Source organism: Mchenga conophoros, linkage group LG8 (genome assembly GCF_057382185.1).
Source record: "Mchenga conophoros isolate Kocher_MC1m ecotype Shallow Benthic linkage group LG8, M_conophoros_male_GT1.1, whole genome shotgun sequence".
In the NCBI taxonomy this organism is placed as follows: domain Eukaryota; kingdom Metazoa; phylum Chordata; class Actinopteri; order Cichliformes; family Cichlidae; genus Mchenga; species Mchenga conophoros.
This window is the reverse complement of record NC_140533.1, coordinates 10,706,042-10,850,220: the sequence shown is the minus strand read 5'-3', so window position 1 is coordinate 10,850,220 and position 144,179 is coordinate 10,706,042. Positions and strand designations below refer to the sequence as shown.

Here is a 144,179-nt window from a genome sequence, read left to right as displayed (position 1 = left end):
AATACTTTTTCCAGGCTTGAAAACAACATTGAACATTTTTTTTATCTGTTCTGCTTTTCTAGCATTTTGCACACACAGTATCACCTGTCAGCGTTTTGCAGCTCAGATCACAAGATCCTCTCAGAGGGAATTACAATGCACACAACATAAGACTTACTCTGTGAAGACTGCATAGCCTTCACATGTTTGAGTGACCTGTCCTGACTTAAGTGCTTTATACTAGGTGAAAACGAAAGAGGAAACAGAGTCATAATAAGGTCAGGGTTGTGTCCCCTGTGCAATCATGTGATTACACATCAGATTTTTTCAAACTGGTCAGTCTTGTTTGGCAGGTGCAACACGATGCCTGAGTAATGCCGTCTTGTGAACTGGCAACAGTGGAGTCACCTAAGTACCACGTGTAGGTGTGTAATTCTTATCCACTGCACATATTAATCTCTCGGCAAGCATTGCTTTTAATTGGTTTATTTCCAGGGATAAGCAGTCACAGCTACAGGGATGCAGGGCACACAAGGTACACGGCATAACCAGAAAAAGTTCTCACTTAGGAAGCAGAGCTTGACCACCAAACAGAGACAACCCCCACATCATTACATCACTCTAAAATGTAGCCATTAAGTCTGAGTTTAAGGGGGAAGAGAGGAAGCTAAAAGCCCTAAAAACTGTCAGTGCTCTTGGTCAGCACTACTCCCCCCACCATAACATGAGCTGAAATGAAGCATGATCCCCACCACCGCCGCTTACCATCACCCACATAAGCACACACACATGCACACCATCACCTTCAGCTCTGCTCGTCTTCCTCCATTTGTCATCAGCCTGGGAGAACAAAGAGAGAGAGAGAGAGAGTACCTGATATAATTGCTTTCTTGTCTTTTTCGGTTCCCTCCCAAAAGCAGGAGGCATAGCTGTGAGTGACTGAGGTTATCTTCAGCGCACTATCTGCTGAAGAAGCACATTAATGAATAGTGCATTAAAAGTTTGAGTCTGTTCTGCACAAAAAAAAAAAAAAAAAACCCACACGCACACACTATCCTGCAACTCCTGTAATTTAAAAACCACAATAGCCTCTATGCAATCTTGAAAATGAAAAATAAAGGCCTTCGGGCAGTGTGCATAAAATTTCTTTTTCTTCAAACAAGGCAAAGAAAGAGTAACATTTACCCATCTGTGGTCGCAGCCTAATTGATTCATTTCACACTTCTTCAGTCATTTCGCGGGTTCACGCTTACCTTCTGAGAAACATACTCTAAGCAAATATACGTCCAAGTAAACAGAAATTACCATGAACCAGCAGCAGGCAGGAGCAAATCAAACAGGGCTGCCGTGACTAGTTTGCATTCAGGTAAGTCACCGCAAGTAAAAACACTGCAAAAGGACATGAAAAAAATGATGAAAGCCTCCACCTTGCACCAGCGCTAACCAGTTTGGGTAGCTCTGTGAACTCAAAGCCCAGTTTCTATTCTGTGAATGCCTGTTTAATTAGCCTTGTATGATTGGCTGCCCATCAATTTTGCGGCTAATTGCCACCCTATCAGGCCAAATAAAACGCGCTATCGCACCCTGGAGTCTGCATCATTGCGTCAGATGATATAATTTCCCTGTGAATCATCTGGATAACGAAACAAGGAAGTGACTGACATAAATGTGAGTGGGTGTGTGCACGTCTAAGATGGAATGCAGGAGGAATCTCGAGCTGTGATTCAAACCTCTGCTTTGACAAAGTACCCATTAGTCTTAATCGAGGATGAGTTGTGTTTTTTCAGTGAGTGTGTGTGTGCCGTGTAGTGGCGGGGCCTCACTAGCAGACAGCTCTCTGCTTTCCGAGCTCCCCGTGGAGAGCAGTGTGCTTCTTGAGCTCATTTGCACCACACAAACCCTCATCCTTTATTAGCTACCCAGCCAGCAGTACTGCCCAAACACAGAAACAAAAATTGTCTATTCATTTAACCCAATCTACATGCCATCCAAACTAATCTGCCGTCAAATAAGTTTACTTAGACACCCCCCTCCCCTCTATTTAGCCATACAGTCATATGCTGCCGTATTTGCTCCTTTCAGGGGCCAGCAGCAGCAGTCTATTCTCCTGATGGAATTGAAGCAAAGAACGACTATGAGTAGATTTTCACATCGGCCAGCCCATGTGAAGTAGAAGAGACTGTCATTATGCTGTTCAGTGGAGCAGCAATATCTCTAGCTGCTTGGGGACATTGGGTGCCTGAGCGTTGCCGGCCTGCCCTCCTGTCTGTCTGTCCACCTGCCCGCCTCTACCTGCCTGCCTGTCTCTCTGTATGGCTGCACATGTGTTTCTTTGATTATCTGTCTGTCCGCTTGCGAGTTTTCTCCTGGTGTGTGCACATGTGTGTCTAAAGGGAGACACAAGCTATACCCCAGGGATTGGACTCTTGGCTCTGAGACAACATGGCAGATAATAGGAGCTTCTATGGAAAATTACTGGGCCTTGTTCTGTCCCCATCAAGCTTTTAGTTTTTCCTCTTGTTCCAGCTCCTGCTTTAAACCTGACTGGTAAGGTTGTCCTAGCAATTAAATCCCCTTCCTGTCACTGCCTCTGTCACCTTTATTTTTATTTCTCCCTTTGCTCACCCTTCCACGTTTTCCCTTCTTCCAGTTTCAGGACTTGTGTACAGACTTGCAAAGGTTTCCGATAGAGAGAAATTGGGCATCAGTCTCTCATCTTTTTTCTTTTCTTCTGCCTTTTCTTATCATCCCTTTCTCCCTTCGCTCCCCCTCTATCCTTCTCCTTTATGCCAGACTGTGACTGCTGTCCTCATACAAAGAGCTGCAGCTTAGACTGAGACAAATATACATGCTGGTAACTTCCATCATGCACTTTGTGTCTAAGACTTAAAGCAAAAGGACCCCATGAATTGCTACTCTGCTGCTTTTGGGGAATGCTCTAAGGGCAGGCTAGCAAAGTAGTAGTTATAATGCATAATTTTACATTTTCAGTTAGTCACATGACTAATTACATGTGAAAGATATTACTCATACTGATGGACTCTGAGATTACCTGACTGATCACAGCTGCATGGGTCAAATATCACAGGAGGATAGTGGAAGAGAATGGATCAGGGAACTAGCTTGTCTGGTAATGTCCACTGCTGCTAGGTCATATATTAAAGTTTAAAAAGCACAACTTAAAAAAAGCTCAGTATTTGTGTAACACACTGAACAACTTGTAAAATTTGTGGTCAGCTTTTAACCACCAGGGGTTTGTGGACTCCACATTGGTAAGACTCCAACCTTATAATCTTAAAACAAGAGGGTGTAGTGCTAATGTTAGCAATCTTGATTAGCGAAACATGCAGAAACAAATAGATTATACAGACAAAAGAGTATTGAGTAACTATTAATCCTTTAATTAAAGTGTTTTTAGTCCGATTGCCACAGGCATATGAACTCAAGCACCTAGCCTTGTCTGCCTTTACAAACATTTCTGTAAGAACAAGTCGTTCTAAAGAGCGCACTCACTTTGAATGTACTGTAATAGGATGGCACCATTGTAATACGTGAGTTTGTGAAATTTCTTCCACAATCAACTGTAAGAAATGATGGAATGAATGCAGCGTTCCAAACCTTCTCTAGCATTAAAATCAGTGCAAAAACCATGTGCTGAGAGCTGAGCAGCTGGTTGGTGTAATGTGTAGTTGACCCAGTACTGTGTACCTGCTACCTACTTTGTGCTAGGTAATTTTATGTACTAAGAACATGCAAACAGCTTTTTTTTAATGCTGTTAAATCAGGCAGTTTGATATTTGAGTCTCACTCTAGGAACTGCAGTTTTTGGCACTTATACACTGACTTACACTTTTCAGCCCAGGAGTCAGCCACTTGTTTTTAAAAAAAAACACCACCAAAAAAAGACACCTCTAAAAGACACTCGAAAAGAGCCACGTTACTTTGCTTCCAGGCATTATGCTAAGCTAACTTGCGCCTACCTCTAAGCCCGTACGGTACTTAGACAGGAGATTAATTTTAATCTTGTGTAATTCTCCCTAATTTGTGGAGGCCATTTACATATTATGGTGTGCACAAAAGTGATTACGAGAGTTAAGCAAGGTATCATATATAGTGTCTGAGACCACATCAACAATCTGTCATATAAAGATGAGAATAATCAGAAAGGTTGAAGACTTCCACCCATCATTATCCAACTTGGGCACCATGGAGCTGGAGCCTATCTCAGCTGTCATCTGGAAGACAAACAAAGTAAAGTAAGTAAAGTAAAATGTATTTATATCGCGCTTTTCACAGATAAAAATCACAAAGTGCTTTACAACACAAGAAATGGAAATATAAAACAATGTAACAGATAGATAAAATGATAAAAACAACATAAGGGGAATGCTTTTCTAAATAAAAATGTCTTCAGCTGTTTTTTAAAAGAATCAATGGAGTCCGTGCAGCGAAGAGACAGTGGGAGAGAATTCCACAACAGTGGTGCCACTGCCTGAAAGGCCCGATCACCACGAGTTTTAAAACGAGCGTGTGGATGAATGTGGTTTCAGCAGGTCAGATAAATATTGGGAGCTTGACCATGTAGGGCCCTAAAGGTCGGAACTAAAATTTTAAAATGAAACCTAAAACTTACAGGCAACCAGGGAAGGGAGGCTGAAACTGGAGTAATATGAGATCTTCTCTTGGTGCCTGTTAAGAGACGTGCTGCAGCATTCTGCACAGTCTGAAGACGATTTAAGGCTGATTTGTTAAAACAGGTAAAAAGACCGTTACAGTAGTCTAAAAGGGAGGAAATAAAAGCATGAATAATCATCTCAAGTTCAGACTTTGACACCATTAGTCTGAGTTTTGAAACAAACACTCACACTTACATTCGCTGAAAGTTACATGTATTATGAAGAAGAAATATCACATTTAATTTCATGTATGCCACTGATAATGTTGACTTTTTTGTTAACAAGTTCACATTTTGAGACTAATGGGGTTCAGATTAGGGCTGGGTATCGTCACTGATTTCTAGAATCGATTCAATTCCGATTCACAAGGTCCCGAATCGATTCGATCCACGATTCGATTTAATTCGATTTAATTCGATTCGATTCGATTTAAATCTGGGATATTTTGACAGTCAGAAATATTATAATTCAGATCAGTACATTTACATATTTTTGTATCAATAAAAAGGAAGCTGACACACGCATGACTTTAGCAAAGGTGTGAGCGTCACAGCAGATACCTTTGTGTCAAAGTAGCTGAAGATAAAACACAGAAAAACATGAAGGTGATTTTCCTGGCCTGGGATTTTATAAAAATATTCTGCAGTACATCAACAACGAAAGAAAACCATTAATCAACATATGAACATTACCTCTGAAGTTACAGCGGTTTTATTAGAGACACGGTTAAGCGTTTTGCATTTTGAATAATTTTAAAAAGTTTAAATTTGTTCAGTATTGAACAGCAGAAATGAGGTTTTCTTTTCGGAAGAATGTAAAAGGGAAAAAAACAGCGGCTGACAGCGCTGTAAACAACAGTAGACTTGTGCTTAACAAGCAAGCGAATAATGAAGAAAGGGAAACTGTTCTTGAAGTACAGAGAGAGAGAGAGAGAGAGAGAGAGAGGGAGGGAGAGAGAGCTGTGCATCGCGGTGGAAGCAAAACAGTAAAAGTCAGAGTGAATACATGACGATGTTTATGTGAATCTTCTTTTGCTGCTGGTTCGGTCAATATTGTTTGGAGAGAGATCAAACTAACAGCTTTAGAATCGGCGCATAAAGGGCGTGAACACAAAGCGCGGACCCGCCGACACATCAGAATGAGCAAGCTGTCGGCTTTCAGCCCCGACCGTGTCCTTGCCGTCGGGTGAGAAAGGTGACATCTCACTGATTCTGATCCGCGGGTCGCGCTGTGTATTTAAGTCTATGTGCAGAATCCGTGTACCTGCTCTCATTTACTGTCTTAACTGTTTGGTGGTTCTTGAAATTTTGTGAGATGTCACCAGAGATTCTGGCATTTCGGGCAAAATAAATTTATATTAAAAAAATCAATTCAGGATTTTAATGAATCGATTCAGGATTTTAATGAATCGATTTTACGTTATCCAAGCCAGTGTTCCGTTATTTGAGGTTATGGATGTTATTTGACTGGAGGCATAACTCACAGACACACGAGACGCGCCATTACTCCATGAGTGTCCTTTATTATTTTCCATCCCCCCCTACAACAACAACCCAGCAGAAACGTTCCTACCACTTAACATTTACCTGATACTACATCCCCCCTACTAAATAGGATGTGATGCTGGAATATAACCAAGAAAACAGATTAGACCCGCACGCTTTAAAGTATACTATTACTATGTCCTTGTGCTTTATCTGGTAACAGCTTGTTTACTGAACTCGCTTGGTTTCAAACCAGACTACTCAGAATGTCCAAAAATAAACTCTCAAAGTATACAACTCTGAACACTAAGCATAAGTGCACATTTCTGAACTATTCAGTGCAGCTACAAACAACATGTTTAAACAGTGCAACCATTTGCTTTATTTCTCATTGTCTCTATGAGGGATGGGGTAGACTACCCAGCCCTCAGCCTGAGTGTGGGGATTATTCTGCCCCAGTGCTCACTCAGTTCCAAGCCCTATGAGCAAACATAGTCTTTTAGGTATGCTGGAGGCCTCCTAGACCTGGGTTGGATTTGGCTCCCAGCTTCAGGAGTCTGCTGGCTGGCCTCCTGTGAGATAGTGTCTGGAACCGACACAATCTGTGCAGCTGGAACAGAGTTCTCAGGTGAAGCCTCTGGTGGATCGCCAGAAATCTCTGGTGCCCCAGGTGTCCATGTAAGATGGTAACGGTTTCTTCTCAGCGTGCCCTTTGCTGTCTCGATGATGTAGGACCTCGGTGAGCCTGCCATGGACACGACTGTCCCTCTAGTATCCATGTCTGAGACCCACACTTTGTCTCCAGGATTGAGCTGTAGCATATCATGTGCTCTGTGTCTGCGGTTGTAGTTTTGTCTTTGCTTTTGTCTGTACGATTGTTCTATAGCTTTGAGCTTGTCTGTGTCCGTACCTCTTGGATGTAGCTGTGATGGGATGACAGGAATAGTTGTCCTTATCCGTCTACCCATGAGAAGCTCCGTTGGGCTGTAGCCATTTGCCAATGGAGTGGCCCGGTATGCCATAAGGGCGAGATAGGGATCGCCAGACTTTTTAAGAAGACTTTTGATGGTCCTGACTGCCCTCTCGGCCTCCCCATTGCTCTGAGGGAAGTGGGGACTGGATGTCTCATGGCTAAAACCCCATTCTTGTGCAAATCTTTTGAAGGAATCAGACGAAAACTGAGGTCCATTATCAGAGCGAACCCGCTCTGGTATGCCATGACGTGCAAAGATTGATTTACAGTGCTCGATCACTGCCTCTGATGTTGTAGATGTCAGTTTGGCAACTTCGAAGAATCTGGAAAAGTAATCCACAATGACCAGGTACTGTTTATTCTCTATCTGGAACAGATCAGTTCCCACCATGGCCCACGGTCTTTGTGGGAACTCGGTAGGTAGCATGGTTTCTTTGTGGTTAGTCCGCTCACGGCAGCAAGTGTCACAGGTCCCAATCACTTTTATCAGCTCACTGCTCAGGCCTGGCCACCAAACAGATTGTTTAGCTCTCTCTCTGCATTTCGTTATTCCTAGGTGTCCCTCATGTAGTTTAGACAGAATGTCTGCTCTGAGCGATGTGGGAATCACTATTCTGCTCCCATAAAGAAGCAAACCATTGTGGACTGTGAGGTCACCTGAAAATGGCAGATAAGGCTGGAAAACCCTTTCGATGGAGTACTTATCTGGCCATCCTTCCACACAGAACTTCTTCAGCTGGCTTAGAATGCTGTCATTGTCCTGATGTGTCTGGATTTCTCTGAGTCGTGGCTCTGTGGCTGGCAGGCTTGCTATGACGGACTCCACATACAAGTTGATTTCTTCCTCCGGCAAACCCTCAGTTGTGTCACATACAGGAGCTCTGGACAGTACATCTGCTGTTGCAATGTTTCTACCAGGAACATGAGATATGGTATAAGAGAACCTCATCAATCGCATGCGTAGACGTTGTATACGAGGTGGAAGCTCGTCCAGGCCCTTGGAGCCAAGCAACGAGACCAGAGGTTTGTGGTCTGTTTCAATGTGGAATGTTTTCCCAATTAGGAACTCTGCAAACCTCTCACAGGCCCATGTTGAAGCGAGGGCCTCCTTCTCAATTTGAGCATATCGCTGCTCTGTCGCGCTGAGAGCTTTTGAAGCGTATGCTACTGGTTTCCACCCTAGATCGGCGTGCCGCTGGAGAAGCACTGCTCCCAAGCCATACGAAGATGAATCAGCTGATACGCACGTTTCAGCATTTGGATCATACAGAGCAAGCCCTGGGGGTGTTGTCAGTTCTTTTTTGATGCCGTCGAAAGCCTGCTGCTGCTGTGGCCCCCATGACCACAGGTTGGACTTCTTCAGTAGATCTCTTAGGGGGCGCGTTTTTTCCGCCAGGTGAGGAAGAAACTTTCCTAGGTGATTCACCATGCCCAGGAAGCGTCTCACCTCACTTATGTTGCTGGGCTCATCCATGGAACTCACGGCATGCGTCTTGTCAGGATCTGCGCTAACCCCCGATGCCTCAATGACCTGCCCCAGGAACTTTATCCTGTTCTTGGAGAACTCACACTTGTCGTTCAATGTTACTCCAGCCTCCTGCAGTCGAACCAGTGCTTTTCGAAGTCTCTCATCATGCTCTGCTTGTGACGTCCCCCAGATGAGCACATCATCCATCTGGCAGAGGACTCCTTCTAAACCCTCAAGAATGCGTGCCATCCGTTTCTGGAAGTGTTCTGGGGCTGATGAGATTCCAAAGCACAGACGATTGTAACAATACCGACCAAAAGGTGTAATAAAGGTCGTGAGCAAAGAAGAGTCCCTGGATAAGGGAATCTGCCAAAATCCTGCATTGGCATCCAGCTTTGAAAACACTTTTGCTCCTGCAAGCTGTCCTAGTGTGTGTTCTACTGAAGGGAGTGGATGCTTCTCTCTCATGACATATTTGTTTAGTTCAGTGAGATCGCTGCATATTCTCACTTTGCCTGTGCGCTTAGGAACCACCACCATAGGCGCGCACCAATCAGTGGGCTCCTCCACCTTGGAAATGACACCCTGCTGCTCCATCCTGTTCAGCTCTTCTTTAACCTTTGGTAAGAGTGGAAGAGAGATTCGCCTAGGGGTCGAGAGGGAAAACGGCTGTGCCTCTGGTTTCAGAACAATATTGTACTCCCCCTCCATTTTGCCTAAGCCGTTGAAAAGCTTGGGGAATTCTTGTTTGACAGCGTCAATAGAGTCTAAGCTAATATGATTAACTCTAGCAACCAGCTGTAGTGCCACTGCAGCATGCCCGCTCAGCAGCGGTGTGCATAAACCCTTTACGACATAAATGTCTTCTTTGGTTTTGTGGTTGTTCTTGCTGAGAGTGGCTGTGAACATGCCTTTTACCTTCAGACGTGTTCCTCCTGGGCCCTGCAGAACCCTTTTGGGCTTATCCAATCTCCCCAACTGATGCTGTGTGTAGAAAGTCTCTGGGACTGCTGTGACATCTGCTCCGGTGTCGATTTTAAAGAATGTGTTGCATTTGTCCACATGTATCTCTGTTACCCATGGACTCTCTTTGGTGTCCGCAGAGAGGGAACCCAAGAAAGCGACTTCATCATCTGTATCGCTGTTCTCTGAAACTGTTGCAGCATTGACTTCACACAGTTTTTTGTTTCTGCACATCCTGGCAAAATGTCCTTTTTTCTTACAGTAATTACATGCGACTTCCCTCGCAGGGCATTGTTGAAGATTGTGACCTTTTATGTCTCCACATCTTCTGCATTGTGTCTTTTTTTCTTTCTGTGTTTTGGCGGTTTGTTTATGTAGCGGTGTCAGCTGCTTGGGACGTGCCCCTTCTTGCCGTTTAGCATGGACGCGGTTCAGTTGTGAGTTGGTAATATCCATTTTAAAGTTAGTGCTTAGCATCTCTTGTTGCTTCTTTACAAGCTCACTTTGTCGGGCTCTGTTAAGCGCTTTCTCTAGCGTTAGTTCTGGATCCATTTGTAGCTGTTCTGACAATCGTTTGTCTTTCAGACCCACGACAAATCTGTCTCGCACCATTTCGTCATGCAAAGTCCCGTATCCACAATGTTCTGCCAGACAATGCAGTGCAGTATGGAAGTTGTCAACTGACTCACCCGTCTCTTGTTGGCGCTGGTTAAACTTCGCTCGCTCAAATATGATGTTTCTTCGGGCTACGAAGTGAGCATCCAACCTCCTTTTAACGGTCTCATAATCGCTCGCCTCTTCGGGAGTCAGGTGCAGGGATACCAATATGTCCTCTGCCTCCTCGCCCATAGTGTAGATAAGGGCGTTCACTTGATTTTCGTCCGCTTGCGTCTCCAATCCAGACGCGATGCGAAATCTGTCAAAACGCTTTATCCATTTGGTCCAGTCGTCGGACCTAAAAGTGAACTTCTCCGGCGGGGTGACTTGAAACTGACTCATGACGCCACGTCTCTTTTCGCGCAGCTCCTCTATGGCCGACCTTTAACCTGGCACCGACGCCGAAACCTTTCACTTATGCCCAACTAACGTTTCCAATTGTCTTCTGACACCATGTTCCGTTATTTGAGGTTATGGATGTTATTTGACTGGAGGCATAACTCACAGACACACGAGACGCGCCATTACTCCATGAGTGTCCTTTATTATTTTCCATCCCCCCCTACAACAACAACCCAGCAGAAACGTTCCTACCACTTAACATTTACCTGATACTACAGCCAGAATCGATTTTAATCGATGAATCGATTATAAAAACCCACCCCTAGTTCAGATCTACTCATCAAAGGCTTGTTCAAATAAATCAACCGCCATTGTTCACCTGGCTGCGCCTCAAGTTTCCAGCAGAACAATGCTCACTAAGTAGCATTGTGACAGTGAGAAACACGGCATTGCATCCGTTAAAGTATCAAAAGTCAACATTTTATTCTCTGTGTCAAATCATGGCTAAGTGAGGGTCTTCTCAGGAGGCAGCGCATGGACCTCTAAAAGACTTTGTGGAAACTGGATCACTTTTATCCAAAGCGCAATCAAGCAGACCAAAAGTGAGGGCACCATCAGCAGATGGGTTTTGTTTTCTGAGAGTTAGAAAGGAAGCAACTTCATCACAGGTACAGACTTTACTGAATTCAAAAAAACCCAGAACATCCCAAGATTCCAATCCAAGATTTGAATCAAGAGATGAGAGTGTCTCAAATCATGAGCCATGGTTAATAAAACACTTTCTCAGGAGGGGAAATAAGACTATACATGACGGGATTTTACAGTGGATTGCCAGAGAAAAGGATGATCAACTGATCCTTGTTTGCAATCCATGGCAGCAGCAGAAAGGTGTATGTAAGGGGATTAAGACCAGAGAAAATGATATCGCAGCAAACTCTCAGCGAACCGCAGTGGTGGAAATATTCAGATTTTGTGACTCTGGAGTTGGACACCTACAGTGAATTGACCCGACTCAGATCAAGGAGATCCAGAACTGTATTCCTCAGAGACTTGCTTCACCCTTTGGTTTGCATCTTTGTGGTGCAGAATAATGAGTTCTCACCCACCTCAAAGGTTTACAAGAATTTCTTCAGACCTAAAGAACACCAACGTGTGCAGACTGTTACGAACTTTCCTCCACAGTCACTTGACCTCAAACGGAGGAGGCCTAGCATCGCACTTCACAAGAAGCTTCTTAGAATATTGTAAAATTATTCTGGGATGCTGATGTTCTGAATTCATATAAAGTTTTTTTTTCAAAGCTCAACTTTTCAATCAAAAATTTAAAGGGGACCTACTATGCTTTTCCCTTTTTTCTATATAGTCATGGGTTCAGGAACACTCACCGTGCCATCCACAAATGCAGTTTAAAGCTCGATCATGCAAAGAAGCCATATGTGAACATGAAAAGCTGCCGTCCTCTCTGGGCTAAAGCTCATTTAAAATGGACTGAGGCAAAATGCTTCATCTGACCGCAGAAGAGCTGTCAGATTAATCGAAATTTCAAATTCTTTTTGGAAAGCATGGATGCCACATCCTCCACACTAAGGAGACGGCCCCTCTTCTTATCAGCGCTAGTGTTCAAAAGGCTGCATCTCTGATGGTATGGGAAGATCACTTTGTATCCTTCTGATGCATCATGATTGTGAACATGAGCATGCTGATATTTCCCTTCAAAGAGAGCAAAATGCACTGCAATAAGGCTAAATGTCTCCATTTCAATCCCATCTGCATTGTTCTTCATTAAATTCTACTATAGTGGTGTAATATAGGGAAAATTACAAAAATTCTAATGCTGTCCAAGTAAATATTTTCTATAGCTAGAAACACATTAATTAGACACTGGTTTGTGGGTTTAACACTGCTGTGCTTCTCACTGCACAGTTTTAGGTAAAATAAATGAGCTATGCCTGATAGCCGATTCTTCAGTTGATCAATCTACAAATAAACACATAAATTCACATTTTAAAAAAACCTCCAATAATGCATCAAAAATCAATGATCCCAAGCACTGGAACTATGCTGATCACTTAAAAGTCAGGTCATGGCTTCCATAATCGGATTATATTGTTCACCCGGACCTGTCACTTCCCTTTATTGTGAATTAGAAGCACTTAATGAAATGAGGATTAACTAATGAAACTAAAATTGTGGAAAATCTGTGCCAGCAGCCTTCACAAAGTCAATTGTTTATCCATCAGGGCTGAGATTATATATAAACGGATAAAGTGGTTTAATGGGGGCCACTTAAGTGAATATTTTAAAAGCCCTTGTTAAAAAAAAAAGGCTTTAATTAATCATTAGGGTTTTTTTTCTTCCTACCCTCTACACCCACTGCTAATCCAGGCCTGGTGTTCCTCATCCTGACAGCCAATGAAATCGAGCTTGGCACCTTCAGCCCAACATTATAAGCAAATGCACAAGAAACTCTGCCTTAGCCTGCTGGATATGTCTCTCGCTCTCGTCTTACTCTCACTCAACACACCAGGGCTACAATTCCCAGTGACAGGCTTCCAGCCTCAGTGTGTGTGTGTGTCCGTGGAGGAGGACCTGGGAGTTCTGCGCCATGATACTCAAGCTACAGAGCAGCTCTTTTTGCTAATTGCAGCTATTAGGCCTCCAGAGACCATCTCAGAATCTAGCATGGTTAATGAGGAGTGCACAGTGAGATAAATGAGACATTGTATATCTAATGTTGGAACAATGATAGAGTGACATTAGATGTGCAGTTGAGGGGCACTTGATGCATTTGCTTCCCCCATGACCCCTCCACCCATCCCAACAGCACTGAAGAGGTATCGCTAAAAATGTTTTTTGAATGGGGATAATAGAGGTTATCATTTCCCTTTCCCGAGTGCTGATTAGGTCTTTGTACCCGAGCGATAGGTACTGTGGCCTACTCGCTTCTCTGTTTATCGTGAAAACCAGCTCATGCTTCAAACAATCCCGGGAATCAATGTTTTCAAAAGCCAAGAACTCAACAAAGTTCAGGACCCTCGGGGGAATATAGAGTCCTTCAATTAAACATAAAAGATTGTCACCATCAAGAGAAAAGAAAATCTTTCGGCTTCAAAAGTTCGATTCGGGGACATAAAAATAACCCTCCCACTCTCTCTTTATCTTGCTCGTAAGATATTTATATAGTGGAGTTTGAAGGAATTGTAAAGCTCAGGCTTCATGGCCTCATGGTTTTTCACCCACCAGCTGCAGCAGGAATGTCACCAAATGACAGTGAAAAAGATTGGATGTCACTTTAATTTTAAGTCATAATATACTCATCTGGCGACAGCATTAGTAACAGCAGTCAAATGGGCCGATGCTTTTCACAGTAATGAAAAGCTACTATTTATGGATGTCTCTGCGCATTCTCTAGCTTTGCAGGAAATGTGATGGGCAACAGCAACGAGGTAGTCATGTTGCTCACTGCGTAAACACATGGTGAGGCTATGTATAGGTGCAGCGTGTCACCGAGGTGGTGGATGAGTATAATCTAGGTCTAATAAGCAGGGACAGTGGCAGCTCCGGGCCGGCAGAATGTACAGGGGGGGATATCAGTGGCTAATTCAATGAATCATGGTGTCAGTTTTGATAACCTTGTGACACTGCCACCTCACCCTTTAATCTAACACCCAGTACCAGTTTCTACACCAGGAGCACACAAATAGCATGTGTACACTTGATTTTATTGCTGGGAATACTTTGGAGGACTGTTGGACTCTCTCCTCAGTGGTTTTCTGGTGTAAATAAAAAGAAACTGTATTAACACAGCCTTGCAAAACCTTCAAACCTTGACTCATGTAATACAAATTTGAGATGTCTGTCCATTTACAATATATACAGTCATTTGAAATGGGAGGTTTCCCAGGACTCTATTGCACTCCATCATTCAGTGGCTTGTAAAACCATCTTTAGCAGCAATAACTCGGATTAATCACTTTCTATATGATTTCACCAGCCTGTCACACTGTTAGGGAGGAATTTTGGCCCTCTCTTCTTCACAGCATTGATTCAGTTCATTAATGTTTGTGGACTTTCGTATATGCTCAGCTTTCTTAAGGTCCTTCCACAGAATTTTATTTCTGATTTCAGGTTGTGGTCTGGACTTTTTCAGCCACTCTGTTTCGCTTCAATGTGTGGGATCGCTGTCCTGTTACATGACCCAATTTTGGCAAAGCTTTAGCTATTAGACAGATGGCCTCCATTTACTTTGTGGTACAGATGAGTTCAGTGATTGAACGGCGCCCAGCTCCTGAGACTGTAAAACAAACCCAAATTATCACCCCTCCACTACCGTGCTTAATAGTTGGTATGAGGTGTTTGTACTGAGAGCCTATGTTTGGTTTGGTTTCATCTGGTCAAAGGACATTGCTCTAGAAGTCTCAGAATTCATTCAGGTTCTGCATAATCTAAGCCATGTTCGTTTTTTTAACATGCCACCTAGGGTCTGTAGAGTCTACGATGTTGCTGAGCTTATGGTGAATTTCCTGGGATGTTGATTCCTCTGAAAACTGTGGCAGATACCTGGTCTCCTGCTCCACACCAGCAAACTGCCAAAATAGAGAGTGTCATACTTGCTGATCATCAGTTAATCTCGTACATTTGATGATCAACACCTGGCTGCTAGTTACTTAGTTGGTGGACTTAGCTTTTTGCAAGTCTTGTCAAACATTTTTCATTCACATGACTGTATATAGTTAATAAGGAGGGCTATGAGCTTTCTCTTACTAATGTTTGCATTTACTGTCACTTGTAATAATAATAAAATAATAATAATACATTTTATTTGAGGGTGCCTTTTTAAAACCCAAGGTCACCTTACAAAGAGAAAAAGATATCAATAAAACAGTAGATTAAAACAGATTCTAATCAATTAAAATATAAAAAACAGCAAAATACAAAAAACAATGAATAAAAACAAACCAAAAAAACAACAACAAATAAACAAGAGTTGACAGCAAGTAAAATTTATATTAAAGAGAGTAAGCCAGTTTAAAAAGTAGCTTTTCAGTTGTAACTTGTGTTGTGATCTATATTTCTTAACCCTGGAGAACCCATGGGGTCGGCTCTGACCCCATGGGTTCTCCAGGGTTAAGGCTGAAGGAAGTGAGTTCCAGAGCCGAGGAGAAGAGCGACTGAAAGCTCTGTGCCCCATAGTGGTAAGGCGAGCACTTGAGGTTTGCTTCGTTTTAACAAAACTCAATGAAAGACAAAGAAAGTAGAGACTGCCCATCCTGAAGTGACGGGCTCGTTGAAGTAGGAGGCAGAGATGAGATGCGGACCATCGGGTGTTAATTCACCAAATCATAACAAAACTTACTTTCTGAACTAAACTGATATACTTAACACACAGCTTGCATAAAAAAAACTTTATTAATATTAAATCATGACTGCAGAAAAAGCAACAACTATTGAATAAATATTGCCTAACCTGGCCTTGATCAACCTTTAATGTAAAATAAGGGTTGATATGCCCGTCCCATCCCCTCCTCAATTACACTTTGTTATAACTGGAACCTGTAAAAGCCTTTCAGGATGTCTGGAGACTCTTCGCCTCCTATTGTAGGTAGATTCTATAAAGTGTATAGTATAGTAATTTACTACATAAATATTAAAACACTGTATTAAAACTATTATTTTCAATTGGCCTTACCAAACTTGCTGTACTAATCTATATTTCTAGTCCTAGGGCAGAGCTTCATCACTACCAACTGACAGGCTACCAGCAAAGAATCAAGTACAGAAAACATCAATCAATAAAACATGACAAACCTCTTTCGATGGGTTTTATTCAGATACTATCTAAGATACTCATGTGTAAGTGTCTAAGTAATAAAGAGAACCATCGTTACACTTTGCTACAATACAAGTGCAAAGTGGAAGGAAGTGTTTAGGGGGTCTTTTGATCGTAAAATAAAATTCCCATTTATTTCTCCATAGATGATATTACTTGACATTGTGTATCAATATCTCCAGTAATTACATTGTGTTTTAAATTTCGGCTACCAAAGTTGCAGCAATTATAAATGCACCTTACAAGCCAAGCTAGTTCATCATCAGCGTCCAGGACACCTCAGGAGAAGCAAACAACTCTAAAGTTCTCAGCTAGTTTTAACATTACATTACTAGTAACTGAGTACTTGTATCAGTTTAATTAAAATGAAGCTCTCTTGATTTAATCATTAGTGCAAAATGTTAACAACTGGATAAAACCCTAAGAGGGATGTGTAATGTGTTTAAATGTGTTAAACTCACTGTCATGTAGACTGGCAAAAAATGTAAACACGGAAAGCTTAAGATATTATAGAATGGGGAGGACGGTTAAAGCTGAACATAACCATGCTGAAAAAAGCGATGACAACCTGTATTTTCAGTAAATTCTGGATTCTGTTTTTTTTGTGTGTGTGTGAAATCCAGCGACCGTGACACTGTGTTTTATTCACACACTCAACAGCGAAGTGTTTTTAATCTGTGCTGCTCAGCCTCGTGCCTCTGACAGGCTTTATCTATAAAGCCAGCTATGTTCAGGGACAAAACAGGATTTGTCTGAAATGAAGTTGAAGAATTAGCAGTGGACATAAGTAAAATTACCTGAGAAAACCTTGTATTTTATTGTTGACTGAGGCATTAGCTTAAGGACATATTTAAAGAAGGATACACAATTTGAAAATGTACTTCACTTATATGTACACTGTTCCAATAAATAGTAATGTCAAAATATCTTACTGTATATTTTACAGTTTTGTACTGTCTTTCTAGAATATCATGAAATTTACATAAGCAAACTGTGATTTTACATGTCAAAGGTAAAATAACATAACATCACTGCACATATAGTAAAACACAATTTACTTGTTTTTTTAAATATATTTTTTTTTACATATGCATATTTAGTTTGTAAAAATACATTCACAAATGTTTCATGATTTCACAAATATCTGTCCGTTAAATGAAAGATTGAACTGTTGAATTCAAATGTAATGCTATGGAAAAGTATATAACATGAGTCCTATAAGCTTGTGTTACATCACATAAGTATTATTATCCTTGTGATTTAGGGCGATTGTGGCTCAAGAGTTGGCAGTTCGCCTTGTGCTCAGAAGGTTGCCGGTTCAAGCCCCGACTCAGACACTCTCGGTATTGTGTCCGTGGTCAAGACTCTTCACCTACTGGTAATGGCCAGAGAGGCCGATGGTGCGATATGGCAGCCTCGCCTCTGTCCCAGGGCATGCAATTCATTATTATTTAAATTAACTGTATATTTCTGTACATTTACGTATTATGATTCATATTGCCACATTCAGTGACCTTGTTTATAGGTAATTTCATTGTTTGATCACGTTAAAATGTTCCTAATTTAATGTCTAAAAGCACTTAGAAAAGGCAGAATCCCATGTGAAATTAGCGCAACAAACTCTATTTTCATTACTGGAAATAACTGTATTTTCATGAGGAAGTTATTTTCTGTTATTTTACGGTAGTGTTTTGGCGCCCCAGCTGCCGGAATATTCTCGTTTTTTTAAGATGTTTTTTGTAACAGTGTAGATAGAAAACCTTTTTTATATTTATTTAGTATAGGAATAATTGTGAGATCTTTTTCCAAAGGAGGCAGGTGTATCTTTTCATATGTGAATCACTACACTAGGGCTCTCAAAACCTGCAACATGAACATGGACTTTGTATACGGTCTATGCAAGTGAAGGATAGGAGCTCATGCATTATGCATATACAAGAGGGACTGTAAATGAAATTAGAAAAATGCACTCTGCTTGATGAAATATGACTGAAATATTTAGATAGCACAGAGGTTCACAGAGATATGACCTAAGGTTCAAATTCATTCAGCCACTGGATCAACGTCCATGAAAAATGCTAAATTAAAAGTTAAAGTTAAATTTTATTTTATAAGATGTTGTAATATTTCTGTTGCAAGAAGCAAATCAGATTCTATGAAGCAAACCGGCGCCTGTAAAATAAAATAATATGGATGGATGCATAGGAACCACAGCTAGTCTGGTGGTTAAAATAAGATTGCATTCAGTATTTATTGTGACTTCAGCTGTAAATGAAATGTATGTAACTCACCTTACACCCAAAGTGAGAGGTTTTACTGAATTTCTTTTTCAGCATGTTGTCAAATGACAGCTTGGGCAGCTGAGCTCTCTGATAGCGTGGCAAGGCGAAGCCAATTACGCTGTGTCTCCAGTGCGAGTTCATACTTGTGTTTTTCTGGAGAGAAGATGTTAAGTTGATGATGTGGTTTAGACAGTAGCACCATCTTTTTCTCCCTGTGACGTTCTGTTGTTGCATATCATGGTGAATGCTTGGGTACATGTCAAATCTTGTTTTGGAAATGTATTCTGCCCACAGTAAAATCTTCTTTTCTCTCTGAGGTTTAGGTCCTGTTAAAGCTTTGAAAAGGCTTTGTTCTTCTGGCTCCACTGGAGGCAATCCACCACTATATTTTTGTATTCAATTAGAAGCTTGTCCAATACTCTTCTTAATTTAATTTCCAGACTCGGTTTTCAGTTTACGAGGACATCTTGGGTGTTGTAATTGGAAGCTGGTCACGGAAGTTTATTATTCTCTTACTGGAAATGCGTCTTTAACGATTCCTGGAGATTATGCAGATGTCTGAAAATTCTTCACTAGTTTTTTGGCATTGGCTTTTAATCTTGCTTGGTTTTTCTCATTTCTATAAATAGATATTTTCATATGAGTATGTGGAGTATACAGGTGAGGGACAAGATTTGGGTATGGAAGCTTTTTTGTTTATAATGTGGCCTACTTGTAGACCCAGTTTTATAGATCCATCACATTTGATCAGGGTTTGTTTGCATGCCGGGAAACAGTCCATGCAGAGAGAATTAGAAGAGTTGCATTTGCCAAAATGCTGTCTCACAACCACTAGCTATTGTCTACTATTGTCAGTTTATTACCTTTTCTTAAATGAACTGGAGGACTGAACAGAATGTCTTGAACCAGGCAGGAAGCCCCAAAATATTGTCCATTACCCTTGCAGCTGCACAGAGATCTAGTTTTCCTTGGTGTGACTTTTGGAACAATGTGCTTTGGACATTGGATGACATTAAAAGCAGTAATGGACAACAGCACATGGAGAAAAATTAATTCAGCATATAAGCACAAATACCTCAAACCAACTGTGAAGCACGATGGTGGATGGGTGACAATTTGGGCTTGTTTTGCAGCCACAGGACCTGGACACCTTGAAGACTTCAAGTGAACCATTAACTCCTCTGTATTGTAGAGTATTGTAGTCAAATGTGAGGCCATCAGTCAAACAACCATACGTTGACCCGAATTTGGTCATGAAACAGGACAATGAAATTAAGTTGCTGTCAAAATCCAGACTTGAGTCCCTGCACTGCACAGAGTCCTGTGAAAGCTTTCTTTTTCACCTGACTCTACAAACGTAATAGCTTAAACAGAGCAGCTTAAACAGGATTTCTAAAAACGTCCCACGGGACCAATTTGCTATCATCTCTGATATTAACACTGACCAGCGGATGCTCTCTCTGGGGGTTTCAGTTATGATGACAGACACGTAGCTAGAGCCGTTCATCCCTATCTCTATTGTGATTCATAATGAAGTTATAATCTTCACAGTGGAGAACGAGCAACATCAAAGATGTGTTCTTTGTTCTTTCGCAACTTCAGATGAATATATTCATTCCCTTCTCAATTTCCTCCTTTTCTTTCTTGGCAGTTCCTCTCTCCTTTCTGCTTTTCTTTCAGGCTTAAATCTCTGTCACTCTCTGCTTGCTGATGTTGGAGTTTTCTCCGGTACTCATCTCCATTTGGGATTTCTTGTACAAATCCTTTTCCCCATCAAAGTACTTCTTGTTCTTCTGTCTTTCTTTTTAAGACCAAGTCAATACCTGGATACAGCAGGGGCCATGAAACCAATCACTGGCAGTAAAGACAAAACTATTTGTATCTCTTAATTCAGCAAAGAGGTCAATGGACTGAAGGTTGTATTTTTCTTTTTTCCCCCGTAATCTTCTGGACAAACAAACCGATCAGTTTAAAGGCTAGCTTGACAGACGGGGCTGCTGTTGATCAAAAGGCCTCATTAACATTTCAGTCTGCCACTGCCCAGATAAGACAACAACAGCCATTTTGAGATGGGTGCCATCTGTCAGATGTGCTGGGTGGCCAATAATGATGGTGATATTTCATGTATGTTATCAAATAACAGATGCCACAGGTTTAATGTGTCTACTTTCCATTTTCCTGAAAGTAAGCATAATGATTTGGAAGCTATTTTTTTTTTAAGTTTAGAAGAAAAATGTAATAATCTCTCCCTCTAAATAATAAAGAAAACTGAACATTGACTACATTAACCTTACAAATGTGTACTAAATGGCTCGCTTCAGTTATATGATGAAGAGAGCGTTCACCAAGGTCCAGTCTAAACAAACCGAACAGAAGACGGAGGGGCTGATGTAAACAACACGGTAGCTACAGAGGCCTTAAAATTGAATTAAATTATAAAACAGGGACTAACCAATGATATAAAACCTGATACGCGTTTTGAAGTTCTGTTGCTCTGTTCACTGTGTCCCTCCAGCTGCTGGACAAACATGCTGACAGTCAAATCAGACAAGTTACTGAGCCTTTTCTCTTTTCAACACTGGATCAGGCTTTCATAATTGTGCGGGCAGAGAAGACTCACGCCAGGAATACTAAAGACTTTATTCACCTTAACCAATGGACACATGATGCACGTTTGACTTGCTCGCTGGCTGCGGTTCAACTAAGACAAATAAGAATGAAAATCTGGGCTTCATTACACACTGTGTGGCAGACTGAAGGACGGCTGCAGTGGCCGCAGCTCATCTCGTCCCACCACGTAAAGTTGCAATGCTTGGACACAAATAGCAGATCTGTCCTGCTGCGAGATGCCTCCTGAAATCATTTAGTTCCACTTAAAAGGATTAACAAGTTAGACTTTTATTGCTCCATAGAACAAAATGAACTGAGGTCGATAGAGGCTGTTGATCAATACTAGTGACTCAGTGACTGCTCAACCGCAAAGTCTAAGAAGCTTTTCTTCTCCAGCCAAAAAGCAAAGTGGGGCAGAGTTATGAAGCCGATATTGTGCATGTTGATATTTCACGGCCTAACGAATCTATATATAAGTTCTGTGGGTGGTTAGTGAAGTGAAGGAGGTCAAACCACAATAAATCCTGAAAGGATTCACTATATTTATTATTGGTACTGATTCTATAATTACTATGAAAAGATGATTATAATGTATTATGGAAAGCAATATTTTTCTCCATCACAAACTTGTAAACAGAACAGAAATTCACTGTGTTTAAACTGTGTTCTGTAATTATCTAATGTCAGTTAAAAAATTAAATGAGCATGAACAATATTGCAAATTTTTTATTCATATTTTTAATCACGTTGTACAGTGTATGTACTCCGTGTTGTATGTTGCAAGTCATTGAGAATGGATACATTTGGAGTTAATGTACGTTTCTTAAAAACCCACCTTTGAGTTAAAGTGAGACGAGATAATTATAGTAGGTGTTTAAATACTATTATTTTCTGTTCTGCTGACAATTATGTGAAGGGAGAAAAATGGTATCATTCATAATGCATTATGATCAAATTTTAGGTTGGTTTTTAAGGTGGTAACACCTTTAAGGTGGTAAACACACTAGGCCTGTGTTTACCCCCAGCCCTTCACTCCCTTGCTGCTACACAGTTGCTAAAAACAAGCACACAGATGGTGTGTTCGCTTGCATCTTGACATCCTTCTGATTTGGAGGCTGTCAGAGCTGTAATCTGGAGACAGGTTCGGCGTGATACAAACAAATCGACGCACTGTTCAGCATGCAGGTGTTTTATTGATCTTTGCATTGTAATTCATGCTGGAGGCAGGATTGAGTGGCACTACAGTGCTGTGAATAACTAAATGCTGCCTTTCTGATTTTTCTTTCTATTTATTTATTTATTTTTGCAGATTTTGTCACACTTAGATGGTTCTGTTAGTGTGAGCTGCCTGTGTCGGCTCACACTAACTTAGCGTCTTAGCAAAATAGAGTGTAAAAGAAATTCACCCGTTATAGAGTTGAAGTGGGAAATAAAGAAAAGTTGTTTTGTGATTGGTATTCTTGGTTTTAATTTTAATCACTACAGTTGGCCATTGTTCCATGCACTCAAAAAAATGAATGAGGGGGATTGTTCAGTGTATATTAATTATTTATTTTCATTTTACTTAAAATATATGTTTTTGTTAAGTTAACATATGTTTTTCTAATCAAGTCTATGTAATTGTGTCTATTACTCAACGTACATAATACTAATGTGTTACTTGATGGCATAACATTTAAGTTAAGTCAATTAGGATCGATATACCTTGTATATCCACAAGGTGGCAGTAATGCAAAAACAGTTGTAATGAAACCGCGCAGAACAAGAAGGTTTCACGGCTTGTACCTGCTCATGCGCAAGACTTCAAATTTAATTGAAAAACGCTGTTTTGGCGCCAAGCTGCTGTTTCTTTGAGAGGTAAGACCATTTTTTTCTTTGACTATGTTGTGTAGTATCTACATGTCGAGCATGGTTATATTTTGCGTTTGTCTTACAAGACATGTTATATCGTTTGCGTTCGCTTGTTCTACATTAGTTTTACTGGGTCCTGGACATGCTTATTTTGTGGACTGTGTAAGAAACATTTTTATTGTTTTATTAACGGATTAGCTACAGGGGTTCATGGGGTTATTTTTTCAAGGGGTTATTTTTCCATTTGCTTTCTTGGGATTCCTTTTCTGTAATCCGAGAGTCGGAAATATCGAATAGGATAGCAAGGATAGCATAAAGTGACATTTAAAATCCAAAAAGTCAAGGGCGAAAGCCACTGTGACACCATTGTTCTGCTCTATCAGTAATCTGTATTATGTAAAAATGGTCTGTAAATACAGCATGTTTCCTAGCGGAGTTATACATATCAATGTAGTTATAAATTACAGTTTGTGAAAGTACACACTTAATTTTTTTAATAAAATTATTCAAGACATATGAGTGGACAGACAATGGAGGTCGACAGACCTGGTGATAATTGCTTCTATAGAAAGTTAGCACATGGCAGTGTCAATCTCTTGCTTTTCTTCTGAGTAGTATTTTATTTAGTTGTAATTCAAACAATAATTTGCTTCTTGAAATTAAGTAATGAATTTCTTGTTTTACTTTATAAATCTCAGATCCTGCCTTTACCTGCTCCCTCCTATACTGATGTGGTGTATGTGGTACTGCTGAGCTTGTATGTGGTATGTGAACTGTTATACTTATAAAAACAAAACTGTTTTATAAGTTAAGTTTTCTTTAGTGACCCATCCCATGCCCCTGTTATTTCTTCTCCACATCTGAACCATTGTAAAGGTTGCAGTTCAAGGGCCTGAGGCATGAAATTCTTTTCAGATCAGCTGTGATCAGTATTTTTTGAAACTTATAAATAAATATCAATATAATAAAAGCTGTAATGGCTCCTTTAGCATTTTGTGTAAATGTTTGTGTTAAAATTATAGCTTTAATGAGGTCTTTCTACATTAGTTTTAGTTATAAAGTATGTATATGTGTACATATAGTATGTATATTTACAGTACAGTATGTTGTGTTTGTTGACATGTTTTCAGGTGGAAGCAGAATATGTGAGGATTGCTACTGCTCCACTTGTTCCAAGGCTTTTTACACGACTTGACCAATACACTGACCAGCTCATAAAAGTCTTCAAGAAAAAAGGAGGCGTTGCAGGGAAGAAAATTAGACAAACTTTGGCCCCTGCCACAAAGGTGCGTTATTCTGTTGGTAGCAAAATATTATGGCTAATAAGATCATTTTCAAATTTAAACAGCTAGTGTATGGTAGCTGCACAGTGCACTTACATTTATATTAAGCAAGACAAAGTTTGGTACTCAAAACGTTGGAAAACTTAAATTACCTAAACATATGTAAAATCTGATCCCTCAATTTAGGTTAAACCAGAAGTGAATGTTTTTATGTTATGTTTTGAATGCAAAGAAGATGATGTATTAGTTTGTATGTCATTCATTTTGCGTATAATGTGAGTTTGTGTCATCCTAAAGTATTTCTGTTTTCTCTTCCTGTATCTCTGCCACTCTCTACAGAAGGAAACTATTGAAAAGGGGAGGGAGTGTGTCCTCAGGGCACTACCTTTTTACCTGAATGAAGACCCAGGCATCCTCTTCAAAGAATAATTGGTTGGTAATTTTAGTTTAGTTTTTTATCCGTATTAAACCAAATTTTGAATAACTAATGTTGTTGCATGTTGTAATGTTGTTGTTGTTGTTGTTGTAATTTGCATGGAACCTGTTTAAATGTTTTGGGAAATCTTCTTGTATAGCCAAACTATTTATATTTATTGTTGAATCTGTAGTCTAAAATAGTGGCGCACTGGGGTGCATGTTCCTAATATTGTGTTTACGTCATTAAAGGGTAGCTTTGGCCCTTTTTCTTTCTTTTTTTAAAACTGGACACCATTTTTCTATGTTTTTGTGTCTAAGCTACAGCTGTTCAGAGGGAGCTGGAACAAATTACCCTTGCTATCTTTACCATCGAAAGAGTTGATGCCAGCACTCCTCCAGCCGATGTGGGTATAACCATCTAGCGTGTCCTGCATGACCTGGAAGACCTGGCCTCTGCATGTGCACTCTTAATGGGTGGGATATATGCACTGAATCTCAGTTAACCTCAAGACTGAAAGCTTTCTTTGAAGTACTTCAGAAGCTCTTCCTTCATCTGTATGTCAGCAGACTCTTGACCAAGGTACAGTTGCTCAAGAATAAACTGAATGAATAAGCCAACCCTTAATTTGGATGATGAATGTTCTGTCAGATGGACAGAAGTTTTTCGGAGGCTGAATGGGAATAAAATGGTAATTTGTAAATGACAGATAAAGGGAAAATTACATTTAAGAGAAATTTAGAACATTTTGAAAAGTTTGTAAACTACTACAATTTGAGAGATTTTACTCTTGGGGGGGGGCTAGTAAGAGACCATCAAAAGTATTGAGATTTAAAGGATTTAATTGAGAGATGATACTGCACCAGAAATGTTGAAGGGTAGTGTGTATATTAGCGTTCAAGGCATATTGTTATGAGGTGGAAATATGTTCATATTCAGTTTGTGTTACATTGTGTGCATTGTAAAGGTAATTGTAATGCATACTAAGAATAAGGGTGAGTTAGGAATGCAGGATGAATGTATAATTTGCGGACTTTTAAAGACGAACAATTGTTTCCATGTTAAAATGTTTACAACTCAAGCTTTTTGCCCAAACACTGGTAAAATAAACGTTGACAGTGGCAAGTGTTAAATGGTTACTGCTGTGCTGTTGCAAAAAACTGAACGCTGACAAGCTGTTTTATTCAAAGGAGCTTGCAAAGAAAAGCGTCTGGACTTCTTTAAGTTACTTGAAGACGTTTCACCTCTCATCCGAGAAGCTTGAGTTCATTGTGAAACCTGACCCCACCTTATGCGAATTCCTGAGATCAGATGGCCCAGGATGTGAGTGGGCGTTAAGGCGTCTGGGAAGGGATCTCAAAACTGGATTATAGATGGCAGAGAGTTGGTGTCGTAAACCCCCGCCTTAGAAGCCATCTATGTCCACTGTGAGCGACCATCTTTGAACATCTGATCTCAGGAATTCGCATAAGGTGGGGCCAGGTTTCACAATGAACTCACCCGAAACTCTGGCTGATTGTGACCCACACACTTTTTTACACCTTGGCTCAGGCGATTAGAGGATCATCAGGGGGTCCTTTTGTCCCTCTGTGGGGGGAAACTCCCACTAGGTTTATATCTGGGACTCTCCACCATTTGACCTTAGAACTGAAGAAGCTTCTCGGATGAGAGGTGAAACGTCTTCAAGCAACTTAAAGAAGTCCAGACGCTTTTCTTTGCAAGCTCCTTTGACTACGATGACCTGGATGACTGAGAACCTTCACAGACAAGCTGTTTTATTGTTAGACCATAATGTTGGCATGTTTTATTAACGTTTTATTTGGGATGGTGATATAATTTTCTTTGATTGCTAATATCATTGGACTATTTATTATTATTATTATTATTATTATTATTATTACATTAATTTTTTTTTTTAATTGTGGCTGTTGAGGTGGACACTTCACTTTGCATTGTTAAAAGAAAGCACTTCATTGGCGTTGTGTTACTGGACTGACCCTAAGCAATCATTGCAAATAGCAACTTTGCTATCCATTTTAGACACTAAAAGAAAAAACACTCCACAGACCTTACTAGCATCACATGTGCATAACTCAAGTGTCATCTTATCAATGTGTTATGTGAGCTTCAATGGGGTTTTTTTCTCTTCTATTTCTGGCAGATACAGATATTTAATTTAAAGTCGTGATGTTGCATCTGTCTACATACTGTTAATTACTAACCCTAATGAGCTGTTGTGTTTTATTTTGGACTGGGTTTACACAAATGCTCACTGAATGTGTTGGCAATAAAAGAAATTTTAAAAAATAAGTTGGATGTACTTAATTCATTTGTGTGGAACCTGTTGACAAAATAGATTTATGTAAAACTAATTAATAAAGCACAAGGTGGCTGCAAATATAATATTTGAATTAATCTAACTTAAATTTAACATTTTACTGCCACAAATAAGAAATGTGTTGAAGTAACTAATCTAAACTATCTAACCTGTAAATATATCATCTATGTTCATACAACATAAGTTGATTTAGTTAGTCTTAAATATGTCTTGTTAATCTTAAGTAGTTTTTTTTTAAATTAGATGAACTAAAGATTTTTGCTTTAAACTAACATAATTCAATTTCGTGGAACCTGTTGACAAAATAATTTTAATTAAAGTCAACGTTTCATTTTTTTGAGTGTGGGTGTCCAAACGGACTGAGTACCTTCTGGAACAAGTCTATGCTGGCCATTAGAGGAACTCCCATTTTTTCACACAGTTTCTGCTGTTAGAAAGAGCTGTTAGCATGGCTACTATACTTTTAAATGTAGTGCATGTGTCTATGTGTGTTTGTGATGGAGGCTGTTGTGTGTTTGTTGAACTTCAAAGAGATTGAAAGCATCAACTAAATCACCCGTCCCATTTTCCCAATCAATCTCACTTCAGCTATACTGCACTAGCCCTCCAGATATTTCCTCAGACTGGGGATCAATAAGCTTGAATGATTGAAGACCACTAATCCCATTGATACCCCCCCCTACATTTGACTAAGATCTACCAAAAGACCAGGAACCATTTTCCTTTGCTTTCCCTAATTTAAGTGGGCTAAGTGATGGATAGAGAGAGGCTGTGTCTGTATCTTTAGGCTTGATTTTGATCACTGGCCACAGAGTATATTTGTACTTGCTTTGAATTTGTCACAAAGACTTTGGAGTGGTATCCATTTAGGCAAGTGCTGTTACAAATCAGCTGGCTTTTTACTGTATTTATCTTGGCACAAAATCCACTGGCCAAGAAACCAACTGGACGCTGTAGGCACTTCCTCTGAATTCAAGCCTCTTTGAAAATGTGTGATACCCAAACAAAACAGGGCCGCTGTTTGCTGTCCATTTCTGTGCTGACTGAGAACAAGGAGCTCTATACCAGTTGTCAGACCACTGATATTTAGACATCGACGCGACAGTCATCCCCACGTGATTACTTAGGATTCAAATCAGTCTTTTAACAATACAGCCTTTGTTGGCTCACAAAAACCCATCTGACCTATACACACAGCAATCCCTTGTTTTCATCCTCTGTCTTTTAGTGTTCTGCATCTGCAAACGACCTCCGGTAGAAGGAAATGAGATGCAGCAGGAGGCCTGAGAGAAAGCTTTTTGCTGGTTTAAGATCAGCCACAGGTATTAAGCTGCTCTCAGGGCCCAACAAAGCTCAGGCAAAAAGCCCAGGCAGGCAGGTGGGAGCGCGAACAACAGGGAATCAGATAGAGGGGGATTCATTGAGACACACCAAGGCACTATAATCTGAGGGAAACATAAAACCAGGGCTTTAATGTTTGTTTTATGTTCAGAAAATTAGTGTCGGAACGCTGCTATTTGATGTTGGAATAAGAGATTGGGAGATGCTGATACTGATTTCATATTTTGTGAAGGTGCTTTTCCCCCCACCGCTCGTGTTCTCTCACATCATCATTTCTATCACGGCCATATCTCGCTCTCTACTCAGTCTGCACCCTTAATCCTACCTCTATCCTCTCCCTCACAGATTGCTGTATCACACATACTTAAGAGTTTTCGCCTTTTTTTTTGTTATACCTCTGGCAAGAAAACAGACCTTCTCCTTTTTTCCCTCTCTTTGCTGCTTTGAGCACGTCATCAGTCTAATGCAATCAAGACCAGCCACCTGCCAACCAACACCTTTTACGGGACAGGACAACTGAATTTAGATTGAAGGAAAGAAATTCTTTCCAATGCAAACACACACACACTTAAATGATCTCTGTTTTTCCTTTGGTTTAATATGAGAATAATATGAGAACCCCACAATAACTTAAAACATCTCACAGATGGGTTGTTACGTAGAGAAAGCCAAAAGGTGAGTGCCTGTGTGTGTTGCTCTATTAAGAGTATCAATATCTACAAAATTAATACGGGTGCTTTAGCCACTGCAGCCTTATGGGAAATAACACAGAAATGGTTTGGCATAAGGCCAAATCAATATATCCTTTAAATGACAAAACCACAGGCGACAGAGGTCTTGTGTGTGCTATCTATTGGACAGCGTTCGCAGTAATAGAGTTTGATGTATAGCATATTTTATGAGGTTGTAATATTTCAAGGTATGTGATATTTTACAACAACTGATAATATCCTATACTGCCTTTGCTGCAACAGATATCATAAAACAAAATCCTGCAAATCACAAAAAGCTATGTAATAATAAAGGCAGACAGAGCAGACATAAAGCCAGGCATGGTTCACGGCCAGTAAACCCAATATTAAGGAGTGTGTTGCAATACGTCCCCTACTCTCTGGCTTCATACCTATTCTGTTCCTACTGAATTTGCACAGAGAGACCTGTTTTTGTAAAGGAAGACAAAAACAAACAACTTTTTGCTTTTCAGGGTTGAGAAATGCGAGGAGACTTTATCACAATTTTGTCCGACATTCGATAAAGAAAGCGTACGAGAAACAGCTGCCCTTCTTTCTCCCACTCCCCCATTCAATAAAGCTCCCATTGAGGAAAGGAAAACAGCAGACGCACCTTTTCTTTTTACCCTGAGGGGAAGGTACTTCACATCGAGGCCATCACTGAAAGGTCAAGCCGCTCCGAATCTCATGGAAACTCCATTTAGGATACACACTTCCTGTGTCGTACTGGGCCCTGTCCAGCTAGCATCTCAGTTACAATAACATTTCCACAACCTGGCGGGGGGGGGGGGGATATGAGCTCCAGAGGTGCAGAGAATGTCAGGACAACGCTCTGACCTTTTAATCGCTGTGAATACAGATGGGCATCTAACACTCTGTTGATGTCAGGAATATAACCTGTGTCGTTCACATTTACAGTGCCCTTTCACTGTGTCATTGCTGCATGCGTGTCTCTCTGTAACATGTTCAATTTTAACATTTAAGTATCTCTCTCTCTATGTATATATATATGTGTGTGTGTGTGTGTGTGTGTGTGTGTGTTTCCTATCATCAAACATCATTTATTAAGGGAAAAAGGCTATCCAAACCTACAGCCCTTGTGAAAAAGTAATTGTTTGCTGAACCTAATAACTGGTTGTGCCACCTTTGGCAGCAAGAACTGCATGCAGCCATTCATGATAACTTAATTTTGTTTTCTCTCAGTCAGATCACTGTAAACTGAGTGCTCTTGAGCTTCAGCACACAAGCTGAAAATCTTCATCAAGATTTTCTGACAGATACCAGAATTCACCGTTCCATCACTTGCAGCAAGTTGTCTTGAAGCACCAAAGCAGCCCCAGACCGTCACACTACCACCTCCATGTTTGAGGTTTAGTATGATGATCTTTTTATGAAATGCTATGTTAGTTTTACGCCATATGTAACGGGACTCAAACCTTCAAAAGTTAAACTTTTCTTTCTTCAGCCCACAGAAAATTTAACCAAAAGTCTTGGAGATCATCAGCATGTGTTTTGGCAAATGAGCCTTTGTGTTCTTTTTGGTCAGCAGTGGTTTTCATGTTGGAACTCTCCCAATGAATGCCATTTTTGTAATCCTTTCTAGACCAATAAATGCCAGTAACGTTGTTTCTTAGCTTCTTCTTTTCAGATTGTGACAATGTGTTGCTTGTTGAGATCGTTTAGCCTGCTTCACTTTGTCAACCAGGTCCTATTTAAGTGCTTTGTTGACTCAGCAACTCTGACAGTAATCCAACCCGAGTGTGGCTGGTGAAATTGAACTCGGCTTTCCAATACGGTAAATGTGTTTAATCACATTTAATTCATTTAAGTTTGGATAACTGTTTTTCCTTAATAAATGAGAAGAACAAATACTGTTTATAAAATTGCATTTAGTATTTACTCTGGTTATCTTTGTCTGATATTAACATTAGTTTGATGATCTGATACGAGTAAGTGTGACAAAATAATAATAATCAAGAAATCAGGAGAGGAACAAATACTTTTTCACACAACAGTGTATACAGACACAAGATACACCCACAAATGCTGATGGTTTCTCCTCCTGTAAATTAAAAATGTGTCAAATCCATTGTTATGGTCCTGAGAATATGGTGAACAGACATGATACCTCTGTCTGTTTACAGACATCAGAGTAATGCCTGGCATCCAAGGTATTACTGCTCCATGCCAAACTATGTCAACCAAATGTTTGCTTGACAATATATGATGACAAAAAACAAACAAACAAGATACAATCTAGAGAGAAGGACTTTGCTTGCTTCCATGAAATTGGCCTCTTAGGTAAATGAGAGTGTAATGAAAGCCCTCTTCATTACTAATAGGAACTCCCATCACATAGATTGGCGCTTTACTCATTTGTAAACATTGTAATTAGTAAGGAATAATTGCACTGACTCAAAGTTCATTTGATTGGTTCATTTATATTTTTCTCTTAACCCTGGGAGGCCTAAGTCATCATCACTGATGACCCTAACTCTACACTGTGCTTCCCGAATATACTTTTTTTTATAACCCTGGGTGCTGATGCTTGGTGCAGCCAGCAGAAGGTTCCTTTTGCTTTTTAAGTGCTGACGTATCAGCCCTGCTTCTGGGTCCAAGCTTCGCATTCATTAAGGTTGTTGTCTGTTTACCATGTTAAAAGGCTTTGTATCTTATTTTATTTATTAGAATCAAGCTCCTAAAAGTAATCAGTGATCATTGTCAGCCTCTCTGGCTTTTTATTAGCACTATTTATGTGCAGCTTGTCTTTAAGCTCAGTTTTTAAATCTTCCAATGTAACGTCAGACCATGGGCTCAGTTTGCCAGAAACCAAAATATCTGAAAGTTTCAGAAAAGACAAGAAACAAAATCTGAGAACAGAGAATCACTCTGAGACTAAGTGGAATGTCTGTGGCTACTAGCTTAGGATGAGGAATTTTTCATAGCGAGCAACATATTAATGACTAACCTTGTGTTGTTTATGTATCATTTCTGTCTTTTGACAGAAGTTTGACTTTTAGGAGAAAAATTTAGCATTGCCCTCAATCTTTGATCTGCTAATGTTTTTATATTATCCTAGCCATAGCTAGCCTAGCCATAGCTCTATAGCTAGCCTCTAGGTAGCACACGATTATACGGCAGCTAGCCCAATTTCGATAACCCTACGAACTTTAGACTGTGTGAGTCTAAAGCCAGGATTGTACCTCCTGTAGAGAAACAAAGACAAGTGTCTCAGCAGTACACATATGCACACACACACAAGCAACACACTGAAAAGCAGAGGCAGTTTCGCTGGCTGACAGTGATGGGACTTTGTTGATACGCCACGACAGCAGTGAAGAGATGAGCACAAAGAGGAGAAGTCAGAGGAGAGGAGAGGAGAGGAGCAAAGAGGAGAGGAGAGGAGTTGTATGACAGGTCTATAGGAGTGTGCCAAAATGAGAAGAACAAAATAAAGAGTTAGAGAAAAAACTAAGAAGAGGGTGGGATGAGTTGCAAAGTCAGCAGTCAGGAGATAGGTGATTGTGTGGAGGCTTCTTGGTAGGGCTGCAGGGAGCAGGTGGAATCGGCAGCGAGTTGAGTGTGTATGCGCACATGCTTGTGGGTACATTGTACACCATCCACTATGAGTGAAAATCCCAGATCGAATAGGTTCATATATCATCCTCCTAACGGTATTGGCTGTGAGTCAAATCTTTGAGATATCTCTTTCTCTCTCATTTTGACTTAATGACTCCAGGATCTGTCTCCATTTAGCACTATTTTCGCTCAGCTGTCATAACTGTTGAGATTTACTGCAGAACCATTTTTTTCACTCCCGCTGCAATTAGAAACACAAACATGTGTCTGAAGGCTGGATTAATAGCGAGAGTTCAGTGTTTTAAAGCCATCTGGATGATTACATTATTTTGATGTCCTAACATGAGAATTTTGCCCTTGGAGCACGCCCACCTCCTTGTGAAGGCGGTCGGCACTAAACTCAGAAAATGTTGTAATATAAATGTTGATTTTAGGAGATGGTATCTGTGAAAGAGGTCACGTAAAAGCACACTGTAAAAAAAATGTGTTTATCAAAAGAGCATGTCATAAGATAAGAATGTTTTTCACTCTCGTGGTAGTTACGGTGATTAATTCAAATATTTGCATGAAATTGAATATGTGGGCATGTGGAAAAATAAGATTCAGAATGAAAGGTACAGACATTTGAGTGAGGGTAAGAAGTTTAACACAGATGGAAAAAGTGCCATGTACCAGAGAGGAAATGTAGTCATACTGAGCAATGTTTAAAACTTTAAATTAAATTTTAGATTAAAGTTAGGAAAAGTTGTTCAAAACTCTAAATAGGTAAAAATAAGAAAATTCTTATTTAAATTTTGAAACAATATGAAAAACGAATATCTGACTTCTGAAATTCAATGTACAAACACACACACTCAAGGTAGGAGAAACAGGGAGAAAATTACGAAGAACTGTAATGAAAACAGATTTTATGGAGTGATGAACCTAATTTGATTTTTTTTGGTTTGGTTCAAATTGTCAGAATGACAGAGGAGGACAAGAGAGAGGTACAACGGTCATAGTTTGTGCTGTTGTGGATCTTGTTGAAACTGGTGGAACCCATATGATTGGCGACAGCTTCGTTTTTCAGCATAACAATGATCGCAAACACACTGCTAGTGCAGTAAAAGCATACCTGGATAGAAAAACACTCAGTGGAGCACTATCAGTCATGTACTGGCCTCCCTTGAGCCCGGACCTCATCATTATTGAAGCAGTGTGTTATCATCTTGACAGAAAATGGGGGGGGAAAGGGCAGCCAAAATCCAAAGAAGAGCTTTGAATGTCTTTTAAGAAGCCTGGAGAACTATTCCTGAAGACTACTTAAAGAAATTGCAAGAAAGTTGCTGAAAAGAGCTCAGACTGCGATGAAAAATAAAGGTGGTCATACCAAAGATTGAATTTCAAACTCAGTATATATACAGTATTCTGTGAATCTTTGCATGTTTCAATAAATTGCTGCACTTATTTCCAATTTGTTATAAAATATAAAGAAATTGGAGATGCTTAAAACATTTGCACAGGACTGTATAAAGTAATACTTTAGTAGAAATAAATGGGTTAAAGTTCCAGATTTATGAAAGAGCAAAACATGGAAGAATAGAGGCTGAACCACCAATAAAGAGGGAATGCTTATCATATATGAGAAGGTACAATAAGATATTGTCTGCACCAATAATATCCCTGCATCTAGTTCCAGATGCTGAAATGTTATCACCATATTGTTTTCTCAAAAATATGAAGAAAATGCTAAGCAGAGGTGTTTAATTCAACCCTGCAAAGTGATGCAGTGGTTCCTTGTTGACTCTCGAGAGTTCAACTCTAATCACCATAAAACCACAAGAAGTAAATGAATTTCATTATCTTCGGAGGCCTGGTCTTTAAGCTAAGCTAAGCTATGAAAGCGTCTATGAAAGCAGTGACAATCTTCTCATCTAGCACTCGCCACATTAGCAGTGAAACATGATTGCCCAGACTGAGAGATCATTTCCTGCAAAATGCACTGGTCTCTTTTGTAATGCAGCACAACTTCACTGGTTAAACTTAAGGTCAAGGAGTACCTCGGGCAATCAGAGCGAAAGCTAACAAACAAATTTCCCACAGATGACTGTTTTTAACAAGGAGCAGGAAGGGCGCCGAGGGTCGCTACTATATCTGGACCCGAGCAGTGAACTCTATATTGGGGAGGCCTGGCAGTCAACAGAGCCACACACTCTAAAATAAACACACGCTCGTACCAAAATGATCCAAACAGCAACAGCAATCCATCCAAGCCAGCCTTCATTAAAGTGGTCCACCCAAGTTCTAATTATAGGATTACAGAGCAGCCAGCAGGACACAGCGAGGGCCTCTGGTTGGATGCCGCCAGATCACTGTACCTAGTGACCCAGGTATCCACCCACAAGCACACACACATACACACACTCCTGCTCAAAACACTCATTTATACACTACCCATTTTTGTCCTCCTCTCCACAGGACTCGGGAGTATGAAGTCACCCAAACCAAACAAGACATACACCTGGTAAGTATAGTGCTGACTGCGTGACTCCTAAACATACTTAAAAATAACCCCAAAGGTAGAGAAAGCAAGGAGAGTCAGTACCAAAGAGTGATAGCAGAGGGTAGTAGACTGGGTCAGGAGATCTCTTTTCAATAACATCTTATTATAGCCACAGACAGTCTGGGCTTTTAAGATGTTTTAAGTGATGCCCCCAGAGTAGAGGTGTCACCATTTACCAGTCTTAAAGGGGAAAGACGCATCCTCCCTTTACTACTTTCCAGATTTTTTAGCCCGCTAGGGACTTCTTTTATTTCTTCTTCCTCTCATTTTTGACTCATCCCTTAGAGGTCAGATAAGTAAATGAGCTGCAGGCTCATTGATTATTCACACTGAGTAGTTTGTGCAGGTAGAAATCAAAGACTTTAAACTTTCATGGGTTCTAAGCTTTTATACAAACACGACAGTGATGGCGTGTTTGGGATGTTGGTTGGTATCTCACTGTAAGATCATGTATGTTTTACAATATTTTTTGTACTTCAGTAGTTTAAACAGGGTGATTCCTATAGATGTTTGTGGTGACATTTGGCATGGTATGGATGTTCAGAATCAACGATGGCAGCTTTGGTGAGCCTTTCACTGTTTTCATTGTGCATCATCTTCAGTCTAAATTTCAGTTAGGTTTCAGTAATGTGAAATAAATTATTAAAGTTTTCGCACATAAGAACCTGGAGCTCTTAATTAGCAAATACTAAGATGCTAGCATCTAAACAATGTCCATTTTTAGCTTCACAGACCTGCTGCCATGGCTCTAGTCTAGTTTCCAGTGCAAAAAAGAGAAATTTTAAAGCAAAGCTATCAGAAAAATACAGTGAGCAAAGTGTTAGTTAAATTGAGCTCAGCCAATCCACATCAGCTGACAGGCTGATTCATTCACATTCACTGTGCTTTTGCAAGGTACTTTGCAACCCACCCCAGCTCCTCCCTTCATGCTGTCTCATGTCTGTTGTTATTTATGCCTGTGTGTGTGTGTGTGTGTGTGTGTGTGTGTGTGTGTGTGTGTGTGTGTGTGTGTGTGTGTGTGTGTGTGATGAATTGTTAAAAACACTAAGGGAAAGCTCAACTTTTATTAGTTGCTTTTTTTGCCACTATAACTGCAGTTACAAAAACACATAAAAAAACAGTATTTAGGCAAGACAGCGTACAACACAACTTCACATTGGGCAATAATAAGTTTTACTGCAGTCTGTGAACACACACACACCAACAGGACGTTGGCTGCAGCTCACTGAACATGCTGTCACTATCTCTAGATTGGAGATTCAAAAAGACTTTAGTGCCGTTGTACTGCAGTGCAGAGACGACAAAATTAGGTAGGCATCCCGTGGTTCTCCGTTTAAAAAAAAGAAAGAAAAGCAGACAAAATAAAAAGAGACATAAGTTAAATGGCAAAAAAAAGAGAGATTTAAAAGTAGCAATAAAAATTTGAACAGTAGTAAACTATAAATACATAAATACACGGGGGGTGGTCACTGATTCGGGAGCCTAACAGCTTGGGGGGGGGGGGAAGCTGCTCAGCATGCTTGTGGTGTGTGAGTGCAAAGTCCTGTAACATCTGCCAGAGGGGATCAGTTCAAAGCGGGTGGTGAGTGGGGATGAGTGGGGTCTCCAGTAATCTTAGAGTCCCCTTCTCTAGACAAGTAGATTTCCTCAACTGTAGGCAGCTGTGCGCCACACTGCAAATCCCTGTGGGCCTGCTCAGTGCAGCTGCCGTATACCAGTGCAGTGATGTCCTGAGTCGGCACGCTCTCCACTGTGAATTCGAAGAAATTTAGGAGGAGATCTCATGAAAGTTTGATTCAAGTAAAGGTTTTGTTGTTAGCTGTGTGCACTCCAGTGGTGTTCGCTACCAGCAATCTAAAGCTGGAGACTCAGATCGGTTCTTTTCTTCTGCCACTGCGATCCACTTGTTCCTTCTGGTATTGAGGGCATAACAATGCCCTCTGCAAAAAATGTTTATGGTGTTTGTTGCATGGATGGCTTGGCAGTCACAGGTAAAGATCTCATACAAGAGCAGGCCAGCGTGCAGGGTGATCTGCAGCGTCTTTGGAAAAAAAATCTCCATCAGTTGATTAAGCTGGAGATGGCTGGGGTCAGCTGTAAAGTCTGTCAGCCCTCGAGGGTCACTTAATGTTTTCACATCTGACTGTTATTGAAGCATGACCGAACACCTCTAAGCGAGGAGTTCAAACCCAGTGCTGGACTTCCTCGTGTCCCCGGCAAGACGCATGACACACAAACACAGCCCTTCATTTATTAGTTTAATTTATGGTGCTTTTTGTATATGGAACAGGAGGACAACAGGTAGCTTTAGCTGTCAGGTCAGTGACTGTGATAGTGCTAAATATGAGAAAAAAAACCCAGCCCACTTTAGTTTACCATCTTGTCATAATTATTCATGGAGGAATACACTGCATATTTTGTAAATACGCTAATGCTTGTGTAGAGGTACTGATGTGTAAAGGGCTGCCAAGATGTGCTTTTTTTTAAAACCCCCAGGCATCATCTTGAGGAACAATGAATTCTCTATGAATATTACATTTCTTACAAATGAGATGCCAATTATTATTTTTTTATCAACAACTTCCATCCCTCTGTAACTAAGAACAAAGTGATGATCACAAAGAGGACACACATATCTCGCATACACCCTTAATATGCAATCAAGCAAAATGTCAAGCTTGCTTTGTGCTGACATCCCACAAGTGATAATTGTGTAAACAAAAAGCTCATCATTCATTCAAATATTATAGAGAAATAGATGAAAAGGGATAACAAAAGAATACAACCCGCACCGAGTACACAAGTGTATTGAAACTGAAAGGAGAGCGCTGCGTTGGGTGTGACTCATTCAGAAGCTATCTGATTATTTTAAAAATTTCACCAGCTCTCTTGGGATTTTTTTCTAACCTAAGATGTTATTGTAGTAGTTTAAAAGTGTTTGTGTTTACACATCGGACTCCCAAGCTGGGCAACTGTTAATGGAAGATGAGGAGGGTGGGGGCTGAGAGGAGGGGAAGAAGACGAGGAGGAGGGTTGAGGAGCGAGAGGAGCGAAGATGTCGTGAGGCTTATTGGGGCCAACAGAGGGCATTGTTATCTATAATATCCATTCACATGTGCTGTATCAGATGCAGCGAGTGCGGCGCTTCTCAGAGATGGAAATTAGTCTTGTTCCCCACTCAGCCCTGGTCACACCAAGGGCGCATCAGACAAATGAATTTATGCAGACAATACATATGCAACGCTGATGATACAGAGGGTCGTGCGAATGGCTGAAAAAGTGATGGGATTTGAGAGAGCCGCCTGTCAGTTTGTGATTCAACCTGATCTCACTTCTGTCCACATAAAACTAAAAAACTGTCAGCATTTCATTTCCGTGCAGCTTCAGGGTGAATTTCATGTTTTGGCTGCTCCTGGCATGAGAAAATCACACAATGACTACAACTAAACTAAAGCCAACAATAACAAATGATAACAAATCTTGCATACTGCATGTTGCATGTTAATCTGCACTGGGGAAGGCAAAAGTGGGAAGGAAAAAACCCCTTTTACAGGAAGAGACCCTGAGGGAGAGGCAGCCCTGCTGTGAGCAACTTAGAATTGAGTGGAGTAAGAAAGGGCAAAGACAGGCTGTGGAAGAGAACCAGAGGTTAATAATAACTAATGATTCAATTTAAAGTGGTGTATAAACACATAGAGAGTGAAGAAAAAATATACAGTGATTCGTGGGATGCTTCCAGCAGCCTAGGCCTTTTGCAGCCTAACTAAGGGAGGATTCAGGGTCACGTGATCCATCCCTAACTATATGCTTTGTCAAAAAGGGACGTTTTAAGCCTAATATTTAAAGTAGAGAGGGTGTCTGTCTCCCGAATCCAAACTGGGAGCTGATTTTACAGAAGAGGGGCCTGAAAGCTGAAGGCTCTGCTTCCCATTCTACTTCTAAATACCCTTGGTACCAAAAGGTACTATGATGGCCTGATTATTTAAGACCTTGTATATGAGGAGAAGGATTTTAAATTTGATTCTGGATTTAACAGGTATAGAAATCTAGAAAAATAATAATTATTAATTAAAAAGAAAAAAGTTCCCAGCCTATAATGGCTCCATTCCTTTGATACACCCTTTTCTGTAAGAGTGTGAGACATAATCCAGCATGGCGCGTGGATCATATCTTCTTTTCAAAAGTGTTTTAAAATACTTTCGTTTAATCTAGTGTACCATGAACAAAATCTTTCTAGAAGAAAGTCTTGCACCTGGCAGACATCCTGGCAACGCCTGTGGGCAGTTATTTCAGGTTATCAAGGCCAAATCTGTACTTAAATGAACGGAAAGAAACACATAATTTATATTGGCAGACATAACACCTTCTTATACCACTTAAAACTACTTAAAAAGTGTGCCAAACCCATGAGCGCTACTGCAAATGTGCAAATTTGCTCAATCTAGATCAAAATGCCATGCTTATTTCTGTTAAAGTCACAGGCCATGCTAAAAAAAACAAAATACACTTGCCAACATCTTTAGCAAGATGATGAATAGATAAATGAAACCTCATAAACATGCAGGTGTTAGCACAACAACACGACATGCTCATAATTTTCCTCAGGTGGCAGCTGATTGGCTGTTGTTTTGCTATTCAGCATTCTTTGAGCGTCTCTGTTATTTACAATGCAATAAAACCTAACAACACAGATTGTTTTGATATAGATCTTTGTTTTATTTTATTTCTTAATTTTTTTCTTTACATGAAATCGATAAAACGGTAGAGCTGCTAAGAAAATGAAAACATCATTTCGACTTGAATCCCCTCTCCCCTGAATTGATTTGGCAGACTTTGTACAGTAGCGAAGCTCACTCTTCACTGCGATAGTCCAGATAGGAGCGCGGCTCACGCTATCTCAGTATCTTCTGAGTGATCTCGCTGAGAGACACTGTGAAGTGTAGAGGACATAAATCTTATATATTTACGACCTTTGCTGTAGTCAGCTATCTGTTAGGATACCCAGCCCCTCTACTTCTCCTGATCTTGTCTGTGCAAGGTCTAGGTGCTTTTGATAGTGTTCCCACATGGCATGTGATAGTGGATGGTGTTTCTCAATCAGTCTGTTGCATCATAGGTTGTCACCGAAAGCACACCAGTCAAAAACAAGTTTTGTTTTTCTTTTTTTCAGGCATGGCGTTCCAGACAAAGGCTGAAATTTGACACTGGAAACCCCAAACTTAGGTGTCTTTGTCTGGCTATTGTTATGTTGTTGATTTTTTTCTTGTTTTTGAGCTGCGCTTCGTTTGTGTTTAAACTCGTGTTTCTGCTCAATAATAGAGTGAGGCCAATAATTGGGTGTTGCAAATTGTCATCTCACAACAGTCCACTTCTATTACCACAGCCGAAGCGTTAATGTCCTGTGACAGCACAAAAATAAGTAAAGAAAAATGTGTTGACACATCACCCCCCCTTACACACCAACACAAAATGAAAAAGTGGGAGAATCAACCATTCCTTTGGATTCCAATTGAAGGGCTCAGCCATGATTGCGCATGACAGGCCTCGCGAAGAACCACTGACCCATCGACTGCCGCGATCCATGTCTGACTGACATCGATACACATTCATCTCTGCTTGTTTCACCTCAGGCTAGTGGGCCACAGGCTGCAGTGGCTGGCACGAGATCTGGGCGGACAACAAGCATCACTTTGTCTTCGGCGCTGACGCCGTGACTGACATCAAACACCACAGAGGCCAATCTGATGGACCTTTTTGCTTTGTTGTGAATCAGCCACTGTTAAAGGGGCCCCCAAAATGTCACTGGTCATTGTATCTTATATTCGTTAACCCTCCATTACTCACTAATATAGGGGTAAGTCCGCCTTAGGGTCCTCCAGGGGAATTACAGCAATCTTATATGTGACTCAATAGACAATGCTGCGGGGATAGGTGGATAAATCCATTGTTAGTGTCTTTCTTCCTGCTTCCTCCTCAGTGTATCTCCAGCACACACGCACACACACAAACACACACACACATCAGATTAGCAGAGATCTCTACACTGTTGTTTTAATTTTGCCTCTATAGCAGCTTCATTAACATTCACAACTAATGCTTTGTTCCACTGGGTAAATTCCCGTACAGAGCCTTTCTTAAGTCATCTCCACTTTCATTTCTTATGAATCAGTGTTAGTGCAGCAGCCACTGCCACAACCTCCCCCCTCCCTCTGTCTTCTGGGCCCTTTTTAATTATAAACCAATCTAGAGAGGTAATCACAGACAGCATGATTAGTTACTCATAAACATATGCATATATGACATATAGTAGTTTATTGCTTCTTTGAACCTATTTACAGCCACTGGGAAGGGTGTGGGGGACCTTAATGCCACTCCAATTAGCCATAAGGATGAAACGTTACCCAGCTGACCAAATAGTTTGGCCGAGAGAAGAAGAATCTCTCATTTCAGTATTTAGTAAATGGGCTTTTTGTGGTATGCTATATAGGTCTGAGGTGAGGGCAGCAGGAAAGCAAGGAGCCTGTTCATTTTTCTTTGCTGCCAAAGTCATTTCTTTGCCTTCAGAATGCAGCGCTGAAAGGTGCTTTGTGGTTTTCATTTCATGCAGCCTTTAAACATTATTGAAGATGCGATTGCTGCTGAGTGGCAGCAGTGGAGGATGGAACTGGATCCTCAGACTGATGAGCGGTCTAATAGGCCTGTCTAATGTATTATCGATGGATTGAGTGCCGTCTCGGAGGAGACATTTCAGAGAGATTCCAGCAGATGAATTTCAGATTTAAAGATAAATAAATAAATAAAATAAAATACTTTGCTGCTGCGTGTGAGCCAGCCTGGATATTGGCCAGGAGAAAGACGCCCTCTTCTTGCGCAGCCGGGATGTGCAATGAGGATTTATTCCAAGAGGAATACAGACAAGCAGTTATATGCTTCACATGGTCTCACTGTCCTCCCCCCTTCTCTCGCTCTCCCTCCCTCCCTCCCTCACCCTCTCTCTCTCTCTCTCTCTCTCCTCAGCCAATCTGTGCACTGTGACGCTGCGCAAAGGCAGGATCTAGCTTCGGCTTCATCATCATATTTAACACACCCACACAGATTCACACATTCTACAAGAGGTGCGATCTCTTGTCCCGCTGTACTCCTAAAGGTTGCCCGGCCCCGGGAGGGAGGGAGATTTCGGTCTCCTGTTACCTTACTCCTTTGGCTCGCCTCTGGTGGTTTGACGGCTCTCGATGTGGCAGAATTACGCATCCCGGATCGCTTATAGGTGAATTGGAGTAAACACGTCGACTACTTCCCGGGGACTTTCCCCCAGAAACAACACTTAAATGTGAAGAGCTGCACTTCTCGTGTGTCTGTTCCGGGCTGACGTCCCGGCTAACCCAGGCCACTCTTCCTTGCGCAGGCTGGTCGGTGAGATCGATGCGCGCTGTCGGACCTCTCGGGCACCGACGTTTAACGGATCGTTTTCTCTTCTTGTCCCGGCTGCTTCACTCGTCTTGTAGCCTGCATTCCCTCTGATAATTTTACTGGCGGACAAGGAAAGGAGACCGGGGCCAGTGCGAAGAGGATGAGGCTTGAGCAAATCGACTGTTGGTCTGAAGCGACTCGACCTGTTTTACCTGGACTCGGATGGTTTGGCGCTTCGGGGATCTCGCCTAAAACCCACAAGCAGGACTCTGATGTTGAAAATACAAAGGCTGAACACTGAATCCTTTACTCAAGACGGCAAGCGAAGATGGGTCCTACGTGTTTAATGTGTATTTCATTAGATTGGCGTCCAGTCTGATAAACATCATCAGCGATGTAGTCAGCCTGTTCATCTGCGTGCTGATCATTTGCAGTAAGTACTCACATCTACTCAAAAGGGAGACCATGAAGATGATTCTCCTGCGCAAATTCCGGGTTTTGATCCTCATGGTGTTCCTAATTGCATGCTCCATGCACATCATGATAGACTTGTTACCAAAGCTGGAGAGGCACGGCAGCACCGGCTGCTCCTGCTCGCACACGCCGAGCGAGGAGCCAAAGAGCTGGGGCAAGCAGGGTTGGCCTAACAAACACAGTCTGCGGATCCTCCAGGACTTCAGCAACGAGCCCAGCTCAAATGTTTCCCTGCACTCCCTGGAGAGGGTCCCGGTTGCAGGAGATAAATCCCAAGCTTTCAGGAGACTTGACCATCACGGACAACGTGGTGACAGGAAGAGGCAGTTCATGCAGGACGCCGGGGTTGACAAGAACGTGCCGGCTAAAGGTTCAAGGCTGTCAGCTCTGTATGACCATCCTTTATATAAAACGTCGTTGCCGCCTTTGACAGACGAGGACACGCTGTTCAACGTCAACACGGACATTAGATTTGACCCCAAAGCAGCGGAGGATCAGGCATGGTAAAGTGTTTAAAGCCAAACTTTAATGCAACAAAACCTACAAATAAATATTTCATAATTTCTTTGAACATTACAGTAAAGTTCAGTCATGTGCAATAATAAAGTAATAACATTACAAGTAACAGGAATACTAATAATAACAATCTCTACCTCTCTGTTCTCTCCTTGTCCCTCTTCTTCTCTCCAGGGCTGGGGAGAGCAACATAGACGAGTTCAGCCAGACTGGGGAACTGACAGCCGATTCCTACCCCAACTGGCTCCGCTTCCACATTGGGATTAATCGATACGAGTTGTACTCCAGACACAACCCGGTCATCGATGCTCTTCTGAAGGACCTGGCTACCCAGAGGATCACCAGCGTGGGTGAGTCATATAAGTCAGCACAGGGGGGCAGCTTGATCGAAACAAAAACCAGCAGGTGGGCTTCAGTGAACAGATGGAGGGTCAAAATTACATTTGGTCTGAAGACACCATGTTGACACTGCAGAAAACGTTTCTCACTTATTTTGGGCTGACATGCGTCACTGCAGCGTGTGTGGATTAAATCTGTGCATTTTGCAGCTGAAGGTGAAAGAGCTCAGCCACCTTTCCGGTGTCATTTGGTGAACCGCTAAAACGAGATTATAGGGAGTGCGGTGTCTTACTTCAGAACTGGCTGATAGGCCAGTGTCTACTGATGGACACAGATACCGATTGTTGTGCTCATGGTTTAAAACCTGTGCAATCCAATAAAGATATCGCTTGTGATGACTGGGTCAGCTCACCCAATCATCACAAACATGTCTCATTTTTAATTACAGTTTACACAGTTCTCCTCTTTCCTGGCATTTTTAAAATAATGACCTGTTATTAAATGGCTTAACTAGTGTGGCCAATGGCGATAAGCAAACACAACAGATGCCGATATTGCTGGTGAGAAAATTATAAGTACAGTTTTTAAGTCCTTCCTTTCTAAGTTAAGCTAGCACAAAAAATGATATGTTAAGAATCAAGAAAACTCTTTTCCTTTCAGGTTAAGAAGGCCAACATCGACCGATGCTGATGTCTTTCCACAAACATTTACAGAGCTTTAACCTAAATAACCTCTATTTAAGCAAGAAATTTTTATTTAAGTGTATGCGTGATGATCCTCTGGACTTCTATTATACATGTTTAAGTTTTGGAAATCCAAAATCATGATCACAGTGGATAGAAAATAATCTTACAGGAGCAGATAAAGCTTCAAGGCTACTTGCTGGGATAAAAACGAAGCCTAGTTGTGACTGAAGTGCCTTTTATTGATCATCACTTTTCAGTCGCTGCATGCTGAGCCTGTTGAACTGACAGCTCTGTAATGCTCAGCTCTGATTCCCTCTACCCTACTGGGTGGAGTTATTATGTGAACAACTGTTTAACACCACCTGAAGCGGAAAAAGGGACGACTGTATCTAAAATTATTTCATCGGCGAGGCCCAAAATACAGCAAGCCGCACAAAACAAATTTCCTCTGCACGCTCGCGTAAGCAGCCCAAGTTGGGCCGGCGGTTGTGAGGAGGGGCTGCTAACTGACTGCGAAGCGTGCTCCTCGATCTCAAAGTTGTACACACAAGCGTGCATGAAGATGGAAGCGAGCTGTGGGCGCTGAATCCGATCAGCTCGCACGCTCCCGCCTCACAAGGCTGAAGGTATAATATAACACCCCGGTCTCTTCTCATGTATTTCCACAAAAGCGTCGCAGTGGAATACATCAAGCCCGAGAGAACACCTGGTCTCGATGCAAATCACACAGCTACACTGCCGTTTGAATCAAATCAAACTCCGACTTTTTATTTGATTGGCAGGTGGGCCATAAACCTAGCAAGCGGCAGAGAACCCCCAAATACTTGAAGAAAGTGTCAGTAGATACCTGATAGAGGTGATAATGTGTTGCGTCATCTGCCTATACTGAACCTAAATCTTTCTTTTTACCTTCTTTCTCTGTTTTTTTTTTTTTTTTTTCTTTTGTTCCTGCTTGGCTCAGTCTAGCTTCCTCATTCCAAGAGTGCTTGTTGACCTAAGGTCTCCTATCATTAGCTCGCTGAAAAAAGGTAGATTCCCAGATTTCAGGTTTTTCTGCCAGTGACTAAAATCTAAGTGGTCTGCAGCAAAGATTAAAAAATTGTTGGGGATGCTGTATACTTATGAAACTAGCCTTCATGCAGCATAACTAGCAGAGGAATATCCTTCTTTTCTGTTGTTCTAGTCAAGACGCTCTCTAATTTTCTCAGATTTTTCTTCCTCTTGCTTTCTGTCTGTCGGCCTGGGTGGATAGCGGAAGCAGTTCTCAGCATCTCTTGCCAGCTGAATACATGGTGGCTCAGTAATTACAGAGTCTTAGCACAGGCCTCAGGCAGGCTACCAATAGAAGCCAACAGTAGTCATCTATTATCTCAAATTCGGCATAGGAGATCTTAGATGTATTATATGAAGACCGAGCATGGAAAAGAGGACAATATCGAAGCTGATAGGATGAACCTGTAAGCTCACAGCCCGAGCAGAGACACAGGTAAACGCTTTGCAACACGGCAGGCTCGGTGAATACGGTTTGCTCGCTGAGAGTGGAAGCTGAAACATTATTTTCATGGCCCCTTGCATGCATGAGTTCCTAGCGACTACAGTCAGGGGTATCCATTATTTGAGATATCCCAAATGTCTGCATAAGCACACACACACACAGCTTTGCACAGCAGCAGGTGGGGGGGCAGATGGACACTGATCTTTCTGCCTCTATTTTTCTGTAAACAGTCTGCTTGTCGTCATGATTCATGTATGTAAACATAAATGAACACATTGATAGAGGAGGTCGTTCTCTGGCAACGCGCCACCGAAAAACAGCCTCCAGTCGATCAGTGTGTAGGAAATAACGGGCACTCTGTCATCTCTGCTCCCTTTCTTTTTTGGTGAATTTCAGTTTGGTTTTCTGCTGTCATTCTGGCACCAGCTAGTCCCATGAGGGCCTTTAGACTGCATTATCGTGTTCAAAAAGGGAGAGAACATGAAAGATGGAAGGATGAATAAAAAAACACAAAGACACACACACACACACACACACACACACACACACACACAGAAACAGCAACAGAGGGACAGACCCCCAGGAGAATACTGGGGAGGGAGTAAACAGCAGAGGAGCAACGAGCGCTGGATGCGCACTGGGTGTCCTTCACCCTCTCGCTATCCTTTGCCATCAAACAAACACTGTGACATCAGCTCTCTGTCTTTTTGGAGTTCAAACACACAAACATAACTGGCTTAGAAAAGACACATTGCCACCACTCGTGTATGAGCTTACATATGCAGCGGGGCTCTTCACTTAAATAGCAGAGGAGATTGATGTTTCTGCTGTGCTGTGAGATGTCGCTCAAGTGTAAATCAAATCATTCCCATTTAAAACAAGATCATGCCTAATCCATCTACAGGTTTGCTAAATGTAAGCAGAACATACTTCAAATTTATGATGTATGAGAACAAAGGGTGCAAAGTCTGTTGCTGTTAAGGAATTGCATTAATACACATGTATGGCTAGTGTTACTAGCCATACATGTGCACAGGCATTTAATGAGCGCTTTTATACTGTGAGATACCTGAAAAAAAATTATTTATACACAACAATGATTATTAAAAACCAAAATAAAAAATAAAAGTGAAGTTAAGTTAAAAAAAGAGTAAAAAGTAAGAGTGAGATTGTGCGAGAAAGTAGTGCAAACAACATTAATAAATAATATGTGGGCTATAAATTTTAGAAAGAAACTTAGAAACAGTAGCAAGAAGGTATGATTCAGAAATTTAATGGGAGAAATTTTTGATTTAACTAAAACCGATATACAGTGGGTCAGTTTATCTCAGGGCAGGACTCATTTCTTCAACATACCCGCAAAACATGTGTAGCTAATATCAGTTGAAGTTAATAGCGACCTTGTCTGTTTGACTCCAACAGCAATGAAATCCGGAGGCACTCAGCTGAAGCTCATCATGACCTTCCAGAACTACGGACAGGCACTATTCAAACCCATGAAGTAAGTTTTTTTTCTCATTTTGAGATGTGCGTTCCTGCTAACCTTACATTTCTCCTGCTCGACCACACATGAAGCAGCGTTGACCCTGCTCTCTTTAAGAAAATAAAAACCAAACAAAAAAACGACCTTCTTCATATGGTATTAAAGCTTGAGTGCCATTTCAGCATAAAACACGAACTGTGCAGCTTTCTGCCTTGGCTCACTTCCTTTTTTCCGCATCTCACCACCTACCCATTCTCCTCACAACATCAATCTCATTTCCTCATTCTCCTTTCTGGCAATATCAAATTGCTTTCATTTCAGCACAACCTTGATATTAGATTGAAGGCCGACATCATTCTGCTGTGTCAGAGCCAAATGTTGAATAGGCATTTCACCTCTCGCAGCTTTAGGATGACACATCACATTCTTCAGTGGCCATGTTGGAGGCCTTCGGCTCTCAGCCTGAGACATTTTGTTACTGATTCCATCTGATTAGTTTTCCGTGTCCAGATATTATCGCACCATCTACTCGAGCTAAATGCCCCTATCTTGTTCTCAGCATGTGATCCACATGTAAGCAGACACCGTTGATCCAGCTTATCATAATCCAGTAGAAATGTATTGTTGCTGATATTTGCCTGTCTAGACTATTTCATCTTAATAGATTGTTGGTGATTGTTGGCAAGATCGAGGTAGGGATCGGGATCATGGCTGTAGGGGTGGCAATGTTGGTTGGTTCACCTTTTGATCAAACTTTGGTCCAGAGCAAAGGTTAAACAAGGCAATTGTAAATACTAAGACTACTACTAACATCCATGGCTCCCAGATGACAAATCCACACTAAAGTACACCAGCAGGTCAATTTTTTTGTACTAACTACTAACTGAATTGCCACAGAACCTACTGTCATGATTCGTGTAAGAGAAAGCGTGATGGATATTTTGGATGTTTGCATGACATCTTCTTTTCTTCTTGGACTGAAGTGCACATTACCTTCTCCATGAAGCGGGTACAGACACTCCCCTCTCTTTGATGATGAGCTTTAATTACTTTGATAACCTTCTTTCTTCATTAGGTCAGAACTTTTTTTCAATTTGTTCCAAGACTAATACCAGTAGCAAGTTTAAGGGTGGTGATAAAGTTATAAGCTGCCACTTTTCCGTCTTCACTGGTTCTTGAGAGCAAGGCCGGTCTTGAAGCAGTACTGTCCATAGATTTATTCCTTAGGTTCTTTTGTAGAAAAAGTCAGCTAACATGCTAAAAATGACATCATTAACCTCCAAACTGTAAGCTTGGACCTACCCAACAGGTTATATGTGAAGATATTTATATTTCTATCATAAAACTGAAGGCGATGGGCTTTCATGCCCACGTGAAGTGGTGCCACAATTCCTGTGAGCCTTATGGTTCAGCCACAAAGCCTCTGTTCTTTGCCTCATTTCTGTTTTTAATCTTATTCCACTTGTGAATCAGTGAACTACAGTAACCTGTATTTACCTGTGCAGACAATTTTAAACCCCTTTGGCCTAACCTGTAAATGTCTACCCAGTGGTTCCCAGCTGCCCCCTTTGGCCCACATACTGTGAAATATTTTATTAATTCACTTTTCCTTTGTCTGCACCATCATATTTAGAAGAGAATGCATCTTGTGAAGAGTGCTCCTAATTCCACATCAATTGATGGATTTAAATGTCACCCGTCCTTTGCTGTTGTGATTGTGATTTAATTGTGGGTTAATGGTTCTCTACGCGGGCTGTTTTTCTGGCCCCTGCATGTCAGTTTGGAGAGCGGGGTTAAGCCCGCGGATGATAGGTAGGAGGGAGGGAGGAAAAGCTATTCAGAGACTGTTGTAATTACTGTTTCGGTCGCACCCCACAAAGTCAGGCCAGACGCAACAAGCCTGAAATCATCCTTGACAGGCGGGGGAAAAGCAGAGATAAGAATGAGGAGAGAGGAGGCAAAGGATGAGAGAGAGTCTAGGGAGGTGAGGTGGGGCGGATTGGGGAAGGAGAGACAGATGAAGAGACGTGGGGAGAGAGCGTTGTCAATACATGCACGGAGTCCAAATCCACAGATTATCTCGGTGCACTGCCTCGAATTTGAACCCAGGCGCAAAATGTGAAATGACATTTTCCGAGAAAAGCACGGGCCGATGGTGTTGGATGTAAATCTGCTGCTTGACACTCGTGGCTGTCGGAGCCGCTGTGATGTTTGATAATCCTGAAGAACGGCAGGAACAAAGGGGAGCTATTTCATTTCCTCCAACTTGAATGCACTTGTCCTTAACAAAATAGGGCAACCCATGCAGACATGTACGTGTGTGTGTGTGTGTGTGCTCATTTGGGCTGCAATCAAGTTCTTGACAGATTTGCACAGTCATTCCAGCTATGTACACCATTTCCCTCACAGAGATCACACATGACACACACAGACACTCAAAAAAAACCCACACACACATCCACTTAACACTCAACATCATCCCGTCGTTCCCAAATCTGCTGGTGTGTTTCCACACGGTGCATCAAAGAGACAGAGGCTGAGAGATCAAAGACTTCTCTGGCTGCGCGCTTCTGCTCGACTCCTCTCAGCTCTAATGCAAATGTGTGCCAGGCAATCAGGCAGCGAAAGGCAGGCAGGCATGCATGCAGTGTATGGGGTAACGATCGACCCTCCAACCATCCATATCTGTGTAAAACTGCACTCTCGCTCCTCCTCTCTATATGGTTATCAGCTCTTCTGTCTCTTTCTCACTTTTAGTATTCTCCATCATTCTCCTCCTCTGTGCATGCAACACTGTCTGCCGTGTGTTTTTCTCTCTTTACTGAACAGCAGAAATGCAGAAATCCATTAACAGGCCTTCTGTATCGATCCTTTAGGTATTCTTTCCCCTGTTTTTCCCCTCAGTTAGAGTCAATATCAGATGCCACGGTCAGTATTTCTTTATGCATTTGGAGAAGCAAAGTACGCCTCAGTGTGTACTTGAATGTGGCAGATATTTATTTAGCTTCTTGCTGTACTGGGTCACCACAAAGTGGCCTACAGTATCTGTCTGTACTGATGCAATAGGGATGAATCAGACCATTAAATCTGCTGTCTGTGGTCCAGCTTTCCAGACATGAAATAAACCCAGTCTTAACTAGTCTAATCTAACTCCAGGGTTATTTTGCAATATTTGTTAAGTCTGTGCTCTCTTGGAGGATCGAAGAGGCTTCACGGGATGTGGCTAAAATCCCAGCTGATGCCCAGCCCTGTGTTGCTTAAGCAGACAGATGAAAACATCTTTGTGCAATGTCTGTAACAACAACTGCATTGTAACCTGAGCACCATTCAGCTGGATGAGTAAGCTCAATTATCATCTTTGTCATCCTCTGCTTTCGTTATGTCTGTGGTCTGGACTGAAAGAACATTGATTTACAGCAATTTTACAATTTCTGCCTTTAGTGCGGCAAAAAAAGAAAGAAAAAAAACTTTTCAAGTTGGATGAGGAGCCAAAAGCTGGTCCTGTGGTCCTGAGACTCATAGGGAATCTTTCTAGAGTCTACAGTGTAGCCTATGTAAGTGATTACATCGTAGGCAATTGCCTACATTTATGCTTGTCCTGGTGCTTTATGTGTTAATTAGTGCGTTATGTCCTGTTGTTTTACATGCAATGGAAGCTGATAGGAAAAAATAACATGCTAGGACTTTATTCCCTCCCTTTTGTTGTGGTAATGTTTTGGGGTGCACATATAATTATGACTCGAGTTTTTCTGCTTTTTTGGACATTCCCCAATATTCTTAACATCTCATTTCAGGAAATTTGCGAGTCCTTATATTGAACCTATGATTATTATTTCTCATCCCGAGATCTGATTGTTTTTCTCTCACTGATAAATTAAAAAACTGAAGCAAAAAAAGTAGCTGGAAATGTACAGGAGGAATCGAGGGTGCTGAACAGGCTAATCGCATTCCTCAAACCGACGTGTAGTTACAGTTCCCAGGAGGAGCACATAAGGTTATATCGTATGTTATGTTGTAGGGTTCCTGTAAAGTGGTTTTTAAAATCAGAATTTTTAAAACCAAGAATAAACACCTCACAGGTAGAACAAAGCAAAATGAGACATAGTCACACTGGTTTTGTATTATATGCAAAACCATTCCAACAATTACTGCAAACCATTTCTAGATGCAAAACATCAGCAAAAGCAAAAAAGCCTTAAAAAGATGCATTTGAGCACAAACAGATGCTAAATGACAGCAAAGAAACACAAAATGATCATTAGATGATGGAGGTACCTGCAAATAGATGAAAAATGACCTCAAACACATAAAATTCAAACCTCCAAAGAGGTACAAAGACAGACTTTTGGTGTGTCTTTTGCACTTGTAAGTTGGAGGTTTGTGGAGATTGTGCCAAGTTGTCTAACAGTTAACATCAACCAGTAACCAGTGAGCTGTTTTTTCTTTTAATTATTATTATTATTATTGTTATTATCATCATCATTATTATTATTATTATTTATGTTTTACAGCCGTGCTGGCCTTGAACAAAACAATGGACTGCATTTCTGTGGCACTGTGGTAGAGTCATCCACAAAAGCTTCTGCATATGAGATGATAACCTCTCCACCAGGACTGGTTGAGTCATTTTGCACTGTCGTTTTATATATGAAATGACATCTTTTAACCAAAGTGTGGCACACAGGTACATTTTAGGCCCCTGAAGGTTCTAAATCTGTATTAGAAATCATCACGTTGCCAAGCAACTACATAGCAACAGGATAAAATGATTTGCTTTTAGCATTTATGCACCTATAAAAACATTATATTGTTTTCAATTCACAGCCAACAGCACGAACAAGCCAAACAATGCTAGTATGTTAAGTGTAGCTGACCTGTTTGAGTAGGATTACGTGATATTTAAAGGATCTAGAATCTTGAAAAATAGTCTAAATGGCAAAATGAGCTGCTTTGAGCTAATAATAATGAATGGTAACTGTGAGCTATACTTAATACTACAGTAAACTTTGATATCGTCCATTTTTACCATCAAACCATCCATCCATGCTCAAACCTAGCTCAGCTCACCTTTGCGTGAAACGTAGGATACTTTAATATCAGAAAAGCCTCCCATCCACACGTTTGATCAAAACACTGCAAAAACTGACTTTTGCTATTTACCATTACCATGTATACAAATCACATTTTCAGCTTCTGCAGCAGTATTACATCAAAGACAAGCTCAGATAGGCCCTTGGGGCTCACCAACAGGTAGCAGAAAACTGTGATTTATTTTTTTAACTTCATGTTCAACCCGGGTTTGTATGAATCCAAAAACCACTCGGGATGCCTGTGTTCCCTGATAATTTAACACTTTTTTTTCTGTCTTTGATGGACTGGCAGCTGTGAAGTCCTGCTCTGTAATATCTCACATTAGTTCCAAAGGATCACTAATCACAGCTGTTCTGGTCAGAAACTGCAAAAAAAGACTGCAGTTGACTGAACTGGTAGTACATGGTGGCAAAAAAACAAAAAATTGTCCATTTAAAAGGTAACAGTCTCACTGGGAGTAACCCTCCAGCAATGACACATTTTGTACCTTCAAAAGCTTACGTTCAAGTTCAAATAACAGTAATACATATAATGCCTTTTCCTGTCACAAATGTCCATGTACTTGTTAGTGGAAGTTAAAAAAGAGGTATGCAGGTTATACTCTATGGACTGGGCGACCTTTGGTACAAGTACTTGTGTGTTCAGCTGTTGCTGGGCTTGATTGTACTTTGAACCTGAGGCACTAGGTAACAAAAGCAAGCACTTCTGTTCTATTTATCTTCATCTCTTCTTGTGTTTTCCCCCTATCTTTTGTCTTTCTGTCACCATGACTTTGTGCTAGTGTCAACGGCAAAGACGTGACTGTAATATTTACACTGAAATTAGTCTCAGAGCACACAAAGCCCATTAGATGATGAGTGCAGATGATCGACGAAGGGATGCGGGGGAAGGACTGATGATTGATATAATGATGGTCTTCCGTTCCTTCTTGCTTCCACTTAATTGTATCGCTTGTCAATCAGCCCGGCTGTTGGCTCAGTCGCACGCAAATCAATTCCAGTGTTCCTCGAAGAGATATCCGCTCTTTCCGCTGCTCCTCCTCATCGAGAGATCTATATCTGTCTCGAGTCGGGGTCCGTGAGTAATTTTTGATTGACACGCCGGGGACACAAGAGACTGATGCCACACGTCACCTCGTTTGTGTCGATAACATATTGACCGCAGCGCAAAATAACAGCGCGCAGGAAACGTCTGTGTTAAATGTGAAATATTAGTGAGAAATTGCCTGTGTGTGCGGGGAGGATGTGTCATCAAGGTGCGTAAGCTGTGGAGGGTGGAAGAATAAAATAGAAGGAGCTTTGTTTAATAAGGGCATGTGTCCTTATTATCCTTGTCCTGCAAGCTGCCCAGATTTGTCCTTGAAAGAGGCAAATGACCAAAGACTGAAAAAAAGGAGCAGGACAGTTCAGCGATTGTTCCAGCATGTATTCAAACTGTGACAGTGCCAAGCAAACACAACGCCTCCGCGGACCAAGCTCTGTATTTGTCCCTCAATTTTTGTTATATATATTTTGACTTATAGTCGGGTTTTTGGTTGTTTGTGCATGCGCTCTTGTTTACTGTATGATATTGTATTCACAAGGTCTTCTGTGCCTGTGCTTTGACTTTGAGTCAGGAAATAAAGGGATGAAGCGCCTGAGGACAAGTCATTCAGAGCGCGGATGATGAGTGCAGCTCTGTTTGGAAACAGAGGAAATTCATAGCAGCACAGAAGCAACATCAGGGCTGAAAGTTCCACGTTAACCCCCAAACTGCTGGGAAACGTGTCTGGAAATGGTGCAACGCAATATAATATTAGCAGAATATTATAAACGCTTGTAAAAGCAATGACCGCCCTTATGAAATATCTGAGGCCTATTCATTTTGTGCGTTACCGCTGGTTCTGTTTGATTGTTAAATAATTAATCTAAAATTATAGCCACAGTGCGATGTGTGATTTAGCAGCACTCGCTGCCTTTCGCTGCTCTCTCTCTGTCTCTCTCTCTCTCTCTCTGGCTAATATTTTGACTGTTTCCCCAGTGCTATAATTGTTTCACCAGGGTATTATTGTGCAGCCTTTGCCGAAGCTGAAATTAAAGTGTGTACGAGTGCTCAATTTAAAAGAGGTGCTCGCGCCAGCAAAGCAGGGACAACGCACACACCAGTCTTCTGCATGTGCTGTAGAAGAAATTTGCAGTAGCTGAGTGTACGCTGCAGCGGAATGATTCATACGATCAAATGAAACCCTTAGGCTTAGTAATCTGACCCCCTTTCTGTCTTCCCCACTGAGACCGTGACACACTGTGGGCTGCTTGTGCGCCAGGATCACGCAGCTGCTCTGTGTTTTCCACTAAATGTGTTAGTCTGACTGCTACATGTAGCGAGATGGGAATAATCTGACTAAAACTAATTTGGTGTAATTCACCCTGATGCCATGGAGTCTTACAAATATAATCTCACTCTTCTTCAGTGTTGCCAGGGATGCCAGGTTATAACTCACCTGCAGTTGTCCCGAGGTGAATAAGGGGAAGGGAGAAGATTGGGTGCATTAGTACAGTGCCGATCACAAAACAGATGTAGTCTGAGACGAGGCAGTCGACAGAACGCCCTGAAAAAAAATGTTTGAACTTTTGATTTTTTTTGTTGCTAGAGTGAAGCGTGGCTGAAATGATCGATATTGGACAAGGTAGTGCCGCGGGGCAGTGATGCACACTGTGCTGTTCAGCTGCGGCCTGGTTCCAGTAAATCACTGCTTTTTATTTTATTTTTATAACCCCTGAAACACTAAGAATGTACTCAGTTTCCCTTCCTTTATATAAGCATATAAGCAAAGCAATAGCTTACGTTAAGAGCTTTTTATTCAACATTATTGGCTCATTGAGGCTACAAAATTAACTCCATGGGAAAAATCATCCCCTTCAGCTTTTATTCTTATTGATGAATAACCCTCCAAAATCTGTACACCGGTCCCACTTCCCCAGTTTATTTCAGTCAGCAGAAAGTATACCAGCAGTTTGATTACAGTTACATTGGAATGCTTATTAAGTCATCTAAAATATTTCCAGTTAACTGACTTAGTTTTCAGTCACTTGTTTTTTCATTTTAATTACACAAAGCCAGTGCAGCAGGTACAAGTAATCTAACTATACCTTCTCAAATTACATACCGCAGTTACCGCTAATTAAATGCAATCATATTTCATTTTGTCTGGAATTCTTGATAAATATCAGCTTGGCAGATTGAAATGTACTTTTTTTTTACAATGAGCAGAGCAGCAGTCTTCATATTCCTGTCCCTGTCCTACCACAGTATGAATGATTAACTCAGCAACTCACCCTCACAACCCTTCTGATAAACATTAACTCTTTGAGTGCCAACCCTAACCCTAACCTTACCCCTAACCCCGGGAAGAATAGGAACAGGAACAACTTTGGCCTTCACCAAATCTAAGGTTATAGTTACCACTTACGATGACATTAATGGTAAATTAAACACAACAGCTGAACGAATGAAATGCAGTCATATGAAAAAGAAAATGTTCACATCACTGCATAGAGTGCTGTGAAAAACTTCCTTTTCATATGACTAAGTACAGCCTATGAGCCAGTAACTTGTAAAAGCACCTTCAGCAGCACTAACATGAAGTAATCATTTTCTGTGTGACTTTAGAAGTCTTGTACGTCTTTGAGGGGGAATTTTGACCCGCTCTTCTCTGCAGCATTGCTTTAGTTTTTTTGAGATATGCCCCGATCCTTTTCTTTTCCATCGATTCTGTTGTAGATTGGCAGCTGTGCTTGGGTTCATTGTGCTGGCCAGGCTTTAGCTGTCATACAGGGCCTCACATTTCTAGAATACTTTGGAGTTCATTGTTGACGTAAAAACTGCAAAGCATCCAGGTGCTGTGGCTGCTAAACAAGCCCAAATCATCATCCCTCCACCACCGTGCTTCACATCTTGTTGAGACGTCCAGTCCTGGAAAAACTGTGGCATTGTGGTAACACACACAGCTGAGTCCTTCAGACCAGCAACCACCAACACCCACTTCTTTTACAGATGTGGTCACTTGCTGATCAATTATTAAATTGCATTTGATTAACAGCACCTGGCTGCCACTTACCCACTTCCTAGAGGCAGTAAGAGGCTGTAAAAGAACTCATTATCATAGCATCCATAATATTTTAGCTAATCTCTGTAATTTGCTACTGCAAACTTGGAACTTCCACTCTATGTATACCACGTATATTAATACTAATGGAAAAGTACAGACTATAGAAGACGCACATAGTAGATACTGTATAAGTAATCCCATACCTTTAAGTAGAGAGTAATCAGTAATCACCTTAAATATTTTGGTTTTATCAACCCAAAAAGAAAAAAATAACAGTGATAAAAAGAAGTTTAGAAAAAAATAATGCCACTAAATCTATTTAATTACTCAGTTTATCTGCTGTGAAATTCCCTATAATTAAAATTAAAGGATAAACTCTCTCTCCTCTGAAATAATCTCTTAATTTGGGCCAATGTCATAGACAGCATAGAGGCTACACTATAGCCAACCCTGCTATGAGTACTCAGCAGCAGAAGCTTACGCAACTAATCTACGGTCTAGCGGGGATGCAGGAAGCTGCACATGAGCAAGTGTCCCACTGTAATAATCTACTAATGTACTGCTGGCATTCTGCCACCTACAGTAATCAGGCGTCATGATTTACCGGTATGTAGAATGTAGGTATTAGTGAGCCTGAGATACTTTTTTATCCTCCACTAACATATTCTATTGACATGTCTGTTAGACGCTGGCATTCACTCCTTTTATGTAATTTACAGTTAATTTTCAGCAGTCCCAGCATCAGCATCCATTCTTCTCCCATCTTCCACACTATACATTGCTGTCGCTGCAATTGAAATCTCACTGTGTGTCTGTGTATGTGTATGTGTGTGTCACAGTTTTACTGCCACCTCTGATGACTTTGGACATGAAGGCGTCCCAGCTGTCACAGTACTCATACTGTCGGTGCCTAGGAGACAAGAAGGAGAAAAGTGTGCTCCTATTTCTTTGTCTTTTTGTGCTGATCCGTGTGCGTCTGTGTGTGTTTGTGTGTGTATGTTTTTACTCATGCCCCTGTGCATACAGCATGGCTCTTCTACGATACTGTTCCACGTAGTGTTTGCCCAGGCCTTCCAGGAGCAGGAATGTCTTGACGATATTATCAGTCAACTGCCCCCTTCAGGTAAATGTTATCAGCCTTAATGTTGTGCTGAAGAAACGATAACACAGTGTTGCAGCCAGCAGAGATGACAAGCCAGCATCCAATCTGCATATCAAAGCCTCGGCTAAATTCCTCTGCCATCTGTGTGCTTTTGTGTGCGTGTGTATGTGTGTTCGAGCAATCGCCAGAGCTGCACATGCTCACGCACAGACATGCATTTTAAATGCGTGCTGCGCTGCCATTTTTCTGCGGTCTCAAAAGCAAGTTTTTTTCGACTGTCACAATTGCGGTTCATCACTGATAAACTCATTGAAGAAAAAAGCAGTTAATTACTCGGACATAAACTCCTCAGAAAACCTGATCCTGCTCTGTATTTCTATGGGAAAGCAGGCTTTGATACCATCTGTCATCTTGTCTCTTTGCTTTGAAGGGACTGTCACTCAGAGGCAGGCTTTACTCTGTCTCTGTCTGGACACAGTACACCTCAGCAGCTGATGTGACAATGGCAGCAGGCATTGATTCATCTGGCCTGAGTCCGGCCCCTCCACGGTGCTATTACTGCGAGCCAGATTCTGGAAGCAGAGGCACAGAGGGTGGCTGGAAATGAGCCCTTAATGTCTTCTGAGAGTCAGTGTCATGTGTCCTGTGTTTGGTATTGTGTACTCGACTTGGGTAGAAAGTCGAGTACGCGCTTTTACAATCTGGGACTGCAAAGCATAAACTTCAGAGAAGCTTTTCGCACCTTTGATTTTGTTTGTTTGATTTTGCTTCTCTTTCCGTGGGCCAATCCACGTTAAAGCTTCCACGCTTGTATTCGTTGTTCGTTTGCTTTCAGGACGCAAGATACAAATCAAGCAGGACCTGTAAACAAAAGTCACACTTCCTCACATCTCATTTTTTACTGGACAGAGTTTTAGAAAGCTGTCATCTTGTCAAGACAGAAATTCTGGCAGAAGGGCGACTTTAAATAAATCTTAACTTCAGTCCCTTTAACTCCAGCCAAGAATCGTGGACTAATTTACTTGCTGTGCTGTTTATACCAGCGTAGGAGCGTGTGGAGAAAACGCTTGAGTCTGAGGATCAGTCCTTGCAGTTTTTTTTCCTTTTGCTCAGCTCATCTCGCAATTTGGTCTTTGCACATTTGGACTGTTTACAGCGATAGGCCTAGATGCAGTTTCGCTTCTAAGGAGCGGCACGGCATGCCTCGGTCCAGTTAGTTGAGCCTGTGTGCTCAGGATGAACAAAGCCAAGGTACTGGTGAAAGCGTTGCTAGTCGTTTTAATTAAAGGAGAAGGAGTCTTTATTTCTGGACTTATTCTGAAGGGGGGAAACAAACCTAATCTGTTCTCCTGCCATGGTGCAGGACAGCTCTGGTTTTAGCAAAGTTTCCAACGTTTTATCGTTTGTTGGAGCTCCGCTCTGGTTTGCAGCAGAGCTCAAGGCCTCTTCTGTGATCTTCCTTCTTTTTTTTTTCTTGCCTTCAATAGCCATTAAAGCTCATTGTCTCATCACACTGTCCTGGCAGCAGGAACTGATCCCTTTTGTAAGCTGCAGTTAGTGTCAGGAAAAAACACCTTTAGACTGTAATGAAGCAGGAGGTAAAATACCATGATCAACCATTGCTTTTCAGCATTCCTGATTGTCAGGTTTAATTATAGCACTGCAAGGTCCTTGGCTGTTTTTTTTTTTTTTTTTTTGCAGCATTTATCTCATTTCTTGAGATACAAGTGAAGCAGCCAGTCTCAGATGGGAAGATTAAAAAGTCAAACACAGCACCCGTGTCTCAACATGAATAGATGCCTAACATGAATCGCAATGAGAAAAAAACTATACTGAACTGTGAGTCTTTCTCTCCACCTTTTAGGAATGGATGTCTAAGAACTGATCATAATTTACAAGTGATGACAGCATGTAATTTGTTCCACTGGGATGTGCTGATTTAGTGGCACAATAATATTCTCAGTTGCTCTTTTTTTGTTTTTTTACTGGCCACACTTCAGTTTCATTACAGTTTATAGGGGCCCTCTTGGCATGTTAGCGCTCTCTGCTGAAATAAAAACAACAAAGACAATCGTTACATAATTTGACAAAGTGACAACAAGTGCGGTAATGTGACTTTGGAGGCTTCTCATTCAGAAAATAGACAAATCTACTGGAAGAAAGACTTGCTTGCCTGCATTAGTGCTGGAGGGACCAAGCATAGATTTTAAAAGACGGATGCAGCCACAGTTACATGACCGGCTGGTATGCAGACTCACATTTTGATGCCTTAAATTTATTTTTATGACCATGCCCATATCTTTTATTTTTGAAGATATTTAGACAAAAGTGTGGAGTTGTTGTTGCTGGCTGATGCTTGCAAGCTGCATTGTATGGCTACATGGATACAACAGATACAATAACACAATTTCACTCGCAAAAACTGATTGCAATGGAAGACTTCTTGAATGAGCTGTGCAACCAAATGAGTGAAGGCCTAGCAGATGGCTGTATTTGCATTGGCGACCGCCTTCTAGTCAAATCTGCCACATCTCTTATAATGTAAATTTTAAGCCTTAGTCAAATTTTACCTGCTGAATTATAAACAAAATCTTTACTCAAACATTTTGATGGGAGCCTGAAGTGGTCATTCAGTGAATTGCAGTTTTTTGGAACTTCTGCTTAGGCCTCAGTCACACAGGCCTAAAGATTAGTCAGAGAATACCTGGCAGCCACTGGTTGCTAAGGAAAAATAAGTATTTCCCGGTTGTCGAGTGGTTGATTCAAGTTGCTGGCAGCTGCCAAGTGAAACTGGTAACAAAACTGGTTGCGCTGCATACTTCATTGTGATTGTTTCCTCACTAACACAGTGTCATTGTTGCCTGTAGTTTGCATAAAAGATGCAGTTGAGTTGTCAAGAAAAACTTTAACTAACTAACTTTAATTAACTCTCTAAGCTGTAGTGAAGCTTGAAATTTGCAATAGAGAATATTAGCTTTCAAACTGAAAGTTTACCACTGCAAACAGCACATTACAAACAACACAAATTTAACTTTGAATAAAAATGTTTTTAGCTATCAGTTTGACTGCTGCTTAGCAAGACAAGTCACTGTCTGCCATGCTAACTACTGGGAACCTGCTATTGACTGGAGCTCGCAAAGAGTTTCTTGGTGCAAGTTTTACTGGTAGAAACCTCCATTTACCATTCACCAACCAGTCAAAGAATACACTTTTTTTCCATAGAGACTGGTGGCTGTGGGTGACTGACTGGTCTCTAGCCCTGTGCGATTGGGGCCTTAGGTTGCAGCTTTGCATGCATGTAATAATAATAATAATAATACATTTTATTTGAGGGCGCCTTTCAGAAACCCAAGGTCACCTTACAAAAAACACAATTAATAAAAGCAACAATAGTCATAAAATACATAAAATAAGTTAAAATTACAAAACAGAGCGTGACAACAGATAAAATCAGCATTAAAGCGAATAAGCCAGTTTAAACAGATGTGTTTTGAGCTGTGTCTTAAATACGGAGAGGGAGTCAATATACATGTGTATACAGAACGGCTAAATCTCCTTTGGCTAACAAAATGTTTGCAAAATGTTACAGTCTGCATTTGCACAAATGTAGTTCTTGGTCACCCAAGTCCATCATTTCCTCTACTTTTAGCGCTGGTTTGGAGGAAACATATATCTCTTTAATAACTAAAGGCCCCACTGTGTTCACCAGCTAGTTGTTCACTGTGCTGGTGTTGAACAGTTAAAGCACAAATTGATTTTAAAGATTTTTGTGAAAACAACCGCCGCCTGCAGCAGTCAGCTAAACAAAGAGCTGAAATTACTGTAAAGCTACGAAGCACTATAGATTTATTGGCAAGTCCTCTCAGGTTGTCAGTGTTTTTCTGTTGCCCTTTACAACTCAGTTGCTATAAAACGTAAATATATTTAGAAGTTGAGCAGTGAATGATTTACAGTCTGACAGTTTTTTTGTGTCCTCATCATTTGCAGGAGAATCACGATACATCAACCCATCAGTTTCAAAGCAAATGTTTTTTTCAGCCAAAAGAAGTACAAAAAAATGACAGTGGGATTATTTGAATGTTGGGAGTGTTTTGGCCCTATACCATCTCCCCAGCCACACAGATTATTAATGTCAGTGGGGTGTGGATAAAGAAAGGATAAAGAAAAGACCATATGGCTGAGCTCACCAAAGGATTATGATTTGTTGTTGTTTGCAAAAAAGAAAAAAAAGAAAAAGAGAGGGAGAGGCAGGAAAAGTGACTTCAGCATTGTTAGGCCCTGCGAGGAGAAAGCAGCTTGGCAAAATTGCACGGATTAGTGTGCTGCGAGCGATGGTGCTTCTCTACCAACTGTGATGATGTGCTGTGTGTTCGCTTAACTCAGTGTAGGGCTATGGAGGAGGGGGGAGGTGGTAGTGGCAAGGGGTGGTGGTAGCGGTGGGGGCATTTACGGTGTTTGCCTAGTGCCAATTCAAATATGAGCTTTGGAGTTTCAGTTCTTGCCCACGCACGAGCTAACTTCAGAGGGGGCGTGGCTGACTCATCATTCAAAGTAATGGTCCGGTAAAATCATAGCCTAGAGTCTAAATCGAGGCAGGGTTTTCACCTTTAATTCTACATGTCCTCCCCTACTTCACTGTCAATGAACAACTCAAGCAGGGAGACCGCTTAAACATGCAGCACGCAACACTCCCTCCTCTAAATGTAAGAGTGTAACTCGTAATTTATCAGTCAGTCTGAAGAGAGGCTTTCGCATCTTTCATAGTGTGTAAGGAAACATTAAAAGCAGTTTGTTTGCGCTCTCAGCTGTGCAGTAAATGGAAAAAGCTGCAGTTAAGTGCAGCAGATGTAAGAAAAGGCTTCACATTAAATATGCAAATATACACAGATTCCTTTTTTTCCCCCCCCCATGTATTTTTTATACGCTGAATTAAACGTGCATGCATCTGTCATGCTGTGTACATCATTAGTTACTGTTAGCTTGCTGTATTTGAAGCCAGTTTTTCTCGAGGCTGAAGAAAGAAGGAAAAAAAATTGGCATGTTACATGAAGATTTGCTGCTCGGTGCTCTTGTAGGAAAATGCGTGACGGTACACGAGGAACTGAGTGGCAGTTTGTGTCTCAGTGGCCAGTTTGGCTTCTTCACTTTTCAGCTTTTTTCCTTTTCTCTTTGTGAATCTAGAAGATAGTTTTACATTTTATATGTAAGCCTAACTCATAAAGAAACTGTCTATCTGGTCCATTTGTGACAGTGTTCCCAATTGTTTTTGGTTGTTGTAGTCATTCCTCCTATCCATACATGATTCTGGAGATCTCTTAATAATAGGATTTAAATGTAGGAGACGCAGAACTAAATCTAATGCACCCCAAAGGTTCAGCTAAAACTAATAAGAGGTTTTAACACTGAGTGCCTTTTCCTAATGTTAGCCATGTTGCTCCAAGCAACGCCGGTCTGTCAGTTGGTTGCTTTGCTCATTTTCAATTGATTACCATGAAAACAGACATGCTCCCCACAAGTGGCTCCCAAGTAGGAGTGGGTGATATAGCCTCAAAATTATAATATATATACAATATTTCACGAAGATTTGTGATAATGATATTTCTGATAATCTAAAAGAAAGAAAATACTGAAAAAAGTAATGTTTTATTGATGCTTGTGGCTCGCAGAGCGCATGCTTTTTTAAGTGTATGTAAGGGAAGGGCTTTTTCCATCCTTTTCCAATGAGCTGCTATCACTGATGACACACTTCCTAATTTGAAGTGTGAATCTACTGAAGCAAGTTGCCAGCAGCAGCAGCATTATAGTGCAATCATAGTGACATAGAGTAAGGCAAATGTAATAATAATAATAATAATAATGGATTGGATTTATATAGCGCTTTTCAAGTCACCCAAAGCGCTTTAAGCAGTAAAAATGTAAAATAAATGCTTAAGGCTTTAGTTTAACAGTAAAAAAAAGCAACTTAATCTTGGAACCGATCAGAACGTGGAGCCAGCACAACTTTGTAACATCTTGGCTTGATCTTTCTCGTCCTAATTTCCCACCAGGTAACCACAACGGTCATTTCCATCCACTGTTTGCTTTTCTTGTCATATGGAGTGCAACTAGTGAGTGTCTCACTATATTGTTTGTGTCTCTGGGCCACCTCCCCCTCATTTACTGTCAGTGTTTAACCCAATGAACATACATGACCTTTCACTCCTGCTGGATAAAATGAAAATTACCACTTGTGCAAATGACATTCTACCTGCTGGGCTGTTTAAAAATGCTCTCTCTGCCACTGGCCCCTCTATTGTAGAGATATGCAATGCCTCTCTGTGGTCCCTAGGTTCTGTAAGCATGCTGTTGTTGAGCCGATATTAAAAAAGAGCAGTTTGGATCCAGCTCAGCTGAAGAATTATAGGCCTATCTCTAAGCTTCCATTATTGTCGAAAGTTCTGGAAAAAGTAGTTGCAGATCAACTTTCCCCTTTTTTAGAAAAACATGAAATGTATGACAAATTTCAGTCGGATTTCCGTAAAAGTCACTCAACAGAAACCGCATTACTTAAAGTCTCTAGTGACATTATGGTGTCAGCTGACTCCGGAGCATCCTCAGTCATGGTTTTGTTGGACTTGACATCTGCCTTTGACACCATTGACATACCATCCTGATTAACAGGCTCTGGGACGTAGTCGGTGTGTCCGGTCTGGCTTTGAAGTGGTTTCAGTCGTACCTCTCCAACAGATCTTTTAGTGTTTTTGCAAATCAGTTTATGTCACATTCTAGGATCTGACATGTGGGGTACCGCAGGGTTCAGTTCTGGGTCCTCTTCTTTTTCTTTTGTATATGTAGGACTTATAATTAGGCAGTTCCCTGAGGTGTCTTATCACTTCTATGCTGATGATATTAAGCTCTATTGCTCTTTTAAGCCGATGGAAGTCCATAAACTGTCCTCTTTAATAAATGTTTTGCTTCCATTGAACAGTGGCTTGGTGACAACTACTGTTGAACTCTGAGAAGTCAGAAACATTAATTATTTCCCCCGACAACCAGATATCTCTAATCAAACAGCATCTTGGTTCTCTTGGCTCATCTGTTCACCCGAGCCTCAGGTACCTCGGTGTGATGTTTGATTCTACCATGTCCCTAGAACAACACTCTCGCCAGTTAATTAGGAACTGCCTTTTTCAGCTAAGAAACATCTCCAAACTGCGAACTTTGCTGTCTAAATCTGAGTTAGAAATGGTTATTCATGCTTTTATTTCATCTCGCTTAGATTATTGTAACAGCCTTTTTCTTTGTTTGAGCAAAAGGAATCTTGACCGTCTCCAGTTAGTCCAGAATGCTGCTGCAAGGATTTTAACTAAAACACGAAAAAGAGAGCCCATTACACCAGTGTTACGTTCATTACACTGGCTTCCAGTACATTTCAGAATTCATTTTAAAATCTTAGTACTGACTTTTAAAGCTTTGAATTGTAATGCCCCTGCCTACATTTCAGATCTTTAGAACCCCACGCTCCCTCTCGCAGCCTGAGATCATCTAATCAAAGGCTGTTGGTAGTCCCACGAACCCGTTTTAAGACCAGAGGTGATAGATCTTTTAGAGCGGTGGCCCCCAGGTTGTGGAATGCTCTCCCTCCATCATTACGTTGCCTTGATCGTATTTATTCTTTTAAAAAGCAGCTTAAGACTCATTTATTTAGATTGTCTTTTAATTAGATTTGTTCTGTATGTTTGATTTTTGATGTATTTTATGTATTTCTGTTTTTATATTACTGTGAAGCATTTTGTGGATTTTATCCTGTGAAAAGTGCAATATGAATAAACTGATTGATCGATTGATGAGAAAGGAGGAGGAAGGAAAACAGCGACTTCATCCATGTAGCCTAATGTTTAAATACGGAATTAATTGTTTTTTATTACTAATTTTTATTTAATATTTAAATGACTAATATCATTAACTTTGTCCTTTAATATCTTTGGTATGCTAAAATCAGTAAGCGTGATGTTCCACACCTGGACTCTGACAGCACCTTTTAGGCATTTCTCCTTTACCTCTTCATTCCTCTTCCAGCTTTTTCAGTTTTATTTCCTCATTCGCCTCTCTTCTGCTTCGTATCTAACCCTCCCCAGGCTGTTTCCTGTTTTTCTCTGTCCCTTTTTTTCTTCCCGTCACTTCTTTTAACCATCACTCCTCTTTCCTCCAGCCACACCCATCAATCTCTGGTCTTGGGAGAACTGAAAGCGAGAGGCGAGCCCTGCTTTCCCTCCCTCCAACAACACCTCCATCCTCTCATTTTCTCCTGATATAATATGAGTGATTCAGCTGGAAGGAAATGGCTCAGTGTGCCGTATTTGCTGCCCCTCTGCTCCTCTCCTGTGAGTTTCCTGACCCACTTACCCTCCCAGCTTTCACATCTCTGGAAAATCTGAATCTGTCATATATTGTTCCTCCTTTTTGCAAAAACTTGTTTTCCTCTGCTCATAAAGCCTCTCAGACGGCCCCTATAAATGCTTTACGAGCTCAGTTTTGTTGCTTTCCACCATTTTTCATTTCTGCGGTTTCCTTTTGTATCTGTGAGGATTTAATGGTGGCACAATGGCAAAAACAAGTTGAAACCTGACAGGTTGAAGGAGTAAGATGCATCCTCTTTTTGTTTTCTGGTCTTATGAAACAGAACAACACGACTCGTGTTAGTGAGATCCCATCAGTTTCTCCAGGATAATTTCCTCGTTCCATCTAATTTGTTCCCTTTCACTGTTTCTCACCCTCTTCTATATTTCTGTATCCATCTCTGTGTTTTTCACTGAACGTCTCTGCAGCAGTGCTCCACATCTTTATGTAGGGAGTCCATCTTCCCTCCCTGTGCACCCTTGCCATGCTAGTCCCATGGCTCCAGGGTTTTCCTATGTGTATTTATTATGTATTTATAGGCACTGAGCACTGTTTTCTATCTGCTTATCAACAGCCACCATGTACCCCACCCACCAATTTACCAGACAGAGCCCTGGGATTTCAGGGCACCACAGGCCCTGGCTGCAGCCACTCAGACCTTGATCCCCGTTCTCTCTGTCTTTCATTTAAAAATAAATAAATAAAACTTTTCCCAAATCCCTTGATTTGTGCCATACCTATTTATGCTTTTTCCCAACACCCATTTTTTTTTATTACTTTTCTTTCTTTTACCATCTTTCCCTGCTAACCCACTTCCTTGGCTTTCTGCCTCTCCCTTCTTAGTCAGTGTTCTGCTCTGCTGTTTCACAGAGGTTCGTTGCTCTCAGACTCCCAATCCCTTGCTGCCCCTGTTTTTGTTTTGTTTTGTTTTTTTTGCCAGGAACTACAGAAAAGAACTTGCTTAAGCGCTCAGCTCTTCTATTCCTGTCGACCACGTATTGCTTTAGGTATGAGGTGTGAGCTGTGATCAACAGAGATTTGGGTGCCATAAATCACACGTGCTAGTCAGCTACCATGTTGCATGTTGCTAAATCAAGTCAGTGTGCATTTTCCCATGTTTATGATTTTGCAACAACACATTAGTCAAAGAGGAGACACGCACATAAGCGCACAAGTTGGATCCTGCTACAGTGGCATGCCACCACCTTCTTAAGCAGGCGGCAAACAGTATAATTACACTAATTGTCTCAGCAATAAATTTCAATTCAGACATGAAAGAATTTGGAGGGGGCTGCATTACTAATTACTCGCATAGTTTGCAGAGTGTTGGGACAGAGACAGAGCTTTAATGTCAGGAACTGGCACAGTGGTGGATGGTGGATAATTTTAAGCTAGAATTGATTAAAGAAACTCACAAGTCGAGGCAGAGTTAAATTAAATAGTGCACAGCAGGCACATGATTAAAAAAAACCTTGTTGGTTGTTTGTAGTGCGCTGTGTGCTGGAAGTAGTGAGAGAAGGAGACAGAGATAGAAACGACTTGGGAGGTAGACAGAATGAACTGTTTGTCTCCTCACGCCTAATTCGGCTTCTCAGAAGGGGACGAGCCACGACAAGATTTGGTGACATCTTTTATTGAAAGTAGTCACGTGCTTGACATTATATAGTTCCCAAATTTTTCCTAAGAAATAAATCAGCTGGTACCGGTACCGGTTCGTGAGTCGTTTGTTACCGGGCCGCGAGAGTTGAGGCTCGGGTGTGAAATTTATGGTTTTCAGGGCTTTTAGCGTTAACTCGGTCTTTTCCCGTGTTGTGGTTCCGCGTCTTATTTTGAAAGAAATATTTACACGTTACCATAGCGACCAGAGAGCATTAAGGGGCAGAGAGGAGGATGTTACTCTCTGTTGTTGGCGCATTTCAGGAGGACGCTGCTAATGAAGTTAAACAATTACACAGTGAATTACCCTTTATTAATATATTTGCAAAATACCACCTTTTTTGTCTTGGTTGGATCATTTTATTTTGTTGTATTTATCCACCAGTGAAAATATTGCCTGACATCAAACCGGTCCGTGGCGCAAAAAAGGTTGGGGACCGCTGATTTAGTTAATAATGTTACTCCATAAGCAGCTGGCCGTGCTATTTTCTATGCAGCAAGGTTGGAAAACGATGTTTCGGACTCTTATCAAGAGTTAGATGGGAAAATCAAAATGTGTCTCGTGTACACAGTGAAGCAGCTGTTTTGTTGTTCTTGAATAGTGAACAGAAAAACATTATTTGAAGTCATTAAACAAAGATTTATATTTGTAGTTTTAACCGGTGTTACTTTTTATTTAGTGGTCATTTAAGACGGAAACTTCACAAAGAGGGTTTAATTATCCTCCAGCATTCCCCATTAAAAACCCATAACCATGCTGTGAGACTGACTTGCCTGCTTCTCTAAATGTTTCTGAATTTGGTTAATTGTGATTAAAACATAGACCCCCCCCCCCTTTATCTCTAAATTTGAACCATTAACAAATCACAAGTCTTACCACCAGCAGCATCTCAGATGTTTTTTTTTCCTCGTTCTTTTAAGACTAAAGCCACAGGAAATGAGGAAAATCCATTAGGGTGGTGGTTTTAGCTGCACCCACTCACCCCCCACTCCTACACACACCCACACACTCTGTAGTCTTTACTCCAGTCCAGTGGAAGCATATCACGCCCCGTGGGCCTGCGTGGCAAGGGCAGAGGAAATGGCCAGGCATTAATGGCTGCTTTGATTACTCTCTTGTCACTAATGTAGCAAACATGAAAGACGAGAAGAGAAGAGGAGGATGACTTCATCCCCAATGAGAGGCAATCTGATGGCATCTACGTGTATCCGGGCCAGCACTTATGCTGCCATTTGGATCACACAGTAACGTTGGGAGGTATACATACTGCACAAAATGTTCAGGTTTGGACAAAAGCGAGGTTATAGGATTCTTTTTTCTTTTGGAGAGGGCTGCTGCTCGGCATGTGTCTTGGCTGTTTTTTGGACTGTCTGACCAACAACAGTACTCTACATATAGGACTGTGCAAAAGTCTTGATCCAGCACCAAAGTAAAATAGAGAATTCTAACGAGCTTAAAAGTCAATATTTGGCTGCAGGCAAGCTTTCTGGTTGAGTAGGTAGGTCCATACTCCAAAACCCTTCCTTGAATGTTGGCGGCCTTTCGTTCCGTGATAGAGCCTCCACCATGTTTTGTACATATTTGTTGAAACACTGTATGAGACAGGTCGCCACATATTTTCAGTCCAGTTCTAGTGTAATTATACGTACCTCAGCCATGTCTCCCTGTTTCCCTTCTTTAAGAATGACTTCTTGGCAGTCACCTTTCTGCTGAGACCATTTCTCATGACGCTTCAGTAAACAGTAGATGGATCAACTGAAGGTCCAGATTCATCTCTCAGGTCGGATGCCGTGACTTTCAGATACCGTTCATCTGCTGTAGATTGTAGATTTTTTTTCTTTTTTTTTTTCGGCATGCCGCTTCTACTTTTGTCCTGAACTTGTCCAGTTAATTTTTTAAGAACACGCTGCACACCTTGCTGAGATGTGCCAAATTTGCAGTGATACAAAAAGGTTGTTTTTATGCCCGTCAAACGGTGTTATCTTTTTAGATTCAACTAAAGAAATGGGAACAAATTGTGAGTTTTGTGACAGGCTGCTAGTAAGTGCTAAAAGATCCATTTTAAAGTTGCTTTGCTGCTAGATACATCACTGGAGGTAGGTACTGTTTTTGAGATTGAAGGATTCATACTGTAGCTCAGTTTTTAAGTGGCTTAACAAACAAAGGGAAAAAAACATCTGAAAATCAGGTACAAGGACTGGACTGAAAATGAGTCAAAAATCTGATGACCTTCAGAAAGCCTGGAAAACTATTACTGGAAAATTACTAAATGGCTCATTGAAAGCAAAATAAAAGGAAATGAAGGATAACTTAAGACTTCTGCACAGTACATTTATATTCAGCTAAAATTGAAAATAAGGAGAAAATGTTTGTGGTTTTAGTCTTTCTCAATTAGGTTAAGGTTTTCAAGCCAACAAGCCCGAGGAGGCTTAGGTGCATATGCATGAGTGTTTGCATGACTGTGAGTCAACTACTTTAATAAAGTGTTGTTTTTTTAATATTTGTTCTCAACTTCTGAAATCTTGCCCCTGACAAATGCCCTCCGTATTATAACTAAAACGACTGAAACGAATGAAAAGTTAATATTTTCAAAATATAAAAAGCAGATTGAAATCCTCAGCCCCGCTCTGAAAATGAACCGAAACGAAACGAAACGACAATAAAGCTCAAAAACAAAATGAAAAAGAGAATTAGAAAATACAAAACTGTAATAACTCTGGCTCTGACTCAATGCACCAGTTAGTCTGACGAACTCGTCTAAAACAACGCTGGAAAAAGCCAGAAAAACATCTGCGTTGTGTTTGCTGGTGTTTCCGTAAGTTGGAGTGTGTTTGATCTCTCAGGGCCACCATAGTTTCTGGACCAAAACAATTAGTCAAATAATAGATGAACTAAATTTTTGCTCCAACAAACAAAAACTCTTTGCTTCAATTTACAACGTAATGTATCAGCTCAACAAATGTTGCACTCTCCTTCTGCTCGCCGAGGCCTTCTCCAATGAGATTAGCCTTCACGGACGCTCTGGCCATTGGCATATTTGGATAACCAAATTTTCAATTTACCATATTCATGTGCCCAAGAGCACCGGTGAGTCATATAAAGCCTGATCATGTGCACAAAGCACAGACATGTGATGATCCGTCCTCTTCACAATTTCCGTTGCTTATACAGCCATTTGCCTGTCAGCTCGAGTAACACAAGTGCAGCAGGCAACCTCTGCTGGCACATGGAAACACGGGGTTGCATATAAACTACTGCAGTTATCTCTAAATGATTCAATTTCAAAGAAATGACAAAATTTAAATGAAAATGGTTCAATAAATTTTTTGGGGGAAAAAAGCAGCGAATTTTGAAAATGGACTAGACTTAATTTTTTATTTGAAAATGTACCCATCTTATCAGACTGAAATTATGACTGCAATTGAGAAAAGCACGCTGTCCCCCCTCTAATTGACACTTGGTAATTTGCCTCATTTGCCCAAATTATTGATGCTTGCGAGAAATCTTCTCAGCGTGCATGACAGATGAATGAAAACCCGAGAGCGAATCACAGAGCAGGCTTTATAAAAGGAGCCAGCTTGCACTGTGTAGCAGGGACTCAGCAATGACCTCTGAACCGCCAATTTTCCTGCTACAGTAGAAGTCGTTATTTTGAGGAGCCAAATTTGTGAATTGCAATAAATTCGATAAAAGTATAAACACTTCCTAAATGTTGATTTTCAGTGAGCTTTTGGGGAATTCATTCAGCACTGTGAATTAATTTTTAATAACCTCGTGCACTTTATTACAAAATAATTACAATGAGACACCAACGTGTGTTATAGACATAAAAAAGTGCTGATTTGACTCCAGAGTGAGACTTTCTGCTGTGCAGTAGCATTGATCAACCACATCAGCTCGTGTGTGTGTGTGTGTGTGTGTGTGTGTGTGTGTGTGTGTGTGTGTGTGTGTGTGTGTGCGTGTGCGTGTGTGTGAGTGAGACAGAGACTTGAGATTCTATTTTTCCACCTGCTCGCTCAGCATCAGACCTCACTGGAAACAGTCTTGCCTGCAGGTCTCAACTCTCCCTCTTTTTCTGTCTGTTGCCTGCTACCCAAACCGAGAAGTCGATGTAACTTCTCTGGGTTTATTTTACTCTGCACCCGAGAGTTCATTCCGTGTCAGCTTTGGCGTTACTGACCGTGACAACATCTGCAACACATGTCCATGAGAGCGTCGCCTCCTTTGGAAATGAATCCCCTCTCAACAGAAACATTGCTGCCATTCTCCTCTCTTTTCATTCCCTCCACATAATTCTATTAGTGGGTCCTATTCAGGAATGGCCTGATAAGTCTGCAGCACAATGAACTTTGCGATGGAGAGGTTCTTCGGGGGTTTGGATGGCGCCGGCCTGTGTGATGTTTCACAGAGCCTTGGCTTTGTTCTCTGCACTGTAGCCTCTAGCAGCAGCTACCGCTGGTGCTGTAAGCCGAAGTCTATCAGCTCTGAGAGGCGCTTGATGAGCTTAGGAGCCCCGTTTTCTGTATTTATTTTTCATTGTTGGGGCTTCATGCTCTGCTTCTAATACAACAAATGACACAAAATAACGTGTTGTGGCCGCGTATGTCATTAAAATGTGTTTGCATAGACATAAACGAGTTAACCGGTAGACATATTTGCAAATGCAAAAAAGCCACATTTATACATTTGTGCACCTGCACACTCTGTGACACAATCACCTCTGGGAGTATGTGCACATGCACATTTATGTACATGTATGTGTGTGTCTAAGTGTGCGCATCAGTTTATAAAACGCAACAGACAGAAACAAAAAGAAAAACGTTTGACGATTGATACAGGAACTAGATGCTGAGTATACATGCAAGTCCTTAGAGCGTGAAACAATGCATGCGGTTTAAAAGACAGTTTCAGTGAAGCCACATTAAAACTGTCTGTTGTTGCGTGCACCGATTATAAAATATGCGTTTTAAAGAAAGAACATCTCCTCTCACGAGTATTGCTGTTGTGTTGCCTCTTGTTCCCTTCCTCTGGCTTTTGTCCCACCCCTCTCCCAGTATCCACCCCCTCTCCCCCATCCTTCGGGTCTGTTGGGATGGAAGCGCAGTAACGTCGGGCCTTCTTGGTAATACCTTCTAATAAATCCGTTGCACGCTGTGAGAGCAAAAGGGCGGATGAGGGGGATTGAGGGAGGAAGAAGGGAAACTGCGACGAGGAAGAAGGCGGGCATGAATAATGAAAAGTGCCAGAGCTCACGCTGTCCCATCAGGGCCCGGCGACACCCCGGCTTCGTCTGTTTTGGTTACAGGCAGATGAAGGCTGTTTGCGCGAAAGGGAGCGGGAGATGGAACAGAAGAAGAATGGCCTAAGAAGTGAGAGGATGGATATGTGTTACGTGCCTTGAGTGCTAAGGGCAGAGGCGGAGAAGAGCAGAGAAGCTGATAATTAGCGGTAATTGTTGTTCAGGAGGGAAATCAGGCAATTGGTTTGGGTTTCATATCAGGCGTTTCAAAGAATTTCACAGTGCTTCTGTTCCCCGCTTTGTTTATTCTAAATGATTTCATATTATATTTCATGTGATTGCACCATTAGACAAAGATTTTCTTTCTTATTACAGATGCAATGAACACATCAGCTTATTATTTTTTCAGTTGATCAGTTAAACATCAATAAGTAGTTAAATATTCTTTTAAATCTTCTTCCTAGAGACTAAACTGGTGTCTGGGTATTCATTATAAAACGTGTTATTAGTGTTATTAAAGGGGAATGTCTGTCATATATGTGCTGTTTCAAGGCCAAAGCTTCAAATAATGAGGTGAGTCCATGTCTCATTAATCCATAAAAGCCAAAAGCTCAGGTGTCAGATTGCTTTACATATTTGGTTTCAGGCAGTTTTCTGCTTTTAGATCTCAGTGATTTCAGTGAGAGTGAATATAGCCACATGGGCCTGATGTTCAATTCCAACATCAGGCCGGGGTCTTTCTGTGTGGAGTTTGCATGTTCTCCCCATGTTTGCGTGGGTTCCCTCCGGGTACTCCGGCTTCCTCCCACCGTCCAAAGACATGCAGCTTGTGGGGATAGGTTAATTGGAAAATCCAAATTGCCATTAGGTGTGAATGTGAGCGCGAATGGTTGTCTGTCCCTGTGTGTTAGCCCTGCGACAGACTGGCGACCTGTCCAGGGTGTACCCCGCCTCTCGCCCTATGACAGCTGGGATAGGCTCCAGCACCCCCCGTGACCCTGAAAAGGAGAAGCGGAAGCGAAAGAATGGATGGATGGATGGGGCCCTGCTGCTGACACCTTTTATAGATATAGACCAGTGCAGATTGGGAACACCCCATAAGAGCTGCAGTTTTGGAGCCATAACAATTTGGCCTTTATCGAACTCATTTAAATCCCTGTGTTTTCCCATTTTTCCCACTTCTAACCCGTGAACCTTGAGAACAAAATGTTCACTTCCTCCCTAACAAACCCACCCACTAACGGGTGCCATGATGAAGAGATAATCAGAGGTATTCACATCACCTGTCAGTGGTCAGAATGCTATGCCTGATAGGTGTATACGGTGTTAACCTAATGTCTTAGATATTCTGTAGATTGCATGTATGAGAAATAAACTTGATAGCTGCTGTCATTTAAGTGCTGCTTTGCATTGATGGTGAGAGTATCAAAAGAACGCCTTAGGAAGTAAACGCCGCACAACAAAAGCGCGTGACCAAGCACTGTGTACAGCACTGGCATGTGGGCCTGCCACATTTGCGCTGTAAATGTAGAGCTGTAAAAAGCAAGCTTCCCTCTGCACACTTGAGTGCACAGGGTGAGGTGGGGTGGAGTGTGTGTGTGGGGTTACACACACAAAGGGAGAGAAAGAGTGGCCATGACAGAGCTGTAAAGGAGCTGCTCTTTATGTACTTACACACAAGCTGCAGTCGCCAGCGTTTGTTGCTGCACGCCGGAGAGAAACGTTCAGTGTGGGTGAGTGAGCATGGGCTCAAGTGCTGAGCCGAGAGGGCCACTCACATAGTCACAATGGTTTGCAGAAAGACTTGAAACTTAAGAGAGCGACTCCTTTTACTTTCGGATTAAACTCCTCTCAGTAGTGAGACTCCTTCCCTTATTCATGCAGTATTTATTTTCTGCACTCTTTGCACTGACTTTTATATATATGGCAATGTGTTCTGTTGCACCTCCAGTGCATCCACCTGCATCTTATTACAGCAGACAATACTGATCCTTTTCTTACCTTGCTAACCCTATTTACTGAGCTGCTCAATTCCAATTGCATTGTGGTGATTGCATCACTGTGACAAAAGCTTACAAAGGCTGGTCAATGGCACCTAACCGCCGCCGCCACACACTAAAGAATCGCAAACAGTGAGCGAGCTGGAGTGACTATTGTTGACGTGAGCATAATTCAGAGAGGCTACATCAATCTTGTCATCAAAAATCAACATGCCTGTTAGTCTGTGTCTGTGTGAGTGTATATGCACGCTTGGTCGTGCCTGTAGTGTGTGTGTGTGTGTCCGATTCACCTTTTGGTCTGAGCAAGGTTTTACTGGACTGTGGGTCGATAGATCAATAGTGAGTGGAAGGCACGCACTCAGCAGAGCCAGAATAGCTCTGGAAAGGCCACGGCAATCAGTCTTAGCCGAGCCTGTCTTCTAATCATCCAGTGGAGATTTTTATTCTGAATGGAGGTTATTGTTTACAAATTGCCACGTCAAGTGAAGTTAAATGATGTTAAATATGAATGAAGTTAAATATGCAAAAATTACAGACACGGGTGAGTGAATGGGATTCCTTATCGGACTTGAGTCCGGGTTGTTTATTGTGCTACGTATGAGATGTACAAATGTTATAGCAGCTGATCAGACTCGAGGTCAGACTAACAGCAGATATAATCCCAGTGCTTGAGATTGAACTGTCATCCTTTGATGTTCACACTCAATAAATTAGTGTTTCTGCCTTTTATAACCAAAAGTGTGTAGCAGAAGAATCACAGATTTTAGATAGTTATTATGAAAGGAAAGTACACCATCTGTCAGTTCTAATTTTTTTTACATATCAGGACACAATAAAGAGCTTCACCTGGACAACAGCACTTATTATTTTACTTACTTCTTTAAAGAAGAAGAAGAAGAAGCTAGAATGCAGAAGCAGTGTGTGAAAAACTCTTTCACCCTTCTTGCTTCCACAGGAAATAAGAGTAGAAGTAGCAGCCAGGTGCTGATAATCAAATGCATTTGATTAATTGATCATCAGCAAGTTTGAGGACCTCTATAAAAGCAGAGGCTTTAGCAGCTGTAGGTCTAGAGCATTCAGGTGTGTCTTAGTACAAAGCAAAGGAAAAAAGACATCAGCAATAATTTTAGAGAAGCACCTGCTAGTGGTCATCAACCTGCGAAGAGTTATGAGAGCATTTGCAAAGAATTAGAAGTCGACAGTGAGGAAGATATTCACATATGGAAAACATTCAAAACAGTTCCAGGTCTTCCCAGGAGCTGATATTTTAGCAAATTCCTCCCAAGGTCAGAGAGTGCAATGTTTGAGCAACTACAAAAAGGCTTCAGTTAGCATGCTAAACGTTAAAGTTCATGACAGTACAATTTGAAGAGGGCTGAACAAGTATGGCTTGTTTGAAAGGACTGCCAGGAGAAAGCCTCTTCTCTCTAAAAAGAATATTTCAGCACAGTTCAGGTTTGCAGAGTTACATGTGACCAAAGCACAAGACTTCTGGAACAGCGAGCTTTGGACAGACGAGACCAAAGTGGAGATGTCTGGCGCTAAATCACGATTAGAGATAGCATATTAGCGTAAATGCCTCGTGTCAGCTGTCAAGCACGGTGGCGGAGGGATGATGATTTTGACTCTTTTTTTGCTTCAGCCATTAACTCCTTCATATATCCAAGTATCCTCAAGTAAAATGTGAGAGCATCTGTCTGACAGCTAAAGCTTGGTGTGAACTGGGTCATGCAACAGGACTGTGATCCCAATCAAAGCAACAAATCTACAACAGAATGACTTGGGAAAAAAGATGGTCCAGTCGAAGTCTAGTTTTCTGCAACTGCTTCTCCATTTTGGCTCAGTTTTGTTAAATGAATTATGGCACAGTATAATATAATATGTATTGTTATTTGTCTCAGATTGGATTTATATCATTAAGACCATATCATTTTTAATTGAAACCCCAGAAATGGCAGGTGGTGCGCTTTCCCTTTAGTTTGTTGGGGTTTTTTAGTATCCTTCAGTGGAAATAGCACAGTTAGGCTGTTTGTTGTGTTCGAGTTAGGTTGAAATTTAACTGTCTTTCAAGCTGTTTTATATGTGTAATAATAATTAACTGTAACAGTAGGCTAATAAAGATACATTAGGTAACTTAATACTTGCAAGTTATAATTCCCTGATGCTTACGCTTAGTGGGGGGGCACTTAGACGCATTAGCCCGCCAGGCTTGCAACACTTGTGTTTCCTTGAAAGTACCTGGAGTACCAGAACTCGAAGAACCTTAGAAATAGAGACAGAGTACATCAGAAACCTAAGGTTTACTGAAAAAATAAAAGCAAGGGTGGAAATCTCCCACTGATTCCAACTGTGCGAATCACAAAAGCTGCACTCGTTTATTTCCTCCACAAATGTCGTAGCATATCCTCGCTGTAAAGTGTCACATTTCAAAGGCATGGATATATTCGCAGTCTGTACAGTTGTGTAACATAATGTGATTATTTGGTCAATATGTGGCCCTGCATGTTACTCATTCACGCAGCGCCGTGTGAGCCAACTGATGGTGGCAGCGCTTCACTGATGTTGTTCCTTTGAAAGCTGAATGAATGCGGCAGATTAAGGATCATCTTTTATGCCGTACAGGGAAATTCATCATCTCTCCTTCCCACTTGCAGACACACACACACACACACACACACACACACACACACACACACACACACACACACACACACACACACACACACACATTATCCAACCCTGCTTTAGAAATGGAAATTAAAAACAGTTCAGTCTTGCTCTTATATGGTTTATAAGGGAATCCACTGAAGCATGTTTGCATTTGTGTTTGAAAATCAGATCTTGTGAATGTTTACTATGCCTTCATGTTATGTTTCTCACATAGAGAGCAGGATTTCATAAGGAGAGAATTTATCCATCCATCCATCCTCCTTTTCACTCTTTATGATTAAGTCCTCTGACTCCAGCTTCCAGGTGGAAGGAAAAAGCATTAGACGTTTTTGCAATACTTAATTGAATTTCACTCAATTTTTAATCGAAGCCAATTTAATTAAGTCGGAGCCCTTGCTGATTTCCTGCTGGCTTTGGCGCATTCAAAACCAAGTAAGAACCGACTGTTTATTTCCAAGGAATACTGCAGCACTGAAAGGACAACTCCTGGAAGTGTCTCCCAGGCAGTTTTCTATCCACAGCCATTCCATAAATATTACTTTTTCTTCCTCCTCTGACATACAAAAAGAGAAAGGCATGTTTTTTTGTCTCTAATGAAGAAAGCGATAGATAAGTAGAGGTGTTGAGCTAAACGCTGGTGCTGTATTAGGATGTGTGCTGTTGCTGTATCCTGCACAGATAAGGAGATGATGCCTGCTCAGAGGGAGTGGTGAGTATCTCTCTCGGGTTATGCTGAAATGACGACTTCATCTTTATGGCCAGTTTATCTGGATGGAATATTTGCACAATATCCACACTTACCATGACGGATTAATGCGAAGATAATCCCAGTAGAAGTCTTAAAATTAATGGCGCGCACGTTTCACCTTTTTCTGTCCCTTGTCTCTTGCCATAGTCTAAAAAAGCCTCTCAATAACAATCTAGTTGAACATCCTTCTTTCAGCGTCTCCCTCCTACTCCTCCTCCTCCTTCTCCTCTCACAGCTAACAGACTTCATGGTGTCATGCCACGCAATAAACCTCTAATAGCTGTGTTTTGCTCAGTGATTTTCATTTAGGGCTATTCTTTGCTTAAGCACAGGCCTCTTTGAAGTGGCACCGGGAAAAAAAGGAGGAAAAAAAAGCTGTTGTGTTCTAAAGGCGTTGGCTATTTATTCAGGATGACTGCATTTACATGGTGCTGGCCCCGGAGGACACAGAAGCTCAATTCGCAGCTGAATACAGATTCTTTTAAAATCAGTTTTATTGCATAAATCATTATATTGACATTAGCTTCATGCACACACGTTGAGAATGCATTTAACACGCACGCATAGCTGTTTTCCACAGGGAATAGCTCAAGCTGTAACAGTGATTTTTGCACTGTTTGCGTGTGCTAACCTAGTTGTCATCATGCTATCTCAATACTTTCATTACTTACGCAGTGTGTGCGTAAGGGTGTGTGTGTCCTATTCTGTGAAGCCTATATGTGCCTATTTGTAGTTCATTCTACCTACACCCCTCAAAAATGTGTTTACACACCTTCCTCTGTGTGTGTGTGTGCGTGTGTTAATGTGTTACGGAGAGAGAGGGGTAGAGTGAGCTTTGCCAGAAGGAAGCAGCTGTCTTTCTGTATGTCAGGCCTGGGATCTGAAGGGGTAAAGGAGTATAGAAGGAGGAGGAGGTGGAGGATGAAGAGCACTGCAGTGCCTGGGGAGCCATGACAGCTATCACACTTAGAAACTGTGACACACAAGTTAAACACACACACACACGCACCTGGATTGGTCTGTGAAGGTTATTTAGAGAGCCCTTGAGTGTTTGCGGTGTGCTAGTTAAAAATCCTTGAGTGAAATTTTTACTACCTGACTCATTATGGCTGCTACGCTCGGACTTTACGAGGTGTTGAAGGTTGATGCTGATTTTTTTTTTCAACTCACATCAGTTTGTGTCTTTATAAACGCTCATTTTTAAAATTTTGTAATTGCCAGTGTGAAAAAAAACAGGCGGCGTTTCTGTTGGGCTCAGCAGTGATGGGAGTATTAAGGCCTTTCACTCAAGAGGTGCCCTGAAATGCTTTTAAAAGAAGAGAGCGCACCGAGGTGCAGCAGGTCAAATCATGATTTTGAATTTCAAAGAAAAAACACATTAACGTCACATGAAAAGGCTTTTTTCCCTTTTCCTTTCTTTCTTCCTTCCTTCATTTCTTTTCTTTTCCTCCTCTTCTCTTTCCTTCAGTCCTCTTTTCCCCATTAAACTATAAGGAAATTAAGAGACAAATGTGTTGCACCTTTTTCCTGCCTTTTCCTTTCCATTGGTTTCATTTCCTTCTGTCACCTTCCCTAAAATATAAGGAAATATAAAAACAGAAAATGTTTTGCAACTTTTCCTTCTTTCTCCCCTCCACTTCCTTCCTTCCTTCATTTCTTTCTTTTCTCCTTCTTTCCATTGCGTTCCATTCCTTGTCTTGCACCCTTTTCTGTCATTTTCCTTCCTTCCTTCCTTCCTCCCTTGCCATCTTTCTTTCTTTCTTGCATTCTAGCTTTCTTTCTTTCACACACACAAAATGTCCTCTCAGTGCACCACCCACAGAGCGGAGCACTTACTCATACAAAATAAGATGTCACATCTTCCCATTTGTGCGGTAAAACCTGTGCTCAGACATAAGATTACAGCAGAGGGTTATAGCAGCAAAGGCCAGTAAACAGCAACACGTATCGTCAGATACAAACACGCAGGTGCGCCTGTCTCATATGCTGGTAAAAGCCTTTTTTCTCAATTTATCAAATGTCATTGCGCGAAAGGTCAGCTTTCACACGTGTTATGCTTGAGATAAAACAATGCACCGCCTCCTCTCATCCCCAATCTCCGCGTGGTTCTGATGGTATTTTTTGACCCATAAATGGTATTCGCTATCTTACCCTCTTATGCATTTAAAGCTTACCTGCTGCCTTGGCGTTCAGCTCCTCCCTCTCGGGGTTTAGAAAATCATTTAAGCTGCTACGTCTTCTTTCTATGAATGTGTGTGTATGCATGTTAACGCTCTGTTTGTGCAGATGTGTACGTACGAGCGTATACGTTTTTGTGCACGCGATCTTGCGCTCTCCCCGCCATGCCCGTGGGTTTGACAGATGATGTGTGACAAGTGTGTGGAGTCAGCCCTTTGGTGGGAACCCGCTGGGGCTGGAAGATGCCCTTGTCTTTTTATATTTTGCAGCATATCTTTTTACTCCTGTCTGCTTTTTTTCTCTTCATGCTTTGGCCTGCGACCATAGCTGCGGGCTTATGGTGATCGATTGGCCGCTTGACTTTGAAACAACAGAAAATATCCTCTCCGGTCTATATCCAAACGCACCATGACATGGTGACACCCGGGTTATTACACATCACCTTGGATAGGATATTCACTCCGGTTGTAAAGTCAGATGAAACGATATGTTGGGGATGTTTTGTTTCCATAATTCAGCTCAGCTGCAGATGAAACAATACTGCAGCACAAGCAAGAATTGCTCAAAAGTGAGCAGTTGGACCATGAAAAACATGAAATGCAAATGAAAAAAAAGCATATATTGTGATTTGTGTGGAAGGAATTCACAGTGAACGGCTTTGTGCATAATTTTGACTGTCACCACATTTGAATTTTTCTCCATAATGAATGCGTTTAAGCCACTGAGATGCATTGCTGATGTCTTAAAAAGGATTTTGATTGTGAGCAAGGGGAAAAACTCAACGAGGGAACATTCTGAGAAAGGAGAACCTTTTTTTTAAACTTTGAAAACGCAAAAGTGAACAAATAGTTAAGAGAGTAAATTTTGTTTTTTGGGGTTTTTTTTTTTTTGGTTTTTTACATCTTACCTTCTCAAAGATAAAGGAGCAGATGAAATACACTGCGGTAAACACTGCTTTCTTCTGGAGCTCAAAGCTTGTATTAGACTCCAGAACACAGAGTTTAAACAAGATGCATATTATACATAAACTTGCTAAAAACTGCAGCTTTTGCTTCCTAAAGCCTTGAGAGGCCTTACATGGACAGCGAGATAGATTTCTCAGTTGTCAGCTAATGCTAGCTAGCTTGGTTAGCACCTTTGCTTTGCTACAATCTATGGATTGTATGAATGGATCACAGAATTTAGCCTGACATGCAAATAAAATACTGTAACGTAGCTAATTATAAATAGAACAAAGACATCTAACAGGCTGTTAATGCAGGTAACAGCACAGGAAATCATATTTCTTTGTCAGAAGTTTGCATTTGAAAAGTCTAGTTCAGAGGTGGTGCCTAACAGGTAGGCTGGGATTATACTTTCCTATATATATGCACCAAAGTATACTACATGATTTAACCACTTTTAGCAACAATAACTTGATGTAATTTTTTTCTGGATGACTTGATCGCTCTCTGAATTATGGCTCACTCTTCTTTACAATGTTGCTTCAGTTCATTGAGGTTTGTGGGCATGCCAGGGGTGTCCAACTCCAGGCCTCAAGGACTGGTGTCCTGCAGGTTTTAGATGTGTCCTTGATCCAACACAGCTGATTTAAATGGCTAAATTACCTCCTCAACATGTCTTGAAGTTCTCCAGAAGCCTGGTAATGAACTAATCATTTGATTCAGGTGTGTTGACCCAGGGTGAGACCTCAAACCTTCAGGATACCGGCCCTTGAGGCCTGGAGTTGGACACCCCTGGTTTATGCACAGCTCTCTTAAAGTCCACACCGCAGCCTTTCAGTCAGGCTGCGGTGTGGACTTGACTGAGTCGTTCCAACACCTTGATTTCAGTTGTTGTAGATTTGCTGCTGTGCTCAGGATCATTGTCCTGTTGCATGACTCAATTTTTGCTGTACAGTGGTCCCTCGATTATCGCGGGCGTTACGTTCCAAAAATAACCCGCGATAGGTGAAATCCGCGAAGTAGCCAACTTTATTTTTTACAATTATTACAGATGTTTTAAGGCTGCAAAACCCCTCACTACTATAGAAAAGTAAGTCTAGTACAGGGAGTGCAGAATTATTAGGCAAATGAGTATTTTGTCCACATCATCCTCTTCATGCATGTTGTCTTACTCCAAGCTGTATAGGCTCGAAAGCCTACTACCAATTAAGCATATTAGGTGATGTGCATCTCTGTAATGAGAAGGGGTGTGGTCTAATGACATCAACACCCTATATCAGGTGTGCAGAATTATTAGGCAACGTCCTTTCCTTTGGCAAAATAGGTCAAAAGAAGGACTTGACAGGCTCAGAAAAGTCAAATAGTGAGATATCTTGCAGAGGGATGCAGCAGTCTCAAAATTGCAAAGCTTCTGAAGCGTGATCATCGAACAATCAAGCGTTTCATTCAAGATAGCCAACAGGGTCGCAAGAAGCGTGCGGAAAAACCAAGGCGCAAAATAACTGCCCATGAACTGAGAAAAGTCAAGCGTGCAGCTGCCAAGATGCCACTTGCCACCAGTTTGGCCATATTTCAGAGCTGCAACATCACTGGAGTGCCCAAAAGCACAAGGTGTGCAATACTCAGAGACATGGCCAAGGTAAGAAAGGCTGAAAGACGACCACCACTGAACAAGACACACAAGCTGAAACGTCAAGACTGGGCCAAGAAATATCTCAAGACTGATTTTTCTAAGGTTTTATGGACTGATGAAATGAGAGTGAGTCTTGATGGGCCAGATGGATGGGCCCGTGGCTGGATTGGTAAAGGGCAGAGAGCTCCAGTCCGACTCAGACGCCAGCAAGGTGGAGGTGGAGTACTGGTTTGGGCTGGTATCATCAAAGATGAGCTTGTGGGGCCTTTTCGGGTTGAGGATGGAGTCAAGCTCAACTCCCAGTCCTACTGCCAGTTTCTGGAAGACACCTTCTTCAAGCAGTGGTACAGGAAGAAGTCTGCATCCTTCAAGAAAAACATGATTTTCATGCAGGACAATGCTCCATCACACGCGTCCAAGTACTCCACAGTGTGGCTGGCAAGAAAGGGTATAAAAGAAGAAAAACTAATGACATGGCCTCCTTGTTCACCTGATCTGAACCCCATTGAGAACCTGTGGTCCATCATCAAATGTGAGATTTACAAGGAAGGAAAACAGTACACCTCTCTGAACAGTGTCTGGGAGGCTGTGGTTGTTGCTGCACGCAATGTTGATGGTGAACAGATCAAAACACTGACAGAATCCATGGATGGCAGGCTTTTGAGTGTCCTTGCAAAGAAAGGTGGCTATATTGGTCGCTGATTTGTTTTTGTTTTGTTTTTGAATGTCAGAAATGTATATTTGTGAATGTGGAGATGTTATATTGGTTTCACTGGTAAAAATAAATAATTGAAATGGGTATATATTTGTTTTTTGTTAAGTTGCCTAATAATTATGCACAGTAATAGTCACCTGCACACACAGATATCCCCCTAAAATAGCTAAAACTAAAAACAAACTAAAAACTACTTCCAAAAACATTCAGTTTTGATAATAATGAGTTTTTTGGGTTCATTGAGAACATGGTTGTTGTTCAATAATAAAATTATTCCTCAATAATACAACTTGCCTAATAATTCTGCACTCCCTGTATTATAGAATGAAACTAAATGCACCTGTGGTTGCCTTTGACGGTGCAAAATGTTTCGTCGACATTGTTGTGTTTGTTGGGGAGAAAAAACAAATATACAGTACAGCACTTCAGAGTCACACTGCTAGCAATCGAAGATTTATGTAAATGTGACAAGCTGAACACATGCTGTACTGTACAGAAGACACGGCACAAGATTGATTGACAATGGTCTACAGCCAATCAGGACACAGAACACAATGCGCTGTAAAAAAACAAACAAAAAAAACAAACCTGAGAAACAGCAAGACCACGAAAGGTGAACCGCATCATAGCGAGGGACCACTGTATACTTAAGTATACAGAGCAAAACAAGCTAAAATCCCTGCACCACCGTGCTTCATCCCAACTGTCCAAAGGATATTGTTACATAAGGCTGGTGGTTTTTTTCAGATGCAAGTTTGTTGTATGTGGCTTTCCCCTTTCCTTTTGAATACACCATACACATTAATTTTGTTAGTGTACTCTCATGAACTTTGACAACTGTATGTTTATATCTACTGTCAAGATGGCTATTTTACCACGTGAATCTACTATGACTGACTTGCTTTTAATGTCAGCCTGCCTCAAGTGGCCATTTAAGGAACTGCAGTTTAGGGCCTTCATGCTGGCTTTATTATTAAACCCCTGAGGTTGTTGCGTGTTACTAACCACGCAGAAGAACTTTTAAAAAGAGAGCTGGTATTGAGTTGTACCATGGGAAATTTAGGGAATCCTGTAATAGCTCACTTATGTGGCCATTCAGACAATTTGCAATAGTGGCTGGTCTGAGATAATTTTACACAGGGCAGGAGATCTAATATGATACGATACTATATACTTTATTGTACCCTTAGGGAAATTTACTGAAGAATAAATTCTCATAAGGGTACAATAAAATAGTCATAGTGTATCACATCAAGGTTACTCGGTGTGTTTATTTCAGCTTCAACTGATCATTAAATCTAACGATTAGATTTTTATTTGCAGATCTTATTAAAATACTGTGACTTGATGTCAATAGCAGGTCAAATGGAAACGCCTTTTCCCCCCATTCTCCTTGGTCCCCTCTGTGTCTCGCTGGTGTTTCACAGGTCAGCTATGTCCTGTATGCACAGGTAGATTTTCCAGATGCAGCGCTTTCATTCACCTTTATGTTTTCACACTGCTGTGTGTTTGCTAATAGACTTTCGCTGCCCCGGTGGCTGCCGGGGGCCCCTCGGAGCAGAGCCAAGAAACTGTCTGGCTACTCAGTGTAAACTATGTGTTTACAGCAGGGCCAGGGTCACAGTGGGCATGCTCGGCTCAGTGCATCTCACCTGCTTGTGATGATAAAGGAGCTGATGTTTGGTGTAGAAAGACAGCTAGTTCTAAATATACTGTTACTTTTCTCTTGCTGAGGAGGAGAAGAAATGCATGCTGTAGATATCTACGATTCGTTCAGCACGAGTCCGCCGTGGATTTGTAAATATTTTAAAGGTTGGGCTCGAGCAGGCAGTCCAAAATGAAAAGGGCGAGTAGCTTTCGAGCAGCCGACATCTCTGCCCTCCTCACAGTTTCCTTTGAACTCAGTGCATACTGTGTACTCAAACATTTATAGACTTTATTATGTGGTCATGCATTTATGTATGTTTCCTCTACCATGCTTTGATGGAACGCTTCCCTCGTAACGTGCCCTTAATGGTTTGTTTGATCAGGACGCGCGCAGATTTTCCAGAACACAGGTGCTTGTGTTCCACGACTCAAACACAATGTTACATAATACAAAACAGCTGCGTATTTGTGAGTTCAAAGGTACCTGAGAGACGTACCGTAGCTCGTCCTCCGTGTCATCACTGCTAATCTGCCTGTTTAACCTTTCGTCGCAATTTATTTCGCGTCCTTCCTTCACTTCTTCCTCTCTTTACCCTTTTTCCTCCCGCTCTCACTCGGCGGCGGGGCAGAGGGGGGGCAAAATGACATGCTCTAAATAACTTTATTGACATTTGAATTGGTTGTGGACTGTGGTAATTATCCAGCCTTCCTGCTTCCTGGCTGGCATTCAGTGAGAGGAGAGCATCAGTGAAGCCACATATCAAGCCAGGCCACAGGCAGAGATATTTGTCTCAAGTATAAACATATACTGCTGGGCTCTTATATTCTTATTCGCACCATCATAGAGAACAGCAGTGATTCAAGCATATGCACCTTGGACAAGCTTTATTGTTGGGTCTGTGGAGCACTCACGAATAAAGCACCTTATTGTGGTTTCTTCCCCTATACAGAGAGAGGAGTGTAGCACGACTACGTGAAGTATTTTAGTGAGTTTCTTTAAGGCTGAGTGGCCATGAATCATCGCACTAGAATGTTTGTTCATTCTTATCCTCCAAGAAATCTCCATGACTACGCTCCTGTATGGTCAGCACAGTCATGAAACACTGGCAAGTTAGGGCTACAGTAACACACGTTTCCTTGTAGTATTTTTTCTTTTACATTATCTTTGTTTTAAACTACACAACAGTCTCCCAAACAGGGCTGGGGATCAGCTTTCGTTCCTTCTAAAGGGGTATTTTATCTACTGCTTTCTCATCTTATCACAATGTGCCCATAACATTCAAAATGTTTATGATTTTGGGCATCGCCATCTTGTTAACTTTGGAGCCAAAGAGGATTACATCCAAACTAGAGCCTAGGTATTTGGGGATTTGAAAAATCTGATATATCAGCCGATATATTTTTTCTTTTCCCTTACACTTGTTATTTGTGGTTATTTACAAGTCCTTACTAAGATAATGTGGCAGTGCAGCTAAGAATAAATGTGTTGCAGGTTACTTTTTTTCAGTCTGCTTAGCCTTCCCCATACCGCACCTCAATTCTTAATTAAGCCATTTGCCTTTATCTGCTAAAAACTGAAATATGAAATTATATTCATTTTCAAATAATTATATTTGGTGATACCAATATATCGACAGTTCTGTAATATCAGCTGATAATATCGGCCAAGACAAGAGAATATGGTTTGCAAGGTGCGTCTATACCCGTCTTCTAATCAGCATTTAGTATTATATGAATAAATATCTACTTGCCAAAATTGGAGCACAGGCTTCTTGACGAGGTTGCTAGGGCAACTGCATGCACAGATAGATACATTTGTCGTGTAATTCCATTAAAAAGACTAAACAGCACCGCAAACATGGTGAGAATGGTCTGGTACTGACTCAATATAGTGGAGGTGCATCCGCCTGTCACCTAAAGCAAACATGCAACTAACTGATAACTGTAAACTTTGATACATTTTAAACAGGTGATTATCACGTCAGCCAGCCTTGAATGGTCAGTTTTCCACCCACTTGAATACAGGTTGGCCCAGTACAGCTAATAAGGATTTATCAGCGTCACCTCAGATAATATAAAACTCTCAAAACAAACCCTTAAATTCAAAAAGAAATATAAAATTGTAAAAGAGCAATGTGTTTGGAATCCCTCTTATAGAAAATGCATGCTTGGGTTTTGCCATCAGTTTAACTGAGTTACAAGTGTGCCAGTGTTATAGGTTTTCTTTGGTTAATGAACTTGGACAACAAGGCAGCGCTTGAAGTACATTTAAAAAGCTTTTATGTTGTTCAGTTGTAAATAAAAAGATAGTTTTTGTTAGTGAGCTTTACTTTTGGTAGGTGGATGCATTGCACTGGTTGTTGTTCCTTCCTGTTTCCTTTGCTTCTGTATGCCAAGCTTTGCTGACCAACTGCGTGCATGTAAACATTACCTCTTCACATTTTAGTCTCCAAAATTCATTTATTCATTGGAGGCCGGTCCCCCTGTCGTTTTGGCAAACAATAGATTCAGCACCTGACTTTACGCCGCTGTTGATAAAGTAGCTGCTTAATGTGTCGGCGTGAATGATATTTTTTTGTGTCGCAGAGCTGCTGAGCAGCGTTGGGGGTAAATAGACGCTGCTTTCCGCCTTCATCATTTCATTTTTTTTCCTTCGTGTGGAGCGAGAGCTGTGTCCCTGAAGCGAGGCTATCCAGAAGGAGAGAGCGATACAATCAAGAGACAGCGGTTGGCCTTTACTGGCAGAGTCTCAATGACCGCTCGGGAGTGAGGCCGAGAGTAAAAGAGAGGCAGAGAGTGAGGAAGCAAAGACTGAAGAATGTTAAAGGAGGAATAACTGACTGCTTATGTTAACTTTAGATGCTGAACGTAGTCGTCTAATGCGAAAACACAAGCCGAACGTCTTTTTAAAAAGCAATATTCTTGTATTTTGGGCAGTTTTGATGCAGGATTCACTCTCAAACTTTTCTGCTTGCTGCAGTCAAACTTGGCCACCCATCTGCACGAGGCTGCCTGTCAAATGTTCGCAGGGGAGATTGAGGATGGGGATAGATTTTAGAAAGACAGAACAAGAAAGATAAAGAAGGAGAGGAAATTGGTGTGGGGAGGGTTTAGTGGATGAGAGTGTTTCTGGGCTCCATGTTGGGTTAGTTAATGACTGGTGCATATGTCAGCCACGCAGCTGTGGAGCTACAATCAGCCAGCCAGCTGAGGAAGGGAGTGACGGATGGACTGGAGAGAGAAAAAGAGAGATGCAGACAGATAGAAAGTATTAAGCCGTGAATGCGCGCGCACACACACACACACACACACACGAAACTAGAGAAAACAGTTCTGAGGGAGAGCAGTGAAGCAGAGGAGGTGAGATAGAGGATTTTGAGTGAAATAAACAGAGAGAGCCATCCAGAGGGAATAGAGAGCGAAGGAGAGAAAGAGAAGTTGCCAAGATAGTTTCCATTCTTATCCTCCCTCAACTAGCTGAAGTAGAAATGGCAGAGGCTGCAGTCCAAATCATTACACTCAGCTGCCTTCCTGGAAAGTATTTACTGTTGTCAATAACAAAAAAAATACCAAAGAGAAGGCAGAGTGTATAAAAGAAGAAAGTTTCATGGCTCTCTTTGAATTCTTTATAAATATATACATATTTTCTATAAGCAGCATCTTCTCAGGAATTCTTTTCACCTCTGCTTCCTTTGACCCCCGTTCCCCCTCTTATTTTTACCGCAGCCATCCAGCCTGTCCTTCTCCATCCTGGCCCATGTTCCATCAGCTCTTGGATTTAAGCCTTTAAGAGCCTCTTTTCCCTCCAGTAAGAGCTTTAAGGCAGAATGTGTATGGAATGCAGTTTTTTTAAGAGAGGGAAGGATCAGAGCTGGACAGAAATAGGTACAGGGTGAGAACAGGAGCGGATGCTTCAGTAGAAAGTCTTTGACCTTGAGTTGTCCCCACCTTCTCGCTGCCCCACAAAACACCCTGGGTAACTCTGACAAGGGTCTTTTTGTGAGGCAAGGACACTGGTTTATTGTGCCTATGTTATTACTCACAAATGGTGTTTGTAGTATTAGCTGTACAGGTGTAAGGCCTGGGCGGATTATCACTGACTGGGCTGCTGTGGAGTGAGACATCTGTGGAAATGCGTTATGGGTTAATGTTCAGTGCACCCGTCAAAGACTGTGACACTGAATTCTGGTCATTTTGCATGCCTGCAGCTCGATTCTTTCTGTATCCATGCTAATTAATCATTGAGAACAGTGAAATGCATGCATAGCTTGATGCGTAGTGTCAAATCGCTGCAGGTTGCTGGTTATGCATAAGGTGTGTGTGTGTGTGTGTGTGTGTGTGTGTGTGTGTGTGTGTGTGTGTGTGTGTGTGTGTGTGTGTGTGTGTGTAACCCCTCAGCTAACTGTGCTTTTTTTCTTTCTTGTGTTCCTGCAGGCAGACCCGGGAGCAGGAAACGCCGCCAGATTTCTTCTATTTTTCTGACTTTGAAAGACACAATGCTGAAATTGCAGCCTTTCATCTGGACAAGTAGGTGAACACTAGCCTGGCACAATACTCTGAGACTTTTTGAAAACCACCAGTCCCTCATATAAAGCAGAAGATCAAAAGATTTTAGCTTTTCCGTACCTTGCTGCAAAGGACCAGATTATCAGCCGCAGGCGAGCTACACATCACCATAAAGGAGAAGATAGACCTTTTCAATGTAAATGTTTTATTCTGAATTTTATGTGCCTGTACAGGCACAGATCACTGTCACTAGATTGACATGCCCAACCAGTCATTTCAGTTAAAACCTTAAAAAAACAGGCAAGATATCTGTTTTTTTTTTTAAAGTGAATAAAACCATAAAGCAATTCAAACAGTGAAATTCCAACTTACCTATTTACTTTTAAAATGTAAAACAATGGCATCTTTTTCTTTTTCCATAACCCAGCTGATGAATTCAGATTGAACCTAAACATGTGTCGATGAGGCAGTCACCTCATTCTGACATGCAAAGCAAATGTAAGGCCTTTAACTTTATTAAAGTGCAGAGGGATTCAGAGTTGCAGATTTTTATTTGTAAAATGTATAAACGTCTTCATTAAAACACATTATAAAAAGCAAAAGGAAACACAATAAAAATACACTTTTATTCAGCTTCCTGGGTCCAACATGTTTGGAACGTGGCTAAAACAAGGAAAGATGCAGCTTGGCACAAACCAGAAGGCAAAAGCTCAATTTAACTGAAACAACGTTAAAGAATTAGCTGTGAAAAGGCCTCTTCCTTCAGGGGCAGCAGTGGGTGTCTGGCCTTGAGCACCATAACACCCAGAAACAGCCCTGTTGCTACAAACACTTCAGACTTAATAAGGAGGGGAGAAAAAAAGCTCATGTTCTTAAATTTACACTAACCTCCCAAGTATTTTTTCCACCCGCGAGGGCCAACATCCTGCAGGGCTTTGTTCCTCCCTGATTGCTATTTCTTTTTTGCCTGTCCTCGTGTCAGCTCATTAACCGCCTGGGAGGAACACCAGATCCGTGTACCGGTGTCTTACAGTAACGCTTTAAGACACGTGTGCTCGTGTGAATATTCTCCATATTTCGTGCGAAGCCTTGCTAATTAATGCGTGAATTCTCTTACATAATTGCTCGATTAGCATAATCTGGTTATTACAATATCACAGGATAGAAAGATCAAAATGTTGCCATTCTACCTGTTTTTAAAGGTTTGAATGAGGAAAAAGAATATAGCCGATTGAAGTCACCCCAAGTATAGCAACACATAGTCTTTACGCCGTGTGGATGAAAACCTTCCATATTCTTCTGCACTTATTTTCACATTTGCTTCCTGTCCCTCAGAAACTCTTTTTTTTTTTCACCCAAACACAGTGAATTGTGCGAGTTTGACCCATCCAGCAGAAGCTGTGAGCTCCGAGAGGCCATGAGTCATAACGGATGAATGCTGAACTCCTGCAGCTAGCATCTGACTGAACAATGACTACAGCCTCCTTGCTTAACTAACAACCAAGCTCTCTGACTTCACTGCCTTTACCAGGCTAGTACTTTACGGCCCACCCGGCTGCTGGAGAGACTTTAATGAAAAGAGAAATCCTCGCGAGGGCCTCTGATCGACGAGCGAGAGCAATGAGTTTTAGTGCGTTGCTGTTAAAGTCGTGCTGACGTCACTGTGGCTGTTTGCTATTATGAGCAGAGGGCTTGTGTTGTAGTCTGAATCCTGGTGCTCCTCTGTGCTGACACGAGATGATACCGAGGTCTTGCGCACCTACACACAAACACACACACGTCTACACACAATAGGGCCATAGAAGGCCGTGATGGTGAATCTGCTTTTCCTTTAGGCACAATGACACAGTTCATCTGGAATTGCATTAGAAGTGGCGTTCTTCACCAGTCTGCTTCACATCTGGTCCTCCTCTCCACATACACACATGAAAATATGCTCCAGCATATGTGTGGGTTAAGGGGAAGAAGAGGAAACCAAAGGCACGAAAGGCCCTGTGCCATTCTAAATATAAGCCAGGCAGGGTTTGCCAAAAGCAGCGCTTAATTTTTTTCCTTATTTTGTCTGTTCTAAATTAGAGCCTGTCCAGAGAGCTGCAGCTGCTGCTGCTGGTGCAGAGGCTGAGGCTACACTGCCTCCCAGGGGGGCCCACAGACACACACACACACGCACAGGCACTTTTAAAGCATCACTAGCACAGCCGCGCACACGCATACACACACCAACACTGACAATGACTTTTCCTATATGGGCTAAACTGCTTTAGGCATCATTAATAATGTGATTGGATTTAACTGGGAAGTGCTGCATTAGCTAGTCAGCAGATTTAAAGTCATACAAGGCCAAATGTGACCTTAAAATATTAAACCATATAAGCCCCAATCTCACGAGACCCACTTGGGTCTTATACATTTTCTCAGCTGGGAATATGGGAAGCAGCGATTCCCACTGTTGTTCATTTCATGGCTCTAGCAGGTTCTCTTAAACCCAAACTAAATATAACGCAAGTTTGAAATGGGCACTGTGGGAATTGGGCTTATCAGAGGGGACGAAGATGGAAGAAAATGTGTGTGAGCGATAAAAGAGGCAGAAGCCAGCACTAGCTGTTCCCTTTAGCATGGCAGCAAGCCCAGGCCCAGCAGGCCAAACAGCACCGTACAACACCGCATCCTGTGTCCTTCTGTCTCTTTGACAGAGAGCAGGAAAGAGACTGCACGTGTCTGTGTCACTGCACCCGCCAACACACTTGATGGCATCATTTGTATGATGGGCTTGTTCTCCCATATCGCTGCATCTCTCTTCTCTCATTCCCGCGCCTTCATTTCATTTAATCAGTCTGTCTCCTCGTGTCTCCCTGCCCTCGGGCTTTGGCCATTAGGTGTTGTCAGAGGTATCAATTTTTAAAGAGCCCATGCTGGTGCTGTAGTTGGGTGGCTGCATACATGCAGGAAGACATTCACGCCATATTAAACCTTTCTCAAATGCGCATCTGGGCTGGTTTCCAGTCAAATGATGCAAAAACACAAACCCAGAAATAGATTAGAATGCACTGGAAACTTATATCTCTCAGCATATTAAGGCAATAAAAAGCTGCACTGAAGTTAAAAAATAGCTTAATGTAGGACCACAGCCACATGAAAACCACAGGGAGGTTTACCAGCATGTGACTTAACTGTCTGGTACTTGTGTCACAGTGCCCCCTTCTGGTAGTGAGGTTCAATCACATAAGGTTTCTCTATGACAGTACAGGTATTTCGCTCCAGTGGCATAACGGATGAAGTAGTGATTCCTCTAAGTGAGGGATTGTAAGTTCACCTCCCATTTGGTGTGAAAAAGCTTTTCTGCATTACAAACAGCTGGTCCCTGTTGCTGCTGTTCACACATAGAAGTTCAATACACTGCAGATTTTCAAAGGACAATGAAGGGAGGGGTCATCTGGTATCCTTTGGCAGCCCTATTCTGGCCTGTAGGTTGATGTTTGACAGTAAAAGTTGAACTAACTAAATCACATTTGTGCTTTTAGATTTTACTCAATTATGACTCAGTTGTTGCTTATATTATTATAGTCCATGCATAGAGTGAAACATTAGGTTAAAATAATGACCTGTGTCTTGTTGCAATTACTGCAACTACCAACACTGTTGACGAACGGTCCAGATCCAAATAACCACGGTTAATGCATCTTTTGTTTGGACGCGTGCACTCATCGCTTTCATACTTTTTTGGTGGGCTGCCACTGAAGTCAAATGACCCTGAGTATTTGTCTCCATCCTGTAGGATCTTGGACTTCCGTCGTGTCCCTCCTGTAGCCGGCCGACTAGCTAACATGACAAAAGAGATCCGCGATGTTACACGAGATAAAAAGCTCTGGAGGACCTTCTTCATTTCACCAGGTACACATCTAGACTATTTTTAGCTTCTCTTCCAAAAACCGCTCGTGTCCATGTGCAGTTTCCCAAACGTCTGCTGATGATCTGAATTGTTGATGTCAGAAGAACACCTTGAAAGATTTTTTAACATCCCCCCTCAAAAAATGCAAAAGCACAGCAAAAATCAAGCACCTCCTTGATCATAATGTAGAGCAAGTCTTTTGGCCTGAATTGCTGTGATATTCATTTGCATGGGATTAGTATTATCAGGGGACTTTACCTTGTGCCAAAGCACGACAGTTAATTAGCAATGCAGCTTTACATATTATACACGAGCAAAATTGTCACTGGATTAAAATTACTGACAATCTCAGCAATTAATACAGGTCAGCGAGCATCCCCAGGTAATTTCAATCGGGTGGAAAATGGTCTTTAAATATATGTGGACCGACTGACAAAAAGAGAAGAAGAGTGCAGTGACTCTTTAAGTATTTAGCACTGAGTGGCTGATCAGAGTATTAGTATATGAATGTGTTTGCTTTTATTTTTCTGACTTTTAGCCAACAATGTGTGCTTCTATGGAGAGTGTTCCTACTACTGCTCCACTGAGCACGCTCTGTGTGGTAAACCTGACCAGATAGAAGGATCTCTGGCCGCCTTCCTCCCGGATCTGGCCCTTGCCAAACGCAAGACCTGGAGGAACCCATGGAGACGCTCGTACCACAAACGGAAGAAGGCAGAGTAAGACGTCGATCCCGTGTTCAGACACTCTTGCATTCGCACGCGTTCAGTAGAAGCAAATACTGAGCGATTCACTGCATCAGGAGGTGTTTATTGAAGTCACTGACAGTTACCAGCAGCATGAATTCGTAAGAGCTGTGCAAGAGGTCAATGCTGGCTATACAGCATTAATTTCAATCTTATTACGACGCAGGAAAAAAACGCTTAGATCTAAAAGTACATAGCATAAAAGGGAAATGGGTTTAAAAGACATTTTTCCAAATCAGATGCAAAAAAATTAAAAGTATTAAACGTTTCTTCAGATGGGAGGTGGACCCAGACTACTGTGAGGAGGTCAAACAGACTCCACCTTATGACAGCGGCACACGACTGCTGGACATTATGGACATGACCATCTTTGACTTCCTCATGGGTGAGTGTCTGACATAAGACGAGAATCAGTTTTCTACCAACACCGAAAAGTCGGATTGTTTAGTGTTCAGTCGAGCGAACGTTATCATCCACGACTCTACTGCCATCAGTGGTTTTTATTTTTTTGTACTTTTATACAGTATGTAGCCTTATAAGCAGGTATATTACTCATATATCATAACATCCACTAGCTGATTTGTTTTTTGTTTTCCTCTTTCTTAACAGGAAACATGGATCGCCACCATTATGAGACATTTGAAAAGTTTGGAAATGAGACCTTCATCATCCATCTAGACAATGGCAGAGGGTGAGTCAGTGCAGCTTTAGTTTAGAATGGGTGAGTGCCCGCTGCGGGTCAGGGATGAGTTGTTGCTCTAAATAGAGGAGTTTAAGTATCGTGGGGTCTTGTTCATGAAGGAGGGCTTGGCTGCAGTGATGCAGACGCTGCGCTGGTGCATCGTGGTGAAGAGAGAGCAGAGCGTAAAAGCAAAGCTGTCAGTTTATTGGTTAATCTACATTCCTACCCTCACCTATGATCACGAGCTTTGGGTAGTGACCGAAATAATGAGATCACAGATACAAGCGTCATAAATGAGCGTGCTCCAAAGGGCAGCTGAACTCTCACTTAGTTTGAGGTTGTGCAGTCATTTGAGAGGGTCTCACAGTAGGCCGGTCGAGGTGGTTTGGCTATCTAACAATGATGTCTCCTGACTGCCTCTAGAGTGAGGTGTATTGGGCATGTCCTATCGGGAGGACGCCCTGAGCTTCGTTGCTTAAGCTGTGGCCCCCTGCGATCTGGCCCTGAATAAGGAGAAGAAAATGGATGGATGTTTAAAGTCCTTATACTAATTTATGACACCATGATTTCAGTTCTGGACTCTACTAGAGCAGCTTTGCATAATTAACTGTTAGCATCTCTGGAGCTCCACAAACAGCGCTGTATATCTGAGATAAGGAATAAGGGATATCAGCTCTCAATGACATCATAAAAAACAAAAAATGTAATTTAAAAAAACTGTCGTAAGCTGAAAAAATTTATATCGCTTTGAAGTTTCGTCTTTTGGCTCATAAGACTTGATTTCATATTTAAAACTTGCTCGTATATGAAATGTGAGCATCCACCATTGCAACAGTATACACATAAATTAAGGAAAATCGTAACAGGCTATGTTTAATTTTTTCTGGCCATTCAAATTAAACCAAATAAGTGAAACAAAAAATAAATATCAGGTGTTGTGGACATGATGCACAGAAATCTGGAACCACATCCCATTTTGCACACTTATTTATGCTTTTCCATCCCAGCTTTGGAAAACACTCGCATGATGAGCTGTCCATCCTGGTGCCACTGAACCAGTGCTGCAGGTGAGGTCTTCATTTTTGATAGTTCTGGAAGGATAGTGTAATATAGAAGGAAAAAAAACCTATTTAAAAATTATAATCTGCATGAGGCTAGTAAAGGTGCACGTGGGGTGTTGTTGTATTTTGGTGTGAGTGTTGCTGAGCAGAGGCAGAGATGTAAAGCGTGTGGCAGCGCTGACTCTTTTTTCCCCCGGCTGTTCTCTTTCTGCAGGGTAAGGAAGTCTACCCACTTGCGACTGCAGCTGCTGGCTAAGGAAGAATACAAGCTGTCTGTGCTCATGGCAGAGTCCCTGGTGAGGGACCGCCTCTCTCCCATCCTCATCCAGCCACATCTGGACGCCATGGACCGACGACTGCGCCAGGTCAGTGCTTCACACTCATAAAGCAGTTTGCTTGGGATTGTCTATTGAATGTAATAAATTGAAACTATAAACAGTCAGTAAACACATTCATTTGATAATTACTTAATGTTTTTCAGCAGCTAGAAGTGACTGAAGACTTTGATTTCCGGGAGTCATTGACCAGTAGAAAGTGTGTTTGGAGGACAAAAGAGGAACACATTTGCTTAAATGCAGTCTCAAATTCTTAATCCCAGATTTTCCCTCGTTTCTTTTCATTCATAAACAATAAGAGATCACGAACTGGAAGTCTCGGCTCTTTGACGAGTCATCAGCAGTACCACAGAGGTCTGAGAGTGGTGTCACTGTGCTCTTGTTCTTGGAAAAGCTAGTCAGTACGTAGTGGTTACAAAAAAGCTCACCGTGTACTAAAAGCTTGGCGTTTTCTCGTCACCAGGTGCTAAATGTGCTGTCAGATTGCATCGAAAAGGAGGGATACAGCTACGTGGTGGAGGACGACCTCCAGGGATACCAAGGGACAGACCACGCCCACAACGGCCCGAGAAGGAGGTAGCTGCCGCGGGGGGCGCTTGGCGGCAGGACTTGGACTGACTACCTGGAGATTTGAGGCTGGACGGACCAAACCCAGTCTACCTTTAAACTGAACTGGAATCCTGTAACGCAGATGAACTCCATCTGTGCTTAATTTCTCCGAGGGCTTAAATTCTGCTGAACTTACAGGAAAGCCCACCTGCCCGAGGTAATAGGCTGCGCAGAAGAGGACGCCTGCTGGATAGCACTGAAAAAAAGAACAGTGCAATAACTTGTAACTGTACTGATGCCCGAGACATGCTGAAGATTTCTGGACCGATCCGGGGCTTAGCAGAACCGAACCCACCACCTAGACTCCTTTGAAAAATCCAACCCTGAGTTTAGTGTACCACCACAGCCGACCCCGCCGACCAACCAAACCGCTAAAGTCTTGCAAAGGACGCCTTCTCTCGCCTTTCTGGTTCAGGACCCGTTTTTTTGAATTCAGTGAATTCCGAGGGACTCGTAAAAGAATCCGGCCCCCTCCTCTTCACATGCTGAATTATGTGTTTCTACCTGCTGTTGAATATTGCAAGCGTCATGGTTAACCAATCAGGGTGGCTGGAAGAGGTAGAAGGGGACTTCCTGTTATTGTCATTATGAAAATGATATTGATTTGCTGCGATTTTTATTTTTTAACTTTATTCCTGCTGAGCCGTTTCAGCATCTCATAGTTGGACGATGAAAAATATTCGACTGGAGTGGAGTACAGGTTTACTCCTGGATTAGCCCATGAATTATTGCCCATAAATGTTACATGTCCTTAAGAGAGTATTTATTATTTATTGTTCAAAATGAATACTAATCAGTAACATATTTTTCCTTTTTTCTTTGTCTTAAAGCTGAATTTCCTTAATTTGTCCACAAGAGGGCAACCTGAGCACGTGCAAAGAGGGTGGCCAGCTGCCGGGTACTGGCAGTCCCATTTTACAGGCACCACACATTGCCACCTGTGTTTACAGCATTTACAATTTTTTTTTGTTCCCCCAACTTTATTGCCTTCAGCGCAACAGACATGCGGTTTGAGTTACGGTACCAAAAGCCAAATGTGACACTAATGTTTCTTTGTAATATATATTTGATGTCCAGATGTTGCTGTTGTGGAGAGATTATTTTTCAGGATGTATATTTCATTCATTACCAGCAGCTCATAGCTTAACTGTTGGTGTCGATGATTCAGTCACTGGCTGAAAGTTTAATATATTACATTAGGAAAAATCTAGTGCCTGTGCAATGATAGAAATACTTGAATGTCTGGATTCATAGCAGAAAGGGTTAAGCTCCTCCTGGGTACGAGCTATAGATAAGACACAGAGGTCTACATATGTGTGCTGACTCCATCTGTTCCATAAGGGGTTTTTATTAAGTTTCCATAGTCCTGTGTCAGGGCGGTACAGTGTGTATGGATGTATGGGTGGATCAACGGAGAACCTTAGATGGTGTCCTTGAAGTGAAAATGCTTCTTTTTTTTCCTTTCTTTTTGTTTTTATTCCGCTCATCGTTTCTGTGGATTTTATCTTGAATTTCTTTGCATCATGGTAAAAGTGCAATAAAACAAAATCAGCATAATTTGAGTCTTTTTTTCCTCCGTACACACTTCTTCCTGACAGTAACAATGTGTCTTTTTCATTCTCTAAAGCAAAGCAAGCAACGTAATGTGAAATGTCATTAAACAAATCATATGCAAGCACTCTTCCGTCTCTTTTTAGTGAGCCAGATCATTTTGACTCAGCTCGAGAAGAAGAGTGAACCTCCTCATCCGTCTCAGTGCCTCGCAGCTTTCTGAGCTCTCTCTTTTTCTTCTGACCTTCAGTCCTCAGGATAGTTAGGATAGGATATTGGATTAGATTTGGCCCGTTCAACTTTAATGTGGATCCTTTGGTTTTGTGGGAGTAATTTCTGTTCCTTTTCATGTTACACGAAACACATAATGTGCTTCAACAACATTTAAAAATCTTCAGAACTCGTTACAAATGTGCAAATGTTCCTTGGTTGGTACTTTACCTGAAAATGCCCCAAACATTTCCCCAAACTTGCGAGACCTGTGAAAGTTAGTAAATTTATTTGAAGCCAAGGCAGAAGTGGGTAAATTGCAGTTCCTCTTGATCAGAGATGTAAAACTCATTTTACATCAAGTGCCACAAACACTTAAGTGGGTCAGACCAGTAAAAACACAGTTCTGTGAGTGTAAACAAGTGTAGTTGTATATTTCATCCCTGAAACGTCTCAATATAAAAAAGAGGTGCAATTTCAGCAGCGCATCTCAGTTTTACTACACAAAAGAAATGCTGCTCTATTTAATGAATGAAATCTATCAACATGACTCTTTGAGCTTAAATTGTAAAAAACATAAATACATGTGTAAGATTTATTTGACTGTAAACTCAATGTAAAAAAACGAATTTCCTATTGTAGAAAAAATGTATATCGTCATACAAATTTTTAAGACGTCCAGTGGGCCAGATTTGAGTCTTGGCTAGGCCGATTCTGGTCCACTGGCCTTATTTTTGACACCCCTGCGCTAGATGCTGCTTGAGGCGAGCTGTAAAAAGAAATCAATCCCCACAAACTCCCACTTGTGTCTAGTGTCCTCCTTCCAACTTTGAGTGGAGGGAATGTTTTATATTTGGATAATTGCAGTTTGTAAATGCATTTAAACACAGAGCACCCTGTCATTTAACTGGCAACAATAATTCTGAAAAATATAATAATAAATGCTCAACATGCATCACAAACATGTTTTAGGAGTCCACTTTGGTGACGTGTATTTGGAGGGGCACAGCTCGTCAGTGAAAGCAGTTACAACCATAATAACTCGGCTCTCGAGTCAAGGTAAAAATAAAAAAATAAAAAAAACAAAAGCAGTGTGAGTTTAAAAGCTAAGATGAGAAAAGTAGCGAGAAGTCAGATAAATAACATTTAAAAAAATAATCAATAATTAAAAATTCTTGAAAGTACATGGGGTGGGTGGGTACCATCTGCCTGAGAATAGCTGGTGTGCTACATGGACGGCTGTGATCCTTGATTATACTGTGGGCCTTACGCAGGCACTGCTGGAGGTAGATCTTTAATGGCAGGAAGGCTCATGATAGTGATGCTCTTTGTCACATCATCACGGAAAAAGCCTTCCTGGTTGTGAATCATGTTGTCTTCCTCTTGTACACAGAGGATTAGGCTGTTACCATCGCCTTATTCCTTTAAAAATAAAATAAAATAAAATCACTTCCAAGCATTTGTGTTTATAAGCATCTAAACTGATGTTAGGCTGTTACAGCCACCAGATCTCTGTGATCACATAAGCCCCAAATTGAGTGTGAGGCAATTATCTTATAGGGAAATAAATGTGATAGCGAGTGTGTGAGCACAAGTCTGCGGGGAAGTGTGTGTTTGTGTGTGTTTTGTCTTCTTCTTAACCCTTCTTTCAATGACGTTTTATTTATTTATTTACAACAAAATATTTATTTATTTCCAAAATTTCAGTGAGGATGGCTGCACAGTGCAGTGCAAAAGAAAATGGCCCTCAGCCTCAGATCTGTGCATAACCATGTTTACAGTTCCCAGTGCACGGTTGTGTTTTGATAACCTTTCCTCACAGAACAGCCCCCGGAAAGGCTCTTCGGTTGGTTTACATAAATGCATGCACGCACACGCAGATACGCAGAACGAGGCAGACAGAGTGATGAATGGAGGAAGCTGCATCTGAGACAACCATCAGAGGGACAGAGAGTGACCAGAGGAGAACTACTGAGGGCCGTAATCACCGCGGCCGGCCGCAGACAGGACGCCAGAGGAAGCCTAGTCATGGGAGCGAGCCACGAGGTGCTTATCAGATCTCAGTTCAAACCAGCCTGATACTGTGACCTCTCCTTCTCCTCCTCTGCGCCCCTTTTCTTCCGTCGGTCCTGTTTACAGCCATGTTTGAACTGCTCTGCGTTTTCTTCTTGGCTCTACTCCTGAATGAGCTCAAATCAGTCATACAATTTAAAAAAAAACACGAGGGGACATTAAAAAGGTTTTAGAGCAATATCTTTACTTGCTTAAGGACATTTGTTAATGAGACAAAGGTGCCGCCTTGGCATCTGCTGCTCAGCACCTTACACTGACTGTCAAGGGTTAATCTTGCTTTTACCTTCACTTCAAAACTGTGAATCCTTTTGTGGATGAAGACTAAAGAACAACGTTTTTTTCCAAGAAAATTAAGCACGGTTTTGACCTTTCAGCTGCTCGATCAGCCGGCAGAAATAAACACAAGCACTGCTTTAACGTCTGTGCGTACGCACCAGCGTACCTATATGTGACTCCAACAGCAGAAAGGCCACACACAGAGGCTTGGCGGACCTTGGGGCTGTTTTCCCGGCCTCTGTCGCCCCACAGGAGAGCTCCAATTGCCCCGTTAAGAGCCCTTCAGAATACACATCTCCCTGTTTTAAAGACACGGAAACAATTTATGGCCATTAAAGAACATTATAGATAGCATCTACAATACTTCCCGTTGTTGGCTAAAAAGTCTGCCAGAGTGGACACACACATGCACCCTAAAGAGTTAACGGAGAGAAAAAGAAAACAAAGATGCAAAGGATTTTGTTTGTTGATTTGGGCTTTGCTGTTTTAAGTACATTTGGAGAGATTAAGCTATAAAAAGAAGCAAAATAAAACATGAAGGCGGCCTTCGAGCCCTGCAGACCACCCAGAATCCTGCTGAAGGTGGGGAGGGGGGAGAGGAGCAGTCTGTCCTGTGTATGTTCTCTCCGGGTACAGCGAGAGGCTGGGTGGACTGCATCAGCACAGCAAGAGCTTAGCAGAAGGTTGCACTGATTTTATATGATTGTGTACGAGTCGCAAGACTTGTCAAGCTGCAGTGACAGCTGACGGTCTCTTCTGAGTCTCGCTCACAGCAACGTTATTCTCACTGTAACGTGGCGGCTCTGCGTGAGCGCGCAGGAGGGAGTAAACACAGCCAAGCTCACCTGAAAACCTAAAGTTGCACTTTACTAGTTCCCCAACCAGGAGCTGTCGATTTGTCCTACATGATTGGAAGTGAGTTACATTTAAACTTTATTTTACACACTGGTCTGCTAATAAGTGATGGAGAATATGTATCATTGCTCCAAAATGAGCCGCAAGATGCCGCTTGTCTGTGTCAGATGGGGCTGGAGATTACAAGGAAAAATCTGGGAGTGTAAATTTGAAAGATTTTAATACCCTGCAGGGCATCCATCATCTCTGGCTGTGTCCAGATGCAGGACAACTGAGTGGAGGTTAGGGGTAAAGGTAGAGTGCAAGTTTTGATACAGAGAAACATTCTGCTGTATAATATATAGTTTAGATAGTATATATTATAACTCCTTAGCTATAATTCTCTTTCATGTGCTTTCAAGTCTCCAGTCATTATTCTGAAAAGTCAACTACTACTCTGTGTTGTAGCAACACTGTTGCAGTGTAGTCAGGTGCATGATTTACATCTGAGTTTGCATAGATTTTGAGTGCTACACCCACCACTTAAAGCAGAGTGTGTAAACAAACGGCGATCAGAGGTAGGGGACTGGCTTAGAAACAGGCCCTGACCCAAAAATAAAAACAAGAAAGGTGGGGAAAAGCGTTCTTTTCAAGAGGTTGCCGAAAATACTGGTGTTACAACGGAGGGTCGCAAGGGTTCAAAGACCTCGTAAGAGGAGGCTGCGAGTTTCGAGATCAGCAGCAGTTCCTGGAGAGCAGCTGGGACCAGGAGGGGAGGGAAAGAGGGAGGGGGGGCTGGAGGCAGCCATCATCAGCAGGGCTCGGAGTGAGTGTCAGACGGCTGAGCAGAGCATGGTGGCAGAGCAGAGCAGCAGGACAGGGTGTTGCTGCTGGGCCTTGGCCAGGACACTCAGAGGAGCCAAACACCTCGGATTACACGTCAAACTTGTCAAAGTGTAGATATGTTTGACAACTCTCACTACCCCTTCAACTGTTTCAACTACGATGGTGACGGATACCCTTCTTCCAGCACGGACGAAGAGAAGAAAATGTGCAGACCGGCATACAGGTATGGAGGGTTATTAATAAATCTTTTTCTTTTCCCCCATTTTTTGTGTATTAGTCATTATACACACAATCATACACACAAAAAGACATATTTTACATTTAGGTCCAGTTCAGTTTTCCAGTGGGACTTTTTGTCTCTCTTTACAATGTAAAGTCATAGAAAAGCAGTTTAATAATAGGTCGTTAGACAAAATGCTACTTAGAAAAATGCCTTGTGTTTTTTTGTTGTTGTTTTTATTTCCCCAGTGCTACGAATCTGACACAAAACTGATGATAACCTGGTTTAATTTAACTAGAACTGCAACTTTAACGTGAAGTTCATTATAATACTCAAAATGTTTCTCAGAAAAATAAACCAGACTTCTTTTTTGGGGATTTTTTAAATTTATTTTTCAGCACCGCTGAAAAAACAAACTATATTTTGTCTTGTTGAGCTCACAGCCTTCTATGATTGGTGCTTACAGTACTATTATTCTCCAATATAAATTACTGTTGTTTTAACAGAATCATTGCTAAAAAGGGTCAAGTAGAGGATCTATGTACTTTCTGATCTTTGTAAAATAAATGAAATCAAAATCAAAGATAAAATATGAAAGATAAAATATCAAAGATAAAATATTGAATATATTGAATTTTTTTTTTTTACATATTGACAAAATATTGTCAATATTTTTTCTTCTCCCCATTTGATTGCCTCTTTTCGTCTTACTATGTTTCACCTAATGAAAGTTTGCGTGTGTGTTTGTGTGTCAGCTACATCGCTCTGATAGCCATGGCTATCCAGCAGAGCCCCGACCAACGGGTCACTCTGTCCGGCATCTATGAGTTCATCATGAGGAGATTCCCCTACTACCGATCCAACCAGAGAGCCTGGCAGAACTCCATCAGACACAACCTGTCTCTCAACAGCTGTTTCATCAAGGTAAGGACCCACAGCACAGCGTGCAGGGAGAACTAAAAATGGTGCATCTCACACACAGATTTTTAGTTTCCATCAGGCTTTTTCAAGAAAGAAATCATCAGTTATTTGTATCATTGGTTTTAGTTCTATTCAATTCTGTTGTCATGATTAAGAAGCTTCCGTATACATATTTTTTACTTTCCTGATAAAGGACAGAAGATGTGTTCCTTCTATTACAGCAGCAGAATTACTTTTGCAATTATCATTATAATAATTATTATTATTATTATAGTAAATAAGGACATATTTTGTCTTATTTTCCGCAGGTTCCTCGGACTGAGGGCAATGAGAAGGGAAAGGGAAACTTCTGGACTTTTGCCACTGGCTGTGAATCCATGCTCGATTTGTTTGAAAACGGCAACTTTCGCCGTCGCAGACGCCGGAGAAACATGAAAATTGGCCTCCGTGATTCCAGAGAAAGCCCTTTCCACTCTTTGGAGAGCCACAGCAACCAGCACACGCCCTCAGCTCGACGTCCTGAGCCCGAATCCACCCTCTGCCCATTAAACCCCGAGAGACCAAGACCCGGTCCCCAACATAACCACCTTATCCCTAACCCCACCCAGCAAGGGAAACCAGAGTCAGAGATCAAGTTCAGCATTGACTACATCCTATCCACTCCAGATCCGCCCCTGTCTGGGCTTAGATCCTCCCATGGCCCCGTGCATATAGGGCCCCCAGGGCCGCCGATACACGTTCTGGAGCCACAGCACCTGAACCTGCACTTCTGGACTCTGTAAGAGGAGAGGGAAGCAGACATTAAACTTATTTCATCACGGTCTGTGTCTAAAACTGGGAAGTACAAGGACATCTGAGGACAGGAATTCCAAGAGGAATTTTACTTGAAAATGTAAATGCAGAAACAAAATAAGGAGGTACAGTATTGTGTGGTGGAATCTAAACGAAAAGTCTAAGAATACATGTGGGAATTCATCCAAGAGATTAACTTTGAACTTTCAGCAAAGGATATTATCATTATACTGTCTGTGGTGTCTAGTGCTGACATAGACTAGGTTTATAGTGTGTGAATGTGTGTGTGAATGGGTGGATGACTGGATGTGTAAAGCACTTTGGGGTCCTTAGGGACTAGTAAAGCGTTATACAAATACAGGCCATTTACCATTTATAGATTTTTGTCTGTCTGTATATACACAGAAATTGTGAGCACAATTATGATGTGTGTAAAACTACTTTAAAATGGATCAGACAAAGGAAATTATTGGATTATGTTCAGATCAAAAGTTGATATAAAGGGGGAAAAAAACCCAAAATTGTATGGTTTGTTCTTTGAAGCGTTTCCCTTTTTTTTTACACCCTTTAATGTGGCTTACACAATTTGTTTTTCTCTATTTACACCCCAGCTCAATCTGAAATCCCTACCCAAAAATAAAATAACAATAATGATAATAATACTAATCCCCAAAATATTTTGAAATATTTTGTTTATTAATATAGGTATTTTTTAATACCTTCAATTAATAAATTATCTTATTATTTTCTACATAAAAACTGATCTGATCAGAGAAGCTCTAACATCCATGTAAAAACATAATAATAAGTATATTACATTTCTGGTTGAAATGTTAACATTTTTCAAATTAATTTTATATTGATTAAAAAAACATTTATTTTTGAGCATCTTTTCTTTTCTTTTTTTTCTCTTTTTTTTCAAAAAATCTCGTGTGAACTCTCTAAAAAATGTCTTTCTTTTAGTTACAAACAGGCCTTAGTATAACCACGGAAAGACATATAGGTGTAAATAAGTAAGTGCTAGACTCAAATTAGCTTTAGCTTCAGGATCCTTTGTGTTCTAAACAAATCCAGATTACAAATACCCAATTTCATACACTTAAATTTGATTCATATACTATTTAAAAAAAACTTAACTTGATTTTATATTCCATTTATTGCTTTGATACCCACTAAATAATAATTGTATTCCGTAGTTTTATGTTGCTAAGTAGGCTAAATGTTAGCGTGCTAACATGCTACACCCTATCAGGAGACAGGATGATCATTGGATAGTCATTGTGTAGATTGTTGGCATCCGTGACACCGATTTCTGTCCATTTTAATTGGTCAGTTTATCTGTATGTACACTCAAAACCTGCTTACATTTAATATGCATTTTTTAAATGTTTTTTTAAGGGTTAAAAACAAGCACTAGATTAGCACCATTGCTAATGTAATTAGTAATAGCTAAGGTTTCCCAACTATGATAAGTGTCTGCTGTCAAGTAAGCCTGTTCTGCTGGAATTCAGTTATTTTAAACCTAATTTCAGCCTGCATTTTGCAAATTCTGTTTTCACTGACCTTTTGAAATCCTGATTGACTGACACTTAAATTCTAATCCACTCACTTATTACAGCATATTGTATTCATACACTTAAAGGAGGCCTAACTAAACAGGTCTGCCTAACATTTCTTTCCTATACAAGAGAGATCAATCATGGCATGTTCCTGCGCTGTGGAAGGGGACATTTTTCAATTTAACCTTTATATTATGTCTTGACTACATCAAAGGAGGGTTTCAACACACTTAACATGAGTGGCATTTAATATAGCATAACACTTGCAAGGTGAGGCCCAGGAGTGACCCTATTTAAATACCAGACCCCCCTTGCTTCTGAAGCTTAAACGGCAACACCACCCCCAGCAGCATGCGCACACCCACAAACCCCTGACGCAGTTATAATTAAACACACCTTATGCCTCTTTTGCAAATGCCCCTCATCGATCTGTATGGTTTTTAACATTCATACGTGAGCTGCCCCCCAGCAAAAAGTCTGTGGCGGCACAAACGTTTATGGATCAGCAAGTTTCCATTAACAAAGTTGTTGATGTTGAGGCGGCTGCCGTGATGCCGCGGATATATTTGGGTAAATTAACTTAGCATAAAGTGCTTCAAGGCTAAGGGAGTCTGAGGAAAGAGAAAGGCACCAGTGAGGCCCGAAAAGTCAATGCACATATTATGTTGTCAGTGAATATATGAAAGTGTAGCTACTGGCGCGGTGTCCCAATGAATGGCCTCTATTAAATAATAATATCTGAATCCGTCTCTTTGCCTCATTCAGTCCTTTTAATATTTTGCACCAGTCATTTATAATTAATTCCACAATATTTTCCATTTACAAAGTACGATTTTGTTTGAAACTTCATTATGCCCGTACTGCCAGGTGAAATGAGCAGCTGAGGGCGAGAAACAGTGGAACTGCAGGTAGAGGAAATTGGGAAACCACTGGTCTGCAACATCAGTAACAAGTGAATTATAAACACAAATAGGTCATTTAATCTTGAGTGTTCGCAGCGACTGGATTTCACTGAGGCTGTGGTGGGAATTATGGGATTGGAGATGAATTTAGGTGTTTTGATCTAAATGCATTTTGCACCATACTGTCTAAACTCTCCTTGAGCTATGGTTGCAGAAGTGCAAATGAATTGTGGGGCAAACACTTCCAAGACATATTAGGGTATACTAACTAATGAAAAGCAGTGAAATAGCCCGAGGACCTGCACATACACACACCTCTGCCTTTTGTCGTTTCGTGACGTGTGCAGAGCTGCTTTAAGACTGGAATATGCTATTATTTTCAAATGTCTTCAAGTGAGTGTCAGCAATGAGAAAATCAACATATCGTGTCAATCAGCTGCAGTTGGGAGACGTGTTTATATTTCGGCTGCATGCCCCTTCTAGGAATACAGCAGAAGTGGGAGGACTGGAAGTGACCGGGAGGGTTTTTGGAAAGAAAATGGAAAATAGGCAATTTAATGTAGTAAAGGGCTTGACATTTTAATGAAAATGCAAGCCATGAATCTTCCAGATATCTGTTTAAATATGTCAGTTCTCATGTGGCATGCATGCCAAGTTAAGTGAAGTTTTGGGGACAGCGGGGGTTAAAGGTTTGGTTGGAGGCACAAATATGCACAAATTGCACAAATAAAAAAGAACAGGGCGCATTTTGACATAGCCGAGAACAATGTGTTCAGATACAGCGGTTTAGCAACACTTTAAACCTAACTAAGGTACTATTTAAAGCTGTTATTTTTAGCACTCCAAACACCGATCTCTTGTGCTAAAATTAAAAAAAAAAAAAGAGAAGCAATGATAAAGTGGCCAAAGCTGCAGTTACTTTAAGTGTCACTTGTGGCTGGCTCCAAAAGTAAGTCAATCCCCACAGGCTTAAACGTCTGATTTCAGGCTGCATAAAAATATCTTTGGTTTCTATACCTAATCCACCCCGCCCCTGTTAAATAACCACCGGGTGTCTTTAATCGCTTTCTCAGATTTTTGTCAGGGTTTCAAGTTAGGGGTGTGTCTGCTGTAAGTGTGCCAGTACACGGGGAGCTCTTTGCCGATTGCTGTCTGCAAGGCCTCACCTCTGCTTATTCCAGTTGCTGAGCCACAGTGCTGCTGGTCCCTTTGGAAGCTTTTTGATGAGTTAAATTCTTCCGATTTATACGCTTGTTTTGTAGCACTAATAAGTAGGTGCATTGCATTGCACCCAAGTATGCTAGGTAGGTTTTATGTATGAGGACATAACAAAAAACTTCATCTGGTTCTTATGAGGTTTTACATTTAAACAGAAACTCACATGAACAACAACACATGGCATATTACACTGGATCATTATCTATTTCACAAGAACTGAGCTAAAATGCAGAATGCATGATGATTGCATGATTTGACTTTTAGCAGTCTCTCACATCACTATGGAGGATTTTTGGCCCACTCTTCTTTACAACATTGCTTCAGTTCATTGAGGTCTGCAGGTATTTATTCATGCACAGCTCTGTAAATGCCCCAATGCAAAATTTCATACAGGTTGGGGTCTGAATTTTGACCATGCTATTGCATGATCCAGTTTCAGCCGAGCTTTAGCTGTTGGACAGATGGCCTCACATCTGATTCTACAATACTATAGCATACAGAGGAGTTCATGGTCAACTCTATGTGGCAAGGTGTCCGGGTCATGTGGCCATTCTATCACCATGCTGGACAGTCAATATCAGGCAATTTAATCCAATGTGGTGTTGTGCATTATGGCCAAACATTTCCACTTTGGTTTCCAAAGTCTTTTGGTAAAATGCTCAAAAGATTAATTTCTCCTGGTAACCTTTCCAAATACGCATGTTTCTCTCTTTTTTATTTTAAATTTGCTGTCCCAAACATCAGCCCTTAACGTGCTAAATTAGACTTAAATCTTTTTTTTTCATATATATATACATACATACATACATACATACATATATATACATATAAACATTAAATGAAAGCATTTAAAGACATTTAAAAATAGATGATGTTTGTCATTTTTAGCAAAGGCAAGATAATTAAGAAAGAAGCTAGGCATTGTAGTTTTAAGGAAATGTTACTGTAGTGGGAGTAAATTGTGCATTTACGGAGCCCATATTCAGCAGCAGTAGTCTCTAATGACTGTTAAGGCAGCAGCATCTGGGACAGACTTTTTCAGATAATGAAGGAGCAACAATGTAGTTTGTAATGTTTTTTAATAGCTGTAGACAAGTATTAACTTTTGTGGGCGATCGTGGCTCAAGAGTTGGGAGTTCGCCTTGTAATCGGAAGGTTGCCGGTTCGAGCCCCGGCTTGGACAGTCTCGGTCGTTGTGTCCTTGGGCAAGACACTTCACCCGTTGCCTACTGGTGGTGGTCAGAGGGCCCGGTGGCGCCAGTGTCCGACAGCCTCGCCTCTGTCAGTGCGCCCCAGGGTGGCTGTGGCTACAATGTAGCTTGCCATCACCAGTGTGTGTGAATGGGTGGATGACTGGATATGTAAAGCGCTTTGGGGTCCTTAGGGACTAGTAAAGCGCTATATAAATACAGGCCATTTACCATTTGTTTTAATGGGATTTGAGAATGTGGAAAATGCCATCATATATCCACTTAATACTGTTAATGTAGTGTCTATGAAACAAAACACAAAACCGTACAGAGAAAATGGATTAATACCAGCTTACTGGAATACAATATATTCTGAACCTAGAGTACACAGGTTGTTCATTATTTTGAATTTGTCCTCAAGATAAACTTTACACAACATCACTGCAGGGACCAGAGTTAGGCATAAAGCAAAAGTGCTGCTGAGCTGACGGTCCAAGAGGACTAAAATAAAGCTGGCAAAATGACTGAGCTATCATATAACCATGTTTGTGATAGACTGTTGTAACGTGCAGTGGAACTACAACGTGCCACAGCACTGTGTCAGCACTTCCTGCAATTTATACGGCTAAACAGACCACCGTTTGCGTTTGTTTTCTTGGTAAGTGCCCTGACCTCAAGCATGTGTGCCATGAGGTTCCACGGTGCAGCCACCAGGGTGTGCTAGCTAACCGTCTGTGGAGATTTGAATGCCAGCTAAGTCCAAGAAAACTGGATCCTCAGTTCAGCTTTCCGACCCAGTGGCTGTGCACACAGAGCCTCGGCAACGCATGTGGGGAAAAAAATGTAAGTGAATGTGGTATAATTAACTCTAAGTTTGTATTCGAAAGGCAGTCAAATACATAATCAAAGTAGTGACATGCCTCCACACACAACAAATGACCATCTGAGACCAACACATGTATGTGCTACTGACAAAAATAACCGATTTACACCATATTAGAATATCTGTCTTCCACATTTTTTCAGTGAATTTGTCGTGAAGTGTAGCCAGAGGTCTCCAACACAAAAACATCCATTTGCCTCTGAGAGAAATCCACTGTTAAGTTAGCCACTCACTGTAAAAATGCTACAAAGACGTCCTGTATATTTCAGTGTACTGTGTGACAGACACACCCTTGTTTCTTGACCAGGAAATGCTCCAGTGACTGAAGCAGAATATGAGGGGCCATGTTTTGGGATGAGGGGATTCCCTATGAACAGCGGTAAAGCCCCATTAGTGTGGGGCCCATTGCACTCTAGGAAGAGATTGAGGTGCTGGATTTTCAGCAGACACAAAAACCACACAGCAGATCACATTGCTAATCTTTTATTAGAGATCATGCATAAGTCAAACAACACAAAGAGAAATGAGGCAACTGAGGAAAATTAGCAGTCGTACAGCGCAGCCTCCATTATCGGCATTGCTTTTCGTATATTCCAGTGACTAAGAAACACGTTGTTCTTCTGCAAAGCAGGTCTGAGATGACTCTCTGGCAACGTTATCAGTACGCTGGGGTTCAGTTACAAATCACTGACAGAGCTCACACTGAAAAAAACCAAACAGGAGAATAACATGTATTCATTGAGCTCACATTTGGAGCTTTCTTAGTTTAAAAAAAAAAAAAAAAAAAAAAATTAACTGTGATTAAAATGTTTCAGCGTCACACAACAGACACATAACACTAAAACAAGGAGACATAAAGGAGGAAGAAAGGAAGCTTCCCTTTCAAAATGTGCAATGATGATGCTTTGTTCAAAGTGTCCAAACTAAGTTACTTTGTGTCAGTTTCCCCCCCCCCCCCCCCACGTGCTGGTCAATACATAAAATCTATTCAATATGTATCCTTCATGAAACAAAATGAGACAAGTAGTGTAATTCTTTAACGGCTACAGACCAGTGATAAAACACCTCCATGTGTTTACCATCCTCCACTTCCAGCCGCCGAGGATATCCACATACCCAATAAACCCAATCATGACAAATTAAATACACAAGCCAGCAACAACGTATAAAACAAACCAAGAAAAAAAACAAAAAAAACTTAACTACATAAACAGAAGCCAGAAACACTAAAACATACACAATTTCCCATCTCATCCCTTAACACAGCTCATTTCCCGTTTAAAATTTTCACAATAAAGTGATTTAAAATACTGATCTTTAAGAAAAAAAACAAAAAAAAACAAAACAAAGGAAAAGAAGTAGTGCTGAATAAATTATTCATATGCTCATTAATTAAATTAGGCTAAGACTCAGCTGATTTACAGTACGAGTTGAAACGCGGCCATCAAAGTGCACACTTGTTACGATTGTGATTAATGTTGCATTTGTTATTGTCGAGAGCAAAAAGTCTAATTTGTAGCCTGACGTCTGCAGCGAGCTCATTTCTGAAAAAAAACAAATCACGCTTGAAAGGTCAGGCCTTTAAAGATGGCAGCGTTAAGAAATAAAAAGGAGAAATGCACAAAAATCATGTGCAAACTGCTTCTGTTTTTATTCTTTAGGACATCTGTGAATTTAGAAAAAAGAAAAAACCCTCGATTTTAAAAATTAATGAAACACAAGAACACAATTATTAGGACATTCTTCCGTCCACATCCCAAATGAGATCACAAACTTGGTCCTCTAAGCTCCAACTTATTAAAATTAAAACGCATACAGCACAATCTTCCCTCAAAACGCAGTTAAAACCTACAGCGAGTAAAAACTCCTGAACGACAGCAAACGTCTCTTCAGCTCCGAGCGTGCACCTTAAACAGCACTCATCAGAAAACCACTCCCATCCACAACTCCATGACACTACCATAAGAATCCATCAAAATTAAACTTTAGTTTACAAAACTATAGCAGCTTTCAGGCTAATGAATCTCAGCAAAATAATCTCAATAAATCTGTTGTGACCAGCAAATCACCGAAAAACTGCACGTACGTCTGTCACGGGGAATGAGAAGGCAAGGTAAGACTACACGTATCTGGGTACGGTGCGCCACGACGCCAATCCGCAAAAAACGACATCCCTTCTTAACCCTCGTCTCTTTTAGCTTTTGTAAATAATCACATGTGTACAATTTTTGTCCCTTCTCTTGAAAAAGCTCAGCCCAATGAGGTACATCCCTACTGTCAAAGCAAGGGCAACATATATCCTTTTTCAAAAAACAAACAAAAAACTACATTAAATTACCATCTCTTACATACTTGTGTAAGCTAAAATATACACACAACTAATAAACCCGACATTTGTCATTTACAGATATACAATTCAACTTAAGACAGACTTGCAAAGGGACCGATACAAACACCAAAACCAGAGCCTCGTAGGTATGATCAGTGCTTCTGCAATTAAGGGGGATAAGTCTGCAACAACATCCATAATGTTTCTGCAGCGGTTTCTTTAACAGTACAAACTTTGTCTTGAGTTGAGGGACTAGTTAGGAAACGAATTCCTACTTATGACAAGGATTCTTTTTTTGCCCCCCCTTTTTTTTTTTTTATACAAATCTACATCTGCAGTCCACACCAGGCTGAAGGAGATGATTTACACCAAAGAGGGGTGGGGGGGGGACCTGCTGCCTCACCGTCTCTAACACTGCTCATCGAGTGGGATCCATCTCATTTTGGCGTATGAAAATAGGATTTTTTCTTTTCCCTTTGCGTGAGAAATTAACGGAGAGCCTTAACATAATTCTACTGATTTCATGTGCAATTTCCTGTAGTGTGGGTCGAGTAGCGCTGCGATCAATCGTTAGCAGAGGTGGGTGTGATTCAGTGTCAGGTCGGTCTCTCCTAAGGTGAAGCTGCATAGCTGGTCGGGTCTAAGGCTGGAGGGGAAATCGGAGGTCAAAGCTGGGAGGTCTACGCGGCAAACAAAGTGTCCTCAGGTCTTTCTGGCTTTTTGCGGCTAGGGGTTCCTTGCACTGCTCCTGGGTTACCACTCGGGGGCGACGGTAGGCTGGGGACCCTCTCAACAGCTTTGGCTCTCTCCTCAAGGAACTTGTCAAATTCTGGGGGCAGAGACAAATTTTTTTTTTTTTTTTATTAAATAAAATGTGTTCAAAATACAGCTGGGGGAGCTGGAAGTGTTAGAAGAGAAGAATCACAGTGTCGTACCTTCACTTGTGACGCCTTCCTCACCTTCATCTCCCTTCTGTTGAAAAAGAAAAACCCACCATGTCACGCTGTGACAAACATTACCCACTGCAAACCAAAAGCCAAATTATGACCCCTTGACCAATAATCTGATTCAAACCACATTAAGAAACAAACAAAACACAAAACCCCAAAACTGACTTACCCGTCAAATTTCACTCATAACAAGAGCCACTTACCCATCATTAGCACGGACCAAAGGTTGTGACGGTAATATTAGAAGTTCTAATACACTCTCATTGCTCCCCAACCAAAACACTCGGCACACAATCTGATAAATTTGTGCAACATAAGCACAAATTTGCACAAAATAAGCACTAAAGTCTTGGAATGCATTATTACTCATTCTGGGTCACAAACACTCGCCCAGATTAGATAAATAAATAATATCACTCTATAACAGCTCTGGCAGTTAAGATGTTTTGGCTAAAGCAGACCTATTCTGATGGATTGTCATATATAGCATAGCAAAAGTTTTTTAAATCATGAGGTTAACATACAAACAGGTCATCCTTGGAGCCAAATGCTCACGCTTCAGATTGCACTATAACAAATTCAGTTTTCCTCATATAGTCATCTGAAGCAAAGAAAAAGCTTTGAGCTCAGCACCCTCCAAACACCTGATGGGCCTGACAAACGTTTTCAACCGGCTAGACTCAAAGTTTGTGGTTTTGTTTCCTCATCGTTGCCCAAACTTTAAATAATATTTGAATTGGGCATATACAACGTAGCTTAAATCACTGTTCAGGCAGTTAAACAGTATTGTTAGTGTGGCTATTTTAGCTTTCAAAACAGTTTGAGCTTATATCTAAGCAGCCTTTTATGTCACTAATGGACCTTCAGTAAGGTGGAAAAGGCTCTGGGTTGACTGCAGTATGTTTATTACAGCATGACTTTTGCTTTAAAGATGAGAAACTGTTTTTATATCAGGTTTTTTTTTTCTGAACTGCCACACTGCCAGGTGATGGGCTCTCAGGGACAATAGATGAACTAAGGAGATATCTGTAAGCCAGTCCAAGCTAAATAAGGATTTTGTGACTGTAACTAATGCAAAGCTACTTAAGTGTAGTAACAATGCTGAAGAAAAGAAAATGCATAATAGGTCCACTTTAGCTCAAAATAAACAAAATGTTGCATACATTATTTGCATTCAAGACCTCATGCCATTTTGCCAGTCTCCCATAATTATATCAGTCGCCCCTCACACAACACTGTTAGTAAAATTTCAGTGAACTAAATTAAAATGTGATTGATCAGTCAGGAAAACACCATCGAGTAAATGTGTTAATTTCAGGCTTCAAAAGCCAGTATGAAATTTTTAAAAAGGGATACGACAGAGTGAAAAAAGTAAAGAAGCAAGCATAAATGAACCAAAAAAAAAAAAAAAAAAAAAAAAAATCATGATGGGCTCACCACGTCAGTACTCAGCCACTCCTCTATGTCATCCATGACAGAGGACTGGCCTCCGACAACCTATGGGGGCAGCATCGAGACCGCCACAGGTGGCCAGAACAAAAACAGAAATGAAATCCCGCCCCAAACACAACAGAAAATGACTTAAGTGAACGTCAGTGGTAACTCAAATGCAGCTTAATACAGTTGTGAGAAAAACAAATGAATAAACCAAAATCAGTGTTTGTGATAAAGCTATGAGTGCGCAAGTCATACAAAAACAAATCTAAGTGCAGGTTAAGCTGGGAAGACAGAGCCATGCTGGTGAAAATGAATAAAGCAAGCCGCGGTGCAGAGACGCCATGGCCAAAAAAACCCCATCATAAAATAAATAACAAAATAATAATAATAAAATCAAACTGGAAGCTCTATAGCATAGCTATTAATACAGCTAGCATAGCATTTCCTTCCTTTTTCTCAGAAGATGACAAAGCTGAAAACAACTTACAACTCTAGTTAGTACTGCATGAAAGACAAGATCCATCTCCCTACGCACGGCTTAAAAAATTATTGATTTTATCAAAGAAATTAAGAAGACGATGCACAGCTCCAGTGTTCAAACCCTCTCTGTTAAGCTGTAAGATGTAAATAAACAAAGAAACTGTATTTCTCAATTTATTTATTTTTTTAATCAAGGGATTAGTCGCATCTAGCAGCAACAGTGCAAGGATGAAAAAGCATGTCAGGGTCAGAAAGCGCACAAACACAAATATTCAGTATCAAAATTCTCCGACAGACTATGACAACACCGACTTTGAATTAAGACCCAAATTGTCACTGAGACTCACCCCTCCAGCAGCTGTCTGTAGAACATCCAGAGTGGGAGGAAGGCCTTCAGCGGCCTGGGTGTTTTCTGATGCAGTACTGAGACAAAACACATACAAGCAAATGTTATTTGCCCACTTTTAACAGAAATAAAAAGGAAGTAGGTTAAATGCCAAACTAAATTTGCCACTCCTCATTGGATTCTTACACCTTCTGTGGCTCTGACATGGTTCCGGTTCTGGTTTGAGCAAACACATCAAAGTCATCCTGGGCAGGTGGAGGCTTACAGCTGGACAGGGAGCTCAGAGTACTGCTCACACTGTCTGCTCCCATGTCTGGAAGAGGCAAAACAAACAAACAAACCACCTTAACATCAAGCTAACAAACTGCACAGAAGAGAATCAGACTTTACAAAAATAAAAGTAAAGAGAAAAAGGTTGTTTCTACTGAGATTCATTTTAAGAACAGTTTGGATCCAAACAATCGAGAACTAAAGTTATCTGTTGATTTATTTTTGACAGTCTTACATCAAACTGTCTGTTCTGTGTGTGCATGTACCATCGCATCAGACCACACAGATCCCTTTGTGCTATGGGAGAAATTAAGCTTTAGCTTGTATACACAGTAAAAGCTGCAGAAGATATAAAAGGAGAAAGTTGCCCCTGTTTTGAGGCAGATAGGAGAGCAGAGTGTGTGGACTCAGCAGTGATGCCTTCAGTGACACCCACATGACTGAGTGGTGGCGCTGACAGCAGCAGGTACAGGAAAACAACTGACGGTGAACAAGAGTTATATGGTACATTAGTGATAACTCGAATTTTGTGAGTTACTGAATTTCACTGTTAATGGCTCCATATTATAGTGGTTTACACAATGGGCTTTTCCTTGAATTACACTGTTAACATTGTGGTGAGCTGCAAGTCTTTCCAGAGAGAGATTACTGAGACAGCTTGAAGTTCTCTGCACACCTACCTGAAGGAACCCTGGGTATGGTACCCACTGCACCCACAGTGTCACAACATGAGAAAAATAACTATATGGTAAATGGCCTGTATTTGTATAGCGCTTTACTTAGTCCCTAAGGACCCCAAAGCGCTTTACACTACATTCAGTCATTCACACAAAGCTACATTGTAGCCACAGCTGCCCTGGGGCGCACTGACAGAGGCGAGGCTGCCGGGCCCTCTGACCACCACCAGTAGGCAACGGGTTAAGTGTCTTGCCCAAGGACACAACGACCGAGACTGTCCGAGCCGGGGCTCGAACCGGCAACCTTCCGATTACAAGACGAACTGCCAGCTCTTGAGCCACGATCGCCCGTAGACTGATGCCTTTACCTGTTCTTTGTTCGGAGGCTGGCCTGTATTTTGTTGTGTAAATTATTACAAGAGAACCGGGAGTTTGTTAATCAACAGCACTTATCTGAAGAACAACATTAACTCTAACAGATCCAGACACCCCCCCCCCATACTTCAAGCTTTAGATGCTGAACCACCTACCTACCAATCGCTAACTTGGAAATTAAGTTTCTGAGTTTTGCTCCAATCCAAGCCCATATGTCTACCTGACATGAATTTAGCAATATGTTCTGAACAGATTTGTATTTGAATATACAGTGTAATGCTGTAGCTAAAAATGTAACTGTTTCGAGGGATTTAGTGCATACCGAGACCAGCCAATCGGGAGGCCAGAGTAGCTGGGGAGGAGGGCCTTCCTGCAGGGGCTGTGACAGTGGGAGGCAAGCTGGTTGGGGCTGCATTTGGCATATTGCTCACCACAGCAGGGGAGCCTGGGCCGAGATCTATCAGGTTGTCTTCTGTAGCCTCACTGAGGACCTGGATGAAGGAGAAATGATGAAACAGTTTCAGGTAAAAATCAAAGGATTTATGATTTTTCGTATATGAGGAGCAAAATAATTTTTTGGGGGGGGAGGCTATTAAAGGCAGGGTTATTCAGTACTTAGCTTTTTAGTTTAACAGAACAAATGTGGAGAAAAAAAAAAACGAAAGTGTTTAGCTTCAGGAGAGCATGAAAAATGTCTGTGACTCGGGGCAGCAGCAAATCAACTCAATTTCTGCAAAACAGTTTCTTAAGGGGGTAAAACAATACAGTTTTATTCTAGAGAAATAGTTATGCTTCAATTCCACTTCATATAGGACAAATGCCAATCAGGCCATTTATCATGAACGTAGAGTGATGAAAACAACCCCCTTAAGAAGGCAGAAATACAGCGGGCAGGGAGGAGGGTAGACTGAATCTTTGGGCTCTGTGAAACTTTCTCTGTTAAGACCAATTTGCAGATCTCAAACCCTGACGGTCTGAGATGACGGAAAGCCAACATGACAGTGATTCTAGGGCATACATTCATTTAGGTGCCATCTTAAGCTCATGTCGCTGTCAGCCTGCCTCCAGGTTTCACATATCATTGGCTGCAGACTGAAAACATACCATATGGTTAAAAAGGTACCGCTGAATGCTGGCCCCATGTTCTTTAGTCATGTATTGAATGTCACAGTTGGGTGACTGATCATTTAAAGGGGGGGGGTGACAATATTTTCATACTTGCCTGTTTCAGCTAGCCAAAGTAACAGAAGAACAGAAAAGAACAGAAAAGGAAGACACAGTGAATACCATTAACATGCCCGTGTATGGACAGACTGTAAAGGCATGATAGCTGTGGGAGATATATCATGCCTAAACGATCTGAAACCCACTAAGGTGGTGATACTTCTCCAACAGAAGATTCCCTTTTTTTAAGCACAAAATATTACGTTATCAGATCTGTCAGTTAGTTACTGTAGTAGGATTTGCATGGAAGTTAGAGGGTGTAATAAAGGTTTGGGATAAATCAGGATCCAGGAAATTCAAAAGGACTTTTTAACAACTTGATATTTCAAGTCACATCATGTGAAATTCTCCAGAAAACATAAACAAATCCAAATTCAATTATTTCTTCTATGCAGGAAATTTCCAGCTTTGGCAGCGGTTTACAGCCTCACACTGCTCTCATTTTGAATCCCATTGATTATAATTAATGAAAAATAAACTATTATTCTGTTTCACAATAGTGTTCTAACTCACTGTGCCCCAAAAATGCACCTTTACAACTGTTTGTGTCCCTCCTTAAAAGCCTAAACTCGCTCTATGTTTAATTCAGTTCATTTATAACGTCTATTAATTCACTTTGATATATTTTTAATGTTTTAACTGAACAAATCGATGATGTTTCTAAACGTAATGTGCAATCGTGTCAATACTTGCCCAACCCTACATTCTACTATAAGCAGGTCCAGTCATGTGATCAATGGCATATTAAGTTAAGGAAGCAGCAGAAAATAAATTTGCTATTTAAACAGGTTTTGGTTTTTTTTGGGTTTTTTTTTTACTGATAGGTTTGAAACACAGCAAGGCAGTAATTTATAGACACATGCAAGCTTTAAATAAACAACACACTGCTGTTAGAAATTGTTCTGGAACATACTGCTTTGCGTCTTGCAAAGCAATGACTGGGCTGCTTGTTTTATTGTAATGTGCAATGAATAAAATACAAGCAGCCCAGCTCCAGCGCAACAGCAATTAAATTTGCATTCTCTGCTGTATAATCATGGTCTTTGTTTCACTTACTCCGCAGAACTTAAATACAGCAGGTCTGCTTGAACTATAGTGTAGAAATGCAATCTGACACTCGAATGAGAACAGAAAATCTAAACTAAATATAAACGTCTTCAAAGATGTCTCTATATTTTATTGTGAAACCAACTGCATGGGTCTTTGTTGGGTTTCCATTTAATTAGGCATGTACATCTGGTAAACAGCTGACACGTTTTGACATATAAAGACGGCACAGGAAAGCCTGACTGATAATGTTAACATGCACATCCACACTGCAGACACTGAAAGGTGTGGATGTCCAAAATAAACAGTGCAAATTAGCTCAAAACATTCGGAGAGGAACTCCAGGAATTTTAAGTGTGATGCAATCACACTATGAGCTGACTCACCCCATTGTTTACACCCTGAGCTGAGGACCTTCCAGACCTGAACCTCTCATACCTAAAAGCAACAAAGAGATAGCATGAAAGGAAGGAACAAAACACCTGTAGTTTACCAAACTCAATTTGTGCTGAGAGGGCAAAAACAAGTTTGGCTACGTGCACGTTCTTGCACCCAAAGACAAGTTTACACCTGCATTTGCGCAACATGTTTGCCTGCGTTTTCTAACCTTTCATAGCGGAGGAAAATGTTGTTGAGGTCGTCATTGACATGCAGCAGCTCCTCCGTTACTGCCTCATTAGAAACACAGGAGATGAGCTCCACTATTCTCTGCTGCATAGCTCTACAAGTCCTGTTGAGCTCCTACACAAAACAAATGTACACAATACAAATGCTTACAAAAACACACGTATGCAAACGGATCCCAGTCTGCTTTTGAGTCACATTTGTACATGCCGGCCTAAAAAAAAAAAAAATTAAATAAATAAATAAATAAAAATGTAAGTGGTGTCTTGCCTGTAGCAACTCGTAGTCTGAAGCATCCTCCTGTCCTGGCACCATTTCTGTCAGCATCTCTGACATCACTTTAGTGTTTCCACGAACAATGTCCAACTCACTGCGTAGCCGGGAAATCTACATGATAATAGTGCAAGTTAGCCTAAATGCTAGCACTTGGAAACTGGGTGATTTAAAAAAAACAAAACAAAAAACTAAAAAAGTAAAGCATAAATTACCTTAAGTAAGAGTCAATTTTATATTATTTCCATACATTTTAATTTAAAACACAAGTATTACTGTGGTAGCGAGGAAAACCACCAGAGAATGATAATTGCGAAAGTATAAAGGTGTGTCCCCTTCAAGATCATCTCTTTGTGCACATTTGGACTGCTTTCTGCACTCTGCTTCCACTGTTCACTCTTGGGCTTTGAAAGCAAACACCAACCTCTGTTTCAAGAGTGAGTGGTTTTCATTTGAAGGGCAGCACACGTGCTTGTTTTTCTGACATTCATTAGATTGTAAACTGGGAATTCCTTGCATAGTAACCTTCAGCTGAAACAGGCTGAACAGCAATGATGGTGAACGTGCTTTCAAGTTGGGTGGGGGGACCTTTGGATACACACATACTCATGACTCATCACTCACCAGATATACCTCCATGTGATTGACAATCAAGTTTAAGGATGACCACTGCGACACAGCAGAGGCTTAAAGTCAAAGGGACACAAAAGGACTTCTAGGAAGTACTCTATATTTATCACCTGCACTGAAACCAGTCCAGAGGTGCATAAGAAGATGACCTTGAAAACTGGAGGTGAGGCAATTCAAAATTACAGAAAGATCGTTAGTTGGGCAGATTCTTGGAATCTTCATGGTGTACACTTGAGAGCGGATATTAAAAGGAAAACCGTAGAATATCGTTGTTTTGTAGGACGGTTGTAGAAAATGTGGTCATAGGATTACCACTGTACCTGTTCAGGTGTGGGATTAATGGCTCCGGAGGCATGAATGTTGGGGACTTGAGGGGTGGTGTAGACTGGTGGCACAGAGTGTTGTGTGGGCTGAGTAGTGCTGCTGTGCTTGTGTAAGGTAGAGTCACCCTCCGGAGCAGTGGCTGACTAGAAACAACAGAGAAGGTGATAACAAACATATCATTAGGCAACATGTTACCTGGGAACGTAACCACACCAAATAGTTCTGGCAAAGAAACTTTAGCAAACTAGGCTGCCAAGCATGAGCTCTCCTACACGCTGAGGTGTATGTATAGGTGACAGCGTCTCCAGCTCTGATGTTGGGAACTCGATGCCTTTTCTCTTTAGCTCCTCGTAGATTTGAACCACACCCGTGAGGTCAGGACTGCTCCTGAATGCATCGGCCCACGCCTGGATAAAGATAACAGAGAGTAAAAAGAGTTAAAAGAAAAGAGAAATGAGCGTGACCGACTGAAAAAAAAGAAATTTAAACAATGGATAAAAGGGAAGGCTGAAAAGGCAAACAAAGCAAATGATGCGCAGACAGTAAAAGGAGTCTGTTCTCTGATGATATTTGTTTGTCTTCCCTGAATACATTCGGCGAACAAACTACAAAGCGTTTGGCTTCGCTCTTACCAGAGGGTAAATTGGGCTCGAGCCATTACAACAGCTTAAATACAAGACAACACAACAGCCCGAAAGAAATGCAGGTTACCAAAATGATCATAGAGCTTTTGACTTTAAACTTGTAAAAGCTATGAAATGTCCACACTTGTCAACTTTTATCAACTCCAAAGTGCACACATTCATCCCTGAGAGATGAAACAGGTGGTTAGTGAGATGCACCAGCATAACCACAGTCTGCTGCCCAGCTGGGTTTTACCTCTCTTACTAATGAAAATGTCAACAACACTCCAGCTGCTGCATGAAGGGAGTGTTACGCTATAAATGTTTCCCATGCATTTTTCGCAGTTGACCTTCAAGTCATAAACTGGTTTCTCTGACTACTAAATAAACAAAAAAGGAAATCATCAAGCTTCTCTCTCACAACTACTGTATGCTCATGCTCCTCCTCCATGCTGTAAGCTGTGCTCATACAGCATCCCTGATAGAAATAACAGCAACACACACAAACCTTGCTGGGTTATCTGAGCTCTGACAGGTAACTAGAGCTGCTACTGGCTGAAGCCCTGGAGACAGTGTGCCTTACCTGAGACTGTGCCTGGGGATGAAAGACCACCTGGGCAGCCACCACAGTCGCAACAAAATCCACAAACCGACTGAGTCACAAATGATTAGGTCTCTCACAGTGACGTACATCGTTGCAGAAGCAAATATATTAAGGATGCGTGGTTTGTGAAATTTTGGGCCCTTATGATACAGATGTTTTAAATAATAATTTGATGCTCATTTAGTTTTCTTTAAGGGTTTCTACCACATAGTGTCTACATATATAACACAGCTGAGGTGAATCTCAATATTTGTTGGGAATTTACTAGGTCATCTTATTAAAATGCAATATTTAAACAAGGTTAAACATAATTTGGTCCTCCCCCATATATACACATGCTACTTTCCCTTTGTGCAGAGCTCCACATACACTGTGCACTCTCTCTGGAAGTTATATATTGTCATAAAAACAGGGGGAAAAAACAAATACACGAGAATGCAAACTTTGTGCATTCAGTTCTGCCGTTCTTACCTGAATCAGGGCGAGTACTTTATCTTGAACAATGGTAGGTGGGTTGTTCTTGGGAGAGATAATTTTAACAAGCACGCCATCAACGAAGTCTCTGCTAGTCACTAAAGCGTGGAAACGATGGCCACAGTTCTTCACACACGTCTCCAGAACCTGACAGATGCACAGACGCCATCATTGAAATAGCTCCTCTTACAGAGAGGTTCAGAAGTTTTGGAGCCAAGATACAAAATGGACATAATGTGTTGGACTAAAAACTGCAAATGCAAATTATGTTATGCAATCAACTTAGTACTGATAAATGCAATCATAATACTTTTATTTATGTTACCGATAAATGCCAAAACAAAGCACCTTTGACCAATTCATCTGACTGTTATATAAGGAAAACTGATATTAACGTTATATGCTAATATATTATATAAAAAGCATACATTAGCTGCTCTCCTCCTGCTCATGTGAACTTACTGTTAAAGCCAGCATTACTTCCCTATAGTTCCGATTGCCATTTAGCCTTTTCTTCATTGCTCTAATGGCATCCTTTGGCCTGCATACACACATACAGACACAAGTCAAAACCCACATTAAACACACAAAAATACCACATTATAGCATGCCTGCCTGGTGTGCTTTTAAATGGACTACGAAAACATGTCCCACAGGGAAGGACACATGATTTCTAATAAGCTGATAAATTAAAGCTTTAGCTGCCATTTTCAGTGGCACTGACAAGATGTCAGATACTGTGACAAACATTAGAAAGTTGAATATCAGAAGCATGAGCCAATAATTCTTAGAGCAGAACAGCTACAGCATCAAAGAAGTAAATTATTAACTTTGTCTCTACTTCCAACAGAGCAAACACGCCTTGCATAAGTGGATGTGTTACACCCATTGCATTCCTCATAGACAAAAGACAAACAGACTTCTTATTACAGTACACTTCTGTAGGTTAGAGCCACCTAATCTTAAGTGCAATCCACTGATCAAACGTGGACTTCACACACCAGTTGCACACGTTCTGTACAAGGTTAATGAAGCACAGAGATAAGAAGTGAGGCCTCGCATAAATCTTCCTCATGCAGCCAGGGCTAGACTGGCTCACTTATGATTCGATGGTAGAGAAAAGGGGAAAAGATTAAGTACTTGATCGTGTTTGCAGCACTCCACAATGTAAAAATCACAGGCCGGTAAAACCAAACCAGTGCACAGTTTAAACAGAATTTAATCAACACCTATGTGGTTATTCATTGATTTTCACAAGGTACTCACCCATCCTCTGTTTCATTGATGATGTCACATATTTCCATGTTGAGAGTCCAGTCTTCACTTTGTAGGGATCCATCAGTGGCTCTCTCTAAAACACACACACACACACACACACACACACACACACACACACACACACACACACACACACACGTACTTACATAAGGAAATCATCTTAATAACGTCTTAAAAACTGCGCCCCGAATATATGACGATGGCTGTTGGCTAGCTGTTAGCTAACTTAGCTGCTTGTCATTATTACAGATGCACACGTAAACGGCTTGCGCGACACAGGTAATGGCGTAATGGCACAAAGCACACATTAAATTTGTTAACGAGAGAGCTTACACAGTGACAGCAAATGTTGTAATAGTTAGCTAGGCGGCTAACGGTGGCTTTCCAGCTGTAGAGAACTCATTCAGGGACATTAGCATGCTAAAGGTAGCAAACCCGTAAATGACTATTACATAAAATAGACACCTCTCTAAGATATACACATACATCTCTCCACAATGTCCTCCCCTAAATAATTATTTGCGTACCAATGCAATGTCCCACTGGCGTAGTGTAAGGATTTCCCAAAATGAACTCCATCTTGCTCGACAACAAACAAGTCAGTCCATGGGTTGATAACGATGATACTTGAGGAAACGTCCAGCAAGTCCCGCCTACGCATCAACGTAATTGGGTGAAAAAATCCTATGCTCCAGTGTGATTGGACAGCAAGAACAACCATTATGAGAGTTGGGCGATTGTAAATAAAGGGAACCTTTAATTCCCTTTATAAACCAAACTGATATCTTATGGAAGTAGCATTAGCTCTTCTGTTGGTTAATGCGAACTTTGAATAGTTATTTTACGTTTTTACCCATTCCTGGTATTTTTAAAAAAATATATATCTATATATTTATTTTAATTTATTATGATGATGCTTATTAGTTAACTATAGAAAATATTTGTCTTTAGTTATCTTTATCACTATAAAAGTGTTATATAAAGTGCATTATCAGATAAATATGACATAAGGGAAAATGTTTTGTGAAAAAAAGAATATGAATCATATCCACAAGCATGATGTCATTCCTTGATTTATATCAACTGTAATAACAACAATTCCTGTGAAGACTGCTCTTTGCAGAGAAGCTTTACTAATAAAGGCGTTCTCTCTACATTTTCAGTTTTACACTTCACCAGCAAAGAAAAACACCGTGACATACAGAACATAGTTAATTCATTAGCAAAAAATAATTAGAATTCAGAATTTAATGAAGTTTATATTTTTCACATGTAATTGCCAGAGCCAGACAGCACACAGTGCAGTCAGTACAGACTGAATAGTGTGCAGTTAAGATGAGCATATCTGCTTTCCAGTAATGACACTGTGGCTCAAAGAAAGCAAAAAAAACAAAACAAAATCAAATGCAGAATTATTGCTCCACTGCCACAGAGACAACAAAAACCTTCACTATTCTTCTGAGGCAATGTGTCGCTGTCCAAAATGTCACGGGTGATTGAGAACCCACTGGAAACTCTGTGAAGGGTGTCACACTTGGCAGCTGCTACATGTAAACACTGCAAAAAGGAGAGCCAGCATGTTTTACTGGAGTGAGATGACTGCATAACAGATCACAACAGAGCAGCTGTCACTGCTAAACAGAACAGACAGAATATGCAGCCTTTTTGTGAATGCAGAGACATTTATACAACATAGGTGCTGGGGATGTTCTCAGTAGTTGATCCTAATCCTTTTCAGTCCTGCAGAAGTTTATGTTTGACAGTCGAACTCTCGGATGTGAGGTGAACAAAAAGGGCACCAGCAGCAGTCCGTGCCCTCAGCTCATACATGTCGTAGTCATGGGCCCACTCCACGTTTCCCCAGCGTCGAATCTGTGAAGGGGGGGGGGAGAAAAACGTTAATAGGATTAAATAGAGAATATGTTAAGAGTGTTGGCCAGAAGAGCATCATAAATCAAGACATTTGCAAAAAAACAAGCAAAACTTTCACGTTTTATACATTATATACTGCCAGGGTAGGTGTCATGTAAGAGCGTCAGTAAAGCTAAAACAACAAATCTTAGAAGCTTCTCGTAATGACAAATCCGGTACAAAACCAGTTTTGTCCAACTCCTCAGTTAAGCCAATACATAAACTGACTGAAAAAGGCAAAAATCCTCATGCAAGTAATATAAAAAAAAAAGCATATGACTCAGCAATTCCCTACCTGGTATTCCTCCTCCAGTCTGGAGAGCAACACCGCCTGCTCCACGCTCAGGTGCCTGTCAATCATGCCCAGTGACAATACAATAGACTTGAGCTGGGTGATCACATATTCAAGTCCTGCACAGGAACAACAACACGCATGTAAAATTTAGTCAAATCACATATCAACCAAACCATGTGATTTAAACATCACACCATCTCCACTTCAAACAGCATTTCCCTTCCTCATCATCAGCTGTGCCATTACAGTTACCAAACAAGCAAAACATGTTAGATACAGGCAAATCCCATCTAAAACAAGGTCAAAAGAGTGAAAAAACAAAACAAAAAAAGCATATAGGTCTGTGTTACCTGTCAGAGACCAGAAGTTGTGAGACTTGAGATGTTGCCGTAAGGTGTCTTTGGTTGCCTCTGGAATCTCAGGGCCCAAAATACTGGCTGAGGAGCCAATAGTGACGTTATATCTGCAGCGAAGTTGTGGGGAAAATAAAAATTAGTAAAGCACTTTCAAAACGAGAACGTCGATGATGTAGGAGCTCATCAAGCTCACGCGCCATCGCATGTCATAGGTCAGTGTAATGTGTGAGAAAGTGATGCTGTTTCTGTATCACTGGTTGGTTTTATTGCACAAACTAATGAGATTTTAAAAGTCATATCCAGGGAAAATTTGTCTCATTCTGCACCAAATGTGTGTGTTTGAGCTCAAGAGTACCATGACTACATGGTCAGTAGTAACTATGGCCACAAAAAAACATGATTAAATATCAGCATGTCATAGATTTAATCATAATGCTGACTTTATGGTGTTATAAAGGTTCCAGCCACACCTTCGAGTGGAGTCAGCCAACAGGACCAACTCCCTCCCTGATCATGACCAACAAGATCATGATCAGCACCACCTAAAAAGATACAAGTGGTGCACAACTAAGCAATATTTCAAGCTATTACATCACGTGGTGTTTCATGTAGTCCTTTCTTTAATATTAAGTTAACAGCTTCGCTAAATGGTTCGAACTGGATATTGTTCAGCACATCAGGAGTGAGATTTTAGCGAAACTGTAAGCACTGTGCATGAAGGTTACACTGGAGAAATCCCAAATTGAGCATCTGAAATTTGCCAAATGGCATCCTATTAGTTCTTGTTTTCAATCATCAGGCTTGTTTTTTATAATTTATCATTTTAAAACATAACTGCAATGATTTTGTGGCCTGAGCATGCTCAGAAGACTACATTTTTGAAAAAAGAAGAAGAAGAAGAAGAAGAAGAAGAACTAGAAGAAGAAGAAGGGCATTTACAGATGACAAAACTCATTTTATGAACATTACAAGCAATTAAATGCTAACAAGCACTCTGGGAGGAATAGTGATTCTTGTGAACTGTGAGCAGATGACTGTACAGACGAACAGATGGAGACGTCATCATAGCATAAGCTCATCAGCACTTTGGTGAAAAAGCTAAAAAGTTGGAAAGAATGTAAAATATGAATCACTTCTCCTTAGATTTAACTGAAATATACAACAAATACAAAGTATCAAGTGTTGAACATGAGTAAAAAAATATTGTTCTTTAAAAAATAAAAAAAAATAAAAACAGCACTCATTTTAAAATTTCTACTTTTAACATGTTGTAATTTTTCTAGTGGTTAACACATTTGCCTTACATGCCGCTTCAAGACCAGAAGGAGACCCTTAACATACTCCTAGTGTCAAGACCTGTCAAGAAACATGAAACAAATCTGGCCATTGTTCAGGTTGGTATTCAAATAAATAAATAATTACTAGAAATTGCTGTTGACTTTTTTGCATTACTTTACTTATTTACTCCCCACAGCAAGTAATTCATTTATCTATGCAGGTGATACATAGGGATGGGTACCGGTATAATGGCACCGGTTCTGACATAAACGGTAGTAACCAGACCGAAAAGCAGCACACATTTCGGTGCTTTATTTCGGTGCTTTTTTCCCCTGAGATGTCATACACTTTAGATTCTAGCCAATCATTTTACCTTTGCAAGCGTAGTAGGCGGGCCCAGGTACGTACGTTCTTTTAGAGCAGAGCTACAGATTAAAAATGACCAAGGCGAAGCGGTCAAAAGTCTGGCTGTACTTCACAGCAAAAGATGCAAACTCAGCAGCCTGCAACAAGTGCTTTAAGGTGATACAGTGATACTGTGCAAAGGAGGCAACACCTCGAATTTGATGAAACACCTGGCAACGTTAAAAGCCGAGAAATGTGCCGTATTTGATAGCTTGCTGCGAGACCTCACACCGAGCACATCTACTGCGGGTGTGGTGTCTGTTATCGGACCCGGAGTTAGCAACATCCCCCAAAAACCCGAAGAGGAGAGTCCTGGCCCCTAGCCCTGCCAGTGTAGCAGAAATGGTGATGGATGATGATGGCAGCAGCAGCCGTTCTTCTCTGCGTGAGTAGCTTAATGTTGTTTGTGTGTAATTTACGTTGAGTATGCTAACCACGTTATTACATTAATGCACGTAAGGTGAACTAGCAAATACCATTGTAGTTACATGCAGCTGTCTTCTTGTTTGATGGCAGATACTCCCTTCACCCTTTCCATTGATTAAGCACTGCTTCCAGCCAAGAGTGATGCCATATATGCCCTATAGCTGCAGAAAAGGCTAACATTGTTACCTTTTTACAAAAAAACCCAGCTGAACATGAGAGGTTTTTGGACCAATTTTGTGTTCCCCATTCTTTAAGCACCGGTTCGAGCACCGTTTAAGCACCAGCACCGTTTCAAAAGTACCGGTTTGGTACTGGTATCGGATAAAACCTAAACGATACCCATCCCTAGTGATACAGGTCAAGTAGTTAAACTACAGACAAGAAGTAACTACTACATTACAAACTCTAATTTCCTCCTAAATTCAGACAAAACTGAAGTGTTTTTTTTTTTTTGTTTTTTTTACTTTGTCCTAGAAGCATTACATGTAACCAGATATTTACTTGAGATGGTTTTAACTTGGCCTTCGGTAACACTATGAAGAATCTTGGAGTCATTGTTGATCACAGCATGTGCTTCAGTGAGCACATTAAACAAAAATGTAGGAATGACTTCATTTATTTGTGCAATATTCCTAAAATTAGAAACATCCCAACAAATTTATTATTATTTATTATTGATACTGTACTCATTATTATCATAAGGTTGCCTTAAAAGTTCCTTGAAAAGTCATTCAGTTGCTGAATATCACAGCCAGAGTAGTGACATGACAGATGGCTGCTCCACCCTGAGCCTGGTTCTGCAGGAGGTTTTTTCCTGTTAAACTGAGTTTTTCCTTCCCACGGTCGCCAAGGGCTTGGTCAATGGGCATGATTATTGGGGTTTCTTTCTAATATTGCAAGGTCTTTATCTTACAACAGTGTCTTATGGTAACTGTTACAAATTGAGCTATATAAATACAACTGAACTGATGTGTATCAGATACGCTGCTCATTATAAGGCTTATGTTATTGCACAACATCATCTGTGTAACATTCTGTTAATAATATTACACAAAATCTTTATATGCCTGTATTTCTACAAAAATCACTATTAAAATAAGGAGAACATACACAAGATTTTCTTTAACTATTTTGAATTAAGTATTAAGTACAGCAATGTGAACACCACAGATGAGGCCTTTTACACCTAATTATTGTTATTAGGAAAAGAAAGGATACCCCGAAAAGAACACGAATATTTTACCTTCAAATCTGCAGCATGTACAACAAGAGCTAAAGCTGTTCTTACCTTTTTTCAATCCACTGCAGCACAGGGTCCCATTCATTCCTCTGCAGCTCGACTAAACCATGGGGCTCATCTACTCTGTAACTACACAAAACATAAATCCTACAACATTAAAGTCACAATAACTCCAATCAATTGGTGGCAACTAAGCAACATAAAAAACATCAACTCAGAAAATAACCAGCTAAGTTTGTCTACAGTGTGTCAATGTCTCTTTATAGGTGTTAAAACACTGATTTTTTATTAATAAAATGAACAAATGAGTGGCTCCTATGAGGAAAATGCTTTAAAAATGTGATATTTAACAGTGTAACACAAGTAGATTTTATAAGCAGGTACAGGAGTTAGCTATCCATTTATTCTGCTACTGTAACAAAATAATTTTCTTTTTAAGTCAAATTGTAGAATTTTTCATATTTGTCTTTCAACACAATGTTGGCTTTAATTGTGATTTAAGTGACGCTGTTTAAGGAAAATACCTGAATACCATCATAATTATGATCAGGAAAGCATACATATTTAAAGCTATAAAGAAACAACAATTAACTGTAGTGCAAATCAAACTGTTCTTAAAGTATCATAGCACTCTGCAAAGGGACATTTTTTTCCCAAGGTGAAAAAGGCGAATATAAGTGTTACTGGATATTAATACCATACAATAGTTCATTTCCTGTCTTATTTTGTATAAATTCAAATTTAAATAATTCTCAGATGCATACGTGGATCTCTGAATGCACATGGGCGTTCACAGGATATACGGACTATGTAGATGTATATACATGCATTCGCATATGAGTTTATGTTTGAAGTTTCAGAAAATTAAACAAACCTAAAATAAATAGAAATAAACAAGTGCCATACCAGATGGTGTCAGTCTCCAGAAACTTGAGAGCAGCGGTGATCATTTGTTCTTTGCTGCGTTGGGTGGGATTGTCGAGAGCCGTGTTGCACAGGGTAGTCTGAGGAAAGAGTTTCCCAAACTTAATATTACAGTGAAATTTTTGTATAAATATCATGGCAAAGTTATTTTAAAGGTACACGTCCTGCAAGTTGTTGGAAGATCTGGGTAACATTCCTTTTATAAATATGACCTATCAAATCATAAAACTCCTCTCAAATTTTCCTTTTCTCTGAACATTATTTTATGTAACGTAGGTGCCACCAGTACTTTGCTACAACTCCATGTCAAATGCTTTACCAAGTGCATAGTGTAGAACTTGAGTGTGTCCCTTTGAGCATCCCACTCAGTTGCAACAGCGATGGCCAAGGCTTCATTTGGCACCGTGAACAGCTTCCCTCCTGGAGTTTTCAGCTTCCTTTGGTCCAGGTTTATCTCATATAAACCACCTATATAGAGATATTTTTCAAAAGATATCCAGAATGACACAATCATAAAGATGGGGCAGGAAAACCTGCTACTACAATACTACACTTGACTGGATTACTAATGACAAAACTACAGATACCTTCACTTTGAGATATGCTGACATCTTGATAAAATCTCTTCCTTTCTGGTGAACAGAAAAACGCCACATCAGGGTGAAATGACACAAATCTTCTGTAGATGACGGGAGCTTTCATTCAATGTGGTTATTGCTCTTACCTGCTGTGGCTGCGGAGTATCTCGCAACACATTCGTAGTACTGATTTCTCGGGCACACTTTACTGAGAGAAAAAGCATTCCCAACCTGACTCTGAAGTCTAACTATACACCTAAGCATAGCGGAAAGTATGTGAAGATGTGATGCTTTTAAGTAAGGCTGACTGAGAAGAAAACACACCTGCGAGATGTCTGTGTCCGAAACGTCCTCATTTAACAAGAGTTAGCACTGCACGCATAGTTTCCTATTAGCATCAAGTCTTATTTTTAATCCATTTATCAGCTGCTCAATTCTTAAGCATCTCTTGTGTTCAAAAACACGCGTGTGACCTTCGGCGCTTGACAGCAGCGTAGAGGCTTCTAGTTTCTTTGGGAAATGTAGTTTAAAAAGCGCTTCTATACGTGCGCTACACATCCTTACACAACAGTTGGAAAACTACACCCAAATATTTCCACGAAACCTTCCGCATGTCGAACCAATGAGCTTCGAAGATGTTCGAAAGCCAGACTCAGTTGACCAATGAGAGCGGCGGATACTTCTCGCTAAAACACCGCGTCGAAGTCCACTTCTTTGGGAGCTTGGTTGCTGGTAAACTGAACTGTAGCGGAATTAAGTGGAATTTGAATGTTGTTGGACCTCTTCGGCTCTCTGCCACCTCCTCGTAGACGCCGACAGAGTACCTCTCCTCGACGGCAATTGCCCGTGGTCGGTGCCCGGTCAGCGAAGCGGGAGCCATGCCTGTCCCCGCTGGATACCTCAGCGACTCCACCGCCGCGGCCTTCACATCCTCGGCCTCACTTATCCCGCCGCCCCCGATAAACACGCAGCAGCCCGGTGTTGTCACTTCGCTCCTGTACAGCGGTTCCAAATTCAGAGGCCACCAGAAAAGCAAAGGAAACTCTTATGACGTGGAGGTTGTTTTGCAGGTGGGGCAGTGAAGCGGCTATTTCGTTATTCAGTCGAGATGTCAGAGGCATTTGGTCATCTGTCAAACGGGCGGCATGATGATTGACAGGTGTTAAAATCAGCCTGTCCTGTCCCGTAGCAGTGCCCACGACTGAATACAAACAAACATTTTAAATTTGTTGTCAATGTTTTAATGCAGCTGAAGTAATTTATTACTATAAATACTAATAAGGACATTCAGAATTGGTGTAAAGGCCTACACAAACATTTACCTCAGTAGAAAATTATTTGTATTTGAGGTTGCTGTTAGAAATTAAATATTTAGCATTGGCTTTGTAAAACCATAACTTGATCTGAACTGATGTCAATGTGATGTAGTTTATTGTATGTCTTGCTTTCTTTTTAAAGCATGTGACCATGGAGGATTCCTACTTATGTGGCTACCTGAAGATAAAAGGACTAACAGAGGTGAGAGAGGTGATTCCCTTCATTAAAGCATGAGCATAAATAATTTATACCATGTCTGGCCACAGCTGTCATGGAAATTGTTGTGACTATTTTTGTAGTAGCAAACATGTCTAACAGTGCCAAGAGAAAAAGGCAATAACATAAGACAACACAAAGAGTATTGGGCTTTTCAACCAAAGTATCAATCGATGTTAAAACAGTGGGAAACGTAAGTACAGCTGTTTAGCAAAAGGAGTAGAAGGGCTAACTTCTTGAAGGCTTTTTGCATTTTTTTAAAGGTTTTTCTTGCACATACTGTCCACACTTTCCATTAAACATCTACTAATTCATTTGCTGGTCACTATAAAATATACATTTCTAGTTTAATTTCAACTATTGAACCTTTTCTTTGAGTGCTCTTTGAAATAGTTGAATCAGTGACTGCACCCTCCCCTGAGGCAGATCGCACCAGTTATTGTGGCCGTGCAACTCCTTTTTGATTGGCCTGTCGAGAACACATTGTTCTAATATGCATGTCTCATCAATAAAAAAATGTTGTTAGCTTAATACTTAAAAGTAGTTTTGAGATTGTCACACAGGTTCTTGAAATCCTGTAGGTTTTAATTTGTTAACGGCTTAAAGTCAGAACACCTTAATACCTACAGAAATGAGCGGGTAGTCGGGATCGGCCACAGACAGATTCATGGCAATGGTAGAGAAGATATAAGACACCCAACATGTGTTATTCAGTAGGCTACATTTTGAGCTCACAAACAGGCAGTTTGAGTTTGTGTTGAGGCTGTGTGCACTAGGTGTCGGGAAAGGCAACGTTTATCACAGGTTGAACTCGAATGGCCACACGTAACCAGAAGAAAACAAACAGTCAAAACAAGACTGTAGTTAAGTTAAATGACTTCCTGAAAACTTATATTTAGGCTTTTAGTTCATCCTCTGCTTCTTCCTTGTCATTTTAATTCAACTTTCTTCTGATTGGTGGATGTTATACTACTAATCATGCCTTAATAGCAACGTTTAAAGATGGTGTGAATAAGATGTTATCAGCACACTGGCAAAATGGCCATAACACTATCTCTGCAGGAGGTGTGTTAAAATCTATTTCACAGAGTAAATTACAGCTAACGCAATACATGCTATAATTAGTGTCCTCGGTTATTAAGATAAGATAACTCTTTATTGTCATTGCACAGTCATACATAGTACAGTAGTACAATGAAATTGGAAAACTGTCCTACGCCGGCACTAGGGCTGCCACGATTAGTCGACTAGTCACGATTACGTCGACTATCAAAATCGTCGACGACTGATTTAATAGTCGACGTGTCGTTTGAAGCTTTGTAAGATCCTGAAAGACACAGGAATAAGTAGCAGGATTTAAGAGTGTAATAACAGACTGAAACAGAAGATGGCAGCACTGCATGTACAAGGATGCCAACTGCCGTTAAACCCCGAAGAAGAAGAAGCTGTGTCCCAGAATTCATAGCGCGGCCCAGCTCAGTTTCCAACAATGGTGGCAGCTAGTTGGTTTTACTCTTATTATTCTTTCTGGGTCACAAAATAAATGTTTAACATATTTTCAGGCGAGAATGTAGCTGTGTAAACCTCAAATATCTGCTCAGTTTATCAAGACACCACATATTTTCAAAAGTGCTCCAACGTTTTCAGAGACGTCTGTTACCCACTAGCTCGATAGCTAGCCGGAGGCTAGGCTAGGCTAACTAGAGCCATGAGAACACCGGACTCCCGGCAAATCGTTTTCAAACCCACCGCCGTCTTTCGCTACTCAGGTTAAATATATATATATAAGTCACTTAGATAACTTCAAAATGTTATTGTTTGGCTTTTTTTTAGTATTTTATTTGTTCCTGAGTAAATCGGTTTGGCTGAGATTAAAGTTTTTACACAGCTGAATAAACATCAAGCAGACAGCTGATTATCAGAAGTGTGAGATGCTCAAGAATTTACTCCGGTGTCCTGTTATATTTTAGATAGCAAGGAGTTTATTAAACCACAACAATCTGCAGATTTCATTAAAATTTAATAAACTATCATCTTGTCTTTATTTTTAGTTAGCACATACTTTAAACACTTAAAGCTGTAAGCTAATGATAGTTATATAAGAGCAGATGCTGCTGGTGCAATAAGCTGTATGTCCAATGGATGATCTGATTAGTCGACTAATCGCAAAAATAATCGGTGACTAGTCGACTATCAAAATAATCGTTTGTGGCAGCCCTAGGACTCGGCACTACATATAACACAACACGACACGATATGACACATCACAACGCAACAAACAACACAACACAGTATATTAACTTAGTATAAAAAAGAAGAATAAGTGTATGTGTATTGCACACTGTTATTATTGCACATTAATTATTATTGCACCTTGTTATAAATATAAATATTATTATTGTTATTGTTTTAAACATTGTTACCTCCCCCCTAAAAAAGTCCAGGGAGGTAGCCAGTCAGGTCAGCCATTTACATTGATCAGGGCTATTGCCCTGTTGTAAAAGCTGTCCATGAGTCTATTTGTTCGGGACCTCAGCAGCCTGAACCTCCTGCCAGACGGCAGCATCTTAAACACCCGGTGTCCTGGGTGTGTGCAGTCCCGTAGGATGCTGCGTGCCCTCCTGAGACAGCGAGTGCTGTACAGGTCCTTCAGGGAGGGAAGAGAATGTCCAATGATTTTTTGGGCCATATTGATGATCCTCTGGAGTCCCTTTCTGTGTGCTGTGGTGCAGCTGGAGAACCACACACTGATGCAATATGTCAGCACACTTTCAATGGAGCAGCGGTAGAAGACGGTCAGCAGCTCCTTCTTCAGCTCCATTTTTCTGAGGATTCTCAGAAAGTGGAGACGCTGTTGGGCCTTCTTTAAGACCGCAGAGGTGTTAGAGCTCCATTGGAGGTCTGTGTCTATGTGCACACCCAGAAACTTGAAACTGGAGACCCTTTCCACGCACTCCCCGTTGATGCTGACAGGCTGCAGCTCGGACTTCCTCCTTCTGAAGTCAACTACCAGTTCTTTTGTCTTGGTGGTATTGAGGTCCAGGTTGTTATCTACACACCAATCTGACAGCCTCTGAACTTCAGCTCTGTACACCGTCTCATCTCCCCCTGAGATGAGCCCCACCACGGTGGTATCATCTGCAAACTTGATGACTGTGTTGTCTGGGTGGGAACTAACACAGTAATGTGTGTACAGAGTGTACAGTAGGGGACTCAGTACACAGCCTTATGGAGAGCCGGTGTTGAGGCTGAGGGCTGAGGAAAGATGAGGCCCCACTCTAACTCTCTGTACACGGTCTGAGAGGAAGGCTCTGATCCAGCGGCAGGTGGTGGAAGGAAGTCCAACTTCCAGCAGTTTAACTATTGGTCTGTCCGGGAGTATCGTATTGAAAGCAGAGCTAAAGTCAACAAAGAGCAGCCTGGCGTAACGGCCCTGCACTTCCAGGTGAGAGATGGTGGTGTGGAGCGTTGTAGCAATGGCATCTTCAGTTGATCTGTTAGCTCTGTATGCGAACTGGAGCGGGTCGAGTGAATTACAGAAGTAATTACTAGGTAACAGCTCACGTCTTTGTGTTCCTGCTGTACAGAGCATCCAGAACATTCCCACTGTATGAATGCAGTGGTGAACTAGCTGTGACATTGTGTTGGCTTATTACACATACCTCTTATTTGTCAGTCTCTAAATGATCACTTTCTGTAGTGTTTTAGAATTGAAGTGTCTTTTATATAATTGAACATTAAGTAGACCGATGCGTTTGTTATCATTTAATGTTACTTTCTTTTTAATTACAAAGAGTAGAAGTGACCAGACGTGTCTTCAGTTGCTTCTCGTTGTTGTTTTAGGAATATCCAACACTGACCACTTTCTTTGCTGGAGAGATCATCAGTAGGAAACGGCCATTTCTCACTCGGAAATGGGATGCAGATGAGGATGTGGATCGTAAGCACTGGGTATGGTGAAACCGCTTTTATTTGTAAATTACAAAAATTATTCTCCATCAGACTGATTTATTCTGACCTATCCTGTAAACATTTTTTGTGTCCAGGGCAAGTTCCAGGCCTTCTACCAGTATGCAAAGACATTCAACTCTGACGATTTTGACTACGAGGATCTGAAGAACTCTGACTATATTTTCATGAGGTGGAAGGTACGATTACCGAACAGTGAACTTAACTATATTCTGCAGTAGGTTGCCTCTTATATTTCTGTTGGTTTTTCTCACCTGCCTGCCTTAGGAACAGTTTTTAGTCCCTGACCACACAATTAAGGACATCAGCGGCGCTTCCTTTGCGGGATTCTACTACATCTGCTTCCAGAAATCCACAGCAACAATTGAGGGCTACTACTACCACAGGAGCTCCGAATGGTGATGCAGCACACTAAAAGTTATTGTGATTCAAGGTTGACTTGTATTAGGAGCTTTAACCAGCTGGCTCACCTCTGAAAAGTTGCTTTATCCTAGACTGGCTGAAAATCTGGTTGGGGAAAACTCATTCAGTCAGCTTCTCTCAAGTTTTCTCAATTGTGGCTCCTCAGATAATTAGCAGACAGCTCTAGTTTAAAATGTGTAATTTTATATACACAAATGTTAGGGAGTTTTTATTGTTTTACTTGCTTATGCTTCAAAAGTTATGTTACACATATTTCTGTTTTCTGTTCAGTTTTCTGTTGAAACAGGAAGCTGTGACACTGACAAGAGACCAGTACAGAAATACATATCCGCAGAAGTTGACTTGCATTATATTATTCTTAGAAATTGACTTGCAACACACATACTTTGTGACACACACACACAGCTTACACACACAGACAGCTTTTCACCCGTGCCACACGTTGTCAATCTTAAGTGTCTCAGTGTTGTTTACTCACCTGACTGTTTGTTAACTGTAAATCTCTGACAACAAAGCAGAACAGTCCAACCCGCAGTTTGGTCTGTTTAATTTATGTGGTTATGCTGCCTGGTTATAAGCAAACTTAGCCCCACTTTTACTCCATCTCTAGTGTTTTTGTGCATTCTGTGGTAGCAGTTTAACTGTTGCTGTTCAAAATAGTCTCCAAGCCATTTTTATCTCACGAAATTCACACCTACAGTCAATTTACAGCCACCAATTAAACTAACATCCAAGTCTTTGAGGTGTGGTTGTTGGCACCATTGCCTTAGTCTTTCTGTATGTTGTACCTATGCAAAAATGTTCATATTGCCTCATATTATACAGAATTGAAGCCAATACCAATATATTTGCAACCAGCCAGTATCAGATAGGTGATTGATATAGGTCTGGCTGTAATATTGCATTCGCAGAAGTGCAGCACTGCTCTGTAGCCTGTACCTACAAAAATGTGCCTTCTCACTCTTATGTCTGTATTTCTCACATAGTGCTGATGTATATACATGCTGACATATACAATCTCCTACCAGGTACCAGTCTTTGAACCTCACCCATGTTCCCGAGCACAGTGCAGCAATCTACGAGTTCCGGTGACCCTGGTCGGCGTTGTGGATCTTTCTTTTGTTGGACTAAGACTTAAAAGCAAAGCAGAGGTCTGCAGACGCTACTAGGGATTTGGACTTGGAGCAGTACAAACTTTTACATGTTCTCAACCAGTGGGTGGACAGACGAAGATGAGTATACAGGATATAAGGGACAAATGAATGTACGCATGGAAATGCTGGAAAGGAAGAAAGTGCAGGTGTGCTCCCTGGTTGGAGCTTGTAAAGTCAGAACCAGCAGCAAAGACTGGGTGCGGTTCATATAGTGTGCCCCTTTCTTCATTTCTTTTAATGTCTGGCTTTAAAAATGCTTGGCACAATATCTCGAGACACTTTAAGCTGAGTTGGGAATTCCCCTTCTTATTTTGCAAATCGAAACGTATCCAGCTTTCATTCACTTGGAATGAGCAGAATAAACGGGTTCGGCGACCGTCGGACAAGGATTCCTTGCAGGACTCTGTTCTTATAAACACAATCTCTAAAGAAGTAAATCACCATGTCGGTGGAGGAAAGCCAACACAGAAGGTTAGGTTTATCAGGTTTTACAATTGGAGCTTTAATAAGCTCATAAGCTAGAAAGTCAGTATTTTTAAGCTAAGCTGGTTCTTTGTTTGCCTGCCAAGAGTATATGTTGTTTTACTCTGAATGATGGTCACTGAGCGGCACTTTTTCTTTCTTTATTTTTTAAAAATGGATACAATCTGAGAGACACAAGCTTTTCCCCTGTGTTTATAAAACCGCTTGGGAGATCATCACATAGGATTGCTGTGGATCTTATTCTTTTGAGTTATGTTTGCACAGGTTTTGTTTTTGTTACTAAAATGCTTGCAGTTAGCGTTCTACACTTACATCCCAGTACACAAGCTTCAAGGCCGCAGGTTTCACACTTTTCATTTTCTTTATTACATGAAGGCTTTAGAGCCAGTACAATCCCATAACAGTATTCAGAAGAGTATTTTTTTATCCTGCACTCTGCATCAAACGAAAAGCTTTTTACTCCCCATGTGTCGTTTTAAATTAAGACCCCCCCCACCCTACATTTGTCTCCTCAACTATGCAACACTTTCAAGATAGCACTCCCCAAAAGTAAGGCCCTGATATGTGAGCGGGAAAATTTGATTCTATCCTTAGAGTATATGAAAAAGAACTATCTTAATTAAAAGGAAATATTTTTGTTATAAATATATGTGACAACACTCTCCTGCCTAATCATGTTCCCCTTCTATTTGATGGTGCCATCTTTTTAAAGCTTATTAGAGTTGTATTATAACAAAACGTGTTTGTTTGAGACTAACATTGGATTTGATTGGTGGTGTGACTATAAAGAGTGGAATATGGATTTAAAAAAAACAATTTCAAAACACCCTTTGTTCTGTCTTATGTGTTTGACCTCTTTACAATAAGTTGTGGTACGTGTTCATTTCAAACTCTGATGAAAGGTGTGATAAACTGGAAGATCATCTTGCCCTCTGGTGCCCTCTAGTGTCGCTAAACACTTGTTGCAGCCTTCCTGAGGATTTATCGACCCTGACTTTGTTTTGAAGCATTGTGCAAAGGTCTTGACGCACTTGCAAAGGTCTTTTAAAGGGTTTTTTTGGGACGTTTGCTGCTTGGCTGCAAAAACAACCATTTTTAAGAGAAGGTTGTTTTTGTTTGTTTAGCCACTGGCCTATGAATCATAAGCACAAAGAAGGCACTTACGTCAAGGGATCAACCAGTGTTGTGTCGAACACAGTTAATTTAACAGTTGACAACTTTAAATCTTTAAACACTTTGTTACTGGCAGTCTGTTAAAAAAAACACATTTTGGTCACATTTCTTTAGTTGAATCGATATAAATATGTGAATTTAAAACACAGTTTGGCAGAGAGGAAACCGTATTTTTGCACCAACAAAAGGATTCACAAAAAGCTACAAACTTCTCAGCATGGTGTAAATTGTGTCTGTGAGAAATCTGACTAAGCTGGGCAAGTAGAGGACAAAATAAGAAGTTGCAGGACTAAAAAAGATCTGCAGATGATGAAAAGTATCTGAATGTCATGTCTGTAAGTAACAGGAAAAAACAATCCAGCAAAGACCTGACGCAGGATCTGAGAGATCCGTTTGATCCTTTGTTTCATCTACCGAAACCTCATCAGAAATGGTCTCAGTGGAAGAAGCCTCAATGAAAGGAAAGCAGGTAGGAAAAACGGAGGAATGATAGATTTTTGCGTGACAATGATCCCAAACTTTTCCACAGTATAATCATGCTTGGATAGAAAAACACACAATAGAACAAACACTGTGGGTTGTGGATGGGCCTCCTCAGAGTCTGTACTTCAACATTTGTGAAACGGTGTGAGATCATCTGGATGAAGAACACAAAGCCTGGAGAACTGTTCCTCAAGATTAGTAAAGAAAGTACCAGAAAACCTGTCTTAGTGAGTTCACACCATGTTGTTCCTTGTATGTTTGCAAATGTTTGAATGCATTTCTGTATTCATTTCTTATTTTCCCAGCAAAGAAACCAGCTTTCAGCCGACTGAGACACAAACACACATCCTTTATTGAAAAAGAAAGTATTGTTTGAAAAGTAAGAAAGAGACGCTCTACTCGCCTAAGGAGAATCAAGCAGCTGCTTTAATTACATATATTTGTTAGCTAACATTTACCCACCTTTCATTATTATTGTTTGTTTTTCTTGTCTGCTGGCCTGAATTCTTGCAATGTAGCAATCCAGTTAGTACACAGAGGAAAGCCTTACGGATGGTTAAGAAATGGGGAAACTGAGTAGTTGTGTTAAGCTCAGGCTGGACTGCATTTTCCAGTTTATCCTCTCTTTAGTTTAGAGGCCGCAGCATCCCAGAATAAACAAAATCATTTTCACTACGTGACTGCAGTGAGAAGCAGGTGTTCATTGGAATAAACTAGAAATGGTGAAAGATAGCTAACCTATCAGCACTTTGTAGTGTTATCCCCCAACACCATGTTTTAGGTTCCCCTAAGAGTAAATAAAATAATGAGTAGTATCATCAATCTAAAAGATTTGCTTTCGCTACAGTTGTTGTTACAGGTAATGTAGTGCACCTGATTTAAACATATTCTTCAGCATTGCATCCTTCAAAGAATAGATGAGGAAAAATACGAACACTTGTCAAACTGTCAACAGAAGCAAAAATATGAAAAAAGATAAGTGTTATTACAACAGTCAAATATTTATAATACAAATGACCACCACCATCAGAGGCACTCAAGCCCCAAAAATGGATAAACTAACATGTTAATGCAACTGACAATACAGATGAAGCCATTTTTGTGGTGTTTTGAGCACAGATTCAAAGGATTGTTGTACTGTGATGCTTCCTCTATCAACACACGAGCACAAACAAAGCTTCCTCAGAGACCCTTCCCTGTATTCACCGCCTTACCACCAGCTCGACTCCTCTCCCATCCTGTTAATTACAGCTACCACTGGATGGTGCTAAAAGCCATGCAAAAGAAATGCTGAATACGATCACTGTTACATGTCAATAGGCAAAAAGCAATAAAAAAAAATGCATTATTACCTTTTAATTATTGCCCTTGGATACTTACAGACTACTGCCAAACAACACACTGCTTTGAACTTTCAGTTTTTCAGAATAATGTAGACAATGTTACATTTTTTGGCAATGTTCCAATTCTTGTCATCCGGAAGCTAGGACCTTTTTTGTTTTCATAACCTCAGGTGATCCAGTTTTTTTGCTTCTTCTTCCACGGCATGACATTCGTTACATCCCATCTGTGATTTATTATGCAGCCGGTACAGATATTGCTGCTCCTTCGCCTTAAGCATCACCAGCAATGGACAAAGCTGTAGATCAGCCAAATCAGCCAATGAATATCTTGTTGTAAGAAAACATTTCCTAATACCAATGACACCGTTTTGCAGTTAGCCACTACAATGGAAACCACTGTTAATTACGTAACAAGGTCAAAAAAACAGATTATTAAAATTTCCATAACCAGTGCCAAATAAAAGGACCTATTTGAAGTTTGGTAGCTTGATTTTGCTGTTTGCGCATTTATTGCAGTCACTGTAAGACGCGATACCTGCTAATTCTTCTTTAGATTCATTAATAAAAAGTTCCAGGTCTTTAGTGGATTCCCCCCCCCTCTTTTAAGGACATTCAGACACTGTTTTCTGCTGTAGATAGTTTAGATAGCTTTTTAGTCATGCTACATCCCAGTTTTTTTAAGCAGAACTGTGCCAAGATAGACAACAAGGAATTATTTTATTTGATGGTGCAAAAATACTATAAAATACGAGGTTATAGCTGTCACTCTATATTATCTTTGCCAAATTTTTTTCCAATTTTTTTGCACAGAATCAACTAAAGGACAAAATGTGCATTCTCAGATTTTTTGATAGGGTGGATGGATGCATGGATGGATGGATGGATGTGTTTTTGTGACAGCCTGCTTTAACAAAGTGCCTTAATGTACAATTTAAAACTGGCTCATCCCCTGAGTTAGGTGGGTGACTTTTCTATGCTTGATTGATTTTAAATGAAAAAAAAAAGAGGTTAGGTACAAGAACTGGATCCAAAATGAGGAAACAAGCCTCAAGAATTGCCACTTAAGTGCATTTTTAAAAAATGTATATGAATGCCTGGTT

At 41.0% G+C, this 144,179-nt stretch overlaps 5 protein-coding genes and 1 long non-coding RNA gene across 8 annotated transcripts; 4 read left to right on the top strand and 2 right to left on the bottom strand.

Annotated features, from left to right (window-relative positions):
• Positions 1 to 23,337: 23,337 nt before the first annotated feature.
• Positions 23,338 to 27,199, top strand: LOC146568165 (uncharacterized). The gene is made up of 4 exons (XR_014893582.1): positions 23,338 to 23,879; positions 24,246 to 24,401; positions 24,738 to 24,830; positions 25,134 to 27,199. It is a non-coding gene; the product is annotated as an uncharacterized LOC146568165 (long non-coding RNA).
• A 15,220-nt stretch (positions 27,200 to 42,419) lies between these two features.
• Positions 42,420 to 99,222, top strand: fam20cb (FAM20C golgi associated secretory pathway kinase b). The gene is made up of 11 exons (XM_085284010.1): positions 42,420 to 43,731; positions 43,919 to 44,094; positions 47,687 to 47,765; positions 90,272 to 90,364; positions 94,119 to 94,234; positions 94,771 to 94,951; positions 95,254 to 95,363; positions 95,588 to 95,669; positions 96,668 to 96,727; positions 96,936 to 97,086; positions 97,520 to 99,222. The coding sequence occupies exons 1-11, from the start codon at positions 43,220 to 43,222 to the stop codon at positions 97,634 to 97,636; spliced, it is 1,677 nt and encodes a 558-aa protein (XP_085140136.1). The 5' UTR covers positions 42,420 to 43,219; the 3' UTR covers positions 97,637 to 99,222.
• Positions 99,223 to 103,528: 4,306 nt separating this feature from the next.
• Positions 103,529 to 105,889, top strand: foxl3 (forkhead box L3). Its single transcript, XM_085283367.1, has 3 exons — positions 103,529 to 103,678; positions 104,431 to 104,599; positions 104,905 to 105,889. Exons 1-3 carry the CDS (start codon positions 103,572 to 103,574, stop codon positions 105,376 to 105,378), a joined length of 750 nt encoding a protein of 249 aa, XP_085139493.1. The 5' UTR covers positions 103,529 to 103,571; the 3' UTR covers positions 105,379 to 105,889.
• Positions 105,890 to 111,607: 5,718 nt separating this feature from the next.
• On the bottom strand, positions 111,608 to 125,737 carry tom1l2b (target of myb1 like 2 membrane trafficking protein b). Of its 2 annotated transcripts, XM_085284004.1 has the most exons (15): positions 125,633 to 125,737; positions 125,094 to 125,178; positions 124,290 to 124,368; positions 123,825 to 123,974; positions 122,399 to 122,533; positions 122,123 to 122,269; positions 121,170 to 121,286; positions 120,883 to 121,016; positions 120,662 to 120,713; positions 118,327 to 118,495; positions 116,869 to 116,995; positions 116,684 to 116,759; positions 115,857 to 115,916; positions 114,405 to 114,441; positions 111,608 to 114,298 (listed from the first exon to the last, which is right to left on the bottom strand). In XM_085284004.1, the coding sequence occupies exons 1-15, from the start codon at positions 125,682 to 125,684 to the stop codon at positions 114,150 to 114,152; spliced, it is 1,569 nt and encodes a 522-aa protein (XP_085140130.1). In that variant the 5' UTR covers positions 125,685 to 125,737; the 3' UTR covers positions 111,608 to 114,149. The 2 variants fall into 2 exon arrangements, with proteins under 2 accessions (XP_085140130.1, XP_085140131.1); XM_085284005.1 differs by lacking the exon at positions 115,857 to 115,916.
• A 423-nt stretch (positions 125,738 to 126,160) lies between these two features.
• On the bottom strand, positions 126,161 to 133,678 carry atpaf2 (ATP synthase mitochondrial F1 complex assembly factor 2). 2 transcript variants are annotated; one of them, XM_085284008.1, is made up of 9 exons: positions 132,843 to 133,678; positions 132,665 to 132,726; positions 132,528 to 132,572; positions 132,260 to 132,408; positions 131,923 to 132,020; positions 131,065 to 131,145; positions 127,662 to 127,774; positions 127,312 to 127,427; positions 126,161 to 126,977 (listed from the first exon to the last, which is right to left on the bottom strand). In XM_085284008.1, the coding sequence occupies exons 1-9, from the start codon at positions 132,872 to 132,874 to the stop codon at positions 126,840 to 126,842; spliced, it is 834 nt and encodes a 277-aa protein (XP_085140134.1). In that variant the 5' UTR covers positions 132,875 to 133,678; the 3' UTR covers positions 126,161 to 126,839. The 2 variants fall into 2 exon arrangements, with proteins under 2 accessions (XP_085140134.1, XP_085140133.1); XM_085284007.1 differs by having other exon boundaries at positions 132,665 to 133,675.
• Positions 133,190 to 140,906, top strand: LOC146568160 (glucose-induced degradation protein 4 homolog). Its single transcript, XM_085284009.1, has 6 exons — positions 133,190 to 133,588; positions 133,977 to 134,036; positions 137,895 to 138,002; positions 138,098 to 138,199; positions 138,288 to 138,418; positions 139,472 to 140,906. The coding sequence occupies exons 1-6, from the start codon at positions 133,397 to 133,399 to the stop codon at positions 139,533 to 139,535; spliced, it is 657 nt and encodes a 218-aa protein (XP_085140135.1). The 5' UTR covers positions 133,190 to 133,396; the 3' UTR covers positions 139,536 to 140,906.
• The last annotated feature ends 3,273 nt before the right edge of the window (positions 140,907 to 144,179 follow it).

What these genes read in the sequence shown, in the direction of transcription:
- atpaf2 (XM_085284007.1), bottom strand. Translation starts at nt 132,782, where the DNA reads ATGCTTAGGTGTATAGTTAGACTTCAGAGTCAGGTTGGGAATGCTTTT. An exon ending in CAGCATATCTCAAAGTGAAG is followed by an intron (nt 132,409 to 132,527) that starts GTATCTGTAGTT and finishes ATCTCTATATAG; the next exon opens with GTGGTTTATATGAGATAAAC. An exon ending in CAACTTCTGGTCTCTGACAG is followed by an intron (nt 127,428 to 127,661) that starts GTAACACAGACC and finishes GTTCCTGTGCAG; the next exon opens with GACTTGAATATGTGATCACC.
- LOC146568160 (XM_085284009.1), top strand. Translation starts at nt 133,397, where the DNA reads ATGCCTGTCCCCGCTGGATACCTCAGCGACTCCACCGCCGCGGCCTTC. An exon ending in ACGTGGAGGTTGTTTTGCAG is followed by an intron (nt 133,589 to 133,976) that starts GTGGGGCAGTGA and finishes TTCTTTTTAAAG; the next exon opens with CATGTGACCATGGAGGATTC. An exon ending in TACCACAGGAGCTCCGAATG is followed by an intron (nt 138,419 to 139,471) that starts GTGATGCAGCAC and finishes ATCTCCTACCAG; the next exon opens with GTACCAGTCTTTGAACCTCA.
- foxl3 (XM_085283367.1), top strand. Translation starts at nt 103,572, where the DNA reads ATGTTTGACAACTCTCACTACCCCTTCAACTGTTTCAACTACGATGGT. An exon ending in ATGTGCAGACCGGCATACAG is followed by an intron (nt 103,679 to 104,430) that starts GTATGGAGGGTT and finishes TTTGTGTGTCAG; the next exon opens with CTACATCGCTCTGATAGCCA. An exon ending in TCAACAGCTGTTTCATCAAG is followed by an intron (nt 104,600 to 104,904) that starts GTAAGGACCCAC and finishes TATTTTCCGCAG; the next exon opens with GTTCCTCGGACTGAGGGCAA.
- tom1l2b (XM_085284004.1), bottom strand. Translation starts at nt 125,684, where the DNA reads ATGGAGTTCATTTTGGGAAATCCTTACACTACGCCAGTGGGACATTGC. An exon ending in ATTTTCCTCCGCTATGAAAG is followed by an intron (nt 120,714 to 120,882) that starts GTTAGAAAACGC and finishes TGTTGCTTTTAG; the next exon opens with GTATGAGAGGTTCAGGTCTG. An exon ending in CTCCCGATTGGCTGGTCTCG is followed by an intron (nt 116,996 to 118,326) that starts GTATGCACTAAA and finishes TGCCTCTTCCAG; the next exon opens with ACATGGGAGCAGACAGTGTG.
- fam20cb (XM_085284010.1), top strand. Translation starts at nt 43,220, where the DNA reads ATGAAGATGATTCTCCTGCGCAAATTCCGGGTTTTGATCCTCATGGTG. An exon ending in GCACTATTCAAACCCATGAA is followed by an intron (nt 47,766 to 90,271) that starts GTAAGTTTTTTT and finishes GTGTTCCTGCAG; the next exon opens with GCAGACCCGGGAGCAGGAAA. An exon ending in GACCTTCTTCATTTCACCAG is followed by an intron (nt 94,235 to 94,770) that starts GTACACATCTAG and finishes TCTGACTTTTAG; the next exon opens with CCAACAATGTGTGCTTCTAT.